This window comes from Haliotis asinina, chromosome 2 (genome assembly GCF_037392515.1).
Source record: "Haliotis asinina isolate JCU_RB_2024 chromosome 2, JCU_Hal_asi_v2, whole genome shotgun sequence".
NCBI classification, from domain to species: Eukaryota; Metazoa; Mollusca; class Gastropoda; order Lepetellida; family Haliotidae; genus Haliotis; species Haliotis asinina.
In genome coordinates this window covers 27,528,300-27,657,339 of record NC_090281.1, presented here as the reverse complement: position 1 = coordinate 27,657,339, position 129,040 = coordinate 27,528,300, and the positions used below count along the sequence as shown (strand labels likewise).

General features: G+C 38.9%; 3 protein-coding genes and 1 long non-coding RNA gene across 5 annotated transcripts; all 4 read left to right on the top strand.

Annotated features, from left to right (window-relative positions):
* The first annotated feature begins 9,836 nt into the window (after positions 1–9,836).
* LOC137271699 (probable glutamate receptor) lies at positions 9,837–16,562 on the top strand. Its single transcript, XM_067804120.1, has 10 exons — positions 9,837–9,903; positions 10,530–10,711; positions 11,252–11,399; positions 11,873–12,042; positions 12,920–13,020; positions 13,391–13,478; positions 14,038–14,416; positions 14,778–14,995; positions 15,499–15,761; positions 16,295–16,562. Exons 1-10 carry the CDS (start codon positions 9,837–9,839, stop codon positions 16,560–16,562), a joined length of 1,884 nt encoding a protein of 627 aa, XP_067660221.1.
* A 20,703-nt stretch (positions 16,563–37,265) lies between these two features.
* Positions 37,266–39,756, top strand: LOC137272416 (uncharacterized). The gene is made up of 3 exons (XR_010956090.1): positions 37,266–37,353; positions 38,584–38,868; positions 39,393–39,756. It is a non-coding gene; the product is annotated as an uncharacterized lncRNA (long non-coding RNA).
* Positions 39,757–56,885: 17,129 nt separating this feature from the next.
* LOC137273509 (uncharacterized) lies at positions 56,886–107,158 on the top strand. Of its 2 annotated transcripts, XM_067806227.1 has the most exons (8): positions 56,886–57,003; positions 81,486–81,599; positions 96,593–97,744; positions 98,234–99,412; positions 101,933–101,989; positions 103,275–103,335; positions 103,491–103,580; positions 105,180–107,158. In XM_067806227.1, exons 2-8 carry the CDS (start codon positions 81,542–81,544, stop codon positions 105,385–105,387), a joined length of 2,805 nt encoding a protein of 934 aa, XP_067662328.1. In that variant the 5' UTR covers positions 56,886–57,003; positions 81,486–81,541; the 3' UTR covers positions 105,388–107,158. The 2 variants fall into 2 exon arrangements, with proteins under 2 accessions (XP_067662328.1, XP_067662329.1); XM_067806228.1 differs by lacking the exon at positions 105,180–107,158 and having other exon boundaries at positions 101,935–101,989; positions 103,491–103,536.
* A 310-nt stretch (positions 107,159–107,468) lies between these two features.
* LOC137271698 (piggyBac transposable element-derived protein 4-like) lies at positions 107,469–109,175 on the top strand. The gene has a single exon (XM_067804119.1). It carries the CDS (start codon positions 107,469–107,471, stop codon positions 109,173–109,175), a length of 1,707 nt encoding a protein of 568 aa, XP_067660220.1.
* Positions 109,176–129,040: the final 19,865 nt, after the last annotated feature.

Sequence of the window (129,040 nt, the reverse complement as noted above, 5' to 3'; positions counted from 1 at the left end):
TGAATGTAGACACGGTAGGCGTTGATGTTGACTCTGTTTTGTTGCTCCTGACGGGATACCGTCATCATCAGGTGACTTACCACTTTAAAGATTCTTAATTGCTATATGAGATCTAGAGTCACACCAAATGACATCAACAATGTCGATAGTACTGCTTCATTTGAAGATAAGCTGACAGAGTAGTGGAAACATATTCATGCACATTCATATCCCATTTTGTGAAAACGAGTGATCTCTACACTTCGGCTGAATACAATGATGCATATACTGATGTGTGTGCGTTTTGTGTTAGTTCCCTGAAATAAGTCGTCATAGAAGTATCGGGTTTCTGCAGTGCAGTATCAGAATTCACAAAAGTGATCTTTTTACATGCATGTTCAAAAGACAGATTGTCCAGGACGTGTAACGTGTAAGAATACATACTATATTTGTTCTTATATGATCAGTATTCAGATGATGTAAGTAATCTCAGACTGTATCGTCAGTTGGTATTTGAACCAGTAAGCAAATAATATTCATTATTATATTATAATATTATTTTTAAAAGATGTTGCTATTGACAGTCCATGTACTGACCACGTGTCAGTTATCTTTATTAAACAAACAAAATGCTTCCTCAAAGTTGCTTGAGAGATGTGTGTGCCAGTACTCAGAAACTGCTTTCCCTGTTTGCCAATATCTGTTGTAATCACAATGGTTTTACTTATCCCCTCTTGGAATTTGACCTGGTTGTCTAGAGATTTAACGGGTGGAGAAATTTAACACTTGTTTTTAAGATTTGTTGTAGATACTATGCATTTCATGCATCATGTTTATTTTTATATTCCTCGTAAGATAGTGTTTACTATTCTGCTTACTGTTGGAATATTGTTCATATTTTTATATGTGTTTAATGTGCTTTTTATTCTTGTTTGCTTTCTGCATTTTCCCCTTGAAGATCGGGGGAAGAATATGCGTTCAGCAACCCATGCTAACCACAAAAGGCGATTATGCTTGTCGTAAGAGGCAAGTGAAAGGATCGGGAGGTCAGGTTCACCGACTAGGTTAACACATACCATCTGTTCCTGTTTGCGCAGATTGATGCTCATGATGTTGATTATTGGAAAGTCTGGTCCAGACTATTTACAGACCGCCTCCATATAGCTGGAATATTACCGAGTGCAGCGTAAAATTAACCTCACTCACAAACTCACTATCTACATATATCTATTTCTTTAAATTCAGTTAAACTGGACACAATCAATTGGGTTTGAAAAAAAATATGTCTGATTTTATGGCCGCTTCACTGAGCAAAACTTCAACACTATCACACAATTTGTTTTTGACATAAGGTCACGTGAACGTCAGTACACTAAGACGAAAATAAGGTCAGGACATGCCATGTATTGTTGGCAGGGATACAGTACTACATCACACAATACAGTAGACTGATATCAGTTGTGCCTGCGGGACAACTGTTACTTATTTACAATAGTTGCATTGAACGACCTCTTGCTTGCTTTCGTTTGAGAAATACCTTTTACGTTACCATGTTGTAAAACCCGGTAGAAAGACACCTACCATCCCTCTCACAGACGAGGTCGTTTTCAGATCGAGGTAGAGACACATGAGTGAGTGAGTTAATATTTAACGTCACATCGGCAATATTTCAGCCATATCGTGACGGGAACAGACCACTGAAAACGAATATGTGTGTAGAGACACATGAAATGTGTAATACAATAGGAATAAATTTATTTGAATTATACATTATACTAAAAAACCCACACACATTATATTAACATCATTAGAATGAAGTTCATCATGACATCATTCATTGTAAGTCTTCAAACAAATCTTCAGTGTTTGACGTCCATCTGAAGTAGTATTTCAATACATCTACATGCCAGGTTCATCATTAAGTGGTCAGTAAGCCACTCGTGTAATATTCTCCGGCTTTGTCGTTTTCGGAATATGGCAAAATAGAGATTCAATAGAGATTGAACTCCTTTGTATTCCCTTTTCTTCCAACTAGTATGTTTTGCGTCATGTTGGTTTTCTTATTTCTCATAAAACAGCTATTATTGTTCTTAACACGTAGACTCATGTATATGTATATGTCTGCTGTACCCCTCCGGTTGGAGTAGTTGATAACTGGATTGTTTGGTCCGGATTCGATTATTTACAGACCACCGTCACACAGCTGGAATATTACTGAGTGCATCGTAAAACTAAACTCACTCACACACTGTTGGAGTAAGTTGTTAATAATTTTTATACCCCTTTTTATATTATTCATTCATTTAAATGTACGTTATACTTGTACTATTTAGATTAAATCAGTACAACCGGGCATGATCAGTTTCGAACGAAATTGGACTTGCGAGTTAAGGGTTAGGCAAAATCCCTAATATGTTTCTGTCGTATTTTACCGAGCATTGCTGCACCTTAAAAAAACTGTATGTCAGTATTGAGCTTTCTACCTGCTTGCCAGCAAAACTCTGACCGTAGGCTTGGGGAGTTGATGATTCAGGCATGCAGTTATATCACATTCCCTGATGTGGGATGGTACTTATGAATGATGGTGGAAAAGATTTAACATTTGTCTCTGTTTGTGTAGCACAATTTGTTTGGATTCGTCACATATTGTTTTTTTTTTATGATTTTAAAGTTTAGTGTTGACTGACATCTTTAAACCTTTTTCTTTACACTTATCGTCTTGTCGTATGTTCACGTTTATATCCGTACATTTGTTACATTAGGTATCTCTTTTGTTTCTTTTACATTGTTTCTTAATTTCAAGAATGCTTTGAATTCATTAAAAGTTGTTATTCTCCTATTAAACAGACGCTTTTTGGTTGGAAACATAACATATTTGTGAAGATGTTTTAAAAACATTTCAAGCAAATTCATAAAGTGTTGATGACGTGATGTTTCATTGCAGATTGTACTTCCTATTTTCCCCTTACGTTATTAATATTTTAGAAATATAGAATTAGTTGTTTGTTCATCATTCAATAAACGTGTCCACAAAACTTCAATGTTTTGGGGCTCTTTCATTGTGAGTATTCCAATTATGCCTCTGCATATCCGGTCTAAGTAAACTTGACTTGTCTCAATGTATTTCGTTACACTCCACCACTGAGTCTAACAAAACCTAGTAGAAGGCCGCGGCAGATAGCCTTGAGGGACCAACGACAGTCCAATCAAATGCGAGACGGTTAAATAGATTTAACCAATCAGACAACGGCTACTATTTAGGGATCGGAGGGACTTTTAAAATATTCACGTCACTGACACCGATCTCAACACACACACACACAAATCCGCATATAACACAATTATTTGACCTGCAGTGTGTACGCTTTGGGGTTTCTGTTACCTTTATCTAATATTTCCGTAAAATGACATCTTTGAATATTTTCAACTTTTTCAGCGACTGTTAACTCACCGTTGTCATGGTTGTACGTACGCCGTGTGCATCACCCGGAAGCGAGTGTACGCTAAATGGTATTCGGAATCGTTCGGGTTCTAACCTTTTCGAGATATAAAGTTCAAAAGGTGTGAGCGAATGTCCACTTTCGGGATTTGGTAAGCTGTGTTCTGACTGGTCAATCTCAAAGGTTACCTGACGCAACCTCCCATAAGGTTTTGTTAGACTCATTGGTGGAGTGTAACGAAAAGTACTGAGGATAAGTTTACTTAGACTGCTGCATATCAGATTACTTTGAGGAAAGCCCGCGGTGATGTATGTCTCACACGTTAGCCGCTTTGGGACGCTCCCAAGCACAGACATTGTGCTGAAACACCGCGATGTACCACACCAGTTAACAGGCATTTGAGCCCGCGACAACCTTTCACGTGGTCGCGCACAAGGGACAAAACTCTGCGAGACAAATTGTGTTGTATTAGAGGACTGGACCACCTCTGTGACCAAATGTTGAAAATATTTACTTCTTGATTGAATTCTATCAAATCACCACTTGTACCACTTGTCAGGTAATGTAAAATAGTGGCAGATTGTACACAAGCTGGCCAATGAAAGTGTCCACGAACAAGTACGTTGTCTTGATTACTAGTTGTTTGTCCCGTTCTCCTTCCTTGGACACATGACAAATGCAATCTGTACTGTCTGACATCTATATACGACACACACACACACACACACACACACACACACACACACACACACACACACACACACACACACACACACACACACACACACACATCTGTATGCATGCGCCTATTGTGTTCACAACTTTCATGCACCGTGCCTTCTACATTACACAACATTAAGGTTCACTGAGTTGAGACCCATTTGTCATATTTCTTTACGTGAGATCAAAAGTATTGGAATGGGACGTGAAATCCGCTAAGAAATTGAAATACTTCACGGGTGGGGACAGATAGCTTCGCGACAAGGCACAGCTGCTGGCAACCAGAATAGCTGTGTAACAGCTTATAAACTCTAATGTTGTAACCATTACAGCCGAGACTCTCAAATATGTGAAGAGATTACAATTTAGGAGCAAGTGAGTTATAATTTAACGTCATATCGGCAATATTTCAGCCATATCGTGACGGGAACAAACATGATTATAAAGAATATGTATATATTCACGTCGTCAAAGTGCGGTCAAATAACTAGAGTATCACAATTCGAATTTAAAACTAGCATATGAAGTTAAAACTAACACCACAATTTGGACAACACATACTAGAAAAATAGGCCATAGATCACCAACAACTGAGGGTAGATTACCATACTAGGGACCAAAGGGATTTACATTACTTTTGCTACCTGCATGGACCCTAGCTGGATTTACACCATCCCCTCAGAAGCTGCTGATTGTTGGAAAGTGTAGCCGAAATTTACAAGGACAAATATACTACGCTGAAAATATTGGTAAGTTTTGGGACTTCTGTACAATTACAGTTTGGAATGACCGTCGGGACATCGTATGGTCATTTGCAAAAACGTCTTTTCATTACTTCCCCTTATAAATGACTCCAGAAGATTGGGGGCACAAAACTGCAAACCTTATGCAGATAAATTGCATGAATATCATGCACCATATTGCTGGAGTGTATGTGCAAATATCGTGCATGCGAACAGATGCGTTTTCGAGTTCACCATTTTTCACTGAGCTTATAGTCCTTAGTGTGGTGATCTACCTTCAGCTGTTGGTGATCTATAGTCAGTGTTTTATATTGCATTCTCCTCTTTAATTACACTGTTTTAGTTTCACGTGCAAGTTTAAGTTCACATCTATGATAATCTAGTATTTTTACTGTCCTTCGATGGCAGGTTTTAAAGTTCTAAATTTATTATTTTTAGTATTGATATAAATTAAATTGTTCTCGTCACGCTAAATATTAACTCACTTACTCACCCACTGAGCTTTTACTCAAGACAATACTCTTTTCGTTTTACAATAGTTCATAACAGTACCTTAAAAGAGTGTGTGTGGAATAATTTGCAATATCGAGTTTAGAACAGAACTGAAGGAATTCACAATAATTACACTAGTGAGTCTGGACGTTTGATAGCAAGACGCGCCCGCGAAATATATGTCACGACCAAATTTCAGAAGAAATAATTGAGACAATAAAGATTAGATAAATATAATTTCTAAAAATGAAAAAGGTCTCGTTGCTCAATGTTCCACACTGCTCAACCAGTGGATGTTTCCTGTCAATATTTACATAACAAACAAAATCATCCGGCTGAACATTGTTGATGACAGGACATAATTAAACCATTGTCCTTTAACATGCCTAAAAGCGTTTACAAAACACTTCGGGATTGTCCGGTATAACATGTTTCCTTGGTAACAATTGATTATGAACGTTAGATGAATATCATGACAGATTGATACAAGCTGTGGATGGAATAAATGATGTATTTTACAAATAACCGTCACTTAGTTGATATAAAGAAGTATTGATCCTCACTATTTTACACGCATTTAGGAAACTTATAGCACTAGCCCCTCTCACTTTGAAGACTCACACCCTTTCCTCATCCATTTGAGATACCTGCTAATAACTGTAGAAATCCGACTACACAAAGAACATGTATTTATTGCTATGAAAGTAGTTTTACGTCGTACTCAGTAATATTCAGCAGTATGGCGGCGGTCTGTAATTAATCATGTCTGGACTAGACAATCCAGTGATCAGCAGCGTGAACATCAGTCTTCGCAACTGGGATACGATGAGATTTGTCAGTGAAGTCAGCTTGCCTGACTACCCGATCCCGCTAGTCGCCTGTTCCGACAAGCATGGGGTACTGATGACCAGTTCTAAAAAGGATCTTCATGGGTTTCTCATGATCATTTCTAACAAGGATCTTCACGGGTACAAATTAATGAGGACTCCAGATATTCACCAAAGGTCCTGCCACACGGTGACGTCTGTCATAAACCTAGGCATTTACTTTATGCCTTGAATAAGGTAATGGGACGCTAGACTACTGGTGTACAGGTTTGCTCTGTAAGCTGAACACCCAGACTCGATTCCCAACATGGCTCCAAGGTGTGCAAGCTATTTCTGGTGTTCTGGTGTAGTATTGCTAAATATATTGCTCATATATTTATTCACTTTTTCAAAAAAAATGAAATTTGAAGGTGTGTATACGGTATATAGTGGGATGTGAACTTAATAACATGTGTAGAAAATTTCCATTCAAGAACAACGTCACTTGTGTTTTTCATCCATTGAATCAATAGATCAGTATCAAGATATCTAATGTCAGATAGATAGATAGATAGATAGATAGATAGATAGATAGATAGATAGATAGATAGATAGACAGACAGACATAGACATTCAGGTAGACCGACAGACAGATAGACAGACAGACAGAGAGACAGACTGATAGATTTTATTTTCTCCAAAATTGAAGATACACTGAAAGGCAAAAGAAACGTCGTTTGTGAACGTGGTAATAACTGGTGTAATTTTACACACCATATTTATGACGACCAAGGCTACAATGAAAAGACAACAAACTGTTATTGGATAATCAATAGTTTAATATTGCATTTCTGGTTACTTGAAACATCGTAAACATCGATGACGTCACTGAAGGGAGCGAGAGTCAATACCGTGTCTGACCACCGTTGGCAGTGACAACTGCAGCGCACCCCCTGACCACGGAGTGTACCAGCCAATTCACAAAGGCCATAGGAATTTGTGTTCAATTTGTTGTTGTCGGCCGTGGTCTGACGTCATTGAGGCGTCTATGGATCTCATCCTACAAATGCTCAGTAGGGTTTAGGTCTGGGCTCAGGGCTGGGCATGGCATGGTTTCCACATTGTGTTGATCCAAGAATGCTCTGATGAGTCTGGCGGTATGTGCACGTGCATTGTCCTGCTGGAAAACATGGTTCCGATGACGTGAAAAAAAACGGCACAACGTGGGGTCTAAGGACTTGATCAATGTACCGGACAGCTGTCACACCATTTCCTCGTCTTGGACCAAGGTTGTGGAAGATTACAGGCCCAAGTGTCTGGTTAAGCCTGATTCCACCCCATACCATGATGCTCGGACCACCCCAAGCGTTTCTCGCCATCACACAAGCTTCTTGGAAGCGTTCTCCCCCACGACGCCAAACCCTTGTCCTCCCATCGGCTACAGACACACAATATCGACTTTCATCCGAGAAGATCACTCTTCTACAACGTCTCTGATGCCAGTGTTGACGCAGTTGTGCCCAGCTTAGACGTTCACGTCGGTGACGTTGTGTAAGAACTGGACCATGAGCAGGACGTCTACAAAACAGATGGCTGGCTTCAAGGCCTAACCGAACTGTACGGTCGCTGATCGCACTTTGATGGATGCCGATGGTGCCTAGAGCTGTGTCTTTTGCCCTACTGAAGCGACCTTGCACGTGTTGACGGGCGATTTGACGGTCTTGGCGTTGTGTGGTTACCCGGGGACGACCACTACGTGGACGGTCATCTGTGCTGTTAGTGGCGTGGAATCGCTCTCTGAGACATTCAATCGTTCTAACAGTACAGTTGAAATCAATGGCGATGACAGAAGGGCGTTGTCCAGCATGAAGACGTCCGATGGCCTGTTGACGTTGATCTCTTGTTTACCGTGGCATAGCTGCTGTAGTCAGGAAACGACTGATGTGCGAGCAGTGAGGGTGGCAATTGATGCCCATGAGATGCACGTGCATTGTGCTTTCAATGTTGAGTTTGGGTGAAGTGATCCTTGTCCAAAAACAGTGAAAGGTAATCAATTTTCAAGAAAAATGTTTTCGGACAAAACTTTATCTTTTTCACTGAAGATAATGTTTCATAAATGTTGGTTGATTTTATCAAGTGAAAAACAGTTGACCTAACTATGTCATTGATATAAATTTCATGAACTGAAAACTACGACGTTTCTTTTGCCTTTCAGTATACATACGGAGGATTTAGCAGATATTACATTTTACGTTTGGCGCTCTTCCAAATAGAAACCTCAACAGTACATCAGCAATGCAAACATATACAAAGGTTGTAACATCCAACAAATCATTAAGGGATATAATAAGATCAACAAGAGATACAATAGGATCAATAACAGCCACAATAAGATCAATAGAAATATATGCTTAACAATTTCTGAAGCTATTTTGCCACAAAAGCTTTCTTTAGATTGTTTAGAAAAAGTGATGACACGGAAGAGATAGGGTATGTCATCTAAATAATCTTAATAATTAAAAAATTTTAACCAAAGTTTGTTACCAGCAGCTGGATTGCATAAGAAAGAATATCTGTGGACTCTGTAGTTAAATTCAGAGGTAACGACATTTGCTTCAAACTTTGAGACTTTATGTTTTACAATATCTGACCACTGATTCCTAGTAAAAAATGCAGATGAGTTACGACAAATGTCAATACATTCGGTAAGACTATATTTACAGGTTAGATATAACATATGGTGTACAGGAGACGATTTTCATTTCAGTATATTCTGCATCACTATCATCAAAATCAGGTAGTAAAGAATCCCAGGAACAATAACCTTTAATCTATAGACGAGTGATACAAGTCTAAGAGAATCTCTGGCACTGACTGGGCTGGTGCGTTTGGAGAATACTCATACTTTTTAACAGTACATTAAGTACTTTTTTCTTTTTTTATCGTATTGATAACGTATAGTACAAAATACAAGCAAATCGACTACAGGGCAGTATAATACGTCCTTATATGCGAACATCATGCACAGGGTGAAGACCACTAAATTACATTCCATGACTATGGTTAACATTGACATTTTACTAAACCTTTCACATATTAAAACAGTACGGCTAAGGGTAGATTTAGTGGTGTTTATGTGATTTTCAGTTTAAGCCGCTTTTAGCGATATTCCTTCAATATCACGGCACTGGAAACCTTAAATGATAGTCACAATTGGCCCACGTGGAGAATCGAACCGTGTCTTCGGTGTGACCTTTGGACGCTTTAACTTTAAACATTACTTCTCCGCCCACACAGAAACTGGAACAACAATAGAATCATAGTATCATAGATCCCTTAATATGACGTTCTCTCCCATTGTTAGGCTGAAACATCCACTTCATTGCAAGTCTTGATATAATCGGCGTACGTCATCCATTGGCCTAATTGGCTGACGCTCCGACTCAGTTTACATAAACACCATTTTTCAAATTTGCGGATATAGATAAGATCGATATAAATGCAGCTATGGGTTTCCTGACAAGTGTGCATAATGTACCAGGTGTTCATAACGACGCTAGCCGTTAAAGCAAATACACTGACAGTAGACGTTCATGATAGGTTTACCCTTTGGCAATAAGTTATCATTTCAACGGCGCCAGCATCAATGTAACGTCATGTTGGTGGAAATTCTGGTTTCACTCACCTGGAAATCAGTTATTGTGCTGCATGATTATAGCCATGGTATTGGTAAGTTCGAGTTTTTATGTCTGTTTTTCCTGTATTGTGTGTGTGTGTGTGTGTGTGTTGGGGTGGGGTGGGGGGATGGGGTGGGGGCGTAGTGAAACATAAATTGCTGTACACCTTTAGGTTGAGTTCTCTTCGGGATTCGAACCACTCTCCTCATTTGGTCGTATGTGGTTGTTTCAAGCCACAGACATGTTAGTCTATGCGAGAGTGAGGTTTTATGCTCTCTCAGCTATGTCGCTGTCTGTAGCAGACAATCACCAGTTCGGTGTCGTGTGCTGGGCATTATGTATCTTAACATTGAGAGTATGAACTGATTCCCAGTTCACCAGTGGTTCTGATGAGTTATATGCTAATTTCACTTCTGGTTACAGTGATATACTATTTGGTTTTTTTTGTCCTTCGATGACAGGTTTTTACAATACACCATTAATTACTATGTCTATACTTATTTGTTGTCGTCATGATGTGGATGATATATTGCCGATGTGACGATAAATTCTAACTCACTGACTCTGTTAAAAGCAATACTAAGTCGCTGGCCCAATCTCATGACATTAATGCTGTTATCTAATGATAGGTTTCAGATGCTGATAGGTTTTTATTACAAAGCGATGTTTCAGTCTCTGGCATTGGTCGTTCGCTGGAGGCATCAGATATTTCCTATGTGGACTATGAGATCAGCTCATCCACAGAGGAAAACCTGATGACAATCCTGAGAGATGTGGAGAAGGTGTTCCAGCCCCATCTCAACGTGCTGCTCCTGTGTGACGTCACTACCACTGTTTTAGTCTTACGTCAGATGGTACGTCAAACCATACATACATTTCAATGAAAGTATATACAAACACAAGGTAAAATTCTCTTTCGCCTTAACTGATGTCGTCCAGAGGAACTACAATGTCAGGTTTGTGAATTATCACTATACATAGCATGCTGAATGTGCAACATGATCGGCCACTGACCAGTCTTTCCTGGTTTATAAGTCCTCAGTTTATAAGTGATCTTTTGTTTTTAAGCTCAAGCAGTTCCCTGAAATGATACTAGTATCAACAAGCAGGGTGATGGTAGAAAGGGTTAGAACTTTGTTGCACCTTTGACGTCGTTAACCAATTTCAGTTGGATTATGCAAGTCGTCTTCTTCCTGAGCACCCTCGGCCGCAACTGAGATTTAGTAAATAGATGGAAATTATGAATCATGAAAATTAAATCCGTTTTAACAACTGTTAAGAAACTGAATAAAAAGCAAAGTTGTGAAAGTTCGATGAATGATGTTGTCATACCTTGGCATACCTTTTAAAGCGCTTTTTGTAAAAACGTTATACGAACTAATTTCCTATATCAGTCTAGAATCTGTGGAACAGGGTCAAACACCACGGTCGACTGGTGCCACGTCGCACGGGTACTGGTTGTCGGCAGAGCAGATGACTTACCTGTACTCCTGGAAAATGACATCAAGGTGGAGAATGTGGCGGTGCTGGAACTGCCTTCAAGTCGGGTGAGCTGTAATGGTTTCGTCAACAGATTTTGTTTAGTCCATACGACTTCTGGACAATATAGAAACTAGTACATGACGGCGAAGCTATTGATCCCTTCCTGCTCATGTTGGAAGTGTAATTCTAGAAGTCCCCCCAATGCCTTGTAATAACCATATGTTGGAGTTTACGTTGTGTGATCTGGATTAATGTCCCATATTGAACTTGAAGTTTTGATGCACATCTCCATTATCGCATAGACTTCTACAATCAATGCAAAATACAACTGTACATGAGGGCGATAGAAAGACTATCCTGAGATAGTACATCACCTACTTCTGTATACCATGCACAAAATGAATCACCTCTGCTGATGCAGACAGTATTCTAATGTATGGACTTGTATGGATATCTATCGTTTGATTTGAGCTGATTATCCCAAACAACAGTTATCTCTATCAAGTCTATGTTAAATTCAGTCATGTATGTTTGATATCAGGGAAATTCTACAACATCAAGGGTGTGGACACTAATGTTCCACTCTCGTGGACGCGCTTTCACGGACGTGGTTTTCTTCAAACTGGCAGCACGAAATCCTATGGACGTGTTTCCCAACGTTAAGTTTGGTTACAATGGACGCCAGCTTACTGCCGTAATGAAGGTTAGAAAAGATCTTATAGTTCACGGATCAACAGCATGAGTATCAATCTTTGCAACTGGAATACGATGCCATGTGTCAATCGGGTCAGCGAGCCTGACCATCCGATCCCGTTAGTCGCCTCGTACCACAAGCATGGGTTACTGGGGACCAATACTAACCCGGGTTTTTAATTTTTTTTCTTTTTGTGATCGAAATTAAGGAGTACCATATATTGTCTACACTATGATCACTGCAATCCTCACAAATGCCCTAATAATCGTATGGCATTTTTTGCGTTATTTTACGATACATGTAGCGTACAAGTAATGAAGACAATGGTCTGGTTCCCGTCTTGATAATGGAAACTATCCACATAATATTTATCAGTGTCTGTCTTTTTGATTTTGGTTAAGAACATGACACCAAAAACAAAAATAAATAAATAAATAATAATAATATCTTTACACATTTTCTGATGTCTCGTGAAAGTACACATGCTTTGTATGCCTTGTGTTCGTTGATTTATGCTGACACAACATTATCCCCAGCCAAGTGACGACTGCCTGAAAATTATCAGATCTGGACTAGTCGATTCAGTGATTGACATGATCAACATCGATCTACCTTAAAAGAGCTATGATGGCAAGCATCAATCACGTCAGAGAGCCTGACCTCTCAACCCCGATGCCTCATACGAAAAACATGGGATGCTAAAAATTAAGCCGGATGTTTTGAAAGGAAGAATGGCGTGACTAATCACTTGAACATCTCTCTCATTTCTACTGCTGTAATTGTTAAGGAGTACAGCTGTACTCCGGTGTCAGGTGACTGTTTTATACGGTTTGTGTTGAGGGGCAGGTGCTACCAATCTGACAGTTCTTGTTATGTGTATTTCCAGGAAAACCACTTTGGTTATGGTCACGTGACACTGAACAAGCGGAGGTTGTTTGGATTTTCTTTGGGTGTACTTAACCTTTTAGCAGAAGCTATGAACTTCAGGTGAATTTGTTTCATTGTTTGTTGTTTATGGCCACACGCAAGAATATCGCAGTGTTTGACGGCGATCTGTAATTAATCGACTAGACAATCCAGTGATTGACATCATGATCATCGATCTATAGAACAGGCATACGAACGATCGCAAGTCAGCGATTCTGATCGGTCACCTGTTACGACAAGCATGGGTTGCTGAAGACTAAATTTAACCTGTATATCATGAGTCTCTGCACCTCCATCTTTTATGTAAGTACATAAATTTTAACATTTCACTTCTGAGTGATAATATCGCGTGAAGCTGGTGTACATGTAACATGTTATAGCGGGCGTTTAGTTAACGTATCATGAAATACTAATGAGTTTTTGTACAAAGTTACAGGATCATACGACCAAGAGAAGATGATTGGGGCAAGAACATTAATGGATCTTGGACAGGAATCTTTGGCATGTTGCAGAGAAGGGTAAGATGTAGCAGATGCGTGAGAGGGTATCCTTCGGGACAAAAATATTCAGATTCACAATCGCAAGTAATTATAATCATGGTTTGTTCAACACAAGTTGTTTGATAGTTTTGTGAATAAGTTTAATAGACATCTGATCTAGTATTCATATTCTCAACAACAAGAAAAAGTCATCAATGTTGTCCTTAGTATGGTGATTTACCTGCAGCTGTTGGCGATATATGGTCTGTGATTATATATTGTGCAAATATTACTATTAGTAATATTAGTATTAGTAACGCTAGTTTAATCTAATTGTGAGATATATATATAATATCCACAAGTTCTATTTGAATATTTGGTTTTTCGTCAAGATATGACTGAAATATTGCCGATGCGACGTTAAATATTACCTCACTCACTCAACTTGTCACTCACTATGTCAACTTATCATAATGCTAACTAGTTATGCCTGTGTAACGTAGACACAGTCAAAGCAATATTTACATTGTTTCAAAATTAATCTCCCCGACGCATCTGTGTATTTTCTTTGGTACGTCAGTTTAGTTGTTTGTTGCAGGAGGCAGACCTGGCACCGGAGATGCTAACCATCCACATTGATCGCACAGCTGTTGCTGATTACATCCTGCCCCCTCTTGCTGAAAACAAGCAAATTATCTTGTACCGGAAAGAGGGTGACGTTGACGAGGACCATCTACTGATATTTCTACATCCTTTTCAAACTTATGTCTTTATTGCACTTGTGGTTTCACTTATTTCATATACCGTTGCCCTGTCCACTGTAAGAACGTTCTATAGAAGTAACGAATTTAATCCTCCAGTGACTTCAAAAGACAACAGTGTTGTCCAAAACATGGAAACAGAAAACAGTCGTCAAATGGAAATGCAAAGTATATTATCTACACCATTTGAGATGTTTGGGGCTACTTTGAAGCAAGGTGAGAAAATACGACGTTTCACAAAATTATAAAACCATTATCATGAATTGTTCAGTCATATTTGTCTGTGTACAGTGCTGCTTGGAGAGCATGTTTTGGCGGTTGTTTTATCAACCCAATTATGTATGTCTTGCTTAATTTGTTCAATGAATCTTATATACATACTTCAGAAAATGTTCCTTTTTAACTGGAAACGTGCAGTGGGCTTGTGCAGATTAACTCATTTCTGAATGTACAGATCATTAGCAGAAGGTGGTGTAATCTAGAAAGAAACGGTAGCTCCCAAATATTCAGGATATCAGAACTTTCCTTGTATTTGATATGTACAGTGTTGTGTTGTTATGGTGCATACTGGAAACAGGATCAACCATTAGGTCATCCAAGGTCTCGGAAAGGATCCTTCTCGCAGCATGGTGGATTTTCACAACCATTTTCTCTGCTGTCTACTGTGGGACCATCATGTCCATATTTGCTATAAGACTGGAAAAGCCACCATTTTCTAACCTGGCTGAGTTGGCAGCAAGAGACGACTACAAAGTAGGTTACGATGCATCAAGCATTACTGGAAATCTTTTTGAGGTAAATATAAGCACAAACATGTTTCCATGGAAATTCCAGAAAGCACAGTCATTTGGAAGTTCAGCATTTCTCATATATTTCCAGTTCATTAATGATAGGATATGGTTTCACGTTTGAAAGAAATGTCCTGATACACTGTAGATAAAACCCAGGAAAGATCAATCGCTACCGGAGACTGCCTGAAAGTAGCAGGGATGGTATCTCCAAGAAAGGCATATTTACAACTCCACCTATTGGTAGATTGCATTAGAAGCATGTGTTTAGGGTGACAGTCCTGGGTCTAGAGCTGTATTTTTGGAGTGAGTGTGTGAGTTAATGTTTAACGTCACATATATTGTTTTGAGATTACCCTGATGGTATCTTCGGATTTTGAATCCGTTACAGCGTATGTGAAAATCCTCGTGCTCGTATTTCAGAACATATCAACTCAGTGTTACCGCAGCTGCTCCCAAGTCAAAATACCAACAAAATCTAACACCCAAAGACGTTTTGTTCAATTTCAGAATTCAAAGTTGTCACATATCATGATAATGAAAGACAGGGTTCGAGATTCATCAGCCAGAGATCTTGATGTATTGAGTAGCAATGTCACCAAGCACATGCAAAAAGTCATGAAAGGAAAATATGCTTTCATTGGAGGCCCATCACTTATTCAAGTAAGCTATGCCGACTGCAAACTTAGTGTGACTGACACCGAATTCGGAAGGACTTTTGATTCTGTGTATCTTCCAAAGCAGTCCCCCTTCAAACACGACTTTCAGAAAAGGTATGTTTTCGTACGTCTATTTTGAGTGAACGAGTGAGTGAGTGAGTACGTTTTTACGTCGCTTGTAGCAATATCCCGGCAATATCACAGCGGTGGACACCAGACATAGGCTTCCCACAATGTACTTAGGAGAGAAATACCACTGGGCTACTACCCCAACCCAAGTCTACATTTTTTAAAACATTGGTCAATTATTCTAACATTATTCTACACTGATAAATTATTTTAGCTTTAGCAACGGTATGAGCCATTATATGGCAAAATTTGCCATAGTGCTTTGAAGTTCCTGATTGAAACAGATTGCACCGTTTCCTATATTAAGATGTGTGTCATATTGTCTTCACAAACATATAATCATGTCTTGAATTCATAATGCGACATGCACCGTTACCGCAATTGTAACACCATATAGAAACTGACCATACCACACAAAGATATAATGAAAAATGCTTTATATAATCATGAGAAATCTCAGAGTCAGGTTATTGATCCTTTCCTCTACTTATAATGATGTTTAATCTTGTCCTCATCAGCATGTCCTATCTAAGCGCCAGTGGCATCCTTCAGCGAACCTACCAAGAATGGTTCCCTCCGACTGAAGATGACGGTTGTCCTGAAGAAGACTTCCCTAAAGCTGTGTCACTGCTGAAGATCCAGAGTGTCTTCATCGCCATCGGATTGGGACTTATCTGCAGTGTTATCGTTCTTGCTTTGGAGATTGTGTGGTATAAGAAGAAACAGGCACACAATCACATCAACACTCATATCACCACTCAGAGTTGCCACAAGCACACAAGGTAGAGGAGAAAAACAGATCATAATTCGGAAGACTGTTCCATGGGTCGAAGATGCTATGCAGCTGTGAAACCCTCATTTGACAGAGGATATTGAGAACAGATGACCATCACCTTGGCATTCCATTGTTCGATGTGTGCCTGAATAAACCTCGTTCAGTGACACTGATATACATTTTTGTGTCAGCATGCTGATATGTTACATATTTAACCCTAAATGACACTTTTTGGTATCTTGTAGAATAGGAGTCGCTTTTCTGCCTCTAGTGGTCCTCTTGAGAGGGTACGTTAGTCCCCCAAATTTTCAAAGTCAGTTTAAATTTACTAGGATTTTGAAACGCAGTGTTCTCGTTATTTTTACTATGGCTAACGCTCACCAGCAGCTGAAGGGATAATGTAATCCAAGTATGGTCCATGCACGCATCATAAGTATTGTAAGTCCCTGTGGTCCCAAGTGTGGTTATCAACATTCAGTTGTTGGCGATCTATGGCCAGTTTTTAGTGAGTGAGTTTAGTTTAACGTCGCAGCTATATGGCGACGGTCTGTAAATAATCGAGTCTGGACCAGACAATCCAGTGATCAATAACATGAGCATCGATCTGCGCAATGGGGAACCGATGATATGTGTCAACCAAGTCAGCTAGTCTGACCACCCGATCCCGTTAGTCGCCTCTTACGACAAGCATAGTCACCTTTTATGGCAAGCATGGGTTGCTGAAGGCCTATTCTACCCCGGGACCTTCGCGGGTCGCCAGTTTTTATATTGTATTGTCGAAATAGTGCTGTTAGTCTTAACTTTCCACACTAGTTTTGATGCTAACTGTGAGATTCTAGTTGTTTTACTGTCTTTCATCGACTGTTTTTATGATATACATATATACCACTTTTATGTCAAATATATTCTCTTCACGACATGGTTGAAATATTACCGATGTGACGTTAAATATTAACTTACTCACTCACTCACTCTGTCACGAGTGTTTGTGCAGGAAGAATTTTGTGGCCGTGGTATAAACACACAAGCATCACCGACTGGCACTCACAGCCTTCTCCGAGACTGCCCGCATCACCAGGATGAAAGTCATGGGTTGAAGAACTAATCAGCTTTAGTTTACGATCCTGTTGATATCCGTTAACATCACTGATCCAGGTGTCAATGAATAAACAAGGTACTACAGATGACCTGTCGGACACATGGTCACATAACCATGAGAACATGTGGCGCAAGACAAAAAGTAGAATTACACTGGACACCAGTTGGGTCAGTGATACTTCCAAGTTTTTAGTGATATCCAAATATCGACCTTAGAAATCTTTGGAAAACGTAAACCTTAGATATTGTAAACCTCGTCAAACATATTTTGGTCACAAGTCAAGATGACATAAAAGTCGTTGTCTTTGAAATATATGAGGAAACGACATGTTGGATTGTAATATGTTAGCACGATATGCAGACAAAGGCTAAAACAATACAATTACCATTAACTAATATTTGTGTAAACTTGGAAGGATATTTGATGGACGGTTTGTACACAAATTCCTTATTGTTTTCTGTACCTAATCGGATTGATCCTAATACACTTATCGCTAAAAACATCATTTTCACATACTGACACAGAGTGAATGAGTTTAGTTCTATGTCAGTAAGCAATATTCCAACTATATGGTGGCGGTCTGTAAATAATGGAGTCTGGACCAGACAACCCGGAGATCAACAGCAGGAGCATTTGTGCAGCTGGGAACCGATGACGTGTCAACCAAGTCAGCGATCCTGACCACCCGATCTCGGTAGTCGCCTTTTATGGCCGGCACGGACTGCTGAGGGTCTATTGTACCCGCACCTTCACGGATCCATGATACAGACTAATACGCTGAAGCTGTTTAGACAAAGTTACAATTCATCAACCAACACGATGCTTGTGTTCCTTATGTGGGACTACGGTGATAAAGTGACAAAGAATGTAGGGGGTGTTTCTGAACTAGAACACCCTGCAGAAACACCCTGATAGAGCTTCAGAAACGCCTTGTTAAAACACTCTGTACAAACGCCTGCGGGAACACCCCAAAACACCGGTGCACAAATGAACATCCGATATACTACAAGGTCATCCTTCACACCTTTCTTAACTTATGTTGAAAGGAAAGACCAAAGTGTTTGAGCTCGTAGACAATACACCAGTGGACGTAGTTCCTGATTGGTACCATCTTTATTTGATAGATGTCAACACGCAATTTAATTTATCCTTTCCAGATCGGTAATATGATACTATGTGCCTCTAATTACCCTTCTCTATAGCATCCCGAATAGGCCTGTCCAAGAACCATGAACGTCTTGCCCCATTCATCTTCTCTCGGTGGGATAATCCTGAAACTAATAAAAAATGTCTTATGTTTTGTGATATTTACTAATTCAATAAAAATGAATAAAACTGTTACAGCAGTCTAGGAGAATTATTGACATGCTCTGACCAAAAGAGTACCGATAATTGTTTCATACAATTACACGCTGTTGTTTTACTGATTTTTTTGTGGTCAGACGAGGCTTCTTTCCAAATAGTCCCTAGTGTGGTGATCTACCTTCAGTTGTTGGCAATCTGTAGCCCATTTTGATATTGTATTGACCTCTATAGTTGAATTGTTTTGTATCTAATTACTAGTTTTACGTTTTCTGTGATATTCTATTGGTTTTACAGTCCTTCGTTGACAGGTTTTCATAATGTGCCATTAATAAATATGTAGTTTTGTAATTAATCGTTCTCATCACGATATAGCTGGAATGTTGCCGATGTGACGATAAATTTTAACTCACTCACTCACTCACTGATTCTTCCTAATAGGACTGTTCGACTTGTAACCTGTAAGATAGATTTGCCATCTCTATGTGTACAACACGTTCTTAAATATTAATCAATAAATGAGACTCAAGCAAACAAAAGTACTAGAATCTATATTTTTCTTTGAAAGTGTAATGCCAAATATGACATATTTTACATTGCACGACCACTGTCTGAATAGCAATGTGTATTTGTACTCATAATCACACCTGAAGGTCATAGCCAGCGTATTCAGTACACAACAAGAAAACTCGAATAACTTCCGCTTGTTCACTTCTATGTCCCCAAAGCCATTGCTGTTTTCCTGTAAGTGGGAACGACAGAAACATACACTTTATAAATGCCTAGTACATTGTGACATACTATCAACAATTTGATCCATGTGTTGATGGGGTTCAAGGGGATTTATGTAGTTTTGAACACAATTCCAGGTATATGGCGGCTGAGTAATGTCCAGACAATCCAGGGACTGATATCCTGGGCATTGAGCTGCAAAATTGTATCAAGCCAAGAAGACCATACGATCCTGTTAGTTGTCTCATTTGGAAATAGGTTATCAAAATGAAGAGATGCAAACGTAATGGAATAGATGTTTACTTTTCAACATCCGGTATCTTTATGGGAACACCATTGTCAGTCGGACCAACCTTCTTTGTTGCGTTCTTCCACTTTACGTATTAGAGAGGGTGTCAGTCGCATCATATCAAACGACGGGCACTAACTGGGCATATGTCTAGGTGACAGTCCGTAAAACAGATTTTATTTACTTTCAAGTATGTGTATTGCTACCTCCATTGTAACCAAGCTTCACGTTGGTGAACACGTCTGTAGCATTTCTTACTGTATAATTACAGAGTCACTTCCATGATAGCGTGCCCTTTGGTGAGGAACATCAGGGTCCACATTTTTAATTTTGTAGGATTCCCCTGGTATCAAGGGCGTATGCATCGTTTTTACACTGACTTACATATATGTTTGACTTTTCAGCGTTCATGTGCGACCCACAATATCAACTTGGACAAGGCAGATCATCTGACAAAGCTTTAGGTGGTTGAGGTTTGATGACACACTATTAAGCTGGTCACACAATGACAAAACACATACCCAGTTCCCTTCACCTAGAGTCAGACACGAGTGAAATGTGGGGCCAATGTGCTGTGTTTTGATAAGGACATAATTTCTAAATCACGTATTGTCGTCAAGAGATGTTTTAAACCACCAAACGACACGTTCAAACAATATCGTACCTGACACGAAGGAAGTTCTAGCACTGCCATATTCTCCAACGTGACGTTGTTCTCCAAAAGCACAGGCTGGTCATCTGATATCCCGACAACCAAGACGTGTGAGATGTGACATCAGTCGATGGAAGAGTTGGATCTTGTTCCACACACTTGGGACTGGTGCATTAAATATTTTATTTCAGTCATCACCTCGCTGCGAATTACAGTGATAACAGATAGATGAATGTGTTTGGGATAGATGAATGTGTTTGTGGTAAATCTGTTAAATCAAAATTGATGCTATCAAAGGTTAAGCCACAAAGATGCCCAGTGAGAAAATGATCCAGTTAAAGCATTGCTGTGTGGAAGCGAAATGTGTTTTTCATGGTGAAATCAATCAGTTAATTCATTTTGTAAACCAACTACACCACCACATGTACGGGTTGATCTTGGTTCTAGTCAATGGACTTGATTGTAGTCATATATCAAGGAATGCCAGCTATGCGACATGTATGTCTGGAATAAATATTCCGCACACACATATCAGTGCAATGCACTCGTCCCGTTACTTGAATCTAATTATTTAGACAATTCCATTCGTTTTTGTGCTGGGTCTTCCTCAAAAATAAGTACAAATCAGTGTTATGTGTATACTTATTTTGCCACTAAATTCCTGCTACAAAGTTAAACAACAGCACTTAATACAATCCTAGAAAGTGTAACAAGTGGAATTTATTCTAGGAAGGGTTTTAGAAACCATATAGTTCTAAACGATTCGTATGAATGTATATGGTTTGACGTACCAGCTGATGTAAAACTCATTCATTCAAAAACACATTTTGTTCGTCTTATAAGCACATCTGTGTCCATTTGTAATGGTTTTGTCCTTTCCTATACAAGTAGACAAGGAAGCCATGGGCCATATAATTAAATAGTTTCCCTCAGGAATGGATGGGACCTTTGTGATTCGTTTTCTATAGTTTTCTTGTGAGAGGATGTGGTTTGTTGGCATTTCGGTAAGCTGAAGACTAAAAGATTTTCTGATTCCTTGATAATGCCTCTATTAAATATCACCACGTTATCGTGAAGCTGTTAATATGACGTGTTATCTTTGCTTGATTGGATTCTTTATTTGTCCCTGGAACATGCATTAACAGCACGGAATTGGTGACTCGAATTGCCAGACGGGTAAGGGTGGATCTATTTCAAGACCGAGACAAAACCCAGTTTGCTGAATTGATCTAAAGTTTATTTAGTATAGTATAGCGGTGTCTTACTTTGTCACATCAGTTCGTGGGATTCGTACATGTCTACAGCTAGTTACTGATACTCACTTACATTTTAAACTCGCATAGATCATGATCATGTAAACAAGAACGGACTTTCAGTTCAATAAAAGCTGCATTTGCGTCGACATAGTGCTCTGCTGTTACTGAGGGCGATGACACCAAGGTATACCTTGGCGGTGAGGTAGCCTAGTGGTTAAAGCGTTCGCTCGTCACGCCGAATACTCGGGTTCGATTCCCCACATGGGTACAATGTTTGAAGCCCATTTGCTGATGTCCCCCACCGTGATATTGCTGGAATATTGCTAAAAGCGGCGTAAAAGTAAACTCACTCACTCACTCACTCAAGCTTTCCAAAACAAAACCAGTCTCGAAGCTCGAATTAAGGCCAAGAAGCTTGAGACTTCAAAATAATAGACACTGAGACCCGTATCACTTTCCTTTCCCCCACATAAAGCTGACGGCGAATGCTGTCATGACGGAAATACTGTTTAGAAAACGGCCTTGAGCTCAACAAGAAACACAAGAATGGAGTTCCACTTCAAATAATGTAACAGCTGCAACAAGATAGTGCTGTGAAATTAAGGTGATTAAAAACTGTGCTTGAGTGTGCTCGATTTCTTTCCTTGCCCCGCAAGAATTAACATGCAATTGGTGCCCTTTCTGATGATATACTAGTAGTCAGATGAGAATGGGTGTTCAGACTTCGTGAACGAAACAAGACACGGCCACTTGGTATGAGTCAGTATAAACATTCCGTGTCTAACATCGTTCACAGCTAATTCCTGAAACTCAACCCGGTCTAGTAATTTTCAAACTTACCTAGATCATGATCATGAAGAACAAGAACGGACTTCCAGCTCAATGAAAACAGCAGGTGCACCAACATGTGCTATCTCTTCCGTTATGCTGTCTCATTCGCAGGCTTGGGTGAACTGATGCACAGTTATATAATACGAGGAATCTGGTCCATCCATCTCGATTTCAACTGTTACTCTATTTGCTTTCATTCCATTCACCTGCTGAAAATGTGTTTGATTTGCTGTCAGTATTCCGGTACGTAGTTTGGCAGCTCACCAATAATAAGAATTGTATCTCTAAAGGCACATACACATAATTAGTCAATATTAACGTACAGATATGGTGTTCTAAGCACACAGAAAGAAAGAAACCAATTTCCAAATCGATAAATGCTAGAGAGATAAATCTGTTCTTTATGTGACACAGCATATATTGTAACTGTAAAATATATATAAAGTGTATCTGGAAGACCGACATGTTTTTAACGAAAGGAAGCAACGACGCTAGACGATCTGAAGCAGCAGAACTGCTGTCTGTTGTAATTCCTATATCCCAGAGCCTCGTTTCTACACTTGTTTTGTATCAATGGAAATAGTATTGTCATCAAGCTGTGGCCAACCTTTTGTTTGAATAGCTTCTAATGGCCCAGTAGCAGATAAAGAACTGTGACGGAGGGTTTTCAGTGGTTAATTATCCACGTGTTCAGCATATGGGTAGCTGCATACCAGCTCCGTACTTTACACGAGTGTCGTATTTGCGAGAACCCATGACACAGGCCGACGTTTTAAATCGTCATCACTTGACACTGGTGAAGTGGTATGATAATAACTTTTTAGTGATCTCCCTTATGTGCCCTACGCTGTTGTGGTACCTAACGGAAAACGTCAATTCTTCTCCTGCTTTCCTGAGCTATGTTCGTGAAATTAGACACTTCTACTTGTCTCACCCTACAAAGTTCTGCCTTGGCAAAATGTTTTCGCCTCTTACGACAAGCATGGGTTGCCGAAGACCAACTCTAACATCAAAAGTTGTTATTCGTTCACTCTCTGTTGAATCTGCCACGCCCAGGGCCATTTATGCATGTAGTTTATGATTATGTCCTAGACACAGAAAGTATATATGTAATGGTAATGCGAGAGTGACAGAAATGATATTCCTAATCTTAAAGCTGTGATACGCATAGCGTTGACATCATTCAATGATGTCTTGATGGCTGTCGAGCGTTGGAATCCTCGGTCGCAATTGCGAAACTATGACATGCATCACATGACATGTTATCAGCCTCTGGTTATTATTGAAGTGGCTCAGCGTTGGTCATTGCTTTGACCTGAAGCCCACTTGTGCAATCAAAATCAGACGTATATTAGGCTCAAAGTTTGTTCATGCCCTCTCGTATCTGACGTTTAACGACTTTGGCAAATATTACCAAACACATTCTTAAACGGATATATGACCTCTTTATCATAAACTTTATTTATGACCAAACTCAATATTTTCACTTGCTGTTACTTTCAAACTTTCCAAACACAAAACGTAGTCGTAAGATCGGCGATTGAGACGCGTGTAATATTTGATGCAATCGACGGATCGATGATGATATGCTATAGGGGATTTGGATGAGCTTTTATATAGACAGAGTATAATTGAAGACAACCTCCAAATTGAATCACAAATTGCAAATTGTCTGTTGTGTGTGCTCACTGTGGTGAGAAGACTCCCAGAACTAAAGATGGTGCATTTCTTAAAAGTACTTGTACAATCAGTTCAGGTGATCATTCATCTTTCCCTAAAGAATGTCCCATTTGGAAAGAAAAATGCAGATCAAGAAGATCAAGTTTACCCAGAACATCAGTTTTCCTGATGCCAAAAACAAAAAAGATTATACAGAAATCTGAACTGACAGAATGTTATGCTTCAGCAACCAAAACACCAATCGAGTCAAGCCCTAAAGTATCTAAACCACAAGCTGCCAAACAAACTTGACTTGGGTTTAAGGCAACTCTCCACGGCGTTTATATCCTGCTACATTATCTCAAACTACAGAGTCAATATCTAGTACGTCAGAGGAAGTGTCACAATCATCATCTAAATCATACGTCGTTTTCTCAATCACGTTCACAGTCTCAATCGTCATCTGATAGTCATCCAGTTGCTAAAAGCGAAACTAAACCGAAATACGACGATCCCTAAAAACAAAGTGGCAGAGCCCCAAAAGAGTTGGAAAATAGAATTCAGCTATATAACAAATATGGATCTCTCGAAGACATGGACGTCTCTGAAAAAGTCCATTCTAGGGCCCACAGCTTGTTGCCCTAAAAAAAGAACGGGGTAGATCTCCAATCAACCCACCTTAAAGATAATGTCTTTCAACAATATAGTACTGTGGGACTGTAGAGGAATAAGGACAAATTTTAATGAGTTACAGTTATTAGTTCAGGATCTGGCACCATCAGCTTTCTGTCTACAGGAAACCTCTTTGAAAGAGACAGATACTTTTGATCTACGTCATTTCGAAGCATATTATTCTGTCTCACCTCCTGGTGATAGGGCCACTGATGGTTCTTCAATCCTTGTTAAGCAGAATTTTACTCAAAGCCCAGTAACACTTAAAACTAACCTTCAAGCCGTTGAGGTGAGGCAGCCATGAAGAGCCACCTCCTCGTGGTGGGTGCTGGGTAACGCTAAGTGCTCTTCTCCTGTGTGGACCCGGGACAGAATGTGTCCACAGCACCCCATTGCTTGTCGTAAGAGGCGACTAAATTGGGCAACCTGTTTGCCGTGTCCTGTTTGTGTCCCGTGTCGGTGGAGGACGTGAACCTGGTGGTTGTGGGAATTTGGGCTTTTAACTGCGTTCCATTTGCCCAACACACCACTTTGGCCCTGACTTCACCTAGACGGGTGGTTGAATTGGCCCGATTCAACCAATCGGCTGGTCATGCCAAGCCCTGTGCATGCAGTATATCTATGTCATTGCACAAATTTTATTTGGACTTTTAATTTCGGTCTTGGCTGAATTATTCATCGACTTTTCTGGTTTTGGAATATATTTGAAGTTCTGAATTTTGACTAGAGTCTTATGCTCAGAAGGCGGTGGCTCATGGGCCAATCTGGTGGATTAAGTCATTGTAATTCTCTACTGGAGTATATCATCCGGGTATCCTTGGTGTTGCAAGCTGGAGGCCCGCTTGCTTTAGCATTGTCCTTGTGATACTCCGTGGTGGGTGGGGAGTTCGGATGATGAAATCTACATAACTAACCATGGCTTACGAAACCCCCACTAAGAAGAGCAAACGTGCTCTCGAAAATTATCCCGCTGACGACCTCAGACCGTCCAAACAAATTGATAACTGGTCACGTTTCCTCGTCATTGAGACCAAAGATAACACATCTTTTGAAGCTGAACCCATTTACTATGTCTAAGGGTATCCATGGCATTGCTTGTGAAGTAAAGAACATTAGAAGATTACGTTCTGGTGCGCTGTTGATTGAGTGCGCCAGAAAGCAACAGTCAAACACCCTTTTGAATATCGACACTTTTGTTGGTACTCCGGTTACTGTCACGGCGCACAAAACACTCAACACCAGTAAGAGAATAGTGCGAGATCGTGATCGATTGCTGGCAGACATGTCTGACCTAGATATCGTTTCCGAGATGAAAGATCAGGGTGTACTTTATGTCAAACGCTTCTCAACCCGTAAAAACAACACAACCATAAAAACCAACACATATCTGTTTTCCTTCTCTTCGCCTACTGCTCCAAAGTCACTTAAAGCAGGATACTGTGTTGATACATACATTCCGAATCCGCTGAGGTGCTTCAAGTGCCAAAAATTTGGTCATGGTGCAAATACGTGCACATTGTCTGTTATGTGTGCTCATTGTAGTGAAAAAACACACACAAAAGAAGATTGTAACAGTCATGTTAAAAAGTGCCCAAACTGCGCAGGGGATCACCCATCTTTCTCTAAGGAATGTCCTGTGTGGAAACAACAAATGGCCATTAATAGAATAAAGTTTACACCAAACATCAGTTTTGCAGATGCAAAGAAAATGGTCCAGAGCTCAATACAAACGGAAAGCTATGCTTTCGTTGCCAGACCAAACCCAGAAGCAGCATCCACAACAAAGAGATTATCTGTAAGCTGTCAGACAAACTTGACTTGGGTGAACACGGATTCCCCTCAACCTTTGTCACCTGTCATATCTACTCAAACTGCAGAATCACTTCCTGGTACATCACAGATTCAATCAGCAACATCCCCTGATCATGACATATCTTCTCAGTCACCAACAAGGTCTCAAACCAGTAAAACAAAATCTAAAAAGCCAGATTCTTTGAAAAAGCTAAGCGGCAGAGCCCCAGAAGGTTCAGAGAATAAAATCCAAATTTTCAACAAATATGGATCACTCGAAGACATGGACGTGTCTGAAAACGTCCGCTCTAGGGCACACAGCCTGTCGCCCACCAAAAACGTGCGGGGTAGATCCGCAATAAATCCCCCCAAAAGATAGGTTATCCGAATAATATTATTCAGTGGAATTGCAGAGGACAAAGGACTAATTTTAATGAATTGCAGCTTTTAATCCAGGATTTTACACCGTCAGCAATCTGTCTACAGGAAACATATTTGAAACACACTGATACTCTTGACCTCCGTCATTTCAATGCATATCATTATTTTTCACCTCCAGGTGATAGGGTCAGTGGAGGATCATCACTCTTGGTACGGCAAAATGTTATACATCGTTCAATAGCGCTTAAAACAAATCTCCAAGCAGTAGCTGTGCGACTTACATTACAAGTTGCATTTACGCTTTGTTCATTGTTTATTCCACCTTCATCCACTGTCCAGTTAACTGATCTACAAGCTCTTTACAATGAACTTCCTAAGCCCTGTATAATCATGGGCGATTTAAATGGCCATAACCCACTCTGGGGTGGTACTACTACGAACACCAAAGGTAAATTACTTGAGGATTTTCTTTCAAATAATGATCTCTGTATTTACAATGACGGGTCACATACATATTTACATCCTGGCACAGGAACATATTCAGCTCTCGATTTATCAGTTACTGACTCTAATCTTTTAAATGAATTTGAATGGTTGGTTCATGATGACCTGTGTGAGAGCGACCACTTCCCTACAATACTAAAACCTGTGAACCCATCTGATGTACCTCCACAATCACGTTGGAATTTCAAAAAGGCCAACTGGACACTATATGAATCTCTCTGTACTGGCAAACTTAATCCCGAACGTTTTATTGACGTACCTGATGCTAGTAAATGTTTTTCAGATGTACTCATTGACATTGCTGACGAGTGTATCCCAAGGTCTTCTGCAGTTCCACACATAAAAAACATGGTTCACTGATGAATGCAAACAGGCTAGGAAGGCAAGGAAAAAGGCAAAACATTATTTTCGTCGCCATCCTATGGTGCATAATTTAAATAAATTTAAAATTTTAAATGCTAAAGCGGGGCGTACCATTAAACAGAATAAACGCCAATCGTGGAAACAATATGTATCTAAAATAAATTCTCGGACCCCCATGTCCAATTTATGGTCCATGTTTCAGAAAATTAAAGGTAAAGGTACTAAATCTAGCATCCGACATCTTAAACATGGAGAGCAATTACTTACCGAGGAGTCAGATATTGCAAATAAACTGGGTGAAACTCTGGCTAAACACTCTTCCTCTTCTAATTATATACCTAAATTTCAGCAATATCAAAACCAACAAGAAAAGAAAACTATCAATTTCAATTCTGATAATGGGGAAGATTATAATGAAACGTTTTCTATTCATGAACTCCATACTGCTCTTGATCAAGCTCATGATACTGCTACAGGAGCTGATAACATACATTATCAACTCCTGAAGCACTTACCAGAATCCTGCCTAGAAACTCTTCTAAATATATTTGATGATATTTGGACATTTTCTTCTTCATGGCGTGACGCCATAGTAGTACCAATACCAAAACCTGGACGTGATCATACGGATCCATCCAATTATCGACCTATTTCATTAACTAGCTGTGTTTGCAAGACCATGGAACGTGTGATAAATAATCGACTTGTTTGGTACTTGGAAACAAATAACCTTATCACAGATATTCAATGTGGTTTCCGTAAAAACAGAAGTACTATCGATCATTTAGTGCGCTTGGAATAATTTGTGAAAAATGCGCTGATTAATAAACAACACGCTGTGTCTATCTTTTTGATCTTGAGAAAGCATATGACACAACCTGGAAATATGGCATTTTAAGAGATTTACATGATTTCGGTTTGCGAGGTCGTTTGCCCGAATTCATAGGCAAATGTTTAAATAACAGACAGTTTCAAGTCCGAGTGGGTTCTACCCTGTCTGATCATTACATAAGGATCAGGGTGTTCCACAAGGCAGTATTTTGTCTGTCACACTTTTTAGCATCAAGATCAACAGTTTATCAACAGTTTTAAACGATTTAATAGACAGATTTTTATTTGTGGATGATTTTAGTATTTCTTGTCGTGGTAAAAATATGGATACTATTGAAAGGCAACTACAGGTGTGTTTAAACAAAATAGATAAATGGTGTCTTGAAAACGGCTTCAAATGTTCTAAATCAAAACCAATTGCATACACTTCTGTCGTAAATACAAACCACATCGTGTCCCGTCGTCCTTTTGCTGGTATATTGTTAAACGGGGTCTAAAACCACACTCACTCACTCTCACACAGAGACGCAGTTACAATGTCTTAAATTGGTGACGAAGCATCTAGACTAAAAATACAATTTGTCGAAAAATCATCTCTTTGAAAACAAGGACCAACCGTTATATCCCGAATATTTTCCTAAGCACGCAAGTAACTGTGAAAAGGAGACGTTAATAAAAAGAAAAATGCTATACGTTTACATTCTAGGGCAGCAGGATGACTAGCAACCCATTCTTGGCAAGACTTTACCCACGCCCTCGAACGGCTGACATTTTCTTTGTCAACATTATATGATTAGAATAGTTGATAACACATTCTCTCAATTGTCAGCCACGTGTGAATTAGCAGTTCGTATTGCAAAAGGCTCCAGAGTATGACAGGTTATGAACCAGGTTGGAGATTGCAACATATCAGAATGGATCATTTTGTGTAATACTATATTCTTAACGACATTTGACACACGCACAGGCACACGCACACACTACATTGTCTTGCAAAAAGCTGTGAAGACAAGTATTTAGGAGGTCGTCTAGACCTGAAACAAACAGGTAATCGTATTCGATGACATCATGTTCGATAACAAGGTATTTGATGACAACGTGTTTGATGACAACGCATTTGATGACAATGTGTCTCATGCAGGTGCAACAGTAGTGTTTTGCACCGACTGTTATCGGCATAGAAACGTATCTATTCAAATTACCTGGTTTGAAAACGCCTATTCCTGACATGTATTGGGTGAGTAAATATTGCTAAAAATCCGTTTTGCAGGTTCCACATATCAAATATAGTTCGAACCACAGGGGCTTGTATTGCTGAAACTAATACGTCCCGGGTCCAACAAGCGTACACTGATATCCATACACATATAAAGAAGGAAACGGACGTAACGCGCACAAAGTTGTCGAACACCCCACGCTCGATTATGGGCGAATTCTGGGTGGGAAATTGTGGAACATACAGCCGCAATTCTTAATGAAATAAAGCCAGATAAATTCCCTTTCGAATAAATCTGCTTTCGTTCTACAACCTCTCAAATGAAGTAGGTTATTCTTTTACCTGCAATACACGACTTTATTGAGAAATTAGCGGTATCGAGTGATCGAGTCCACCATGTTTGTCCTTCACCCTCAATAGTCTCTTCATCAGCTCACTTTACACACAGCCCTAACAGCGAATGGGACTTCTCCCACGAAATGCTGCCTAGTCGAACCCATCAAGACCATTCCGGTGAATATGTAGACTCTCTAATAGTCTACAGTTTCTGTACATTGATTACACAATCGACATTTCCTGCATTTTTTTCTTTCAGAATCACATTTAGGCGATTGCGAGTGGAAAGTGACTGCTCCTGCTCCAGCCATCTCATCCAGGCGAGTCAGCTGGATTGCTGTTCTCTTCGACACACTGCGTGTACATCTGATGCTATGGCTTGACATGAGGCCTGATGATTTCATCGCGGTGCCGTTGAATTGTCAAATTGTTCTGGGCCTGAATGAGATCTGTCCTGCCACTGTATGAAATGCTAGCCCAAACCATGACACTTCCACCACCTGTACACAATTTGCAGCGTCAATATATACGTGCCGGGACGTCGCAGCATGTAACGTGACTCATCACTGAAGATAACAGTTCTCCACTTGGCCACAAGAGACGTTGACGACACCACTGTCTGCGTTGTTGCCGATGTTGACGTGTAAGGACAGGTCCTCGCAAAGGTCTTGAAACGAATACCAGTCTTACGTAAGCGGTTCCTCAAAGTCTTTTCAGAAATTGTTCTGACACTACCGATGTTGTAGAGGATGCTGTGGTGAACCTGTTCCGCAAATGTCGAAGCCGAGCAAACCTGCCCTGAGCGTGCGTGGTCACACGGGAAGTAAATAAAAGCTGGATATTGTAACATCGAAGTGGAACAGTATATTCCAAACCCACTCCGTTGTTTCAAGTGTCAAAAGTTTGGTCACGGTCCCCAAACCTGCAGAAATCGTGCAACATGCTATAGATGTGGTAAAGATGGTCATGAAGGTTCTGACTGTTTGTCTTCTCCAAAATGCGTCAATTGTCTTGGAGATCATATGTCTTCGTCAAAGTCATGCCATGTCTGGAAACGTGAATATGAAATTGTCAAAATCAAAATCCCAAAGAATGTCACATATCATGAGGCAAAACGTTTACTTAATGTAGCCTCCCCTCAGTCATCAGGTGTACCATATTCTGCAGTTGTTGCTCGCCCCAATACTAAGTCTGTTCTCTCAGTTGCATGTCAGACAGATATCACCTGGGTTAAAGCTAACAAACACACTTTAATTGCATCAGATCCTACTGTTGATAAACACCATGCAACATCAGTTTGCCAGACTGAATCACAAACAATATCTCCTGTTGTGAAAAATCCTTGTCCAAAAGTAGATTCCAGACAAAAACCTGATCGAGTACAAAAGGGATCACGTGATCCTGTACAAATCTATAACAAGTTTCAACTTTTAGAAGACATGGACGTCTCTCCTCATCCCCGTGCGCGAAATAGAAGCAGTTCGCCTCGGAAGGGGAAAAGTCGGTCCCCAGTACTACCACCTGCTATAAAATGAACAATAACTCCTTGATCCAATGGAATTGCAGAGGACTTAGGACCAATTTTAATGAAGTACAATTACTAGCACAGGATTTTAAACCATCAGCATTTAGTTTTCAAGAAACGTACTTGAAACATAATGATAAGTTCGAATTGCGTAAATACCATTCTTATAATTCTTTTTCACCCCTGGTGACAAAGCCACTGGTGGATCTTCCATTTTGGTGAGACATGGTATAATTCATAGCCCTGTTCCTCTTAAAACCAATCTTCAGACTGTTGCTGTTCGTCTTACTTTACATATAACCCTTACTCTTTGTTCCTTGTATATCTCCCCTTCTTCCACTCTCCATCAGAATGATCTTCAAGATTTGTATGACCAATTACCAAAACCCTGTATCATAATGGGTGATCTCAATGGTCATAACCCATTATGGGGAAGTCCTGATACCAACAGTAAAGGGAAAGTTCTTGAAGAGTTTATATCTGATAATAATTTATGTATATTCAGTGATGGCTCTGACACATATTTACATCCTGCAACGGGAACATATTCTTCCTTAGACCTGTCACTCACTGATTCAAACGTTTATAATGAGTTTGGTCCAGAATGATCATTGTGGTAGTGACCATTTTCCAACAGTACTTACAGCAATTAACCCTTCCCATGATCCACCTGTAACAAGATGGAATTTTTCATGGATGTACCTGATCCAATTAAAATGTTCTCGGGCAAACTGAAACATATAGGTGATGAAACTATTCCTAAGTCCTCTGTAAATCCGCACATCCGTAAACCATGGTTTAATGATGAATGCAAACAGGCTAGGAAAAAGAGGAAGAAAGCAGAGAAATATTTTCGTCTTCATCCCACTGTTCATAACTTAAATAATGTAAAAATCAGTTACGCTAAAGCTCGACGAACGTTTAAACACATTAAACGTCATACTTGGAAAAATTATGTTTCCAAAATAAATTCCCGTACTCCTATGTCAAGGGTATGGAATATGATCCAAAAAATTTAAGTCAAGGGTTCCAAATCCAGTAGTATTCAGCATCTCAAAAATGATAATAACATACTAACTGAAAAATCTGATAATGCAAACAAGCTGGGTGAAACTTTGGCTAAACATTCGTCCTCCTCAAATCATCATCCAAAATTCCAGACTTATCACACACCAAGAGAAGAAACCAGTAAACTTTAAATCTGATAATGGTGAAGATTATAATGAGGTATTTTCATTCCATGAAATTCATACTGCGCTATCACAGGCTTACGATACTGCAACAGGACCTGGTGATATCTATTACCAACTCTTAAAACACTTGCCTGAATCATGTCTCGAAACGTTACTTGGCATATTTGACCATATTTGGAAAACACAACATTTTCCCCCTTCATGGTGAAAAGCCATAGTTGTTCCTATTCCAAAGCTTGGGAGGGATCATACAGATCCATCAAATTACCGACCTATTTCCTTAACTAGCTGTGTTTGCAAAACCATGGAGCGAATGGTAAATAATCGCTTAGTTTGGTTTTTGGAAACCAACAATCTGATTACTGAAATACAATGTGGTTTTCGTAAAAACCGAAGCACAATTGACCACTTGGTTCGTTTGGAATCATTTGTAAAAAAATCTTTCATTAAAAAACAACATGCAGTATCAATCTTTTTTGATCTCGAAAAAGCATATGATACTACTTGGAAGCATGGTATTTTGAAAGATATACATTCTTTTGGGTTGAGAGATCGCTTGCCTCAGTTTATACTCTAATTTTTTAAATGACAGACAGTTTCAAGTACGTGTGGGATCAACCCTCTCAGACTATTTTCATCAAGATCAGGGTGTTCCACAAGGCGGTATTTTGTCTGTGACTTTATTTCATATTAAAATCAATAGTCTTTCTAAGGTTTTAAGTGAATCAGTAGATGGATCACTATTTGTGGATGATTTTAATGTTTCTTGTAGAGGTAGAAATATGCATACAATAGAGAGGCAATTTGTCTCAATAAAATTGAAAAATGGTCACTTGAAAATGGGTTTAAATTTTCTATAACAAAAACAAATTGTTTGCATTTCTGCAGAAAGTATAAACCGCATAAAGATCCAGTACTATTTTTAAATGGCACCCCCATCAAAGTAGTAAAGGATGCCAAGTTCTTGGGTCTTATTTTCGACTCACATCTAACTTTTCTACCCCACATTAAATCCCTTAAAACTAAATGCCCGAAGGCACTTGATCTGTTAAAAGTTGTTTCCAATTCAAAGTGGGGAGGAGACCAAACTACCCTACTCCATTTATACAGATCTCTCATCCGTTCGAAACTTGAATACCGCTCCATCGTTTATGGTGGAGCCTGTAAAAGCAACCTCAAACTACTTGATTCTATCCACCATCAAGGTCTAAGACGATGTCTTGGGTCATTTAGAACTTCTCCTATTGACAGTCTTCACGTCGAGGCCGATGAGCCATCTCTTACTCAACGACGTATAAAACTCTCCTTACAGTATATAACAAAACTGTATTCTAATGAGGCCAATCCTGCATTTAACTGTGTTTTAATCCTCTTTATGAGGATCTATACAATAAAAAGTCTTCTCTTGTTCCGCCTCTGGGACTTAGAGTGAAACCATTTCTGTCTGCTTGCGGCATTGACCTGCCAATATATCTCCTTCCCGTCTACTTTTGTCTCCACCTTGGTAGTTAGTTAGACCCGAAGTTGACCTAACACTGACAAGTTTTAAAAAATCAGAAACAAATGAATTACAATATAAACAAGAATATAATCAATTAAAAAGTAACTATCACACATACAAATCTTTATTTACAGATGGGTCCAAGGATGGTGGCGCTGTGGCTTGTTGTCATTGGATCCAGAACAATATCTTTCAGATTACCAGATAATAGTTCTATTTTCACAGCAGAAGCAAACGCTATATTAACGGCTCTTAAATATATTGAAAGACATCCTAGACATAAACAGTATATTATCTATTCTGATTCTCTTTCTTGCCTTCAGGCAATTAAAAACATGTCACGTAAACATCCACTTTTAATAGAAATAATTGAATTATATAATAATCTTGCTACTGGCCTATACGACATCGTCTTTTGTTGGTTGCCCAGTCATGTAGGCATTTCTGGCAACACAATGGCCGATCTTGCTGCCAAGGCAGCACTAAAAAAATCCGTGACTCCACTTCTTATCCCATACTCTGATTATAAAGCTACAATTAGATCGTATATCCGAGATCTGATGCAAAAGAGGTGGGACACCCAAATGGATGTAAATAAATTACATGCAATAAAACCTTATATTGGTTATACCCACATGGGTTGGAAATCAAGATTTGAGCAGGTCATTATGCGGCGATGTCGTATTGGCCAAACGAGATATACTCATAAAAACCTTTTGAAAGGTGAGGATCCTCCGTTTTGCATCCCTTGTGATGAAAGAATCACAGTCAAGCATGTCTTGCTTGACTGTGTTGAGTATTCCATCACAAGGGATCAGTATTTTAATTCACAAACTATGAAGGATCTTTTTAGCAATATTAGCCCTCATTTAATTATTGCATTTTTAAAGGAATTATATTTATTAACTGAACTGTAAATAGATAAATATTTTAAAATTGGAAGATTAAATTAGTAACTCAAATCGTTAGTGGCTGTACCCTCGAAGGGGGTTGAAGTACCGTAAAATAATTGTCCTCCTGAGAGGGTACTTAAGTCCAAAAACATTTGAAGTAAATTTTATGTTTTCCAGCTTTTTAATCGTAGAATAAGTGTGTATTTAGTTTATGGCTAGATTTGTCTAAATTGCTAACAGCTGAAGGGATGATGTAAATCCAACTAGGGTCCATGCAGGAAGCAAATGTACTGCAAGTCCCCATGGTCCTTAGTATGGTGATCTACCTTCAGTTGTTGGCAACCTATAGCTCATTTTGATATCGTACTGTCCTCTATAGCTACATTGTTTTAGGTCTATTCACTAGTTTTACATTCTACTCTGTGATATCCTAGTTAGTTTTACTGTCCTTCGTCGACAGGGTTTTACAATGTATGTGCTATTAATCCAGTTGTATTACTCGTTCTCGTCACGATATGGCTGCAATATTGCCGATGTGACGGTAAATATTAACTCACTCACTCTTATTTCATATATCTCGACCTCCCTGTGTATCTGTTGAGAAAATATCAAAATTGAAATTGTCAGTCGTTCCAATGATACTGATACCTGCACGTTTCGCCAAGACGCTGCAAGCAACTCCCCAGTATATAGACCAGTTACAAAATATTTTCAAATGATCAGTTCTGGAATACCTCAATCTGTATACAAGAAATACGAAATGATTAATTCCGTTTCACTTTTGCCATGTTTTTATATAGATAGTAAATATTGCTGTGAGACAAAAACACAGCAACTGCAGGCCTCTCTCCTAGCAAACCCTTCTAAGACACGACTTATATCTTCAAATGATCATCATTATCATCATCATCATCTATGAGTATATTCACGACTTAGAAGTATGAATAGTTCCAGTCTTCATAAGCTTAAATGTAGATTTTCTGTTGTGACTTAGGAGGAATGTATAAAGTTAATATGGTTCACAATCTGACCAATAAACATTTATTTGAATCTTTACATCTATTTACACTTTGTTGTCAATTATACTGTAATAAAATAGGAACCTTGCTGGATTAATGGAGAAGTTTGCCTGTAACACGGTATGCTCCGATCACATGAAACAACATCATCATCAACAACATCAACGTATTCTACCCATCAAACGTTTTTACACAGAATTGTAAACGTGGCCCCTTACTTGAGTCACCTGTTCTAATATACATTTTGTGAAAAATTCCATATCGAGATTCCATAAATCCGAGAATAAACATTAGGAATGTCGCCATGAAGTGGTGTTCCTTTACTTGTTTCCCTCAGTATATCATTGAACAGGGACTGTGAGGCAGACGACACCAAGCCCCGTGTTTTCTATCATCTAAATCTAAGACTGAAACTCAACTCTTAGTCAGTGGGCAAAACAGTGACGTGGCGTTTTCAACAAAGCATGTCACCCTACCTCCAGTTGTCTAGACATAGACTGGGATCAAAAGAAAAAACTAGAACGAAATATCCCATTTGGAGCTGGAGCGCTATTATCTGATTGCATTATCCCCGTATCTCACTAGAGACAACACTTGGGTTGACCTCACGTTGGGGAGGGGGAGAGAGCATGGAGGTGGGGTTGCTGGTGAGGGATGAAGTTACATTTATGCTGAGCTCACTATAATGAGATATTTCTACACTTGTGCCTGTATTTGGTTGGTTGTACATCGTTCATATTTCGTTTACTCGTTTCGGGTGAGTATAAATCCGACTTTCGTTATTAGAATTTGAAACTGACGAGATTCCTAGTTCTGGAAAAGGTGGTACTGATCAGTGTATTGACTGCATTTACTGTATTTACTGTTCAGACGTTCATGATATTCATACACGTCAGTCCGCTATGCTTGGTTTTAAAAGGAATGTGTCGACTATTCGTGCTTGATGTTTACCACTGAGTCCTCGGGTCCTCGAGTCGTCGAGTCCTCGACGATATTCCAGTTATATTACCGCCTGTCCATTGGCCATATTGATTTTGTGACCCGCAGAGGGGGGCTATGTGCCGGTCTGCTTAACGTAGACGAAAGCCCGAAGTGATGCAACTTGGACAAAATACGCAACACGGATATGGCGCTTGGAAACGAGGGCATAATGTGTGAAGCCAATGTCCTTGTTCCTACTGAGATATTGCTGAAATATTTCTACAGATGGCGCAAAACTCCACTCACTTACATCCTGTTATGCGATGTATTGTATCTCCTTTGCATGAGGGGTGGTGGGGTGGTTCAAAGGGTTAAAACGTTTGTTCGTTACGGAATGGACTCGGGTACAATTAATGTGTAAAGCCAAGGCATGATATTGCTGATCTTGCTCAAGAAAGGTTCATTTCCTTATTTCGTATGAAATCCTGGAAGGGACATTGTCGCATTGTCGCCCTCTCAAATACAAGGAAAGTAAGGCAAAAATTAATGAAAGCACGACAATGGGACAACGAGACAACGTCCCTTCTCGGAATCCATAATATCGTCCAAATTTGAAAAATATGTTAATCATAGACATATAATAGCAACATATATTTGCAAAAGACTAATTATTCTCCAAACAGTGAATCAAACTCCAGTGTGTATAAATTATGTATGCTTAAATCGGAATCAGTATAACGTCACTTTGGAAAGGTTTTTGCATAACCAAGGCTGCACAAAATCGACACAAGAGGATCAGCTACCTAGCAACGTGCAGGTGGTTGACGGTCAACTAGAATATATTCTTTTGCTTACACGTACTGCAGTGTTGAATAACCAATGAACCATATGAACCAGGCCTGTGTTTATTACAGAAACAATTGCTGTCTAATTACTCGTGATCTTTTGTGCTTAGACACTGAAAGTTAACCAACACTTAAATTTCTTCTGAAGGGAGGGTTTTAGCTGTCTCATGCACTCTTTGGCCAACATACTTTTTTCCAAACAACTGATCTTGACATTTCAGGCAACATGCTGGCAGTGATCTTCCTCTGTTGTCTACACCTAGTGGTGTTGCAGGCACTACCCCCGCAACCGGGTCTTAGAACTGAGGCCGAGTTCGGCCCCCCAATTGGAGGCATTCGACGTTCCAGGAGTTCCGGCAGTGAGAGCGCTCCTAAACACCCTCATCATGTCCCAGGACTCCTGCACTTCTCTAAGAAAACTGAGGATGTTCTCCAATTCCTCATTACGGACATACGTGACATTTTGGGAAAGCCAACCAGACAACATTAAGGGGCTATTCAAACAGGTAAAAATACACTGGCAATAAATGGATACCCGGCAGTGTGTAGTGGTGCAATTGTAGACCTAGCGTCGAAATGGCAACCTGGGTTGTACATACGCCAGAGGGAGGTGCAAACAATGCATTTCGTCTTTAAGAAGACCATAAATAGTAGGGGAATGGATACAAAGCAGTCTAGTTGATTAACAACAATGCACCATACACCATGTGAACATTTTACGAATCCAAACACCACGTAGACGTGATAAGTGAACGATTTACCAACAAGGCTATTTTGTTACTATAATATCCATGATAAGGCTTTAATATAAATGAAGATGTTGATGTCTCCGGTGAACAATTTCGTGTGTAAAAACGTTCTCAATGACGACAAATGTTGTAACAAAGACCTTTGACAAAATTGATGATGAAGGTGATGAATGTAGAGATATCATCTTAATGATGACGATGGGATGACAATTAGAAACATTTTCACCTTTAGCGTCCAACATCAGTAAGACTGGTTCTTATTTTTTGGTGTTTGTTTTCAGGTGAAATAACAACACTACCACCACCGCCACAGCCACCACCGCCAACAACACCTCCAACATCAACCAAACTTAGCGTAGGAATTTACATTTACAATGGAGACGACGGTAACGCTTTGCCTTCTTAAGTGTTTCCTATGGCTTGGTGACCAACTCATCTGAATACCTTTTCTGATTACATCACCTTCTCATTTCATATGTCTCGACTTCTCCTGTGTCTATTGAGAAAAAATCTCATAAAGAGTCAATGCTTCCATCGATACTTGAGGAAACGCCATAACATACCAGCACGTTGTATGGTGTGAGACAAAAACACAGCTACTGTAGACCATTAGCCGAGGAAACGACCATAAAATATAACAATGAATGTTTAGCAGTCTTCACGAAGTGTTTAAGATTAAAGATTTTATTTGCACATACTCGATGTAACCATATATCTATATCTATATACACACATACGTACACACACACACACACACACACACGTGCGTGCGTGTACCCCATTTACTCGGACTCCAAATATCCGGAAACCTCGCCTTCGGGACAAGTTTTTTGTGAAACCAAACTTACGTTCATTAATTGTACTCGCTTAACATTCATGAATATTTTTCATCTAACTTACCAACTAAATCTTCAAACGCAACATGATTACGTCCGACACAACATGACAACGTATTACCTGCGTTCCAACTTCCGTGTGTTATCTGTACACTGTATGATGATTCACTGTTACTTCTATTGACTGCTGATTTATTGATATATATTCACTTAATTTTCACAATTTGCTTGTTTGATCCAGTTAACCAGACGTCTCACTATCCGGGCGGTTTTCGAGTGAAACCAATACGTCCGGATAAACGGGGTTCGACTGTATGTATGAATGCATACAAATATACACGCATTTATGTTGTTTCTATAGAGTACGACATGATAATAATAATAATGACATGACATACATCGCTAAATCTTGTAAAGTTTACCTTTTGTATTCGAAAGCAGTGAGTAGAATTTAGTCAAATTTGGGTATGTATAATAATATGACTGCATGTATTGTTCTAAAAGTTAAGAGTAAGCTGGCCACAGAAGCAGAAAATGATAATCATCTTCGACTAAAGTCAAGTTACAAACTTACAAATTCTTTGGTCACAGTTAATGTTTAAATGACGTCCAGTTTCAATGAGAACGTCATGAGAAGAACCTCTAAACCGTGAAAGAACTGTCACGAATTTTGTAACTGTTACCTTATACAGATCATCTTCCTGAATTATTTGTGGTTTATACATTTTGTAATAAAAACACTACCTTGACAAAACTAATGATGCAGTCCATGTCTTTAAATATCTTTTAACCTTTGTGTTAATCGTTTTCCATCATTAACATTGAGCAACATCATATTCTTATCTTTCTTGCAAGTCTATATGAAGGCATATCAAGAAGTCTTAACTAGAATTTAATAAACGTAAGATTGGAATTTACGAAAAGGGGAGATCGGCCACACTCGCCATATAATATCATGCAAGATGTACTTATGTTGACACCTAAGAACTTTATGCAAGCGTACAAGTGATTTTCCTATGACATTAAACTGTTGCAAGCCCACATTTCTGAACCGTATAATACAATTGGGAGTATTTTCACATCAAACAATTTGAAGAATGATGAAGAACATAAATAGAAATATAAATAGAACTTAAAATGCCTCACTCATAACTGACTAATAAATGTTTTGGAGATCACATTATTGTTACGTACATACACGTTTACATTTTCATAAAAACTACATTACAGTTTATTCATTTTGCTGCTCATACCATGAATTCTTAAAGGATGTGTTGGGGGAAATCTGAGAACAAATATAAGAACACGTCCATGAAGTGGTGTTCCCTTATTTGGTTCCCTCAGTATATCATGGAACAGGGACTGAGACAGATGAAACCAAACACGTATTTTTATGTTCAACTAACACTCTAAACCCCAGTCCGTGGGCAAAACAGTGACGTGGTGTGTTCAACCAAGCATGTTTTCCTATCTCCTACAATATCAACATGGACCAGAATTCAAAGCAAATCTAAAACTTATTATCCCGTTCCGTGTTGGATCACCGTTATCTGGTTGCACAATACAGTTTGCTTGTGGGTTTATCGCTCTTTTGAACGATATTCCAGTTATGTTACCGCATGTCTGCTTTATGTTTGACGAACGCCAACATAGGTGATGCAAGCTGGAACAAACCAACGAGGGTGCAATACGTGAAGCCCAATTCTGGTGTCTCCCGTCGTGTTATTGCTGCATACCGCGACTTAGCTCAACTCATCCACTCACTCACTCACTCGCATTCTCTGTTATCCGATGTATTGCATCACCTTGATGCATGATAGTCTAGTGATTAAAGTGTCCGTTCGTCACGAACGGGACTCAGGTACAATGGCTGTGTGAAGCCATTTTCTGATGTCCCCCGCCAGGATATTGCTGTAATATTGCTACAAGTGAAGTAAAACCTTACTCCTACATTTCATATTGTATGGAAAACTATGGTGACTTCTTCCATCGCTGCTTTCCATAACATAAATCGTAGCTTTTACTGCTCGTAGGGTCAAACTGGTTTGAGTGTTAGTTTAAGCTTCACACTTTTCGTATTGCAACGATTCTGTGTTTGAGAATATGTCTCGTTGAATCCACCTCGCTCTTTTCTTTAACGAGTGGTGGTGGAGTAGCCTATGACTTCGTGTATTTTTATTATTTTATTGTGTCGTTTATGACTAATCTTCTGATCCATGATATTTTCTGTGACTTAATTGTTTTAAGTATTGAAAGGTCGTTTATGGCGGTTCGGCCCGGGTAGAAACCCCACAAGAGAACAATACTTGAAGCCTGTCCATCGTGTCCCCGTCGTGTTATTGCTGGAATATTTTTAAACGCATCCTAAAACCACTCACTCACTCTCTCTCCGAGACGCAGTTACAATGTTTTAAATTGGTGACGAAGTAGCTAGAATGAAAATACAATTTGTGCAATGCATCATCTCTTGACCAACAGTTATATTTTCCTATGTGAGTTGACTTTTACACCGCATTCAGCAATATTCCAGCTACATGGTGGCGGTCTGTAAATAATCTGGTCAGGACCATTCAATCCAGTGATCAACATAATGAGCATCTTTGGGAACCGATGACATGTTTCAACCAAGTCGACAAACCTGACCACCCAATCCCGTTTGTCGCCATTTTCCGACAAGCAATGTGGCCTTTTGTGGCAACCATGGGTTGCTGAAGATCTGTTCTGTCACGGATATTTCCCTAAGCATGCAGGTACCTGTCAAAAGGAAACTTTACTCAAAAGAAAAATGCTACACGTTTGCATTCTATGGCAGTCGGGTGACCCACAACCCATTCATGGGAAGACTTTAGAACGTTACCCATGTCCTCGAACCGCTGACATTTACATTACAGCTGACTACAGTTTATAACATATATTCTCTCACTTGTCACTTATAATTGAATTAGCGTTTTGTATTGCCAAAAGGCTCCAGAATATGATTGGTTATCATCCAGGTTGGAGATGGCAACATAGTAGAATTGATCATGTTCTATATGTTCTATTAGAGACATTTGGTGTACGCACAGGCACAGGCACAGGCACACGCACACACTAAATTGTCTTACAAAAAGGTATATAGACAAGCATTTTGGAGGTCGTCTAGCCCCGAAACAAAGGGAATTCGAATTCGATGGCAATGTATTCAATGACAACATATTCGGTGACAAGGTACTTGATGACAACCTGTTACATAACAACGTATTCGAGGACAATGTATTCGATGATGGCAACATATTCGATGACAACGTATTTGATAACAACGTATTTGATGACAACGTGTTCAATGGCAACGCTTTCAATGGAAACGTATTTGATGTCGACGTATTTCATGCGCTTACAACAGTTGTGTTTTTCACCTAAATTGTTAGCGCTTCAAAGGCATAGAAACGTATCTATTCAAATTAACCGCCAAGAGATCAGGAGGTACCAATTTTCGGGCACCGAGATTACTAGGAAGGCTGACAACAGTGTACTTACGATACAAGCGAGACAATTCAAAACTCGAGATTTCATACGAGGCATGCTTTTCCTGAACCTTGCCAATCACATAGCAGTCAAAAGGGATAAAAACTTTCAGAACGCCCTCGACATGTTGAGGGTTGTACCGGTACCGTGGATGGACCTCGGAGTCAAAGCTACAGGCATGGCAAAGACAATAGCAGAAACAACGAGCTGTGCCATCATGTCGTTTAAGAGACCGGCTGTTTGAGCCAAGGAAGGGCATGTACCGACAAGGTGTTGGACAGTCTCTGTAAATTGGTTACACCATCGACATTTCATGCATTTTATGTCTTTCAGAATCAAATTTAGGCGATAGCAAGTGGAACGTGACTGGTCCTGGGCATGAAAAAGGAAGCCCCAAGTTTAAGACCATTTAAGACCAGTCAATCTCATTCAGGCGAAAGGGTCGGTTGGATTGCTATTCTGTTCACACACTGCATTACACAAGATGCAATGGATTCACAGATCGACTCTGAGCAGAACTGGTGAATAACTTCACCTGGTTTACTCCCATCGCTGCATTGTACATCACCATGAACAAAATCTTAAAATTTCAGATTCTGTCCAACAACCTTGGCATGCTATAAATAGTTGTGTGATTCCCTGCTTTCATCATTAATATTGACGTCCATCACGGTAGGATCATCCAGTAACTAGATACGTGCAAAAGTACACAGTACAGTTCTGTCATGAAGAACCTCCACATTAATCAAATCCCGACCTCCCGTACTGAATGGCATATATATACGATTTTGAAGTGAAATGTAGATATAGACTTGCTTCATTCATGACTATAGCATTACCGGTTTGGCGGGTGGGAACATGCACTGAAAGAAACAAATCAAGGAACTTAAGAAAATTCCAGTTTCCCTTTGATTTTTCTAATTATCATCCTCAGGTTTGAGTAGCACTATACTAGGAAATACGAAAATAAAGGGACACCCCGTGCAGCGGTGTTCCCTAATTTGTTTCCACCAGTATGTGATGGAACAGGGACTGTGAGACAGACGACGCCATGTCCAGTGATTCCTATTGTCTTTATCTTCAGCTGAAACTTAAAACCCTCATCAGTGACGTGCATTTTCAACAAAGCATGTTTTTTTTTCCATCAGCTGCTGTGGTGACATGGACTGTAAACAAGCGAGCCGATTCCGAGCTGCATCGCTGTTATCTGCTTGCACAATGCTCGGATTTCAATAGAAACAACACCTGGGTATGACCCGCACGCTTAAGGGTGGAGGGAGCATGAAGATGGGGAGCTGGTGCTTGTGATATTTATGTTGAGTTCAAAATAGCTAGACATTCTACATTTCTACCTGTATTTCGTCGCGTTTATTCTAGTATAAAGATCAGACTGCAACCATGTGCACATGGAATGGTTATTGACAACTGGATTTTTTGAAAGTCCACTGAGGTCTGTGGCAAAACATTTTGTGTTGTGTAACCTATATGTTGTGTGTACTGTTCAGACGTTCCTGGTATCCATACAAGCTGTCATTGGTTTACCTATAGTACAGGTTGTTTGTTTTAAACATTGGGTATGATCTCTCTAACATCCATTCAAACTATCAGCTGTAGAACGTAAAGCTATTCACAATTATTTTCCGTGCACAAACATGTCGTTGAATTCATTGCCCACTGGAGCTGTAAACGCTATTTCCATGAATCAATTGAGAACCATGACAAACCTATAAGAAAGTCCAATCCCTTTGATTGTCGCCTCAAGCTTGGTAGCAGTGAAGTAAACGCAGACAAATATAATCAACATATATCGGAAACATCCAAGTGTTCATGCGGTCATTATATCGGAGACGTTATTCACTATCTTTTAACATGTTGGAACTATCAAACTTAAGAACAAATATTCAAGGATACGATGTGAAAACTACTACTAAACGATACAAGTCAATTTTTATGGATAGCAACTTCTTGAGTTTATTTTCATCAGGGGCTAGCATAAGCCCCGAAACGTCGTGGAAATAAACCCAAGAAGTTGCTATCCATAAAAAGTGTCCTGTATTGCTACGCCAACTTCTAAATGCCTTGACTGAATATACAACTTATGAATAGAATCTCTCCAACGAGCAAAAAAGGAAATGTATCTGGCCAAATGTTCACGTAACTATGAAAAGGAAAGTTTACACAATAGAAATATAAGATGCTTGCTTTTCATATATACATTTTACTCCGTGCATCCGATTCGGGATAGGTATGACGAAAGGGCAACTGGCGAAGACGACCTCCATAAACATCTAATAGCAGGTCAAGTCGACCTCGTCACACTCGGGCGCTGATAGCATCGCGGGCGGAGTTAATCCCATGCTGTTCATAAACACTAACACCATGTCAAGTAGACCTGGTCACACTCAGGCGCTGATAGCATCTCGGGCAGGGATATCACATAGCTGACAACTCAGCCGCCTGTGTGATGTACTGATTGATGAACACTGAAGGCTAACACAAGTATGTCAGAAAATAAACCTTTGAGGGGAGAATCGTTACAACGTAAGGTACACTGAATCTCGATATAACGAACTGTTGGCATTTCTGGTCGAAATGCGTCTCTTCGAATTCGATATAACCTGAGTATACGGTAATCGTATGCCACATTTTCTGAAGTGAACTGACTGAAATGAACTTCATTCACTCATCCTGCAAACACCAGCATTAGAGAAACATTTTGATATTTACGCTAATGAAACGTCAAAGGTATATACAAATGACATGATAGGTGCAATGTACATCGAGCGAGTTACAAAGTAAGGTACGGAAGTTTTCATAAAATAAGGCCATGACTATTTTACAAAATCTTGAATTTTTTCTGAAAGTTCCTAACTTATTGATGTCAAAAAGGATAAGATTTTATGCACAATTGTGTCTCTCTAGTTCAATTTGGAGCATAGAAAAAAATACGGAAATTCTTTAGCAATATCATTTAGGCTATCCTACACCGTTACAGTTAATAATTTGCCGTAACAAATGGTACAAGAAATAATCACCTATGAACAAGCAAGATCTAACACGGACAAGACTAAAATGTTCAACAACTTGTATTGACCAAACAGCAAGATACAAAGATTTACAACATGGGTGTCTAATGCAATGCAACTGAGTCCAGTCTAAAGGAAATGGTCATAAATATAATATTAACAGACCAAAGTCTTGGTTTGAGAGTTTGAATCAGTTGCACTAAATGCTACTAAGCGGTCTGTCATGGGTGTAGGTCAACATTGCAGAAGAGGCAGATGTAGATAGAGTAATAAAGGAGTTGTGTCTTCCCGGATGCCTAAAAGAACTCTTGAGAGTCAAAAAATTATCATCTACCAACATTGCTGCCTTATGTACGTCATCAACCTTTTGTTCATCCAAATAAGTCTTAAGGTTAGCATGAACACTCTGCTTGAAATCTTCCATCAACACTAACTGTCTCAAACCATCAAAATCTGTGACCTCCTTAGATCCACACCACTTATCAAACAATGTTTCTTTTTATCTAGCAAACTCTACAAACGTCTCATTGTCCCTTTTGTAAGTATTTCTGTGTTTTTGACAATGAGCCTCAGGAACTAACTCATAAGCTTTCAACAGTGTACTCTTGACAGGATCATAATCTGAGCTTTGTTGTACCGACAAGGCTGAATAAGCATCCTGAGCTTTACCCTTCAAAACAGTTTGCAATAGCATAGTCCATGACTCCCTAGGCCACTTGAGACTTTCTGCAACCTTCTCGAAATATTTGTCTACTTCTTTCTCAATGAAAGGGGGTACAAGGAATCTGAAGGTTGAGAAAGGTTTCAAGTTTTTTCAAAACAATTTCTCTGTCAATTTCCACTTTCTTCAATTCTAATTCCTTTTTGTCTCTTTCCCTTTCTCTTTTCTTCACCATCTCAAACCTTTTCATTTCCATTTCTATTTTTTTCATTTCCAACTGGTCTGAATATTCCTCTGGCACCATTTCCAAAACATGATCTTCAAAAATTCCCTCACCAATATAGTGATACAACACAATTTTCAAAATCTGAAATTTCCACATTGCAGGTTTGGCATCAAGTTTGAGATGTGAGGACATTTGCAATAAATATGATTTCCTCAACTGACTAATTGTTTCAGAGTCAGGGGACAATACAAACTTCTCAAGTTCAAACACCATTTTGCTGATTCCACAACTAACTTGTTGCAACATTGCAAAAAAATAAAATACATGTCACAAATGATCTCAAATGTCAAATGAATTTTATCCCGGACGAGTCGTCAATTTTGTTACAGTTAAGAATTTGTCGTGACAAAAGGTGTAAGAAATCCCCTGTGAACGAGCAAAACAGAACAAAGACAAGTCTAAAACATTCAAATATTATTATTAACAAAGAGAGTAAGTTATACAAGTAAGTCACAAGTCGCAAGTCAATTTCACAATACTGATTTCAAGTTCAATTCTGTAAAAGACATTGCCGCAGTCTGAATACGGTGAGTATTCATATCTACATATTATCTGACAAATCCAATACTGCCAAGCATAATATACGTGGCATTCACCCTCACAATTCAAGTCAGTAATATGTCCTTGTTTATTTACTGTGTTATCTTTTTCACAACTTGGAAAGTAAATTTCGAAATTATTAGATGTTTTCTATGTATTATGAAGAGTGAACCAGATAAACAGGATGTCAAACCCTCCAGGTTTATTTTTTAGTGTTGTTGTTATGATGTGGGTTGCAGGGGACATAACTCTAAATGTCTCGGTTTGTTTACATTTTCGGATTGGATGTCTTACGTTTGAAGACCTGTGTTTCTTTCAGTAGCTTTGGATAATGAGGTTTCCATTATTTTCCTCAGTCCAACCTCAATCTCCCCGTGTCTATTGTTGGCTTTACGTCCGCTGTCTCCGCCTGAACGGTTGGTTTGGAGTTGCAGCAGATGTTGACGATGGTAATTAAATGTGTTCGTCAAAATCTTATTTATTCTTTGATTTGAAACAATTTCCTCATTGCTTTTTTTTATTTTGAAAACTGACAAGCAATGTGCATTAGTGCTTCCAATTATGTTCTTATTACTTGATCTATTGTCATTTTAACTTAAAAACTTACAATCATTCTGCATAAGTAATTCCAAGATGTTCCTGTCTATGTCTCTAAAAACGTCCTTAGTGGCGCCAACATTGACATTTGGAATGTTCAAATTTTCAGTTGCTGTGGAACACATCTTGACAAAGGTGAATGCGAAAAAAGTACCTATTATTTGAACGTATTTATACGCAGTCTTGAAATTTTAGGGAATTGAATGCGATTCGATCGTGTTTTTTCAACCAATCACATTAAAGAACACTTTGACGTTTGGTTTACAATATCAGTTACATTGGTGATACATTTGATGAACATTCCTCTTCCTCTAATTACTTGCCAGCCTTTAAGAATTTATTGAGACCAACAAAAAAGACATTTTAATTCACATTACGGGGAAGATTATAATGATTATTTTGCAAATCATGAGCTGTACTGCTCTTGGGCAAGCTCATGATACTGCATCAGGGCCCAATAACATTCATTATTAGCTCCTTAAACATTTACCTGAATCGTCTTTAGAAACATTGTTGAACATCTTTGATAATATATGGACGTCTGTTCATCATGGCGAAATGCTATTATCATTCCTGTCCCTAAACCTGGTCGTGATCACACTGATCCTTCTAATTACAGGTCAATATCACTTACTAGATGTGTTTGTTGACTTTGGATCGGATGGTTAATAATCGTTAAAGTTTGGTAACTATAAACCAATAATCTCATCACTAACGTCCTTGATAAATAACATGCTGTATCACTGTTTTCTCTCCTGAACATATGATACGACATGGAAGTACGGAATTTGAAAAGCTTTACATGACATTAGCTTGAGGGGTCTTTAGGTCTGATTTTTTGTTTTTGAGAAGACAGACAATTTCAAATCCGCATGGGTTCTACCCTGTCTGACCATTGCAATCAGGATCAAGGTGTCTCACAAGAAAATGATTTGTCTGTTACGCTGTTTAGCGTTACAGTTTATCACAGGTTTGAAATGATTCGATTGATGGATCACTTGTTGTTGATTTTGATCGCACTAATCTTGTCGCACTAAACACATCGAATACTAATGAAGGGCAGTTGCAGTTATGTCGAAATGGGAGTCACAAATTCTGTCTTGGTTCTTAAGTTTTAAAAGTCAAGACCAAAAGTCATTATTGCAGAAAATATGAGCCATAAGGATCCAGATTTAGTTTGGGATGGAGTTCCTATCAAAGATGTGAAAGAGGCCAAGTTCCCTTTTATTATGTTTGTTGATGAAGACTTGTCCGTTCTAACGCACATAAAACAGTTAAAGACTAAATGCCTGAAGGCGCTGGAATTAGCCACAAATTCCAAATGGGGCGGGGATCAATAGACCCTGCTCCAACTGTACAGATCACTCATCCGATCAAAAGCTTGATTATGGCTCCGTCGAACGTGGTGGAACCTGCCAGAGCAACCTAAAACTGTTAGATTCATCCACCACCAAGATCTAAAACTTCATATCGGGTGTTTCTTTCAGCCCATGACCCATCTCATAATCAACGACGCATCAATTTATCTTCACAATATTTCAGTACACTATATTCCAATAAGTCCAGACATGCATATAACTGTGTCTTCAATCCTCTCTATGAGGAATTGTACAACAAATACATTTCTCTCGATCCACGTCTTGTCCTATGAATTAAACTATTCATTTCTGTTGCGGGAATTGAGTTGGAAAGTATAGCTCCTTCTCGCATTCTTTCTTCTCCTCCTTGACCGCTAGCCAGACCACAAGTTGACGTATCAATGACAACGTCTAAAACATCAGTCAGCTGTGAATTACAATACAAACTAGAATGTAATCTTTTAAAAGATAAATCCTTGTTTACAGATGGGTCCAAGGATGGTGGCGCAGGAACTCGTGCCACTGTCATTGGATCCAGAACAATAATTTCCAGAATACAGGATACCAACTCTATCTTTACATCTGAAGCAAACGCCTTAAACAGTTCTTAAACAGTTCTTAAACACATTCAAAGAAACACTAAACATAAATAATACATAATCTTTTCCGATTCTCTTTCGTGCCCTCATGCGATTAAAAATCTTTCTACTACACATCCACTCTTACACAAAAGTATTCAATTGTATACACCGTATTGATCTTGCTAGTAACCAATGCGGCATCGTCTTTTGTTGGTTCCCCAGCCATGTTGGAATGGCTAGTAACACAACGGCCGATATTGCTGCTAAGGAAGCACACAAGAAAACTTTGACACCACTTCTTATCCCATACTCCGTTAACAAAGCTGTAATTAGATCATATATCTGAGATCGAATGCAAAAGAAGGGGACCCACAAACAGGTATCAATATATTACTTAAAATATTACCCTATATCGGTTATACCTACTTGGGTTGTCAGTCCAGACTTGAAGAGGTCATTGTGCGACGATTTACTCATGAACACCTGTTAAAAGGTGAGAATTCCCCCTTTTGTACTTCTTTGATTTAGAGAATCACGTTCAAGCATGTACTGTTTTACTGTATTGATTTTTCCATCACAAGGGATAAGCATTTCAACGTCAAAACTTCAAAGGATCTTTTTAGCAGGGTTCATTATCGTATAATGATTGAGTTTTTAAAGGAAACAGATTTGATTGATAAATTTTGAACGATATAATTCAAATATATATAGATGATACTTAATAATCGGTAGACTATATAAGCAATTACGATAACTAGTGGCTGTATCTTCGAAATGGGTTAAAGTACAGTAAAATGATTGTCATCCTGCGAGTGTACGTGAGGGAGTGAGTTAATATTTAACGTCACATCGGCAATATTTCAGCCATATCGTGACGAGAACAGTTTTGAAATTTAAATTTGATATGTGTATATTACGAAAACTTGTCGTCAAAGGACAGTTAAAGAACTAAAGCATCACAGTTACGGATAAAACTAGTGTGGAACGGTATAACTGATAGCACTATTTGGACAAAACAAGATAAAACACGGGCTATATACATCTCCAACAGCTGAAATTAGATCACCATGCGAGGGTCCATGGGGACTTACATTTCTTTTGCTACCTGCGTGGACCCCAGCTGGATTTACACCATTTCTTCATGACAAGAAGATTTAGCCAGAATTTGAAAGAACAAAAATACTACGAGTAAACAGTATGGTTGAGCAAAGTTGACTGCGAGGGTACGTAAGTCCCAAAACTTTCAAAGTCAGTTTAACTCAACACACCTTTCTAATTATTGAATATTTGTTTTGTTTATTATGGCTAAATATCAGTACAAGCCAGTGGCTGAAGAGATGGTATGAATGGTTAGGGTCAATGGAGGTAGCCCAAGTACTGTAAGTCCCCGTGGTCCCCACGCCAATTATAACACAACTGCAGTGTTTGCCGTCCTTATATAACCTCTGAATCTACCTTTAGATATTGGCGACTCTCAGCCTTATTGTTATATTGTATTGTCCTCATTTGCAATCCTATTTTAGAGGTGATCTGTTTGATTGAAGACGTTGTTACCCATAAAGTATTATACTTCTCTATTTAGAGATATAATCTACTTTTATTTCTTGTCCATGAGATATACTAGATGGTTTTGCTGTCGACAGGTTTTTGCAACGTACCATTAATTAATATGTCTACACTTAATTGTTCTCGTCACGATATGGCTGAAATATAATGACGAGAAATTTCAACTCACTCACTCACTCACTCAAATGACATTTTTTGTGTCAGACTTGTACTTTTAATGTTACAAAAACTTTAAAATTGTTTACGCAAAAAAGGAGTTTAGACGAAATTTCTAGTCAAGACCTTGTACCGTTATAATCATTGTGCCTTATTGATGATGTTTATCCAAGGTCGTGAAATACTGATTACTTAGATACTGTTCAGATTAGCATTTAACAAAACAGACTTTTTATGTTTGACTACATGTTGGTTCACTTTACATCCGTTGTTGGCGATCGATAGTCCATTTCTACAATGCATTGTCTAAAATAGTTTTCTACATTAAACATAATGCTAGCTGGTTTTAACGCTTTATGTGATTTTCTAGTAATTTACACTCCGTCGGCTACTAGTTATTTAACTACTTGTATTTATAGTGCATATCTACCATTTATCTCATTATATCTGACTATGGCTGAAATATTGCCGAGCACTCACTCACTCATTTACTCACTCATTCACTCACTCACTCACCACAGTACACACTGAATGGCCTCACTCAATCATTCCAGAAACCTCCACGCCGGACGGCAGCAATGTCAAGTTAAGTATAGGCGGTTCCATCCATGGTGAGTGTTTCTCAATTTCTCGAGTGTGTTGTGAATTGTACAGAAATATCATAAATACTTCCTGATGTATCATCTTTTCAGAAAAAAAGTATAACATGTTTTAAGGCAGCTGACACTTCCAACAACGCTGCAGTGACCGTGGGTGTAGTCTGTGGGATTGCCATCCTGGCTCTCCTCGTCTTTTTTTTTGCTTATGTGCTCTACAGCTAACTATTCAGTAACTGGCGTATATACCTCAGATATATTTTTTGTATCTAAAATTTGTAGTTCCTAAATATGTTGATGTAGGACAGGCTAAGCATATGCAAAAAGTGAGGACGTGGTAACCATCTGATCATCATGTTTGTCGTCTACTTTGACAACCAGGGTGTCTTTAGGATGTAAACTACCCATGAAAAGCAAAAAAAAGGTCAACGGCGCTACTCATGGAAATAGTGATCACGTCCTGTCTAGGAAACATGCTTAGCTGATACGTAAAGTGTCGCAGTCTAGACTACTAGTTGTCCGATTTCTGTCTTTGTGGAAGCCGCGGTGGCTGAGCGGGCGAGGCGGCTGACAATCAGGTGCCTGACTCGGAGCATGCGGGATCGAATCCTGGATGGGATTCAACTCAAAAAGTACTACAATTTGTACTTTACTTACAAAGTGAAATGCCAAATACGACATACGTTGGAGTGTTCAGAAAATATCTTCAGCTGGTGCACCTGCCATTATGTAAATATTTTTAGTAGTCTCGGTTATCCTGTACTAAGCAAGTATACTGCTTTGTCCAAAGTGTTTGAAAGATATGTGACGCCCATTGTTAGAAAATCCTTACCCTGTTTGCCATCACTTGGTGGCATAACTATGGTTTTTAATGATCCATTCATATATTTTTATCTCGCCTTGTAGCAACTGTAGTGACGGGACATTGACGTTCTGTTCTAGCCACTACGTATTTCATGCGTCACGTTATATTTCTTATTTCTCATGAAAGATATTGTTTACTGTTGCTTTTATTGTAGGAGAAAGGTTGTCTGTAATGTTAATGACCCCCTTTGAATATTTTGTTATTCATTTTTACTTACTTTTCACTTATATTAATTTATGTTAAATAGGTAGAATTGGACCTTATCAGTTTGATTTTGAAAATATGGCAAGTTTTATGACCGCCACGCTGAGAAACAATACAACACTGATCCACAATTTACTAACAGTCACGTGACCGTCAAGGCCTACCTCCAAGAAAATACGTAGATATGGACATTCCATGTAGTGTTGTCAGTGCTACTTCACACAATACAGTGCAGCGATGTCTGTCATGTCTGCAGGGTTTATGATACCAACTGGATACTTATTTACAATGGTTCCATTAAACAACCACAACCACGAATACCATTTACGTTACAATGTTATACACCGACCAAGGAAGACACCTATCGCTGTTGAGTTTCTGGTGTCAGTGAGTGAGTTTGACAGGCATACAATTATATCACATGCCCTGATATGGAGTGGTGCTTAAGAGAGATAGATATAACATTGACTCATTTTGTGTAGCTTATTTTGTTTGTATTTGTCACAATGTTTCTTATGATTTCAAAGTTTACTCTTGACTGACATCTTAAAACTTGGATATATTTATTGTCATGTTCACTTTTTATGTTTTTATATTTGTTGCACTCTTTGGGTCATTCTTTTTCTCTCATATTTGTCTCAATTTCTTACGGAGTTCATGCAAGATGTTATTGTTCTGTTGTCATAACTTTGGTGCTCTTAAATGTTCATTTTGTTTACTGTAATATACAAGCAATGCATAAAAGATTTACCTAAATATTTATCGTGCTTCTTGTTTTGACTTACTAAAGCTTATGTTTAATATTTTGTTGTGTTTTTTTAAGAATCATGTCGTTAGAGTCAATTATAACACAACTGCAGTGTTTGCCGTCCTTATATAACCTCTGAACCAGTACTCCAATTATACATCTGCATGCCAGAGTCATCGGTACTTGATCTGTAAGTCATCAATGTAATATTTTGTTGTTTTGGGAATAGGGCAAATAGAAACAGAAATCGAACTGTTTTGTTTTCCCTCCGTTGGAGCTACTATGTTCTGCGTCATGTTGCTTTTTTCTATTTCTCATAAAACACCCATTATTCTTTTTATTACGTAGGCTGCTTTTATTATGTCTGCGGTCTCCCTCTGGCTGGAGTAGTTGATCACAGGATTGGCTGGTCCAGACTCGAGTATTTACAGACCATCATATAGCTGATATATTGCTGAGTGGATCGTAACACTAAACCCATTCACTGTTCAAGTAAGGTTGTTGATAATTTTACCGACTTTTAATATCCTTTATTAACTTTTACTTTTCACTTGTAACTATTTAGTTTAAATCAGTTAAATTAGACATAGTCAGTTTGAATTAAAAGTATGTCTGAATTTACCAACGCATCACCGAGAAATGATACAACACTGACACACCTTTGTCGTTTGACCAGCATGGCTGATATCAAGGCAAAGGACTTAGAGATGGTGTGTATCACAAGGACCCATTTGGAATCCAACAAAGATCATCCACTGGACTTGCGAGGTAAGGGTTAGGCAAAATCCCGAACATGTTCCCGTCTTTCTTCCTCCTCGTGCCTCGTCACACCTTTAAAAGACTGTATGTCAGAATCGAGCCACCTGGTTCTTGCCTATGGTAGGCGTACAATTATATCACATGCCTTAATGTGGGATGGTACTTATTATTAAAGGATAGTGGGAATGATTAACATTTGACTCTTCTTGTGCAGCTCATTTTGTGCATTCGACATCTGTATTTATGATTTTAAAGGTTATTGTTTAATGACGTTTATCACATGTTCGCATTATTTATATCTTTATGTTTTTAGCATTGAGTATCTCTTTTCTTTGTCTTACGTTGTTATTTACCTTACTCAGTTGTTAGCGGTCTATAGCTCGTGTTTCATATCGTGTTGTCCTCTTTAATTACAATATTTTAGCTTTCAGTGCTATTTTTATGTTCATATCTGTGATAACCTAGTCCTTCGATGACAGGTTTTTCAATTTATTGAATTTAAAACTGATGTAAATTAAATTGTTCTCTTCACGATATGGCTGCAATATTGCCGATGTGACGATAACATCTAACTCACTCACTCACTACGTACCTTAGTCTTAAGAATTCTTGTTAGAAGTTAATGGTTTGGTTTTTCTAATAGCCTTGTTGCTTTTAAAGTTATTTTTAGTTGGAAATGTGATATGTTTTAAGGAAGATCAAGCATGTTATAAAAGCGATGAAGTGATGTTTCAGTGAAGATATCTAAACGTTTATTGTAATTATTATTTTCACCTGTCGTTTTTACTATTTTGTCATTTTAGAATCAGTGAATTTTTGACATCAGTCAGTAAACGTTTCGCAAAAAGTATCTGAGGCTTTTTATAGTGTTTGAGCATTCCATTCATATCAGATTTACGGTAAGGAAAGCCCACAGCCATGTAGATCCCACGCCACAAGCACACTGCGATATACAATCCCAGTGAATAGGCATTTGAGCCCACAACCAGTTATTCACTTGTTCCCGACGCGGCTTGGCGTGACAAATTGCGTGATAGCATTGTCAGAGCATTGCACAAAATCCATTGTCAAAACGATGATTTGTTTGAGTGACGTTCGAGAAGTCGCTTGTTTAGATGATACAACTTTATGCATGATCAACATTTTTATATTTACAACTTCTTGAAATATGCTTGAAAACGATACATGAACGTATGCGGAACGTTGCAGTTGATCATCCATACAATTGTATCAACTCGGTCAAAGCAATGGTTTCTAGGAGATATGATATGATCTCACACGCTATATCTCCTGTCGAACACAGTTGCGGATGATAAATCTATGTATGCGTCGGTTGTGTTCACAACACAATTGTACCCAAACGTGACTTCTACACATTACGCAACATTATGGCTCACTGAGGCGAGGCGCATTTGTCATTTTTCTTTGTACAAGATCTCAATATATTTGAATTGAGGTGAGATCACCGACATACTTAACCGGTGGGGACAGATTGGGGATAAAACTGGTTGTTACGAGAATAGCTGCATGTTAGCTGGTCAGCAGGTATTACGCCGGAACAATTCTTTGCTGTGGGCACATTCCGTGACTGATATCGCTGACCAAACATGTAAGTATCCGTATTCCTAACTCGAAACTCTCCGAAATATGTGAAGAAACTCAAAGTTTGGAATGACCGACGGGGACATTGTACGGTCATGTGCGAAAACTGTTTTGACCTGAAGTGCAAGACATGTTACAGTATATTGTTGATATAACTTGGGTCAGTATAAGACTATTGAAACAAATAGTGGCATGTATTCTTTATCTGTCATGCAGGACGGATGATTGCGTGTGCGTGTGCGTGTGCGTGTGCGTGTGCTTGTGCGTGGGTGTTTGTATGTGTCTACCGGTGTGTATGTATGTCTGTCTCCGTGTCGCTCAGTGTCTCTCTCAGTGTATTTGTGTCTGTGTGTGTCTATCACTGTGTGGCGCTCGTGACAAGCCGTCTCCTCGTGGTGAGTGCTTGGTAACGCTAAGAGCTTGTCAACAACCCCCTGTTGTGGACCTAGGGGTATATTTGTTCCACCAACCTGTTTGCCGTGAGTTGCGCCGTTGTGTCGGTGGAGGACAGGAGTCTGGTGGTTGAGTGTAACAGGAGCCCCTTACTTCACCTAGACGGGTGGTAGAACTAGCCTGGTATAATCAATCTGCATTGACATGTTCATGATGACAGTTTTTTGCTTACATTGTAGGTGCATACTGACACTGAATATTGTGCTTATTCTATTGTATGTATAATAATTCCATATGGTGCTGTGCCAGAAGGCGGTGGCTCATGGGTCAATCTGGTGATATTGGCCTTTGAATTCTATGTTTCTTGAGAAATGCGTAATAGACCGGACCAGCCTGGTATATGTTATTTTGCATATCATAGTTATTCATGTCTTTATTTACTGGCGTATAACATCTGTGTAGCCCGGGTGTTACAGGCTGGTTTTAACGTCGTCTTTTTTGACGGGGCAGAGTTGTTGAATATATTTATCCCCTCATGTCTCTCCACATTCCGCGTGGTTATTTAAAACTAACGATGTCGGTCGACATGTTGATTTTGATGATGAAATATCAACTGAACTTTCTGATTCTTTGCCTTTTCTGGACCATGTTCCATATCTTGGACAAGGACTTTCGAGCATTTATTTTGGATACAGAATTTTTCCATGACTGGCATTTATTCTGTTTAAAGGTACTCTGCGCTTTAGCATTTAAAAATGAAATTTATTTAACCTTTAGCCTGCTGAATTAATTTCACCAAAATGCGCTAATAGGAGGGTGGGTGATTTCAAACAGTCGGTGCGTCACTAAATAAGGAACTGAAAAAATATTCAGCTCATTAATACTAGATAGAAAAATAAACTTTATTATCAAAAAAATATCCAGATAATTTCAAACGTACATATGTTAATTACACGACAAACATGAATAAAGTAAATTTTCCTGAATTTACCTGAATTACTCGATTAACAGCCGGATGCGTTTTATATCAGGAACCGTATAAATTGTCCAATTATCGCAAACCGATTTGAATATTCTTACTACTGATATTTCATAAGTATCTGACTTTAATTTCGTATATTTGTATTGGCAAATATCCGCGCGACGACAAACTGAAAATTAATTCCGAAAAAAATAATCGAAAACGTTCGTCGTAAACAAATAATATTTTTCATGACAGGTCTTACTGAAATGGCACTATTATGTTTATTTAAACGTGTCATGTCATGAAAATAGCAGAAGAAAATACATGATTTATAAACATTCATGAGTGCAAATTTCAAGTGTTATGGTTCATTAATTGATATAATTGTGATGCATGTTGATCCCAGCTTATTCTGTTGTTTCACATGGTCAGACACAAAAACGTTTACAAACATCATTCTCAACAACAGGTGCGCGGATATGGGCGTGGCATTTGTGTTTCAAAATACATTCATGCTTTTCTTTTTGTGACGATGTAGTGCAGTAGCAACTGCAATATGCATGTTTTATAAACTAATATATATTTTCAGTTATAGTTTCTCATGAAATCGGGGATGATTTGATAAATATTGCGTTCATATTACATGCTTGGAAAACTTATATGTCTCACTTCAGATGGAGTTGAATTACATTCATAATTTTATGCAATGAATTAACGTTCTTGTTGAATAATTATGATAGATGTGTCAATGTTTTATGTTTCATAACTGGTTACAACTTTAAGTCTTTACATATATTTTCATATGTTAATTGATATTAATGATATGACAATTATTTTTCTCTAGCAGATAGACATGGACAAAGACACTCAGGATCTGTCAACGCATTAGCAACGTGTAAATAACCAAATTTTTATTAATGTCTTTCAGTAATGTGGAAAACTGACAATTTTACACAATTCTTTAATACAACTACATGTATGCCATAAACATGGATAGATGTTACATATTACTTTGTGTATTTTATTTTTTTATAATATCGTGCCAGTCACACATGACTAATGTCATTTATGTTGTAGCAGTAACAGAATATTTATCAGAAAATGTTATCATTTGATAAAAAAAGAAACCATATACATATAATAAGTTATATTTTCTCTGGTGAAAGTAAACAGGCTTCATATTCTGTAAATACAATTCATTCTACCTTATTGTCTTTTCCTGGGTTTGGGAGTAATATCACAACATGAAATGTGTCTATTGAACTTTCAAGGATTGTTTCTGTTTGCTGAAGTGTCTGATGATGATATACTCCAATTATTTAGTGTTGAATAGCCTAAACCACCATAAAACAAGAAACACCAAGAACAGTCTTCTTTCAATAACAAAATGCCAAGGACTGAGCTGTCTTTCGTTTAAGATCTGGAAGCATTTGATATCCGAATTGAAATCTTAATGAAATAGCTCCAAACTGGACAACAAAAACCACTCACTGCAGAGCTCAGTATTAGGAAAAAGAAATCTATTTGTCCCTGGTGCCACCTTACATGATTACCTTGATGCTACAGACTAACACAGGTTGCACCTCCTGCTCAACAATTAATTATCTGTCACTTGTAGTTTTCATATTCCATACTCAAAACATCACTAGATCTACAACAAAATTATTCTGTGTCTGGTATGATAATTTCATATTACTTCATGAAATTTCATCACAAGAAAAAAACGAGTCTGTCTTTCAATCACTGTCAGTGTAATCATTGCTCCAAGAGTTTGGATCATCGGTCTGTTTCCCAGATGAAGTCTGTTTTAACAGTAAAATATGAACATAGACAGTGTGCAAGTAGGTAAAAAGTATGGCCATAAACATGAGGTACATTTTGCAGCTCAGAATGCAATAGTGCAATATCTAAAAGCTGTATGGAGCCACGGACTGAGCCACAAGACATGATTTTTTTTATACAAATATGCACACATGTCAAAAAATTTGATCTGAAACATTACCTGCATTATACTACGTAGAATTAACTCCGAAAGCTCTGCTGTTTGAAGTAACAAAATGATTTCAATTTGGCTCCAAATTCGTGAACAAAAGATGTGATGGTTAATGCCTAAAATAAATACTGATTCACAAAGACGGTGACAGTTGTTTTCTAAGCAGTCATTAATTTTTAGGAAATACATTTACTGTACATTACATTCTCACACTAGCTCTGGTTTCGTTCGTTCCTGCGAAATGAAAAATGATTTTATTCATGACATCTTCAATCATCAAAATTGTACTTCTTGTGACGATATACACAGAACAATATAATGTTATTGCGACGACACACTGACAATTTATAAGTCTCCCCGTGTCAGAACATTCTTGAAAAAAATAGACCGCGAAACTCATCGACTTCGGATTTGCTAAACTACAGATCAACACATCCACGGCTAACTTGAGGAAAAATGCTACAACACAAGCAACAAATGACAACTGCTATTGAACAGTAAATAACTGAGGGTGACTGAAAGGTAATTTTGGTGTATAGTATGGATCTTACGGGAATTTGAATCAATTTAGAAAATGTATCAATGGTCGTTTTCCAACTCGTTTATATTTTACCTCCACGAGTGCCATGCCATGTACGCGCTTCCGGTTTTATCAAGGGTGGGTACCAATTACAAATATTGTGATAATGTTTCATGATCTGCATTATATAGGTACTGAGTCGTTTTCTTTCAATGTATATGGAACGTAAGTCCCAACATATTTGAAGTAAAATGTAATCTTCCACACTTTTAGCTGTACTATTAATGTCATTTTAATTAGTGGCTAAACTTGCATACAATCGCCAGTAGCTGAAGGGATGGTGTAAATCTAACTCGGGATCATGTAGGTAGCTAAGGTACTGTAAGACCCCATGGTCCCTGGTATGGTGATCTCCATTCAGTTGTTGGTGATCAATAGCCAGTTTTTACGTGGTATAGTCTAACATAGTTTTCTGCTTTTAAACATACATTCTAGTTAGTTTTAACTCTTTTTGTGGTACTCTAGTTATTTTACAGTCCGTCGATGACTGGTTCTTTAATTACCTGTATTTTTTTGTGTGCATCTACAACATTTCTCGTCACATTATGGCTGCAATATTGCCGATGTGACGTTAAATTCTAACTCACTCATTTCAATGTATATGAGTTCAGTTTCTGCCTATGAACGCGTATTTTCAAACATCCTTCGTGTCTTGTCACTTAGAAAAACCGCAAGGTTGGCCACGCCCTTTCGGGTCACCTACGGCTGTCAACATTGTGAATGTTGGAAGGTTTATCAAACAAAATTAAAATAAACTCGCTAAATATGGTAATTTCTGTGCAGAGACAATAACATTTACCTATTCACGCCATGTAATTAATTCCAGATAAAATAGTTGGATATATCTAAAGGATGGCACATTTTCTTCGGCATCATGATGCATGAGGACGTGTTTGTTTACCGCCGTTGCCATGATCGTTCCTGTTCGTCCAATCGATGATGTAACATTGAGATTGGTTTTGTTTGTAATTATTTAAGCCGAAAGTTACCAATTTTTAGAAAATGGGAAACTTGTAAACTTTCTCTTCGTCAAAGAACAAAAATATTGATTAAACTATCTAAAAATATTTCATTATGAAGAAAATATTAGACTGGGTACCACTCAACGTGGTAAGGTACATATACATATTGAAGATTATATATCTATAAAACTGAGAATTAGTGCATTCCATACATAGATCATATGACACGTAAATCCGACTCGTTGAATAATTATTGCAAGTTTTATTTGGAGATGTCATTATCTTGCACTCCTGTCGAATGGGTTCGACGGCAGCATTGAGAGGATTAGATAATGCACCACAGGAGAAATAATGCTCAGCTTTTTCATGTGCCTTCCCAGCCTGTTTGCATTCATCAGTGAACCATTGTTTTCGTATGTGTGGAACTGCAGACGACTTGGGGATACACTCGTCAGCAATGGCATTCAGTACCTCTGAAAAAAACATTTAATTGTATCAGGAACAGCAACAAAACATTCGGGATTAAGTTTGTCAATACAGGGAGGTTCATATAAAGTCCAGTTGGCCTTTTTAAAGTTCCTTCGTGATGATGGAGGAGCATATGATGGGCTCACATGGTTTAGTATTACCTCTGAAAAAAACATTTAATTGTATCAGGAACAGCAACAAAACATTCGGGATTAAGTTTGTCAATACAGGGAGGTTCATATAAAGTCCAGTTGGCCTTTTTAAAGTTCCTTCGTGATGATGGAGGAGCATATGATGGGCTCACATGGTTTAGTATTATAGCGTTAAGTTTGTATTACAAATTAACTCAGTTACTCTAGATGTTGCATCAGACATCTTTTGGCAATGGAAGCATAGCTTGATCTGAGGAATGTGCTAGTTTCTTGGCATCTAATGTTTTGCGTGAAATTAACTTATTAAATACATTTGATCATACGGGACAGTCCTAAGAGTAAGATATGTAATTCACTGCGCCGTTGGTTGCACTTTTTGACTTTACTGACTCAATCTTCCGTTATGTGTGTCTTTTCACTGCAGTGAGCACACACAACAGAAAATGTCTTAACACCATGGCCGAACCAAGGCGGATTTGGAATGTTCGTGTCTACATAGATATTGCAGTACCATAGTTATGATGCTAGTTTGATACGTTTGACATATAACACACCCTGATCTCTCATTTCGGAAACGATATCAAGTGCGGACATGCATTCATACTTGACAAATAGAAATCGGCAGGACACCTAACGTATATTAGTGTCCTATCTACGTATTCCCGCTAGGATCACATAGCTGGATGCATTTCGTAAATGGCAGTGCCTTGTGAAAGAGATATAATCCCTAGTGAAAAATGGACATGGTTGAATATAGAGCAGTAATAAAGTTTCTTGTCGTAGAGGACAACACGGCCAAGCAGGTTGAAGAGCGACTCACTGCTGTTTACAAGGAGTCTTCCCCTTCTGCTGCAACCATCAAACGTTGGGTGAAAGAGTTTCAGCGAGGAAGAGAGAGCTTAGATGATGACCTCCGTGCAGGACGACCCTCAACTAGTACCACCCAAGCAAACAATGATACTGTGATCGTCGTATCACCCTGCACGAGTTAGAAGATGCAACCGGGCTCTCATATGGATCCATTAACAGCACATTCCACATGTCCAAGGTTTGTGCAAGATGGGTCCCAAGAATGCTTTCTGATGACATGAAGCTTTCTCGGGTCAGTATCAGTGGCGCGATGCTGACTCGCTGCCATGCCAATCCAGAAGATGTTCACTTTAGAATTGTAACCTGTGATGAAACCTGGCTTCGTCATTATGACCCTGGAATGGAATGGGAACATGTCACCTCTCCAAGGACAAAGAAGTTCAAATCGACCAGATCCCCAAAGAAGGTTATGGCTACAAATTTTATGACAGTAAAGATGTTATCCACATCGACTATTTGCCTCATGGTACGACAATGAATGGAGAGTGCTATGCTAACCTTCTGAAGCAGGTACGCCAGTCTATTAAAGAGAAGCGGCTAGGAAAGATCCAGAAATTTCTTCTTCACCTGGAAATTTGCGCCAGTTCACACAAGTCGAGCTGCAAAGAGAAACTGTGTTCGAGTGCGGGTACGAAATTTTAGCCCACCTTCCCTATTCACCAGACCTAGCCTCTAGCGACTTCCATCACTTTCCTCGACTGAAAAAGCATATCCGGGGCCAGAAATTTCAGGATGATGATGAGCTTATCGCTGCTGTGGAGGGATTTTTAGGGGACGAAGATGTGGAGTTCTCCAGATCAGGAATCAGCAATTGCGAACCAGATAGAAGTGTGTGAAGTTGGAAGGGGGCTATATTGAAAACTAAAGCAGTATGAATTCCAAAATCTTGCTTTTTCAGGGCGAGGCTCAAACCTTTTGGATATCCCTTTGTTACATGAGTATCTTGTTTGATAACGGTACTTTTATATCAGTGGGTGAAGGTGGAGTGTACCATAAACAGTGTGGGTATACTGAAACGTTCCACTTCAATACCACAAGGCCATGAATTGCCATATTATGTACTGTTGGAGGGAATCTGGCAGCGTAGCTATAGCGTCCCCAGTAAGTCTGTACTTCTGGTTAAGAACACAATACGTATCAGATACCATGCAGATATTGACAGACCATGAAAACAACAATGTGGACCTTCAACAAATCTTTACCACGGTCTCTACAGCCCTTGGATCTCCCGTTAAATGGAAGAATGTTTTAGGTATAAGATTTAAAGCAGAAACATTGAGAGGAGATAAACCTCAAGATCAACATCAACATGGTCAATTGTCTGGTGTTACTGAGTATTTGAAGCTCGGGAATTCATTTGGAACCTACGGTATCGGTTTGTCTCCTAAAAGGTCCACATGTGTTTCACTGTCTGCACCTATTACCATGGAGTATCAGTACAGCAGTGAAGTGTCAACGGCTGGCCGTTTCAGTTGGTTCCTGGAACTGCTGATTTGCGACGTCACTCCGAGTGAGTGAGTGAGTTCATATTTATCGTTACATCGGCAATATTGCAGCCACATTGTGACGAGAACAAGTAATAATGACATTGTAAAATGAATGAATGTAAGAAACTAAAACCCTGTTGCCGAAGAACAGTAAAACCATTAGTAAATATCACAGATAACCATTTAAGATTAGCAATTAAATCTAAAACAGTTTAACTATAGATGACAATACAATAAAAATGGGCTATAGAACAAAGGTAGATCACCATACTAGAGACCATGGGGACTTACTTTACTTTTGCTACCTGCATGGACCCTACCTGGATTTACACCATCCCCTCAGTTGTTAGCAATTTAGGCACATCTAGCCATGTGAGTGAGTGAGTGAGTTTAGTTTTACGCCGCACTCAGCAATATTACAGCTATATGGCAGCGGTCTGTAAATAATCGAGTCTGGACCAGACAATCCAGTGATCAACAACATGAGCATCGATCTGCGCAATTGGGAACCGATATCACATGCCAACCAAGTCAGCAAGCCTGACCACCCGATCCCGTTAGTCGCCTCTTACGACAAGCATAGTCGCCTTTTATGGCAATCATGGGTTGCGGAAGGCCTATTCTACCCCGGGACCTTCACGGGTTCTAGCCATGTAGTTAAAAGGACACATATACTACGATTGAAAAGGCGAAGCGTTTGAATTTACTTTGAATGTTTGTGGACTTACGTACATTCTCAGGAGGACAATAATTTTACAGTACTTTAAGCCCCCCTCGAGGATACAGCCACTAACAATCTTAGTTATCAATTTAAACCTCAAATCATAAAATATTTATCTTTTTACAAGTCTGATATCAAATCTAATTCTTCATAAAATGCAAGAATTAAACGAGAACTTATGTTACTAAAAAGATCCTTCATAGTTCGGGTTTTGAAATATTTATCCCTTGTGATGGAATATTCGACACAGTCAAGCAAAACATGCGTGACCGAGATTATTTCATCACAAGGGATGCAGAATGGAGGATCCTCACCTTTCAGTAAGTATTCATGGGTATATTTCGTATGGCCAACATCGCCGCATGATGACCTGTTCAAATCTGAACTGACAACCCAAGTAGGTTTAACCAATATATGGTTTTATTGCATGCAATTTATTAATTCCCACTTAGGTGTCCCACTTCTTCTGCATCAGGTCACGGATATAAGATTTAATGGTAGCTTTATAATCAGTGTATGGAGTAAGAAGTGGTGTCACAGATTTGTTGAGAGCTGCCTTGGCAGCATGATCGGCCATTGTGTTCCCAGACATGCGAACGTGACTGGGTAACCAACAAAAGACGATGTCGCATTAGCCAGTAGCAAGATCATTATGCAATTCAATAGTGCCAATTAAAGGTGGATGTTTGCAAGAAGTATTTTAATAGCCTGAAGAGAAGTAAGAGAGTCGGAATAGATAATACACTGTTTATGTTTGGGGTGTCTTTAAACATATTTAAGAGCCGTTAATATGGCGTTTGTTTCAGCTGTGAAAATAGAGCTGCAATCTGGTAATCTAGAACATATTGTTCTGGATCCAATGACAGTGGCACAAGCTACTGCACCACCGTCCTTGGACCCATCCTTAAATATGGGTTTGTAATTGTTATATTTACGTTTTAATTGTAATTGATTAATTTCTGACTTCTTAAACTGTGTAAGAGTTAAATGAACTTGGGGCCGCTTTAGTTGCCAAGGAGGAGAAGAAAGCAAACGCGAAAGAGATATATAGTCTTCAACTCAATGCCAGCACCAGAAAGGAATGGTTTAACTCTCTCCCCAAGAGGTGGAACAAGAGAAGATTTCTTAGGATATAAATCCTCATAGAGGGAATTAAAGAAACAATTAAAAGCAGGGTTAGATTTGTTAATTTTATACGGCGTTGAGAAAGAGATGATTCATCTACCTCGACGTAAAGACTGTCCACGGGAGAAGTTCTAAAGGATCCACGACAAAGTCTAAGACCATGGTGGTGGACAGAATCCTCCTTGATCACTTTGATGGGAGTGTCATTCAAAAACAGTTCTAGGTCCTTATGTGGCATATATGTTTTACAGAAGTGTAGAAAATTAGGTTTTGACTGAGAAAAGTTAAAGCCATTTTCGAGACACCATTTATTTATTTGTAGTTGCCGTTCAATAGTATGCAGATTTTTTTCCGACAAGAAATATTAAAATCGTCCACAAAAAGTGATCCTTCAACTGAATCGTTCAAAACCTTGGATACCCCTGATCCTGATTATAATGGTCAGACAGGGTGGAACCCACTCGGACTTGGAACTGCCTGTCACTTAAAAAGTTGGATATAAACTGAGACAAAAAGCCTCGTAAGACAAAATCATGTAAATCTTTTAAAACCTCATGTTTCCATGTCGTATCATATGTTTTTTCTACATGGAAAAAGATCGACACTGCATGTTGTTTATTAATTATGGCATTTTTAACAAAAGATTCTTAACACACTAAATGATCGATAGTACTTCCGTTTTTATGGAAACCGCATTGTATATCTGTTATTAAGTTATTGGTTTCCAAGTACCAAACAAGTCGATTATTTATCATGCGTTCCATGTTCTTGCAAACACAGCTAATTAGTGAAATGGGCCTATAATTAGATGGATTAGTATGATCACGTTCAGCTTTAGGGGTGGGAACAGTGATAGCATCACGCCACGACGAAGGGAATTTTCCACTTGTCCAAATGTTATAAAAATATATAACAGTGTCTCCACTTGTCTGGCAAGTGTTTCAGGAGTTGATAATGTATACTCATCAGCTCCAGAAGCAGTACCGTGAGGCTGATCAAGAGCAGTGTGAAGTTCATGTATCGAAAATGTTTCATTGTAGTCTTCTCCATTATCTGAATTGAAATTAATAGGTGTCTTTTCCTGCTGTTTTTGATATTTTTATCACATTCACGAGCGAGATCGCCAACTGAGCCTCCATGACTCAGTTGGACAACACAATTCAATGGAATTGCAGAGAGCTGAAGAATAACTTCAATGAGATACAATTGTTAATACAGGATTTTAAGCCTTCAGCATTATGTGTTCAGGAGACATACCTAAAAATACAGATTCATTTGATTTACGAAATTACAGTGACTATCACTCCTTCTCTCCGCCAGGAGATAAAGCAAGTGGCGGTGCTTAGTTCGTCTGTTCGTCTGACTCTAAACATTGTGTTGACGCTGTGTAGTTTATATATATCCCTCCATCTTCAGATATCCTACTGCTGGATCTGCAAAATCTTTTATCATGGTTGATCTAAATGGACACAACCCCCTTTGTTGAAGTATCCAGACTAATACTAAAGGTAAAATCACTGAAGAATTCATTTCCCATAATAATCTATGCATTTTCAATTATGATTCAGTCACTTATCTTCATCCAGCTACGGTAACATATTCTTCCCTGGATCTGTTTCTCGCTGATTCAAACTTGTATAATGAATTCGAATGGATGGTCCACGATGACCTCTGTGGGAGTGATCACTTCCCCACCTTTCTCAAAACATTGAACCCCTGTGATAATCCGCCCTTATCCAGAAGAAACTTCACCAGGGCCAACTGGTCATTGAATGAGATTCTGTGTGTTGAACACTTGAAGCATGATCTTTTTAGGGAAAGTAACGATCCTATACAGTCGTTTTCTGATATACTCAATGACATTGCTGAAAAAACAATTCCTAAGTCCTCTGCGTTTCCACATATTCGTAAACCATGGTTTAATGATGAATGTAAACAGGCCAGGAAATGTAGAAAGAAAGTCGAAAAATATTTTCGCCGACATTCAACTGTCCATAATCTGGACAACGTCAAAATTACTAATGCTAAGGCTAGACGTTCCTTTAAACAAAGTAAGCGTCAGTCATGGAGAAATTATGTTTACAAAATAAATTCACGCACACCTACGTCCAAGGTGTGGAACATGATCCAAAGATTAAAGGGCAAAGGTTCCAAATCTACTGTACACTACTTGAAGGATGGTGAAAATCATTTAACTAATAAAGTTGACATTGCAAATAAACTTGGCGAAAATTTAGCCAAGCATTCATCTTCATCAAATTATGTCCCTGAGGTTCAAAAGTATCAGAAACAACAGGAAAAGACAAAGATCAATTTTACCTCAGACAATGGTGAAGATTATAATGAAATATTTTCACTCCATGAGCTCCCTACTGCCCTTCAGCAGACTCATGATACAGCAACAGGGGCTGATAATATCCACTGTCAGCTCTTGAAACATTTACCCCAATCGTCTTTGGAAACTCTGCTAAATATATTTGATACCATATGGACCACCGGGAATTTCCCTGCTTCGTGGCGTAATGCCGTTGTAGTCCCTATTCCCAAACCTGGCAGGGATCATACTGATCCGTTCAATTACAGACCAATCTCATTAACGAGTTGTGTCTGTAAAACCATGGAACGAATGGTGAATAATAGATTAACGTGGTATCTTGAAACCAACAACCTGATAACAAATATACAGTGTGGTTTCAGGAAAAATCGTAGTACCATTGATCATTTGGTACGTTTGGAATCCTTTGTTTAAAATGCCATAGTAAGTAAACAACATGCAGTATCAATTTTCTTTGATCTCGAGAAAGCTTACGGTACAACCTGGAAGAATGGCATTTTAAAAGATCTACATGATTTTGGTTTAAGAGGCCGTTTGCCTCTTTTTATAGCACAGTTTTTACAAGACAGGCAATTTCAAGTCCGAGTGGGTTCAACTCTGTCTGACCATTATAATCAGGATCAGGGTATTCCCCAGGGGAGTATCTTGTCTGTCACACTTTTAGTATCAAGATCTACAGTCTATCGAGGCACCCGTGGCGAGCCACCTCCTCGTGGTGGGTGCAGGGTAACGCCAAGAACTCGCCGACACCCCCGTAGTGGACCCGGGGGGATATTTGGTCCACCAACCCGTTTGCCGTGGGTTGCGGCCCTGTGTCGGTGGAGGAGGGATCCTGGTGGTTGAGGGCAATGGGAGCAAGACCAGTGTTCCTATTGCTCAACACACCACTTCGGCCTAGACTTCGGACTTCACCTAGACGGGAGGTTGAATGGGCCCGGTTCAACCAATCGGCTGGTCACGCCAAGCCCTGAGCATTACTGTATGTAATGTTACACAAAGTTTTGAGAATCGTAAGATGTATATTATTGGTCTTGGCCGATTTTTGGATCTTCTGAATTTCAAATTTTACTAATTCACAATTTTGCCTAGAGTCGTATGCCCAGAAGGCGGTGGCTCATGGGCCAATCTGGTGGAATTATTAATGTTTTAATTCTTCTGCTGGAGTATGTCATCCGAGTATCCTTGGTGCTGTAAGCTGGAGGCCCGCTTTCTTTAGCATTGTCCTTGTGATTGTGGGTGGGGAGCTCGGATGATGAACCATTTAAACTAACCATGGCTTATGGGAACCCAACAAAAAAAACCAAAAAACGTCCACTTGATATTGACCCTGTTGATACTGACCATAGACCGTCTGCATCGATTGAGTATTGGCCGCGTTTCATTGTTATTGAGACTCCTGACAAGACACCATTAAAGTTGAACCCCTTTGCTGTATCCAAGGGTATTCAAGGTATTGCAGGGGATGTGAAGAACATAAGACGCTTACGTTCAGGTGCCCTGTTAGTAGAGTGCGGAAAAAAGCAACAAGCAACTAATTTGCTGAACATGAAATCTTTCGTGGGCATTCCGGTCACGGTTTCTGCACACAAAACCTTGAATTCAAGCAAAGGCATCGTTAGAGATCGAGACCGATTGTTTGATGATATGTCGGAACTTGATATAGGATCTGAAATGAAGGATCAAGGTGTACTCTACGTCAAGCGCTTTTCAACTCGGAGAAACAGTGAAACCATCAAAACGAACACCTATCTGTTTACTTTTTCGTGTCCTAATGCTCCCAAATCAGTGAAGGCAGGCCACTGTAACATTCCAGTTGATACCTACATCCCCAACCCGCTAAGGTGTTTTAAATGCCAGAAATATGGACACGGCGTAAATACTTACACATTGTCTGTTGTGTGTGCTCACTGTGGTGAGAAGAGCTCCTAAAGGGTCACAGAACAAAATTCAACTGTTTAATAAATACGGGTCTCTTGAAGACATGGACGTTTCTGAAAACGTCCACTTGACAATGATCCAGATGATAACGACCAAAGACTGTCCACTTCCATTGATTACTGGCCACGTTTTGTCGTGATTGAGACTCAAGATAACAGCAGACTGAAGTTGAACCCTTTTGCGATACAGAAAGGCATACAAGGAATTGCTGGTGACGTCAAAAATATCAGACGTTTGCGTCCAAGTGCGTTGCTCGTTGAATGCAACAGAAGACAACAAACTACTAACCTGATGTCTACCACCACATTCGTCGGCATTCCAGTATCAGTATCTCCACATAGGACACTTAACACAAGCAAAGGAATCATCAGGGATAGAGATGGATTATTTGCCGACACGTCAGAATTTGATATTGTTTCAGAAATGAAAGATCAAGGGGTCACGTACGTTAAGCGTTTTACAACACGTAAAAGCCAGGAGACCATTCAGACTAATACCTACCTCTTTTCATTTTCCTCTCCAACAGCTCCCAGATCTGTAAAGGCAGGCTATTGTCACATCAATGTAGACACCTATATACCCAATCCATTAAGGTGTTTTAAATGCCAGAAGTTTGGTCATGGTGTTAGTACTTGCACATTGTCTGTTGTGTGTGCTCACTGTGGTGAGAAGACACACACACCAGAAGATTGTGACAGTGGCTTTAAAAAATGCACCAACTGCTCAGGTGACTATTCTTCATTTTCTAAACAGTGTCCAATTTGGAAAGAACAAATGGAGATAAATAAAATCAAATTTACACAAAATATATCTTTCTCTGAGGCCAAAAAACTGGTAAAAAGATCTGATCTTCCAGAAAGTTATGCTACAATAGCAAAAACATCATCGGGTTCTAGCTCTAAAACAACATCAACCACAGGCTGCCAAACTACCTTGACTTGGGTCAATTGTGATTCTCCACAGCCTTTGTGCACTGCTATATCATCACAGACTGTGGAATCACTTCCTAGTACCTCAAAGTCGTCTTCTGATCACAAATCAACAGCACCTCAGTCACATTCAACGTCTCAATCAACAGCTGATAGTCGACAAACGCTGAAAAGTAAACCGAAGCCAAAGCCTGATGCTTCAAAACAACAAAGTGGCAGAGCTCCCAAGGTGTCACAAAATAAAGTTTAATTGTTTAATAAATACGGGTCTCTTGAAGACATGGACGTTTCTGAAAATAATAATATTGTACAGTGGAACTGCAGAGGATTGAGGACTAATTTACATCAATTACAGCTATTAGTCCAAGATTTTACACCTTCAGTGATATGTCTCCAAGAGACATATTTAAAACAAACAGATACATTTGACCTTCGTCATTTTAATGCATATCATTGTTTTTCGCCTCCGGGTGATACAGCCACTGGCGGATCATCCATTCTTGTCAGACAAAATGTTATTCAAAGCCCTGTTTCGCTTAATACTAATATGCAGGCTGTTGCAGTGAGAAATACTTTACATGTAGCGTTTACGCTACGCTCTCTTTATATTTCACCATCTTCGGCTTTTGCCAAAACCGATCTTCAAGCTCTATATGATCAGCTCCCGAAGCCCTGTATTATAATGGGAGATTTAAATGGGCACAACCCACTCTGGGGTAGTGTAAATACAAACACTAGAGGTAAATTGTTGGAGGACTTTTGTTCTGACAATGATTTATGTATTTATAATGATGGTTCCAACACATATTTACACCCTGGTACAGGGACTTATTCTCCTCTCGACTTGTCACTCACAAATTCAGAACTACTTAATGAATTCGAATGGTCAGACCACGATGACCTCTGTGGAAGTGACCATTTTCCTACTATATTAAACGCTGTTCCTCCATCTGATGTTCCTCCATCATCAAGACGGAATTTTAAAAAGGCTAACTGGGCTTTATATGAAACACCGTGTGCTGAAAAACTTAAACCCGAACGTTTTATTGACGTTCCTGATGCTATTAAATGTTTTTCTGATGAATTGAACTCCATAGCTGATGAGTGTATACCAAATGCAAAGTCCTCTGCAGTTCCACATATTTGAAAACCATGGTTCAACGATGAGTGCAAACAAGCTAGGAAGGCAAGGAAAAAAGCAGAACATTATTTCCGTCGCCATCCAATGGTGCATAATTTAAATAAATTTAAAATTTTAAATGCTAAAGCACGGCGTACGTTTAAACAGAATAAACGCCAATCTTAGCAAAATTATGTATCTAAAATAAATTCTCGGACACCCGTGTCCAAGGTATGGAACATCGTCCAAAAAATTAAAGGTAAAGGTACTAAATCTACTGTCCATCATCTTAAACATGGAGATCAGTTACTTACGGATAAATCAGATATTGCAAATAGACTGGGCGAAACCCTCGCTAAACACTCTTCCTCCTCTAATTACTTACCTAAATTCCAGCAGTATCAAAAACAACAAGAAAAGAAAACTATTAATTTCAATTCTGATAATGGGGAAGATTATAATGAAACGCTTTCTATTCATGAACTCCATACTGCTCTTGATCAAGCTCATGACACTGCTACAGGAGCTGATAACATACATCATCAGCTCCTGAAGCACTTACCAGAATCCTGTTTAGAGACGCTGTTATCAATATTTGATGATATTTGGACTTCCGGGAAATTTCCTTCTTCATGGCGTGATGCCATAGTAGTACCCATACCTAAACCTGGACGTGATCATACGGATCCATCTAATTATCGTCCGATTTCATTAACTAGCTGTGTTTGCAAGACCATGGAACGCATGATAAATAATCGACTTGTTTGGTACTTGGAAACAAACAACCTTTAGGTTATCACAGATATACAATGTGGTTTCCGTAAAAACAGAAGTACTGTCGATCACTTAGTGCGACTGGAATCATTTGTGAAAAATGCACTAATCAATAAACAACATGCTGTGTCTATCTTTTTTTATCTTGAGAAGGCATATGACACAACCTGGAAGTATGGCATTCTGAGAGATTTACATGATTTCGGTTTGCGAGGTCGTTTGCCTCAATTCATAGCCAAATTTTTAAATAACAGACAATTTCAAGTCCGAGTGGGTTCTACCCTGTCTCATCATTACAATCAGGATCAGGGTATTCCACAAGGCAGTATTTTGTCAGTTACACTTTTTAGTATAAAGATAAACAGTTTATCAAAAGTTTTAAACGATTCAATTGATGGATCGTTATTTGTGGATGATTTTAATATTTCTTGTCGTGGTAAAAATATGCATACCATTGAACGACAACTAGAGTTGTGTTTAAACAAAATTAATAAATGGTGTCTAGAAAACGGCTTCAAATTTTCTAAATCGAAAACTAACTGTATACATTTTTGTTGTAAATATAAACCACATAAAGACCCTGAACTATCTCTAGATGGCACACCAATTAAAGCTGTGAAGGAAGCTAAGTTCTTGGGTCTCATTTTTGACTCACACTTAACGTTTTCACCGCATATTAAATCACTTAAGACTAAATGCCTGAAAGCACTTGACTTGTTGAAAGTGGTTTCAAATTCAAAATGGGGAGGGGATCAAGCTACCCTTCTCCATCTATATCGATCTCTCGTGCGTTCGAAACTCGATTATGGCTCCATCGTCTATGGTGGAGCCTGCAAAAGCAACTTAAAACTATTAGATTCAGTCCATCATCAAGGTCTAAGACTTTGTCTTGGCTCCTTTAGAACTTCACCTGTTGACATCCTGTATGTCGAGGCTGTCGAACCATCTCTTGAGCAGCGACGTATAAAATTAGCTTTACAGTATGTAACAAAACTATATTCAAATGAGTCCAACCCCGCATATAACTGTGTTTTCAATCCCCTGTATGAGGATTTACACAAAAAGAAATCTTCTCTTGTTCCGCCTCTTGGTTTAAGAATAAAACCACTTATTTCTGCTGCCAGCATTGAGCTGGAAAACATATCTCCTTCCCGTCTTCTTTCTTCTCCTCCTTGGCAGTTGGTTAGGCCACAAGTTGACCTAACATTGACGACTTTTAAAAAATCAGAAACGAATGAATTACAGTATAAACAAGAATATAATCAACTGAAACATAAATATAGCAATTATAAATCCTTATTTACAGATGGGTCCAAGGGCGGTGGCGCAGTTGCTTGTGCCACTGTCATTGGATCCAGAACAATATCTTCTCGATTACCCGATAATAGTTCTATTTTTACAGCAGAAACTAACGCCATATTAACAGCTCTCAAATATATTCAAAGACACCCTAAACGTAAACAATATATAATCTATTCCGACTCTCTTTCTTGCCTTCAGGCTATTAAAAATATCTCTTGTAAACATCCACTGTTAATAGAAATTATTGAATTGTATAATAATCTTGCCACTGGCCAATACGACATCGTCTTTTGTTGGTTACCCAGCCACGTAGGTATTTCCGGTAACGCAATGGCCGATCTTGCTGCCAAGGCAGCACTCAACAAATCTGTGACACCACTTCTTATTCCATACTCTGATTATAAAGCCAGCATTAGAACTTACATCCGTGATCTGATGCAGAAGAAGTGGGTCACCCAAGTGGGCATACATAAATTACATGCAATAAAACCCTATATTGGTTACACCTACTTGGGTTGTCAGTCCAGATTTGAAGAGGTCATCATGCGGCGATGTCGTATTGGCCACACCAGATATACACATGCATACCTTTTGAAAGGTGAGGATCCTCCGTTCTGCATCCCTTGTGATGAAAGAATCACAGTCAAGCACATCTTGCTTGACTGTGTTGAGTATTCCATCACAAGGGATCAGTATTTTAATTCACATACTATGAAGGATCTTTTTAACAGTGTTAGTTCTCATTTAATTATTGCATTTTTAAAGGAATTAAATTTGTTAACCGAACTGTAAATAGATACATATTTTAAAATTGGAAGATTAACTTAGTAACTCAAATCGTTAGTGGCTGTAGCCTCAAAGGGGGTTGAAGTACCGTAAAATAATTGTCCTCCTGAGAGGGTACGTAAGTCCAAAAACATTTGACGTAAATTTCAGTTTTCCAGCTTTTTAATCGTAGAATAAGTGTGCTTTACTTTATGGCTAGATTTGTCTAAATTGCTAAGAGCTGAAGGGATGATGTAAATCCAGCTAGGGTCCATGCAGGAAGCAAATGTACTGTAAGTCCCCATGGTCCTTAGTATGGTGATCTACCTTCAGTTGTTGGCAAGCTATAGCTCATTTTTATATTGTACTGTCCTCTATAGATACATTGTTTTAGGTCTATTGACTAGTTTTATATTCTATTCTGTGATATTCTAGTCAGTTTTACTGTCCTTCGTTGACAGGGTTTTACAATGTCCGTGCTAGTAATTCATTTATATTTTTATAATTAATCGTTCTCGTCACGATATGGCTGCAAAACTGCCGATGTGACGTTAAATACTAACTCACTCACTCCATTCTAGTCAGACAAAACGTTATTCAAAGCCCTGTTTCACTTAATACTAATATGCAGGCTGTTGCAGTGAGAAATACTTTACATGTAGCGTTTACGCTACGCTCTCTTTATATTTCACCATCTTCGGCTTTTGCCAAAACCGATCTTCAAGCTCTATATGATCAGCTCCCGAAGCCCTGTATTATAATGGGAGATTTAAATGGGCACAACCCACTCTGGGGTAGTGTAAATACAAACACTAGAGGTAAATTGTTGGAGGACTTTTGTTCTGACAATGACTTATGTATTTATAATGATGGTACCAACACATATGTACACCCTGGTACAGGGACTTATTCTGCTCTCGACTTGTCATTGACAAATTCAGAACTATTAAATGAATTCGAATGGTCAGACCACGATGACCTCTGTGGAAGTGACCATTTTCCTACTATATTAAAAGCTGTAACAAAAAAAAAAAAGCTGTAACTCCATCTGATGTTCCTCCATCATCAAGACGGAATTTTAAAAAGGCTAACTGGGCTTTATATGAAACACCGTGTGCTGAAAAAACTTAAACCCGAACGTTTTATTGACGTTCCTGGTGCTATTAAATCTTTTTCTGATGAACTGAATTCCACAGCTGATGAGTGTATACCAAAGTCCTCTGTAGTTCCACACATAAGAAAACCATGGTTCAACGATGAGTGCAAACCAGCTAGGAAGGCACGGAAAAAGGCAGAACATTATTTCCGTCGCCATCCAATGGTGCATAATTTAAATAAATTTAAAATTTTAAATGCTAAAGCACGGCGTACTTTTAAACAGAACAAACGCCAATCTTGGCAAAATTATGTGTCCAAAATAAATTCTCGGACACCCATGTCCAAGGTATGGAACATGGTCCAGAAAATCAAACGTAAAGTTACTAAATCTACTGTCCATCATCTTAAACATGGAGATCAATTGCTTACTGATAAATCAGATATTGCTAATAAACTAGGTGAAACCCTTGCTAAACACTCTTCCTCTTCAAATTATGTACCAAAATTCCAGCAATATCAAAAACAAGAAGAAAAGAAAACTATTAATTTCAATTCTGATAATGGGGAAGATTATAATGAAACGTTTTCTATTCACGAACTCCATACTGCTCTTGATCAAGCTGATGACACTGCTACTGGAGCTGATAACATACATTATCAACTCCTGAAACATTTACCAGAATCCTGTCTGGAAACTCTCCTAAACATGTTTGATGATATTTGGACATCGGGTAACTTTCCTCCGTCATGACGTGACCTCATAGTAGTACCAATACCTAAACCTGGACGTGATCATACGGATCCGTCCAATTATCGACCTATTTCACTAACTAGCTGTGTTTGCAAGACCATGGAACGCATGATAAATAATCGACTTGTTTGGTACTTGGAAACAAATAATTTTATCACAGATATACAGTGTGGTTTCCGTAAAAACAGAAGTACTGTCGATCACTTAGTGCGACTGGAATCATTTGTTAAAAACGCACTAATTAATAAACAACATGCTGTGTCTATCTTTTTTGATCTTGAAAAAGCATATGACACAACCTGGAAACATGGTATTTTGAGGGATTTACATGACTTTGGTTTGCGAGGTCGTTTGCCTCAATTTATTGCCAACTTTTTAAATGACAGACAATTTCAGGTCCGTGTGGGTTCTACCCTGTCTGATCATTACAATCAGGATCAGGGTGTTCCACAAGGCAGTATTTTATCTGTCACTCTTTTCAGCATCAAGATCAACAGTTTATCAAAAGTTGTAAACGATTCAATTGATGGATCGCTTTTCGTGGATGATTTTAATATTTCTTGCCGAGGTAAAAATATGAACGGCCTGAAGGCACTTGACTTGTTGAAAGTCGTTTCAAATTCTAAATGGGGAGGGGACCAAGCTACCCTCCTGCAACTTTATCGATCACTGATCCGGTCAAAACTTGATTATGGCTCCATTGTATATGGTGGAGCCTGTAAAAGCAACCTGAAACTTTTAGATTCTGTTCACCATCAAGGTCTAAGACTTTGTCTTGGCTCCTTTCGAAATTCACCTGTTGACAGCCTGTACGTTGAGGCCGATGAGCCATCTCTTGAGCAGCGACGTATCAAATTAGCTTTACAGTATATAACAAAATTGTATTCCAGTGAGTCAAACCTTGCATATAACTGTGTTTTCAGTCCTCTGTGTGAGGACTTATACAATATGAAATCTTCGCTTGTACCGCCTCTTGGTTTAAGAATTAAACCATTTCTTGCTGCTGCCGGCATTGAGCTGGAAAATATAACTCCTTCCCGTCTTCTTTCTTCTTCTCCTTGGCAGATAGTTAGGCCCCAGGTGGACGTAACATTGACCACATTTAAAAAATCAGAAACTAATGAATTACAGTATAAACAAGAATATAATCAACTGAAACATAAATATAGCAGTTATAAATCCGTATTAACAGATGGGTCCAAGGACGGTGGCGCAGTTGCTTGTGCCACTGTCATTGGATCCAGAACAATATCTTCTAGATTACCAGACAACAGTTCTATTTTTACCGCTGAGGCTAACGCCATATTAACAGCTCTTAAATATATTCAAAGACACCCTAAACATAAACAATATATGATCTATTCCGACTCTCTTTCTTGCCTTCAGGCGATTAAAAATCTTTCTTGTAAACATCCACTTTTAATTGAAATTATTGAACTGTATAATGATCTTGCTACTGGCCAGTACGACATCGTCTTTTGTTGGTTACCCAGCCTCGTAGGCATTTCAGAAAATACGCTGGCTGATCTTGCTGCTAAGGCAGCACTCAGCAAATCTGTGACTCCACTTCTTATTCCATACTCTGATTATAAAGCTACAATTAGATCGTATATCCGTGATCTGATACAAAAGAAGTGGGACACCCAAGTAGGTATAAATACATTACGTATATTGGTTACACCTACTTGGGTTGTCAGTCCAGATTTGAAGATATCATCATGCGACGATGTCGCATTGGCCACACAAGGTACACGCACCAATATCTACTTAAAGGTGAGGATCCTCCGTTCGGCATCCTTTGTGATGAAAGAGTCACAGTCAAGAATATCTTACTTGACTGTGTTTTGTGTTCCATCACAAGGGACAACTATTTCAAATCAAGAACTATGAAGGACCTTTTTAACAATACTAGTTCTCATTTAATTATTGCAGTTTTAAAAGAATTAGATCTGTTAAATGATTTGTAATTAGATAGGTATGTTATGATTGGAAGTTTAAATTATTACCTCAGTTTGTTAGTGGCCCTACGCTCAAAGGGGGTTAAAGTACTGTAAAGTTATTGTCCTCCCGAGAGTGTACATAAGTCCCGCAACACTTGATGTATGGCTAATTCTCCGCATAAGAGCCAATGGCTGAAGGGATGGTGTAAATCCAACTAAGGTCCATGTAGGTAGCAAAAGTAATGTAAGTCCCCATGGTCCTTGTGAAAGAACAATCTGTTCTGCCTCAAAGAATGACACGTTTCGCTCATGTTTCACTCGCGAAAGTTTCGACTGCAACTTCCAGGAAGGACGTTCCTTCGCATGGTCCAGCACATCTCTTGCATGCAGAGACTTAGATCCGTGACCATATATTTCTGGCAAGAATAGCATCTTAATGGATTGGGGATAAAAGTATCAACCCTTAGTCTACAATAACCTGCTTTCAGCGATTGTGGGTGTTCTGGGAGACAAAATGTGAATAGGTATGTATTTGTTTGGAAAAATTCATTTCTTTTTTTGTTTTGCAGTGAATAGTTTGACATGAGTAATGTAATTCTGTGACAATGTCACCTTCACTCATGTCTGGAAGACAACGTCCATTATCAACGATGCCTTTGCCGTGATTTAATGTCCTGTGAGGGGTGACTTCCACAGGAATATTAGCTGAAGGCTTGGTTGCTCTTAAAATCCTTGACTGGATTTCCTTCCTGCATTCCATAAGAAGGGAACTAGATCGCAACTTTTTGATATCTTTCACTTCTCCAGCCAAACCCTCTATGCCCTTTGATACAGCAAAGGGATTCAACTTGAAAGGGCCACCATCAGGTGCACACATTACAAGGAATCGAGGTCAATTATTGGGTTTGGTGAAAGTTGTTTGCTCTTCTTCCTCAGAAGACAACGAATCATCAGATTCGTGTGTACGTTTTTTAAGTGGGGGTGCCACCCTCCTAGCTCCCCACCCACCACGGAGTGTCAACAGGGACGATGCCTCATGTCTGCGGGCCTCCAGCACTTGACATCAAGGATACTAGGAGGGTATACTCGAGCAGGAAAATATCTTAAAAAGATAGATCCTACCAGACTGGCCCACGAACCATCACCTTCTGGACATTTAGACTCTAGGCAAATTAATTACGCAAATTTCAAATCAAGCAATGTTTGAGAGACAAAAAGAGTCGAGGCCTAGAATTAACAACGTAGCTCAGAATATACGTTTTGCAAATACAAGTAACACACAGGGCTCCAGATGACTAGCCGATTGGTTGAACCGGGCCCATTCAACCATCCGTCTAGGTGAATTAGGGCCAAAGAGGTGTGTTAGGCAACATGAACACGGTTGCAGGCCCCCATTGCCCTCAACTACCAGGATCCCCTCCTCCACCGCCATAGGGCCGCAACCCACGGCAAACGGGTTGGTGGACCAAATATGCCCCCGGGTCCACAACGGGGGATCGGCGAGCACTTAGCGTTACCCAGCACCCATCATGAGGAGGTGGCTCGCCCCGGGTACCACGTCATTCCGACTGTACGTTACAATGATTTGTATATGTCACCACTCCTGACGACGCAGCAATACAGTTGTATGCGATATTTGTACGTGCTGATAATCAGCGAATAGTCTTGCAGTTTAGAGTTTTAGGACATATCCTGATTGTGGTTGGTCTCAAGAACGATTTATAATCACGATATGTGTGCACATGCCTCATCACGGTACATTGCTGTTGTGTGACACGGCTTGTGCCGACCATGATAACGCTGATTTGATTCTTACCATCAGACACATCAGTAGACATCCTCTGTTCTGACAAGAACGGGTAACAGTCAAAGGAGAGGATGATTTACAAGGGCATCAGTTTGGTGGTTCTGTTGGCGATCCTGCAGAGCGGCAAAGGTATGTCACTCATCTTATTGACCAAAAATCAACGATTCTAACACAGTATCAGCAATCTGATAGTGACAGTTATCAATGCAACATCTTTCAGAACATTATCTATTCACGGAGTTGTTACTAAGATTAAAGGGTTCACCCATTGTACCCATTTGGGAATTCGAACCCGGGTCTTCGGCGTGCAGAGCCAACGCTTTAATCACTAGGTTACCCCACCGCCCCTAATATGAAATGACACCTGAAACCCTTGCCATTTACCTGTCGGCTTCTCACTCATTTGAAAAGTTGTTTTGAACACTCATGAAACAATATCTTTCAAAATGTTTCTTGAAAGTATACACCCTCAAACAAAGTAACCATCAGTCAAGAAGAGAAATCGAGTATGACCTGAAATTCCATTGACGCTGAAGTTGACACGTCGTCGTGCAACAACGAGCTCCTGTTGGATCGTCTGGCGTGTTCATATACGAGGTGCCCCCACACCCTCAGTTAACCCAAGCCAAGCCACTAAGTCCCACATATTCCGTTGTGCATGTGCATTATTTCTTCGGTTGCACTATTAGGAGATAAACATCATGTGGTGGCCAATTTCCGGGTGTTGCATTTGGAACCGACGGAGGTTTCAAATGAACTATTCCCGTGCTTCAAATACTCAATAACACCCGGAAATTGGCCAACACATGATGTTTATCGACATTGTAAACACAAAAGTAAACCAAAGGGGTTTTAGTGTCTGCACTGGTTTACATCGAATACGTACACAGCAGTGAAGTGTCATCAGCTGGCCGTTTCAGCTGGTTCTCATGGTAGCATCTGGAGTTGCTCATTTGTGACGTCATTCTAACTTTACGTCACAATATGATTTGAATGACGTCACCACGGTTGATGACACAACAAAACAATTGTTTACGTGTCAATACGCGGTGAATAGTCTTTCAGTTTCCGGGAATCTAATACCATTTAATCATGTTTTTCAACCAATCAGATTACAGAACACAGTAACTTTTGGTTTATAATTTGGAATAACAAGGGCCGTCTGGTTTTTATGCTAGATGGCATATGACTTAGAGGATTCCGGTCCATTCTGTCAGACACAAGACGATGCATATGACTTCGGGATTAAGTCTGAAAAGGGCTTATCGTCATGGTCGATCTGATCGCTGACGGTCCTTGTAACCCTATTTCACTTGTCCTCAATTTTTTCGAATAGTCTTTGTTTAATAGCATTCTGTTAGGAATGGGTGCTTGGCGACCGGAAACCATCTGCAATGAGTCACCGTATATAGAGGTTATTTAAATATCTTGTTATGGATATTATTAGCTCTATAATAACTGTATAATAACACGGGTTTTTTTCTAGTTCAAATCCACAGTACCCTGCAGTTGTAACTGGGATGAAACATCTATTGGTTACTACGTTGAGGACATTTCGTGTACCAGATACCCGTTAATCCTTTCAATTGTTGCGATAACGGGATAACCATTTACTGAACACGTCAACCCAGGACTGAATTTGCTTTAAAAGGAGACAGGTCCAAAACGTGAAGCTAAAACAAAACAATACGCACGAAATGTAAACATTTCAAGTATTATTACACTTAGTCGTTTAGAAGAATCTGCCAAATTACACTCTCTATAACTCTACAGAGATTGAAGTAAAGATGTTTCTGACGTTATGTATGTAGTGCATCCCTGACAGGTAAGCTACTGCACCTTGGGACGTGACAGAAATGCTGACAGAGATTGAAGTTGTCACCCAGCCGTTGTTGATCAGAGTGTGCGAGTGAGGTGGGTTTACGCCGCTTTTAGCAACACTCCATCAATATCACACCAGAAATGGACTTCACACACTGTACCTCAAGTCTTCAATGTGACGAGGCTACCCCACCACACACCAGAGGTCTGCTGGTCACGTGGTTATAAATGGCACTGATCCTGTAATGACTGCAGTTTGAAAGTTAATTTGGCTTTTCATTGATAATATTCAAGCAGTATTGATATTGATCTCTCGATGGTCGGGGCTCGTGTATCTTGTTATGTGCAATGTCTTTCATATTGTCTCTTGTACGTCATATTTGCTTTGATCTAAGCTACCCAGCCATGTAGGAATCTGTGGTAACACACTGGCTGACCTTGCTGCTAAAGCAGCACTCAACAAATCTGTGACACCACTTCCTATTCCTTATAGTGATTACAATGCCACCATTAGATTTTATATCCGTGATCTAATGCAAAAGAAGATGTATTTTAGTAATTGGTAGTTTAGATTGTTAGTGGTTGTACCCTCAAGGGGCACCCGTGGCGGGTCACCTCCTCGTGGTGGGCGCTGGGTAACGCTAAGTGCTCGCCAACCCCCCGTGTGGATCCGGGGGCATATTTGGTCCACCAACCCGTTTGCCGTGGGTTGCAGGCCTGTGTCGGTGGAGGAGGGGATCCTGGTGGTTGAGGGCAACAGGGACCTGGAACCACTTTGGCCCCAACTTCACCTAGACGGGTGGTAGAACTGGCCCGGTTCTATCAATCGGCTGGTCACGCCAAGCCCTGTGCATGGTGATTATTTTGTGCACATTTCTGTTACTGGGTCTTGGACATTTCGATTTTCCTTGCAAAATTATATTTATCATAACTTGCCTAGAGTCCTATGCCAGAAGGCGGTGGCTCATGGGCCAATCTGGCAATTTTGACCTCCGGGTTCTGTTTGTCTTCAGGGATCTGTCTAGGGCAGAACCAGCCTGACTTATACTTTGTTTGGCAAAAATAGCTACCCGTGTCCATTTTGCTGGAGTATAGCATCTCTGTAACCCTGGTGTCTGTAGTTGGCTTCCACTACAACACCGTCCGCGTTGACACTCCATGGTGGGTGGGGAGCAGGGCTGTTGAATATATTTCCTACATTATGGCTACCCTACAACTAACTGGTTCTCGGTCAAAAACTAAGAGAAGACACGTTGATGCGGATATTGCTACTTCTTCGGATGAGGAATCTGTTCACAATATTGATTACTGGCCACGATTTTTAGTCGTAGCAGGTGTTGATGGTGAACCTCTCAAACTCAATCCCTTTGTAATTTCGAAGTCCATTGAGGGCATATGTGGTAACGTAAAGAATGTTACCCGTCTCCGCTCTGGTTCATTGCTTGTGGAATGAGACAACAGTCTGTGAATCTCCTCAAAGCCCATCATTTTGCAAATACTGGGATTGTTGTCTCAGTACACAAAACTTTAAATTCATGTAGAGGTATTGTCCGTGACCGTGAACAGTGCCTCTCAGACATGTCAGAGGATGAGATTACAGCAGAGCTACAGAGTCAAGGTGTTACGCATGTGAGACGGTTCACTAGGAAAGATGGTGAGAGAGTTATCAAAACAAACACTTACCTTTTCACGTTTGCGCTATCAAAACTACCGTCATCAATCAAAGCCGGGTATTTCAACATTGGAGTTGATGTATATATCCCAAATCCTCTCCGGTGTTTCAGATGTCAACAATTTGGACATGGTGCAAAATCTTGCTGTAACTCTCAAGTTTGCTCCCGCTGCAGTGGGAAACATGACAGTACAGACTGCACAGATGTAATCAAGTGTGCAAACTGCAGTGGCGACCACATGTCCTTCTCAAAATCATGCCCGTGCTACGTGCAACAAAATAAAATTCTCACCATAAAATATTCCAAAGATGTTTCTTTCTCTGAGGCCAAAAAAATAGTCGAAAAGGAGTCCTCTTCTTCCACTTCTCTGTGTCTTACTCTGCTGTAGTTTCTTCCTCACTTCCAAAGGCTGATCAAGGATGTCAAACGTCAATTAACTGGATATCTGATGTACAGACGGTTCTTTATGAAATAGATGCTGAAGTCACACCTTCCCGTTCCACATCATCCTCACAAACGACTGTGTCTGCTGAAACAATACCAGAAACTGAAAGTCAGCCTGAACCTGAGAAAAATCGAACTACGTTGCTCACAAAGAAGGAAAAAACAAAAGCTTAAGAAAAAAGAATCAAAGGGCCTCAAACATATTTAGGTGCCTTTACCCTTGTTTGTTCCTCTGGAGGTTCATAATATCTTCGAATCTCTAGATATGGAGGTCTCTCCATCGCTGTCATTGCAGCATAAAGGTCCTCCTAATTCACGATTTCCTATTATGCCCCCAATGAACCGCCCTGACACTTTATTACAGTGGAATTGTAGAGGTCTTCGGAATAATTTATCTGATCTTCAGCTATTGATCCAAGATTTAAAACCTTCTGCTCTTTGTTTACAAGAAACATTCCTCAAAAACACAGATAAAATTGATTTAAGTGAGTGAGTGAGTTAGTATTTAACGTCACATCGGCAGTATTGCAGCCACATCGTGACGAGAATGAGTAATTATAAATATACAAATGAATTACTAGCACGGACATTGTAAAACCCTGTCAACGAAGGACAGTAAAACTGACTAGAATATCACAGAATAGAATATAAAACTAGTGAATAGACCTAAAACAATGTATCTATAGAGGACAGTACAATATAAAAATGAGCTATAGGTTGCCAACAACTGAAGGTAGATCACCATACTAAGGACCATGGGGACTTACAGTACATTTGCTTCCTGCATGGACCCTAGTTGGATTTACATCAACCCTTCAGCTGTTAGCAATTTAGTCAAATCCAGCCATAAAGTAAAAACACACTTATTCTACGATTAAAAAGCTGGAAAACTGACATTTACTTCAAATGTTTTTGGACTTAAATACCCTCTCAGGAGGACAATTATTTTACGGTACTTCAACCCCCTTTGAGGGTACAGCCACTAACGATTTGAGTTACTAATTTAATCTTCCAATTTTAAAATATTTATCTATTTACAGTTCGGTTAACAAATTTAATTCCTTTAAAAATGCAATAATTAAATGAGGACTAACACTGTTAAAAAGATGCTTCATAGTATGTGAATTAAAATACTGATCCCTTGTGATGGAATACTCAACACAGTCAAGCAAGATATGCTTGACTGTGATTCTTTCATCACAAGGGATGCAGAACGGAGGATCCTCACCTTTCAATAGGTATTCATGAGTATATCTGGTGTGGCCAATACGACATCGCCGCAAAATGACCTCTTCAAATCTGGACTGACAACCCAAGTAGGTATACCCAATATATGGTTTTATTGCATGTAATTTATTTATGCCCACATGGGTGTCCCACTTCTTCTGCATCAGATCACGGATGTAAGTTCTAATGCTGGCTTTATAATCAGAGTATGGAATAAGAAGTGGTGTCACAGATTTGTTGAGTGCTGCCTTAGCAGCAAGATCGGCCATTGCGTTACCGGAAATACCTACGTGGCTGGGTAACCAACAAAAGACGATGTCGTATTGGCCAGTGGCAAGATTATTATACAATTCAATAATTTCTATTAAAAGTGGATGTTTACAAGAGGTATTTTTAATAGCCTGAAGGCAAGAAAGAGAGTCGGAATAGATTATATATTGTTTACGTTTAGGGTGTTTTTTAATATAGTTAAGAGCTATTAGTATGGCGTTAGCTTCAGCTGTAAAAATAGAACTGTTATCTGGTAATCTAGAAGATATTGTTCTGGATCCAATGACAGTGGCACAAGCCACTGCGCCACCGTCCTTGGACCCATCTGTAAATAAGGATTTATAATTGCTATATTTATGTTTCAGTTGATTATATTCTTGTTTATACTGTAATTCATTCGTTTCTGATTTTTTAAAAGTCGTTAATATTAGGTCAACTTGTGGCCTAACCGATTGCCAAGGAATAGAAGAAAGAAGACAGAAGGCGATATACTTTCCAGCTCAATACCGGCAGAAGAAATAAATGGTTTAATTCTGTGACCAAGAGGTGGAACAAGAGAAGACTTTTTCTTATACAAATCCTCATAAAGGGGATTGAAAACACAGTTATAGGCAGGGTTAGATTCATTAGAATATAATTTAGTAATGTATTGTAAAGACAATTTTATACGACGTTGAGTAAGAGATGGTTCATCGGCCTCAACGTAGAGACTGTCAATAGGTGAAGTTCTGAAAGATCCCAGACAAAGTCTTAGACGTTGATGGTGGACAGAATCTAATAATTTTAAGTTGCTGTTGCAGGCTCCACCATATACGATGGATCCATAATCAAGTTTAGAACGGACAAGTGAGCGATATAGATGGAGGAGGGTAGCTTGATCACCTCCCCATTTAGAATTTGATACCACTTTCAACAAATCAAGTGCTTTCAGGCATTTAGTTTTCAGAGATTTAATATGAGGCAGAAACGTAAGGTGTGAGTCAAAAATTAATCCCAAGAACTTGGCTTCCTTGACAACTTTAATGGGAGTGCCATCTAGAGATAGTTCAGGGTCTTTATGTGGTTTGTACTTACCACAAAAATGTATGCAATTAGTTTTCGATTTAGAAAATTTAAAGCCGTTTTCAAGACACCATTTATTTATTTTGTTTAAACATAACTGCAACTGCCGGTCTATGGTATGCATATTTTTACCACGACAAGAAATATTAAAATCATCCACAAATAAGGATCCATCAATGGAATCGTTTAAAACTTTAGATAAACTGTTGATCTTTATACTAAAAAGTGTGAGTGACAAAATACTGCCTTGTGGAACACCCTGATCCTGATTGTAATGATCAGACAGGGTAGAACCTACGCGGACTTGAAATTGTCTGTTATTTAAAAATTTGCCTATGAATTGAGGCAAACGACCACGCAAACCGAAATCATGTAGATCTCTCAGAATGCCATACCTCCAGGTTGTGTCATATGCCTTCTCAAGATCAAAGAAGATAGACACAGCATGTTGTTTATTAATCAGCGCGTTTTTCACAAATGATTCTAAACACACTAAGTGATCGACAGTACTTCTGTTTTTACGGAAACCACATTGTATATCTGTGATAAGGTTATTTGTTTCCAAGTACCAAACAAGTCGATTATTTATCATGCGCTCCATGGTCTTGCAAACACAGCTAGTTCATGAAATCGGACGATAACTGGATGGATCAGTATGATCACGTCCAGGTTTAGGTATTGGTACCACTATAGCATCACGCCATGAAGAAGGAAATTTCCCGGATGTCCAAATATCATCAAATATTGATAAGAGCGTCTCTAAACAGGATTCTGGTAAATGCTTCACGAGTTGATAATGTATGTTATCAGCTCCTGTAGCAGTGTCATGAGCTTGATCAAGAGCAGTATGGAGTTCATGAATAGAAGATGTTTCATTATAATCTTCCCCATTATCAGGATTGAAATTAATAGTTTTCTTTTCTTGTTGTTTTTGCTGGAATTTAGGTACATAATTAGAAGAGGAAGAGTGTTTAGCGAGGGTTTCACCCAGTTTATTCACAATATCTGATTTATCTGTAAGTAACTGATCTCCATGTTTAAGATGATGGACAGTAGATTTAGTACCCTTACCTTTAATTTTCTGGACCATGTTCCATACCTTGGACATGGGTGTCCGAGAATTTATTTTGGATACATAATTTTGCCAAGATTGGCGTTTATTCTGTTTAAAAGTACGCCGTGCTTTAGCATTTAAAATTTTAAATTTATTTAAATTATGCACCATAGGATGGCGACGGAAATAATGTTCTTCTTTTTTCCTTGCCTTCCTCGCTTGTTTGCATTCATCGCTGAACCATGGTTTTCGAATATGTGGAACTGCAGAGGACTTTGGTATACACCCATCAGCTATGGAATTCAGTTCATCAGAAAAACATTTAATAGCATCAGGAACGTCAATAAAACGTTCGGGTTTAAGTTTTTCAGCACACAGTGTTTCATATAAAGCCCAGTTAGCCTTTTTAAAATTCCGTCTTGATGATGGAGGAACATCAGATGGAGTTACAGCTTTTAATATAGTAGGAAAATGGTCACTTCCACAGAGGTCATCGTGGACTGACCATTCAAATTCATTTAGTAGTTCGGAATTTGTAAGTGACAAGTCGAGAGCAGAATAAGTCCCTGTCCCAGGGTGTAAATATGTGTTGGAACCATCATTATAAATACACAAATCATTGTCAGAACAAAAGTCCTCCAACAATTTACCTTTAGTGTTTATATTTACACTACCCCAGAGTTGGTTGTTCCCATTTAAATCTCCCATTATAATACAGGGCTTCGGGAGCTGATCATATAGAGCTTGAAGATCGGTTTTGGCAAACATCGAAGACGGTGAAATATAAAGAGAGCATAGCGTAAACGCTACATGTAACGTAATTCTCACTGCAACAGCCTGCATGTTAGTATTAAGTGAAACAGGGCTTTGAATAACGTTTTGTCTGATTAGAATGGATGATCCGCCAGTGGCCCTATCACCCAGAGGTGAAAAACAATGATATGCATTAAAATGACGAAGGTCAAATGTATCTGTATGTTTTAAATATGTCTCTTGGAGACATAACGCTGAAGGTGTAAAATCTTGGACTAATAGCTGTAATTCATGTAAATTAGTCCTCAGTCCTCTGCAATTCCACTGTACAATATTATTGGAATAAACTATCTTTTGGGGGGATTTATTGGGGATCTACCCCGCACTCTTTTGGAGGGCGACAAGCTATGTGCCCTAGAATGGACGTTTTCAGAAACGTCCATGTCTTCAAGAGACCCATATTTGTTTAACAATTGAATTCTATTTTGTGACCCTTTAGGAGCTCTGCCACTTTGTTGTTTTGAAGCATCAGACTTTGGTTTAGATTTGCTTTTAACAGTTTGCTGACAGTCAGCTGTCGATTTAGACTTAGAGAGTGACTGATATGATGATGGTTTGTGATCAGAAGACGACTTTGAGGTACTAGGAAGTGATTCCTCAGTCTGAGATGATATAGCAGGGTACAAAAGCTGTGGAGAATCGCAATTTACCCAGGTCAAGGTAGTTTGGCAGCCTGTGGATGATTTTGTTCTTTTTGAGCTTGACTCAGATGATGTTTTTGCTACTGTAGCATAACTTTCTGGAAGATCAGATCTCTTTACCATTTTTTTTGCCTCAGAAAAGGAGATATTTTGAGTAAACTTTATTCTGTTTATCTCCATTTGCTCTTTCCAAATTGGGCACAGTTTAGAAAATGACGAATGATCGTCTGAGCAGTTGGTGCATTTTTTTAAATCACTGTCACAATCTTCTGTTGTGTGTGTTTTCTCACCACAGTGAGCACACACAACAGACAATGTGCAAGTATTTACACCGTGTCCATATTTCTGACACTTAAAACACCGTTGGGGATGTAAGTGTCAACACTGATATTACAATATCCTGCTCTTACTGATTTTGGAATACTTGGAGAAGAGAAGTGGAAGAGATATGTGTTAGCAGGTTTTGTTTCTGAGTTTATCCGAGTTGTAAATCTTTTAACAAAAGTCACCCCTTGATCTTTCATTTCTGATACGATGTCAAACTCAGTCATATCTGCAAACAATTGATCTCGGTCTCTAACAATGCCTTTGCTTGTGTTCAGAGTCTTGTGTGGAGTAACTGAAACCTGGACTCCAACAAAGAGCTCAGTTGACAACAGGTTGGTTGATTGCTGTTTCCTGCTACATTCTACAAGTAGGGAACCTGAACGCAGTCATCTGACATTTCGTACCTCACCTGCGATGCCATGTATACCTTTAGATACCGCAAATGGGTTTAATTTGAAAGGTGATTTGTCAAGAGTCTCGATCACTAGAAATCGTGGCCAGTATTCAAAGGACGGAATAGACGGTCGCAGTTCATCATCATCATTGTCAAGTTGACGCTTGTTTCTTTTAATGGGGGTTGTGTAAGCCATAGTTACTTTAATATGGTTCATCATCTGAGCTCCCCACCCACCACGGAGTATCACAAGGACAATGCTAAAAACAAGTGGGCCTCCGACTTGCAGCACCAAGGATACTCAGATGATATACTTCAGCAGAAGAATTATAAATAATTGATCTACCAGATTGGCCCATGAGCCACCGCCTTCTGGCATAAGACTCTAGGCAAAATTTATATTATCATATTTCACAATCCAAAAAGTTAGAGATCAATAGTAGTGCCAAGAAAATTCGAACAATTCAAAATAATATTTGTGCAATGGCACATACATAGTCCATGCACAGGGCTTGGCGTGACCAGCCGATTGGTCGAACCGGGCCCATTCGAGCACCCGTCTAGGTGAAGTCAGGGCCAAAGTGGTGTATTGAGCAACAGGAACACGGTTACAGGTCCCTATTGCCCTCAACCACCAGGATCCCCTCCTCTGCTGACACAGGGCCGCAACCCACGGCAAACGGGTTGGTGGACCAAATATGCCCCCGGGTCCACAACGGGGGTGTCGGAGAGGTCTTGGCGTTACCCAGCACCCACCACGAGGAGGTGGCTCGCCACGGGTGCCATTTGATTTAAGACAATATGACTCATATCATCACTTTTCTCCCCCAGGCGATAAAGCAACTGGAGGGTCTTCTGTTTTAGTGAGGCAGGGTGTCACTCATAGCCCTGTCCCTCTTCATACCTCTCTCCAGGCTGTTGCAGTTCGTGTGACATTGAATGTCGTGTTCACTTTATGTTCTTTATATATTCCACCGTCATATTGTCTTCAACAATATGATCTTAAGTCGCTTTATGACCAACTCCCGAAACCCTGTATAATCATGGGAGATTTAAATGGCCATAACCCACTTTGGGGTAGCAATGACAGCAAAACGAAAGGTAAAGTTTTGGAGGATTTTTTCTTAAACATTGACTTATGCATCTTCAATAATGGTTCTTCTACATATTTGCATCCAGGAACTGGAACGTATTCGTGTCTTGATTTAGCTGTTGTCGATTCTCATCTGCTAGGTGAGTTCGAATGGTCAGTTCACGATGACCTCTGTGGAAGTGATCATTTTCCCACTTTATTAAAATCTGTGACACCATCGGATGTCTCTCCATCATCACGATGGAACTTTGCTAAAGCTAACTGGGCTTGGTATGAAATTCTTTGTTCTAATAAACTAACACCTGATGTTTTTCTTGACGTTCCTGATCCTATAAATTCTTTCTCTACCGAACTTCATAAAATAGCTGATGAATGTGTTCCGAAGTCCTCTTCAAATCCACATACGTAAACCATGGTTTACTGATGACTGCAAACAGGCTAGGAAGGCACGGAAGAAAGCAGAACAGTATTTCCGTCGCCATCCTATGGTCCATAATTTAAATAAATTTACAATTTTAAACGCTAAAGCGAGGCGTACCTTTAAAATGAATAAACGTCAATCTTGGCAAAATTTTGACTCCAAAATAAATTCTCGAACGCCCATGTCTCAAGTGTGGAACATGGTACAGAAAATTAAAGGTAAGGGTACACAATCTAGTGTCCATCATCTTAAACATGGAGATCAATTACTTACTGATAAATCTGATATTGCAAATAAACTGGGTGAAACGCTTGCTAAACATTCTTCCTCTTCTAACTACATGCCGAAATTCCAACAGTATCAAAGACAACAAGAAAAGAAAACTATTAATTTCCATTCAGATAACGGGGAAGACTATAACGAACTATTTTCTATTCATGAGCTTCATACTGCTCTTGATCAAGCTTACGATACTGCTACAGGGCCTGATAACATACATTACCAACTCCTGAAGCACTTACCAGAATCCTGCCTAGAAACTCTTTTAACTATTTTTGATGATATTTGGACATCAGGTAAATTTCCTCCCTCATGGCGTGACGCTATAGTGGTACCCATACCTAAACCTGGACGTGATCATACTGATCCGTGTAATTATAGACCCATTTTACTAACTAGCTGTGTTTGCAAGACCATAGAACGCATGATAAATAATCGACTTTTTTGGTACATGGAAACCAATAACCTTATAACAGATATACAATGTGGTTTCCGTAAAAATAGAAGTACTCTTGATCACTTAGTGCGTTTAGAATCATTTGTCAAAAACGCTCTAATCAATAAACAACACGCTGTGTCTATATTTTTTTATCTTCAGAAGGCATATGGCACAACCTGGAAATATGGCATTTTCAGAGATTTACATGATTTCGGTTTGCGAGGTCGTTTGCCTGAATTCATAGCCAACTTTTTAAGTAACAGACAATTTCAAGACCGAGTGGGTTCTACCCTGTCTGATCATTACAATCAGGATCAGGGTGTTCCACAAGGCAGTATTTTGTCTGTCACTCTTTTTAGCATCAAGATCAACAGTCTAAAGTTTAAACGATTCAATAGATGGTTCGCTATTTGTGGATGATTTTAATATGTCTTGTCGTGGTAAAAATATGCATACTATTGAACGACAACTGCAGCTGTGTTTAAACGAAATAGATAAATGGTGTCTAGAAAATGGCTTCAAATTTTCTAAATCAAAAACCAATTGTATCGACTTCTGCCGTAAATATAAACCCCATAACGACCCAGAACTATTTCTCAGTGGCACCCCTATCAAAGTTGTCAAGGAGGCTAAGTTCTTGGGACTTATTTTTGATTCACATTCAACCTTTTTGCCCCATATTAAATCCCTAAAAGCCAAATGCTTGAAGGCTGTCGATTTATTAAAGGTCGTGTCTAATTCAAAATGGTGTGGAGATCAGACTACCCTCCTTCACTTATATAGATCACTCGTGCGATCAAAACTTGATTATGGTTCCATCACATATGGTGGAGCCTGTCAAAGCAGCCTAAAAATACTTGATTCTGTCCATCACCAAGGCCTAAGACTTTGTCTTGGTTCTTTTAGAACCTCTCCTATCGACAGTCTTTATGTCGAAGCTGATGAGCCTTCTCTCAACCAACGCCGTATCAAACTATCTTTACAATACATCACAAACATTAGCTTCCAATGAGTCTAATCCCGCATATAATTGTGTCTTTAATCCTCTTTATGAGGATTTGTATAACAAAAAGTCTTCTCTTGTTCCGCCTCTTGGGCTCAGAATTAAACCATTTCTTGCTGCTTCCGGCATTGATATAGCTCCTTTCCGACTTCTTTCTTCTCCTCCTTGGCAGTTGGTTAGGCCACAAGTTGACCTAACATTAACTACATATAAAAAATCAGAAACGAATGAATTACAGTATAAACAAGAATATAATCAATTGAAACATAAATATAGCAATTATAAATCCTTATTTACAGATGGGTCCAAGGACGGTGGCGCAGTGGCTTGTGCCACTGTCATTGGATCCAGAACAATATCTTTCAGATTACCGGATAATAGTTCTATTTTCACGGCGGAAGCAAACGCTATACTAACGGCTCTTAAATATATTGAAAGACATCCTATACATAAACAGTATATTATCTACTCCGATTCTCTTTCTTGCCTCCAGACAATCAAAACCCTGTCATGTAAACATCCCCTTTTAATACAAATAATTGAATTATATAATAATCTTGCTACTGGCCAATACGACATCGTCTTTTGTTGGTTACCAAGCCATGTAGGCATTTCTGGCAACACAATGGCCGATCTTGCTGCTAAGGCAGCACTCAACAAATCTGTGACTCCATTTCTTGTTCCATACTCTGATTATAAAGCTGCAATTAGAACGTATATCCGTGATCTGATGCAGAAGAAGTGGGACACCCATGTGGGTATCAATAAATTACATGCAATAAAACCTTATATTGGTTATACCCACTTGGGTTGTCGGTCCAGATTTGAGGAGGTCATTTTGCGGCGATGTCGTATTGGCCATACGAGATATACTCATGAATACCTTTTGAAAGGTGAGGATCCTCCGTTCTGCATCCCTTGTGATGAAAGAATCACAGTCAAGCATATCTTGCTTGACTGTGTTGAGTATTCCATCACAAGGGATCAGTATTTTAAGTCACACTCTATGCAGGATCTTTTTAGCAATATTAGTCTTCATTTAATTATTGCATTTTTAAAAGAATTAGATTTATTAACCGAACTGTAAATAAATAAATATTTTAAAATTGGGAGATTAAAATAGTAACTCAAATCGTTAGTGGCTGTACCCTCAAAGGGGGTTGAAGTACCGTAAAATAATTGTCCTCCTGAGAGGGTACGTAAGTCCAAAAACATTTGAAGTAAATGTCAGTTTTCCAGCTTTTTAATCGTAGAATAAGTGTGTTTTTACTTTATGGCTAGATTTGACTAAATTGCTAACAGCTGAAGGGTTGATATAAATCCAACTAGGGTCCATGCAGGAAGCAAATGTACTGTAAGTCCCCATGGTCCTTAGTATGGTGATCTACCTTCAGTTGTTGGCAACCTATAGCTCATTTTTATATTGTACTGTCCTCTATAGATACATTGTTTTAGGTCTCTTCACTAGTTTTACCTTTACCTTGACAGGGTTTTACAATGTATGTGCTATCAATTCATTTGTATATATATAATTACTCATTCCCGTCACGCTATGGCTGCAATATTGCCGATGTGACGTTAAATTTTAACTCACTCACTCACTCACTGTACCCTCAAGGGGGTTGAAGTATTGCAAAATTATTGTCCTCCTGAGAGGGTACGTAAGTCCAAAAACATTCACAGTAAATTTAAGTCTACCAGGTTTTTAATTGTAGTATTGTTGTTGTTTTAATTTTGGCTACACTCGCCAGCGGCTTAAGGGATGGTGTAAATCCAACTAGGGTCCATGCAGGTAGCAAAGATACTGTAAGTCCCCATGGTCCCTAGTATGGTAACCTTTTGTTGTTGGCGATCTATACCCTGTTTTTATATTGTATTGTCTAAATATTGTAATTAGTTTTAACTATTCATGCTAGTTTGTTTTAATTCAAATTGTGATATTGTAGTTGTTTTACTGTCCTTTGTCGACAGGTTTTTATAACACACAAGTCATATATTCCATTTCAGTGTTTTGTTTCCGTCACGATATGGCTGAAATATTGCCTGTGTGACGTTAAATATTAACTCACTCACTCACTCACTCACATTGATCTAAGCCCAAAAAATATCAGGATTGATAACTTTAAGCATAATTCAATGTTGTGTCGCTTTGACGTTCCAGGTGAAGACTACTTGGTGGCTGTGGCACAGAGAGGCAAATACGCGTACATCAGGTACTCAGCAGGAGAAACTGGGGGCCAGGTAGAGATGCAGTACCCACACCTCGCCGACAGAAGGGTTTCAGGATTGACTCCCTTCTTTGGTACTTCATTCGGTGTAAATGATCAGATGAAAATCACAAATACTGTACAAAATGCAGCTATAACTGTTAGCGGAAGTGACACAGATATAAATTTTGTGGTAGATGCTGATGGTGCATTCTCTCCTCTTCCAATATCTTCCCTTGGGACAAAGTACATATTACCTTCAAGTCTCGCCCCAGGTGATTATTATCGATCCTTGTTACTAATAGCTACATACAACATGAGCGCTACTGTTGACGTATTCTTTCGAATGAACAGAGGGAAAATGTCCTTTTTCAACCACTATTACAGCGACGGCGACGTATTGTCATTTAAACTTAAACCGTATCAAACGATACGGGTGTCCACTCCATATGATCTGAATGGAACGGTCATTACCAGTGACCATAACATAGCTGTCTACAGCGGTATAGAATATGCCTATAAGTACATGGTATATGACCAACTACTGCCGGTCAAACACTACGGACGGGAGTACGTTGTTGCTGTAGATGACACCAAACTGGAGCTGCAGATCATCAGTGACCACAGCCACGTGCAGATCACCTTCGGTTCTGGGTCCACAGTCTCTACTGGCGACAGTCGTGTCTATAACCGCTCACTTGAACGGGGAGAAAATCTTCACTTCACCACTACAAGCCCGGTACTGGTGACTCTTAGTCGAGCAGATGGTTACAACAGTTCCTTCACAACTGTACCACCCGTACACTCGTACGTCACACACAGAGGAGTCTGGATATATTATAATAATCTTCATACAAAACTAAAAATACTAACTGACAGGAGAGCGACAGTGATGATTAAAGACAAACAACTCTACGATCTTCTCACATGGGTGGACATACCGGGCAGCAGGTACAAAGCCAGCACACTGTTACAGTCACAGTCACGACGTATATATTATACATCCATATCCAGCGACTTTCCCTTCACAGTTCTGTGCTTCTATAACGGATCGGTCTATACGAGCGGCTACAAGGTGTCCGAAGATGAACCAGTACATTATACAGGTACGTGCCACAGTTACTCACCCACAACGTTCTGTTAATAATTCTACATCCTGGTGACTCCTCAGTACATTTTTATAATGTGTAGATCTACTTGGTAGATTTAGAAGGCTGAAGCACAGCTGTTTGAAACATATTGAGCTTGATTATTACTTCTTTGTCGGTAATACGCACCTGCGGAAAGGATTAATCAAAACTTGTCCAGCCCTAAAACCCGTATTATTTCAGTATTTCTTCCAAAATGTGCTTACATGCCAGGATATTACTAAACTACGCTTCAAAGCTGGGTTTTAGCTTGTTTTATTACAAAAACCTACAAGAATTTAACTTGGCACGTGACATCATTGACTTGTGCATGACAGGAACATATGGATATATCATGGTTGATATGTCACTTAAAATACTTGCTAATTCTAATGTACACATCTGAGTAAATCATTACTAGATGTAGAATTCACTAATGAGTTACATAAACATGACGATCCCTTACAGGTCAAACTTACTTGATGACAATGGCTGGGTACACTCGCAGCTACTATCACATTCCTCGGATACTCGCCAGTGCTGGAGAGACTGGAGGCCAGTGGCAGGTACAGGATCCACGCTCTGGGCGAGTCTGGTCTCGCCGCTTCATCCCTTACAGCACAGACTACTTTTACCTCAATACGACAACTTCCAGTGTAGTGCTTGTACGTGCGAGAGATGATGCTATTCAGATCAAAGGGGGAATGAATCGTTTCATATCATTCTCTCCCCTTCCTGTTTCGGCACTCGGCACAAAGTACATCGTGTCTTCCTGTCTTCCTACTAACAGCATTTACCGGGACACCACGTCGTACATATCCGTCTTGGTGATAGCCACACACAACAAGAAGACGGATATTGACGTCATCTTCAGACTGGACGGCAACGTCACCTATGACGGCAGGACGTACATCGACAGGGAGACTCTTAGTGTCAGATTAGATAGATATCAGACTTTCTTCTTAAATAGTTCATCTGATATGACCAGAACCATCGTTAATGCTACGGGGACAATAGCTGTCTATAGTGGAACATACAGTGTGCGCAATGCAGTCTTCACTACTTTCGAGCAATTGCTTCCTGTGAAGCATCATGGACATGAGTATATTGTCGCAATCCAGAACCCTGATTACTATTGGCCTCACGCGAGTCTATCATACCAGCTTCAAGTTGTTACTGACCACGGTGATGCGAGCATCATGTTTGCTAACGGTTCTTCCATATCAGTGGGTGAGGATGGAGTGTACCGCAAACAATGTGGAAATTCTGAAATGTTCTACTTCAAAACCACAAGACCAGTTATGGCCACATTGTGTGCCACTGGATGGTATGACAGTTTTCATGCGTTAGTTGTAGTGCCCCCAGTAAGTCTCTACTCCACGATAACAATACAACCAACCCCGGGCACTATGCAGATATTGACAGACCAAGAAAATGTCGACGTTCAACAAACCTATAACAACGACTTTCCAGTCTACAGCCCCCCAGTTACATGGAGGAATGTGTCAGGTACAAGATATAAAGTGGGAACACTGAGTGGTAGTTACACAACAACTATCCGTTCTAATTCTACCTTTGGTCTCCTTGGATACGATTACTATACACCATACACCGGAGGATACAGTTTCGGGACATCTCCTGATACAGGTTGGTCTGTTGATGTACATAGAGGATATTATACGAGTGTCCATGTGATATTATGTTTACAACACGAGTGCCTAAATGCCGTTGTTTGTTGGAAATACCGACGTAAAGGAGAGAGTGTCATAAACATGGTATGATATGGACACAAATATGATACTCTGTTCACTACCGCAAACAATGCGTATTTACTAATATTTGAGCACGAAACGAAGTGCTTATAACAGGACGCATTATCAGTATGGAACCGTTCAGAATTTATGCCAAGAGGGGTTGATGTGTTCATGTGAAAGGTGTTGGGGGTTGCCCATTTTGTTTTGGGAAAGTACGGCTATCATCAGTTTCGTTCACATGATCTTACTTTCAACATTAAATTTAGTGGGGGTCATTCAATTTGTACATGCAACTCCATAAAGATCATCATCCACCCCCACGCCCGTCCACCCTATAAATTATGAACGATACCTAAAAGAAATTATCAACATTATTAGGCGAAAACTTTAGCACCACGAACCGATAGTTTCCGTACTGTCGCAAATGTTACAAATGCACATGCTCATTTTCATCAATCTCGAGTTTAAATAACAACCGAAAAATACATTTCAGTCGCAAATATAATTCACAATTTTTACGTGCAAGTAAGACTGCCAGGCGTGAGGTGAAGTGAGTCATATGGCCACCAATTAGCGCTAAATACAATGACGAGCAGACGAAGCATATTCTTCGAAAGTGAGTGAGTTGAATGCACCTTATGACTGTCAAAGAGTGCCAACTTTTCTGGGAGGCTGGAACTGACGAAAATAACTGATGGCATGGTCTGGTTCACGCACATGTTTACCGAGCAGTTGTTTAGTGGGACACAATGTTAAGCACACCACGAGGAATGGACCCAGAATAGTAAAGTAATGGAAGCAAAAATCAATCAATTTTAATTGTGCTATGTATTTTATTAAATAAATATTGACCAACATTGTTTTGCTAACAAGATTACAAGCGAATCTCGAGGTGACGTTTTCACCTACATGCCAGTCTGTGAATGAACGTGGGAAAGCATAGTCTGACCAATATGAGTACCGAATATGTATATAGGTATAGGTATATAAACAAACGTATAAAGCAAACATGAAGTGTCGCAGTATGTTCAGTATCGTGTGGGGATTCCCGGTCTCAACTACGTAATGGATTTTGTAATGATAATTATCATACAACAACTGAATTTTTAAAAAGAAACTGAATTACAAGACAGATTTTGAATATGTGAATAGGTTTTGTAAGTAGATAGTTGATACTTTAATCATGGTAGTATAAACTAGCAAGTGCGATTGTTACAGGCTGTACCCTCAAAGGGATTTTCAGTAGCGTAAATAGTTGTCTTTCTCAGAGGATACGTAAATGCCAAAAAATTCAAAATCAATTTAGCTCAGACTTACATTTTAATCGTAGTATTTTAGTTATTTGTTTAAAATCTCGGCTAAATCTTTCTTCCGTCGACAACGACTGACGGGATGGTGTACATCCGGCTAGGATCCATACAGGTACCAAAGTTCCCACGGACCCTAGCATGGTGATGTAACCTCAGTGGTTGGCGATGTATAGCCACGTATTTATTCTCCAAATAGTGCTATTAGTGTTAACTGTTCACACTAGTTTTAATTGTAATTGTGATATTTTTAACAAATGTTAGCATAAAATATTCTAGCTGTTTATTGTCCTTTGACGACACACGTTTATCTTATACACATATTCCATTTCAATGCCAAAGTTCCCAAATGTAACAGTCATCAACTTGATCTCTGCTCTAACGTACACTCACTGGTTTGTCTGCTGTATTTATTGGTTGCTAATCTATTTACGACTGTTTATTTGAAACATGAATAAGACTTGATTGTACAGTTCTGTCCAGCTCCATTACAGACTGCGTGTAGTTTTACGCCACACTCAGCAATATTCTAGCTATATGTCGGCTGTCTGTAAATAATCGAGTCTGCACCAGACAATCCAGTGATCAACAACATGAACATCGATCTGCGCAATTGGGAACCGATGACATGTGTCAACCAAGTCAGCAAGCCTGACCACGCGATTCCGTTAGTCGCCTCTTACAGCTCCATTACAAGTTAAATCAGAGACAAAAGGACATGTTTGACAGAAAGCAAAGCCATGAGTCACAGAGAGTTGAATTAGTATGTCCAAAACCTCAAATGGCATTCTGTGTCACACTTGTACTTTTCATGTTACGAAAAGCCACAACAAACACGGTAGGATAAGACAGCCACAACAAACACGGTGATCCTAGTGGCAGAGAGAGGTGTATACGCCCCAAGGAGCTGAGATTAATAATACGATATAACGTTAAGATTGACATCCGCTTGATCGAGGGAAACATATACCAGCGTCTTGAGCAAGCATCGAAACATATTGTTCATATCGTCATTTATAACATAACAGACTATTCTTATGTTTGACAACATGTAGGGCTTCATGCTTCTTCCAAGATAATGTTGATACTGAATGGCTTCGTTCTAGAGACCTCCACACCAGCTGGAAGCGAGACCAAGTTAAATGCAAGTCGTCCCATCCAAAGTGAGTGTTTCTCGTTTTCTTGAGCGAGTAAACTGCTTTCGTTACGATATGGCTGAAATACTTCAGACGTGACGTTAAATATTAGTGAGTTATTGAGTGAGTTTAAAGACTTAAAGTCACATCGACAATATTGCTGCCATGAGGTGACGAGAAGTCATCGGCGGTCTGTAGAATACCTAGAGTGTGACATAATGAATTAAAACTAGCGAGCAAATCTTTTTTAAAAAAAACAGACAACTTTAGACAACACCATGTAAAATCGGCTATTGATCATCAAAACTTAAGACCATCCTACTTGGGGCCACGGACGTTAAATATTAACTCAGTCACTGCCTAATACACTATTGCTCATAATATCAACCACTGGTTTGTCTTGGTTCATTCTTATAGCTCCTCGACAACGTTCGTTTGTCAAGTCATTGGTTTGTCTGCTCCATTATTATTGTCGTGATGTATCTGACGTATTGCTGATAGTTGAGATAAGAAAATTCGTAATATGTACAGTTCCCCCAATACGACATGTTCTCAAATGTAACAGTCATCAACTTGATCTCTGCTCTTACGTACAGTCACTGGTTTGTCTGCTGTATGTATTGGTTGCTAATCTATTTACGACTGTTTTTTTTTAAACATGGCTAAGACTTGATTGTACAGTTCTGTCCAGCTCCATTACAGACTGAGTGTAGTTTTACGCCGCACTCAGCAATATTCCAGCTAAATGGCGGCGGTCTGTAAATAATCGAGTCTGCACCAGACAATCCAGTGATCAACAACATGAACATCGATCTGCGCAATTGGGAACCGATGACATGTGTCAACCAAGTCAGCAAGCCTGACCACGCGATTCCGTTAGTCGCCTCTTACAGCTCCATTACAAGTTAAATCAGAGACAAAAGGACATGTTTGACAGAAAGCAAAGCCATGAGTCACAGAGAGTTGAATTAGTATTCTAAAAACTCAAATGACATTCTGTGCCAGACTTGTACTTTTCATGTTACGAGAACTATTTTTCAAGCAAGAAAAGGAGTAAGGTCCAACCTGTAGGGTAACAAGCATTGTGCCTACGAATGATCCAATCCTACCCCGGTAGGATAAGATAGCCACAACAAACACGGCGCTCCCAGTTGCAGAAAGAGGTGTATACTCCCCATGAAGCAGAGATTAATAATACGATATAACGTTAAGATTGACATCCGCTTGATCGAGGGAAACATATACCAGCGTCTTGAGCAAGCATCGATACATATTGTTCATATAATGTAGATACTGAATGGTTCGGTTCTAGAGACCTCCACACCAGCTGGAAGCGAGTCCAAGGTAAATGCAAGTCGCCCCATCCAAGGTGAGTGTTTCTCCTTTTCTCGAGGTGAACTGTACGGAAATACCTGAGTCCTTCGATAATTAACATTTCCTCACCTATCCTTAACATTTTCTCACCTATCACCTTTTCAGAAAATAGTATAATATGTTTCAAGACAAAAACTTTCATTTCAGTTGGCAGTACTATCAACGCTGCAGTGACCGTTGGTGTCGTCTGTGGGATTATCATCTTAGCTCTCCTCGTCGCTTTTGTGGCATATGTGCTCTGCAGGTATTTTGATACTGGATTATATTTCTCAGATGATTATCAGTTCTAAAAAGCTTAGCTCTTGACTATGTTGATATAAATATACCTTATCTTAAACACATGATACACCCTTCATGTACACGTGACTTACAAGTACAACGGATTCATATTTGCATGAGACTATCTTGGTCAATGACACAATTATTGTTTGGATTGCACAAATAATTTATCAAGGGTGATAACTCAGTGTATGTGTAATATACATGAGGCATACAATAAACATAGTATATGGTAAAAAATAGAGTACGTTACATGTTCTTAATACTAAAATACTAAAACTAATTACCACTTTAAGTTGCACCGATGATATGACTTATAATCAGTGTAGATAGTTGTCATAATATACTATTTATAATATATACAGAGAATAATAATTATTGTTCAAATTATCTATACCCTGCAGCTGTCTGTGTAAACTGCCCTGGGCAGTCGCCTGTCTCGTTCAGTGAAAGTATTCATCTGCAGGGGAACACACAAATGCCAATATGTAGCAACCAGATATACAATGGATTCCAATGTACAAAGAATACTAGAGTACAGACACGTGCCTCTAATGATCACGGTGTGAAGCGTTTCACATTGTAGATAGGCATAATACTTATATTTAAATTAGACATTCACTGGCTGAGCCTTCACACAGCAAGATTGTAACACATCAGAATACTTAACCCTATTGAGATAATGACTATGTTGGCATGATCATTCCATACCAAAGATAAATATATTAAATATATTGAAATGTGTTTACACATAGCTATATAGCTATGTCTACCTACATATCTATATATGGAATAGCTAGCCATAATATATTTTACTAACCTTAAACAATGGAAATCCAGTGTCCGATTTAGTGTATGTGACCAGTCTGCATGTCAGTGTCCTTGTCAAGATGGATGAAAAGTGTACAGTTTAAACTGACCAATGGAAGCAAGGCAAAAGAAACAATGACAACATGGAATGAGCTACAACCCCTTTACTTTAATAGACTGCTCCAAAACCATAATAGAGAGAAATGAGAAGTTGAAAAACTCACAACTCTTAAATTCTACAACATAAAAACGGTTGACGTAGATAAAACTAATTATTCAGAAATAATGCCTGCCATATAAAGCTTCGCTAAGAATATAACCAGGCATATGCAAACAGTTAGAACACTGTAACCATCTGATCATATTTGTAAGCTACTTTGACAAGAGGGATGTCTTTACGATGTAAACTGCACCTGAAAAGCAGTGAAGGTCAAGGACAAGACTCGTGGAAATAGTAATCACTCCCTGGGAAACATACTCAACTGATTGTGTGGATTACGGACAGACAGTAGACATGTAGTCTCTAGACTGTTAATCCCATAGGTGTCTCCTATGTGCGGAACGTCTACATGAGTAAGGTAAGCTTCAGTGACATGTCAATATACTTTCACGTTCAAGCTCAGGAGTTATTAAGCAATAAAGATCTTAGATACTAACTACCTTTTTGGGCAGTTTGGATGCATTTAACGATGTGAGTTCAAAATTATGCTAACCGTTGAGCCGTACTTTTATGTATTTCTCTATACTCTTGTAGCCGTAGGAAGAGGAAGGCATTTAACGAGGAGGCAGAACAAGGTGCTGATGTTCCCTCAACCTCCATGGCCATCTACACGGTGCCAGACGGTGCCTCTGCAGGTGCAGCAGATGAGGGCGCATACACGGAGCTGACATTCAAAGCCACACCAAGTGACATCAACATCTACTGCAACACCGGCGCATATGAGGATGAAGCGACAAAGTAGCGGAAACACCCAGGCACATTGGTTTGCCATTTTGTGAAAACGAGTGATTTCTCTACCCATCGACACAGCACAATGCTACATACATTGATCTGTGTGCGTTTTGTTTTAGTTCCGTGAAATAAGTAATTATACTAACATTCATGGGGTTTGCGAAAACACTGTATTTATCATTCGTGTGAACTCATAAATCTTTTTGTATTCTGGAACGTGATAAAACATGAGATAAGTATGAAGAAATATTTCACGTTTAGCCTGAAACACAATATCCCCCACACAAAGTCAAGTATATAATCCCCAGACCAAGCGCTCATAAAACAAAGGGTGCGTAAATAAAGCACTTATAAAATATCTGCTCTTCTTTAACTGGTGAAACCTTGCCACGATGTTTCCTGATAACCTTACACATGTAACAAACATATCTCTCCATACAGTGTTGTACTATAATTACAACACATTAGTATAATTAAATGCACCTTTAACCACTCATAACCACACTCTCACCCGCTTATTTCCTTCTACATATTAAATACTCTTATCACAAATAACGATGACTCTATGTTGGTTTAAATGGAATCACAACAAACTGATCAAAATTTACTGTGGTACAAGTTACCTACGAGTAAACGCTCTAAGACCAAAAGCGTTAAAAAACGTGATCATAAATTCGCACCAGTTCTTATTATATAATCAGTGTTCAAATGATTAAGTATCCCTAGAATGAATGTATCTCCAGTTGCCACTTGTGCCAGGATGTAAATACTTTTGTTAAAGATTGTAATACAGTGTCGGGCCGTAAATTGCTTGACAAAGAAGTGCAGCCGTACTCAGAAACTGTTTCCCATGCAACTATTTCACATGCCCTAATGTCGGATGGTAGTTATGAGTGATGGTGGAAGGGATTTAACATTCGACTCTTTTTGTATAGCTCATTTTGTTTGTATTCGTCACATATAGTTTCTTGTGGTTTTAAAGTTTACAGATGACTAACGTCTTTCAACCATTGTTATATTTATCGTCATGTCATATGTTCACATGTTTATGTCTTTATATTTGTTACACTCTTTTGGTCACTCTTTCTTGAAGTTCTCTATTGTTTATTATGTGTTGTAACTTTTAACAATTCATGTAAGATGTTATTGTTTTGGAATTGTTTTTGTAATAACTTTGGTGCTTATGAATATTATTTTGGTTGAAAATATTATGTATCAATACACATAATGCATAACACTTTGACGACCTAATTTTTCATGGAGGATATCTTAGCTCATTGAGTGCTATTTGTTTGAACATGCACATACCTTACGTAAGATTCGACACAATCAGAAATGGAATGAAAAGTACGTCTGGTGTTATGACTGATTCGCTGAGAAATGAGACAACACTGACACTCTACTTCTGTTTGACCAACATGACGGAAGACATCTGACATAGAGATGGTGTTTATGACCATGACCCAAAGATCATTTACTGGACTTTCGAGAATATATCCCTGTCATATTCAGTCGTGTCTAGTTGCATCATTCAGTACCTCTATGCCAGGACTGAACCACCTGATCCTGGCTTTCTACCAACTCCCCTAAAATGTGACTGTCGAGTTAGTGATAGAGTCTGATTTGCATACAGTCATATCACATGCCTTAATGTGAAGCACATATTCTTTGCATTTTATATTATTTTATAGTTTACTGTTGACTAACATCTTTAAACCTTTTTTTTACATTGAGCGTCATGTCGTGTGTCCACATATGCTTGTATGTTATGTGCTTGTATTTCTTAACCCTTATCAGGCCAGGTGGGTATTTTTGGACCCGAAGTGGCATAAATCATGTAATAACTGCAAAACCGTTGGATGATGAAATGTCATATTCCAGGTATTCCTCAAGTTTCTTGACGGTTACATGCCAACTTAATCTAAATATGGTTATTCTTTCCAAAAAAGAAAATATTTTGAAAATTAAATCTTTAAACCACTAAGTGCCAAGCCGGGCCTATTAGGCCCGGTCACCCCCCTCTTTCTCATGATGCCTATGGCAAAAATCCCTAAGTGAGCTCTTAAACACAGGAGTTAGCAGTCAGTGAGAATGAAACGTCGATCACGAAATAGTACCTCTGGTATTTCTTTGGTGTCAAGTTTACCAGTCAATGATGAATTGGACGGACTTACGTCAGATAGTGGATCTGACAGTGAATTTGTTCCTCATGATGACGACAGTGACAGTAGTAGTTCCAGTGACAGCTCTGAAGAGGAAGCCGACTTGTCTGGTGTTGCAGAAGGGTTTTACAGTGGAAAAGATGGCACACAATGGGCATTTCAGCCACCCCAAATCTCACGTGTTCCCCAGCGCAACATTCTTCGTGGCCCTCTCAAAAAAGTAGTAAATGCCGATCATGTCACCAAAGAGGTCCATGCTTTCAATCTTTTGATTGCGGAAACTCTCATAAAAGATATTGTTGAATGCACAAATCTTGAGGGGAAGAGAATGTATGATGAGAAGGGCAAAAAATGGAAGGATACTGATGTTGTTGAAATCAGTGCTCTGGTTGGAATGTTGAGAACCCTTGGGCACCAGAAACAGAATATGGTCAATAGAGAAGTACTGTGGACCAAATCATATGGCATTCCTTTGATCAGAGCTGCAATGTCCCGAGGCAGATTTAAAGAACTTTTAATATTTCTTCGGTTTGACGATAAATCCACTAGGTCAGCCAGGAAAGAAAAAGACAAGTTTGCCCCATTCCGTGATGTTTGGGAGAAATTCCACTCCTGTCTTGGCCGCCACTATATTCCAGGCACAAATCTGACCGTTGATGAGCAGCTGGTTCCCTTCAGAGGGAGGTGTTCTTTCATCCAGTATATGCCTATGAAACCAGACAAATATGGCATAAAGCTCTTTTGGATTGTGGATTCTGACAGTTTCTACCCTCTGAAATGCATCCCATATGTCGGAAAAGAAGGTCATAACAGACAAGTTGGTCTAGGCAGACAAATCACTTTGGACTTATGTCGTCCATTCTTCCAGTCAAATAGGAACATCACTGCAGACAACTTTTTTGTTGATCTTCATCTTGCAAAGGAGTTGCTCTCCAATGGACTGACACTTATTGGAACTGTTCGACAAAACAAGCGCTTCCTTCCAACGGATTTTACTGCAAAGACTGGCAGGCAGCTCCATGACTCTACTTTTGGGTTCAATGACAAGACAACAATTGTCTCGTATCAGTGTAAGAAGAGGAAGTGTGTGACAGTGCTCAGTACCATGCACAATGACAAAGAGGTGGACCAGTCCGCCAAGAAGAAGCCAGAAATAATTCTCTTCTATAATGCCACAAAAGGGGGAGTTGACACTATGGATCATATGGCCCACAAGTATACTACCAAACGCAAGACAAAGCGTTGGCCACTTGTCATGTTCTTCAACATGCTTGACATTGCAGGGCTAGCAGCATATGTCATCTGGAAGACGAAGTATCCAGCATGGAAGGTGTCAAACTATGATCGAAGACGTGCATATCTACAGGCTGTTGCTGAAGACCTGATACGTCCACAGATTGAAAGACGAAGGGCAAACCCAGTTGGTCTATCAAGAGATATACAACAGGACATTCGATGTGTCCTCCCTGATGGAGCACCTCAAGATACTGAAGAGGACCCCGTGAAGCGTCGACGATGTTGCATCTGTGACAGCAAGAAGGATAGGAAGACCAAGTTGGTGTGCAGCAAATGTTACCGCAATGTGTGCAAGGAGCACAGTTCTTCCACAATTGTGTGTGATGACTGTAAAGAGTGAGCGACGTTGTGGACTGATGACATGAGTGCGATTACTATCGCTCACTGCACTCTGTAACACTGCATTAGTTTAAATTTCCATAAGTCTTTGAACGGTGTTTGAGACAAATGTTTCCATGTAAAACCACTGTTCAGTTACATGCTATACATAAACAAATAAATCATTTCAAGTTTCAAGTTGTTTTATTTCTTCTGTTGATACATTGATCTACCTTAGTAGGGTTTAGGGGCAGGTTTTCTGCACAGTGCACATGATGCTGGAGGAGAACGCCACTGATGTGCCACCATCTGCGTCAAGGTCAGGTGTCGAGAGCTCTGGAATAGAGAAAAGTACAAAATTCAAAGACAATAAAGTAAAAACTTAGTACTGACCGAAATGTTGCTTGAAAAACGGATACAAAATGTCACATGTATCAAATGGCCATACCTTGTCATCACTATACTGTGCATCATATGTACCAGCAGACAGATCTGGGAAACGCTCTCGAACAACAGATCTGATCTCCTCAGGGTACACAAGAGTAGTGCCTGGTTCCGCTATCTTTCCCCCATACTGAAACATATAACATCATCTTGAATAAGTCATTTACCAATTATGAACCAATGGGTGGTTTTCAAAAAATTAAATAATTAATACTTACGATCAGCTGTCCATACATAGCTCTGTACACAGCTTTGCGACTGTCACCATGGTGCAGCAAAACATGTATGAATCCCTGGGAAGCAGTAAGACTGAAAAAGCAATTGAGAATGAACAACAGACATGACAACAATGTTGAGACACAGTAGTAGTAGTATTAGTAGCTGATACTATTTATTCATAATGTCATTTTCCAATTTAATCAGCATTGTATTTGTTAATATTCATGGTTTAACCTTTAAAATTACCCCAAGATCGGGAAAATACACAAGCATTTATGTCTTGTACATGAAGACAGAAAAATCAAGATTTGAAATCTGAAAGTTCAGTTTTTAATAAAATCCACCTTTAAAATACAACTAAACGTATTTTCGAAAATCATTTCATCACAAAAGATAATAGTTATTCTCACCCATTTGCCCTCAGAAGCCTCTTCAGGGTCTCCGTGATGTCTACAGTGAATGGCGCTTTAGTAGATTCAAATGAAGACCTTTCATTTTTCTGTTGGTATCACAACAAAGGAAGGGGGATGGCCGGGCCTCTAAGGCCCGGCTTGGCACTTTATGGGGTATAAAAAGCTTGGCCTGATAAGGGTTAAATTGGGTGCATCTTTTGTTTGTCTTACGCCATTACATAATTTCAAGAATTCCTGTTAAAAGTTGTTGTTTTGATTTAGCAATAAAGTTGTTGATATTAAAGTTATGAAATGTATATATAGAGATGTTTTGAAAAGCATTCAAGTAATTCATAAACAAATGAAAAAGGGATGTTTCACTGAAAATATTTAAACATTAATTGTACCTCCTATTTCCACCATACGCCTTAATATTTTTCATTTTAGAATTTGTTATTTTTTTGCAGCATTCAAAAAACCTCTTCACAAAATTGCAGTATTTGAGGCTCCTTTATTGAAGCATTCTAATTATGCCTCTGCATATCAGAGTTAGGTTGACGAAAGCCTGCAGTAGTGTACTTTTCACACGTTTGCCAATATTGGGAGGCATAAAAGAGCAGGCATGGTGCTGAAACACCTCGGGATACAACCTGAGTGGACAGGCATTTGAGCCAACGACCAGCTGTTCACTTTTTCAAGACGCGTACAATGGACGCAAATCTGCGAGGCAAATTGAGAAATTGTGACGGATTAGATGACTTGGTGACCTTAGATGACTGAGATCTGAAAATGTTCACTTCTGGATTTATTTCTACTACTTCTCTGCCCTTACAGAAACTGGATGACATCAAAAAAAATAATGACACAAGAACAGTATCACGGATCCATTCATATGACGCACTTTCCCATTGTTAGGTTGAATTATCTATTTCAATAACAATAATTGACATAACTTGGGTACGTTATTCATTGATCTAATTGACTGACGCTCCGGCTCAGTTGACATAAACACCATTTGTCACATTTGCGAGCGTGGTAGATAAAACCAATGTAAATGCACCTAAGGGATTCCTTACTAGTGTGCATAATGTACCAGATGTTTATACTGACTCTAGCTAAAGCAAATACTCTGACAGTGGGTGTTCACGATGGGCTTACTCTTTGACAATACTGCATCAGTTCAAGGTCGCCGGCGTCGGTATCACCGCCACGTCATTGCTTTTTCTGACGTGGAAGTCTGTTATTGTGATGCATGACCATGGCATTGGTAAGTTTGGTTTATTCATTCCATTAATTAGTCATATTTTACAAATTAGGATGTAATGCTTTTCAGAGAGTGGTAAAGACACCTTTAAGTAGAGATCTACTATTCTGGATTTTAACCACCCCCTCGGTTGGTGGTGTGTTTGTTTCACGTCACGCGCATCAACATTACATCCATATGACGACAGTCTATACCAAAGTGAAAGAGTGTAGTTTTACGCCGCTCTCAGCAATATTCCAGCTACATGGTGGCCTGTAACTGACAATCACCTAATCGGTGACGTCGTATGCTGGAGATTATTCGTCTTACGGAGAGTTGGAATAAATCCCAGACAGACACACACTGTCAAGACAAGGCTAGATTCGTTATAGGTTCGTGCACGCATTTAGATAATAGGCAAATCTATATCAAATACAGCTGAGAAATATCTTCGAGAGGCTTCAAAATTGAATAATTGTCCTTTTTTGAGGCACATGTCGACACATTTATGATAACAACACTGATGTTCTCGCAAATTCATTAATTGCCTAGATTTCAGTGAATCAGTATATGGTAAGACGGATTTCCCCTCGCAAATAAACTTGTGCAAACTGTTTCAGGAATGAGTGAGTGAGTTAATATTTAACGTCACGTCAGCAATATTTCAGCTGACTCTAGGCAAAGTTTATGAGAAACATATCACGAAGTCAAAAATAATCTATGAACAAGGGTGCCAAGACCATAATTTCAACAAGTCCAAATATTGTGTGTGTGTGTGTGTGTGTGTGTGTGTGTGTGTGTGTGTGTGTGTGTGTGTGTGTGTGTGTGTGTGTGTGTGTGTGTGTGTGTGTGTGTGTGTGTGTGTGTGTGTGTGTGTGTGTGTGTGTGTGTGTGCAGTTGTAAAAAATCCATGCACAGAGCTTGGTATGACCAGCCGATTTATTGAACCGGGCCCATTTAACTACGTATACTGGTCTAGGTGAAGTAAGGGCCGAAGTGTTGTGTTAGGCTAACTGAACAATATATTCAAGGTCACATACAACGTAAAATACAACTTTGCAGATTCTGAATTGAAGTTGAAAAAAAAGCGATGAAAAAATATCCCGCGAGATTGGAGTTCAAACGATTCACTAATTGTCCCCCAGTGGTTTCAACACCTATTGACGCATATGCAGTGAATGGGTTCGTATAGCTTTAAACAGTAAGCCTGCAGAAAATATGAGTTCATGGGCAGTAGCCCAATCTTGGTTGTGTACAGAAACAAGGAAATAATCTACTCTTTACATAGAATAGCAGATAAGCAGACCCTGGCACAGAGAAAACTGAATGTCTGGTTTATTGACCCCTATGTGTTTGCCTTCATGTCCTCTAATGACAATATGCAATGCATAACTTCAATCACTGGCCACATTGCAATTTGAAATACGCCATAAATTAAGGGCCGGCCAAGCGTATAGGCAAACGAGCTTGTAGCCAATGAAAAGGTTTCGTTACACTTCAGTCCACACCCTCGGCTTTGACTGGGTACGGTATCGAGGTTGCTTTGTTTCGAGGGAAGTAAATCCAAGTACAAAATATTGCACTTTTGATTTGTCCAGAAACTCTAAGCACTGTGGCCACTCTCTCACAAGGGATTTGGCAAAATTAAACATGCAGCTGTTATGTATATGTGCTAAGGATGAAAAAATGAAAAAAAAGTTTTTTCGAAAACTCAAAATTTAAACTCGCTCGCCCATGGGCATTCCCATGGGCCAACAGTGGCCAATGGGCAGGCCCATGGGCGAGAGGGTTTAATTTCGTCCAGAATAAATGTTTTGGAGGTTGTAAATGAATGAAAAAATGTTAATAAGTATCATGACACAAGTTTCAGCTTGTTGTGACTTCACTCTGCTAACTGACAGTGATTTTAAAAAATCTCGCCCATGGGTGAAAAACATATTGGCCCAAGGACGAGGATAATTACATTCATTGAAAATACATGTTTTTTCCATGCTTTGCAGTTGTTAAATAAATGAACGTGTATTTATTAGTGTCGTGACACGAAATAAGCTTATTTTGACTTAATTCGGCTAATTTAGAGTGATTTTGTAAAAGGTCTCGCCCATGGGCGAAAAACATTTGGCCCATGGGTGAGAATATTTACTCTTACTCAAAATAGATCTTTTTCCATGTTTTGGAGGTTGTAAATGGATGAAAGTATGTTCATAAGTACCGTGGCACAAATTTCAGCTCATTTTGAATTAATGCCGTTAATTTAGAGCGATTTAACAAATTTTTACCCATGGGCGAAAAACTATTTTGCCCATGGGCGAGAATATTTCCTTTTATCCTAAATACATCTTTTCCAATGTTTTGGAGGATGTAAATGAATGAAAGTACATCTATGAGAATCATGACAGAAATTTCAACTCATTTTGACTTAATTCCTCTAAATGAGAGCCATTTAAAAAACTCTCGCCCATGGGAGAAAGACATTTTGGCCCATGGGCGAGAATATTTGCCTTCACTCAAAATACATCTTTTCCTGTGTTTTGGAGGTTGTAAATGAATGAGGATATATTTATGAGTATCTTGGCACAAAATCCAACTCATTTTGACTTAATTCTGCTAATTGAGACCGACGTTCAAAAACATCTCGCCTATGGGCGAAAAACATTTGGCCCATGAGCGAGAATATTTCCTTTTCACTCAAAATACATCTTTTCTAATGTTTTGGAGGATGTAAATGAATGAAAGTGCCATTATGAGTATCATGACACAAAATTCAACTGATTTTGACATAATTTTGCGAAGTCAGGGCGATTTTTTAAAAAATATGCCAGAATAATTACTTTTACTCAAAAATACATCTTTTCCTGTTTTGGAGGTTGTAAATGGATGAGGATACATTTATAAGTATCATGGCACAAAATTCAACTCATTTTGACTTAATACCGCTAATATGTAACAAGTACAAGAATCTGGACCACACATACACACACATGCACGTCGTCAAATGAGCTACATAATCTTAGGTACGACGGTAATCCCTGTTTAACCTAACCTCTCATACTTGACATACCGTATCGATCGTATTTAGAACAGTAACTACTGTCAAATTAGCATGTATTTCATGGTAAAAAGCTGTCTTTGAAACACAGAATGTATTCCGAGCTGATCTGCTTTTCAGTCACATCCTGTCCCACGCCCAGGGATGACATTGACATTGTGTGATGGAACAAAGGAAAAAAATCTTTTTCACTCTTCGAAATGTACCGTTTCTACAACATAATACATGCTAACTGTAACATAATAGCGGAATAGAGAACCATTGACTATTTGAATTCAGTTTGTCAACTGCTGACTGTTGTTGCTGTCGAACACTCACTGTTTACATGTTGTAACGATAACCAATTCAAAAACTGTCGTCCCATGTCATCCGTGTCTGAGCATGTTGATCTTTTCTTTGTGGTTATATATGCACATGACGGGATCTCACGAATGCCTTTTATCTTATTGTGCATGGATTATTTTATATGTTGAGTCACTCGCCCACAGTGCCGGGAGTGCAAAACTTCCCTGTCACCTTGATGGTGCAGTGCATAACGAAGATATGTAGAAACAGGTGATAGTGAGAAGTCAATTCTTAACGCCATTCGTAACGGATATTACTTCACATCTCACTCATGCACACTTACACATATAGCAAACCCTTGATGGCATTAATTCCACATGACACTAAATTATCAGTTCAGCCTTAATACGTTCTGTGAAAATAAAGAAATACAGAAGATGTTTACAGAAACTATTTACGACAGCTTTTGTTCGTTATCCTTGTGTTGTGTCTTTCTGGTCAAGAAAATTAGTGAGTGAGTGAGTGAGTGAGTTTAGTTTTACGCCCCACTCAGCAATATTCCAGCTATATGGCGGCGGTCTGTAAATAATCGAGTTTGGACCAGACAATTGAAGTTGAACTTATTTGTGAAAGCCCTAATCAAGAGTGACCGAACTTCAGTGACTATGCTGGGACACATTAATAAACAGTGTTGTGAGATCTTTAAACTGTATTGAAATATGTCCTGTCAATCCCACTGACATTCGCCAAATATACTTACCTAGTAGTTTTAAGTGTACCTACCCAGTTTAGCATGATTAATAGTGTGGTCTCCATTTTTAGTACTTCCCGTTTGCCCGTCCCGGCTTTTCTTCGTCTGAGGTTTTATGGGGTATTCTCCTATTTGTCAGATCAGAAATAATCTACAACAGGGATAGGTCACTCGCTTGTTTTTTTTACCATTTGTACTAATTAGTATGTGCCTCGTCATGCTTCAATGCACACAGTGACCTGGTTCGTTTCCATCGCAACTTCGGCTGCGTTTAACAGTACTTCAGCCAGTTTACTGTATCAGTCGAAATCTTACAATGAATGAATGAATGAATGAATGAAGAGCAAAAATATATGTGAATGAATGAAAGAAATAATAAAAGACAGAAGTGCATATGTGAATGAATGAGAAAGAAATATTAAAAGAAAGAAGTACATATGTGAATGAATGAAAGAATAAATGATACACCACGGCCACCCCTTCCAAAACATGCTAAAGAACGCAAAACTATCGTTAGATCACATGTGTTAACATCAGCTTGTTATCGTCTCCCTGGTCAGACATAACAATTGTCAGACAGGTTAAAACAACAAACTATCTGGTTGACTGCACAGCTGCCTGACGTAGTATACCCACATCACCTGCTTTTCCTGCGTAACCTTCATCTACATCACCATCCTTAATATATTGAGCAGAGAGCACAGAAGGCCGTATAGCTGTAACCACTGAACCGTGGCGTCTCTCTGCTCCCAACTTCACAAGTGGGGGTGTCCTTTTCTACCTCTTCCATTAATCTTTAAAACATCTAACAAGCTCAACGCATACAACTTTTTACTAAAATGTGATGTTATACATAATCATAAGAGTATTTTTAGGTATTATTCAGTTGATAAATTATCATTTTATGATACATGTATGTATGACATGCTGGGCAGGTATAGGGCATTTTTGTGTTAATATACCATTCCCATTTTCATAATGCTTAAAAAAGACACTCATTAATCTATCAGTTTTGTCATTCTTTCACTCCAACATGGTTGCTAAATCCCCTATGATCATAGTATATCGAATCTCCCATACCCAATTCACTTAATCCTGAGAAATCAACCAGGCATGACATACCCACATCGCCTAATTAATTTTCCGTACCTATCGAGTAAAAAATACATAAATTGGGAGGACACCCTCTTAACTAATGGGAGTGAGCATTGTAGGGAGTACCCTCACTCTCACAAACCCACATATTGAGGAGAAGCGGCCGTGTTTGTCGGGGATTCTTCTGGCTTTGCTAAATAAATCGTACATAAACATGTAAAATATTTTGCTTTGATTCTTTAACTACCCACATTATGACATTGAGACCATTCTGATTTATCGAGTAAAATACGATTGTATAGTTTTGAGTTTGAATCTTGGCATATTGTACCGGTTTGCCACTTTAGCACTCTATCTTTTTAAATGGGATAAAACACATACACAAAGGCATCGGTGAAAGAATGAGCTGTGGAACCAATTCCTGAATGATAGTCGCCGCACGAACAGTAGTCGAGAAAGTTGGCATCATCGTGAATCGAGGGTCTGTTAGCAATGTAAACTGCATATTGTAACACAGTGGCCACAATAAAGAGTAAAGGAGAACTTGACAGAAGGCTTCAGCGTCTCAACGACCAGCTTCAAAGACAAGAGATTTCCATAATGAGCTGTGCTCATCAGACTGTCTACCTCGCTCATAGTGACCACATTACTGTACCTCATAACGTATTTTGTTTTCCTTCATGTCCGGAGCATCGAACGCCATAGTGTTGACGTCTGATTACCTCCTTACGTAATACCCAGGCAAGTTGTTTGTTTGAGGAGTAAGAGGATTAGGCGGTATGGTCGACTAGATTTCTTTGTTTAACTAATCCCACACGGCCTTCACCAATAGAGGGAATGATTTCTGTTCAGTTATGACATTGCTGTTCTCCATATGTCTCTGTTGTCTCCACACATCTCTATGTTGTTGTATTTTTGTGTGTTTTGAAACTGTGATTGGGACTAGTGAACAAGCTTTACAGTACCTCACCCATACAACATATAATACAAAATATAAATGAAGCATTTGTCGTCATCCATATGAACTATTATATAATAACATATGCATACATATCATTACATCAAATACAACTATCATATAAGTAAACATGAAAAATAAAGTTACGGTTTGTTGTGTCTGACTAGCTCTTTGTAGAAACACTGAACATTTGTGAGAAGGTTTTTGACAAGTTAATTAGTTTCCTGTTAAAAAAATAAAAATCAAGCTTTCTGTTGTATGATAAAATCGTGGACGGATTCAACTATTTTCTGGTTTTCACGGTGAATAAGTTTTTTTCCGTTCACCGAAGTCATCATAGACCACAGTGAGAAAAGGTCAATCTTCAAGCAGTAAGGAAGACCATGATAGCGTATGGAGTAGTTGTGTCTTCCTTGGTTTGGTCATCTCCTCCATTCCCCCTCCCGTGAATCCCACCTCACCAGGGCGTGTAGGACTTGGCTCGGTGGATTAAAAGGGACTCCTATAACCCCATATACCCCTAATCACAATGCTATAATTTGTCGTTTTTGTGTATCCGGTTTTGTATATTCTGTAAAATTGTATAGTACTGGTGAAGTGTTAATCGAAGCAATATTTTGCTTGCTAAACGAACCAGATTGTTTTAAACATATTTATTTCCAGAAGAGGATTTGGATTGGTAAACAAGCAATATATTGCTTATGTTAATACCGCTCCAGGATACAAGTAACTTATATAAAGCAGTCGTGAGGAGAAAAGCATGCAAATGTCAAGCAATAAACAATAGCTTTCTGTGAATGTAACAATCAAAACGTGATAACATAGCCACTTATAACATTAAGATCGTTAATGTCGGAAGTGCAGTTTCACTTTACTATTACAGCACAAATCTGCCTGAGAGTACAATGAAAGAATAGATAGATTCTAATAGTTCGTGATTATCGTTAGCAGATCCACTAGGGTGGCCGTATAGTATTGATTTGATATCATATCCTTTGGTATAGAAGTGCATTTTGTGTCTTATGTCAGAGTAATTTATGCACGAAAGAAAATAGTGAATTGGATCTTCGTAAGAGTAGCCACAAGAACAAGACGAATTTGAAGATAAAAATCGTTCATATTTGTGAGCGTTTAAATCACTGCAACCGAGCCTGAGCCGCGAATGAATAATCTGACAGAATCTTGATCCTGAGTTTAAATTAAAGTAGGTTTGATTATTATATGACACACTAATTGTTTTCTTAAAACTACCCAGAGTAGCCGATTCTCTATGATCAGTAGACAAAGAATTCCACAATCTTACAGTATCTGGGAGAAATGACTTAGCATAAATTGCACTTTTGCTATCGATAGTTTGGAGCTTCAAACGATCTCGAAAACTGTAGTTTGCTGTGTCAGATACCTTAGGAGGGACGAGATTGCTCAAATATTTTGGAGTGAAATTATTAACCATCTTATAGAAAAATGTTAGTTTTTGGATGTGTCTACGAGTACATAGTGGTTGGAAATTTGTCTCATCATAAATTTTCTTATGACTCGTACCGCGTACAGCACCGCAAATAGTTCTGAGTGCATCAAGATTACGTTTTTCAAGTGTTAATGCTTGCTGTTTGGTACAGTTGTCCCACATGTGACAACAGTAGTCGAAAATAGACAAAATAAATTGTATGTAAATTGGTTGCAAAGTTTTCCGTGAAAGACGATATTTAAAACCTCTAAGACAGTTTACCATGGGTGCGACCTTTTTAGCGATGCAGTTAACATGGTCTGTCCAGGAGCAGTCATGCTGTAAAGTAAGTCCCAAATGTTTATGGCTATTAACACCATTAATGTTATAACCCTTCATTGTTAAATTTAGTTTTGGGCTCGGCCGCACTTTACGAGATAATTGTATAGAATCTGTTTTATTGGGATTAAATGTAACTTGCCATTTGTCGGCCCAATCAGAAATTTTACGAAGATCATTATTAAGACACAGGGCAGTTTCGGCAGGATCGTCTATTATAGCATAAAGTGATGTGTCATCTGCGAAGAGACGGATATTGCTGTTAATTCCTTCAACAATGTCGTTGACATAAACTATAAACAGCAGGGGTCCTGGGACAGAGCCTTGTGGAACGCCGGCTAAGAGTGATCTTTGGTCAGACGTATAACCATTTATAACAACTCTTTGAACTCTGTTGTCTAGATAACTCTCAAACCATTTCAACAAATTACCCCCGATACCGTAACGTATTAGGTTGTGTATAATACCTTTATGCCAGACCTTGTCAAAAGCCTTACTCACGTCACAAAATACAGCCCTAATTTCCTTACCTCTATCGACTGCACTCGCTATAAAGTCATACAGGTACGTTAGTTGATTTACTGTTGAATCACCTGGCACGAAACCGGATTGTAAGTTTGTAAGTATTTCATTATCCCTAAAATGATTGAATACGTGTTTGAAAATGCATCGTTCAAAAGTCTTTGCTACACAGCTTGTTAGTGCGACTGGTCGATAGTTACAGCATTCATTTATACTGCCTTTTTGTGAATAGGAACAACTAATGCCTCCTTCCAAATATCGGGAAACACTTTGTTCTTTAACGATATCTTAAAAACTTCAGATAAGGGAACTGCTAATTCTCTTGCATTCATTTTCAGGAATTTGTTGCCAATACCATCTGGGCCTGTTGCTTTAGTGGTGTCAACAGAGAAGAGTATATCGTAGATTTCTTGCGAACTAAGTGTTAGGTCACATAATGGATTATCTACCGCTGAGTGAATTTCGGGAATATCCCTATTTGGAGCATCTACTCTTGCCTGATCTGCAAAGAAATCATTCATAATGTTTGCTGTTTCAGCACTGTCATCGTATAGTTTGTCGTTATGGATTATCGAAGGAAAAGTGTTAATATTGGTGATATGTTTACTTTTTACATAATTCTTAACTAGATGCCACCATGTTTTTGTACCGTGTTCATTGTTTATCTTTTCATCAATTTTTTTCGTGTACTTCCTCTTTGCATTTCTTGCCGCGGATATAACTTTATTTCTACTCGATCTAAAAAGTGCCCAGTCAGATGATGAGTTACGCCTTTTTGCGATTTTATGATGGCGATTGCGTCTACGAATCAATTTACGTACCTCACTACTCATCCAGGGGGCATCCCGGGACCTTATCCTAACGACTTTATTTGGAATATAACTATCGCATACGTCAAGAATTGTACCTGTAAAGTCGTCTGCGATACGGTTAATATTTTCAGAGGCGAAGATAGCATGCCAGTCAAGAGTACATAGGGCATTTTTAATCTCGTCAAAATCAACTAGCGTATAATTATATATTTTTCTCTTGTCTCTTTTCTCTGTCTATCATTTCTGAGAGGTGAATGAAAGCCAGGAATTAGGATATCATTACTACTGATACCATCATGTAACCATGTTTCAGTAAGACATATGACGTCGTATGAGCCAAACTCTGCCTCAAGTATGTCAATTTTATCTTTAAGACTACGCACATTTAAATGAATAATGTTTAGTTCACGACTATTAGTTGGACCTGGGTTAGAATGAATATCGCCGCAGACCAAGAGAATAAGAGACACTACCAGGGAGACGTTGGCATTGTATAGGCAAAGGAGTAGTAAAGAATAAGAAGTATGTTTAAGCTTGTTGGCAGATTTGTTTTGAATGTGACAAACAAAGGAACCCACCACGTGTCTATACTGTACAATATCAATCATTATCGAATAGTTTAATCATCATAACTTGGGTGGGTTCACTTGTGAGAAAACAAATCGTATTTGATTTCCGACATGCGACTGAAATGCAATATAACTGTGTATGTAAAGCTATTGATATGTTAAGAGAAAAAGGCAAACATATCTGTATGCTAATGGGTAGATAACGTGAACAATGTATCTCTCTGACAGAAGTGCAAGAAGATAATCTCACAAAGATGAGAAAACAGGAATGAACAAAAAAATAAAATCATGTTACAGGTGGAATCTTTCATCTGCAACAAGAAAGGCAACAGTGGAAAACAAAACAACATAGAATATCATCTACTAAACCAGCATGGTGATTCGTCGTAATCTCGCCTCTGCATGCTGCTCAGGATGCACGAGCGTCTTATGTAATAAGAATGTGTTGGGCGGACTGAACCTGACAAACAGATTCTTTGAGAATCAAAATAAATATGTTTTAAGCACATTTCCAAAATTGAAATACAGCATGCACACAATAACTAAATTGGAAGGAATATCGTGTCGGACAAGGTTTTCCAGAGCACATGCACATAAATGTGCAGGTCTTGCAAAAGGGCAAAGCAGGTATGCTTGACAAAGTTCTTGCAAAGGAGGTTTATACACAACACCAAAACCAACTGGTCAGCTCGACGCCTTATAAAATAATCAATTCGAGATTTCCGTTGAATGTGAGATATTTGGCTGTGCGTCTTTGCGCAATCAGTCTTATTCATCCATATACATTCACGAACACCTGTTCATTTCAAATCTGGTGTCACATAATGACCTAATGTGACCCATGGATGAATTGTGTATATGACAAGTAAAATACACTTGAAAGCGGCAGCTGTTTTACTCCAATAAACAAGACCAGCGGACGAGACACGACTTTTTCGGCGCAAATTGTCTCAGGAGCTTTGCGGAAATTACGTAAGTGAATGCGGAAGAAACAGAAAGCGTCATCGTTCCGCTCAGTTTTCATTGTCTTTGCGAGTTATGCTGAGATACTCAACAAACTGAGATAAAAGTCAGAATGATGAAAAAGTGGAAATCAGTTTGTGGATTAGAACTTGAAAATCACTCATGAAGTCTCTGACAAAATAATATCTGTTCAGGTCATGATCATTTGATAAAAAAACAGAGAAAGTTCTATGGATATACAACTTCTTATAAGGTAAGCAGCATTTCGGCGCAGCTGTTAAACTTGTTATTCAGAAAGGGATGTCTACGGGGTAAATCTGTAAGTTAATTTAAACCTTTGTTTTAGGTCAAGGTCAAAATCGTTTGGTGTAGTGACAACGGTGTTGTTTTAATGGATTAGACACGGGTTTTCTTAAAAAAAAGTAAAATGTGTATCCTCCGGAAACGAAATAAGACACGTGTACCAGAATGTAAGTGAATCGATGTTAGCGAGTTCAACCAGTGACTTCAGTTAATAAATTGGACTTTCAGTTCACTCCTTCCATTAGTAATGAGTTATTTAGTTTCTTGATAAAATTGCTTGCAAAGTGAATGATAGAAATGACAGTTTTCATTATCATTTTAACAACTTCAGTTATGGCAAATGCGCTGCTATACTTCACGTTTTGTCCTACTTATTTTACGGGAAGATACCTTTGTGTAAACGGTTATATGTTCATTTTGAGAAATGGTAAAAAGGGAGAATGTATCTCGTGAAAATGAATTTTGAAAGACTGCAGATCAACAGTTCCTAGCTGTCTCAACAACATAATTTCTAAAATACTTAGAGACCACAATCACGAAAGCCAAAGTAAATCTTTTCGACTGTAGCCAAAATGGTGAAAATCTATTTAAAAATAGAAAAGTACGCGCAAAATCAATCTTGATTATATTACGTATTCCTCATAGCCCAATGTAAAGATTACACATTAATAGTATGGATACTTTAATCTATAGTTTAAACGAATCTCCTCAAGTAATCGTGACTGGATTGGCAAGCATAAACATGTATATCAATGCCACTCCATACCAATAATATAATTACATAAGATACATGATAACAACACTTCATGTTCCGCTCGTCAAACGTCAGAATTTTTTTACAGTTATCAAAGCAGACTAGCAGGACCACTAGCAGCGAAAAACAAAACAAAAACAAATAAATCAATAAATCTAAACGAATAGATGGAATACTAAAAACCACCAAAATATGCACGCCCCCTTTAAAAAGGTAGAGTGCAAACCGGTAAAATATGCCAAGATTCAAACTCAAAACTATTCAATCGTATTTTACTCGATAGGTCAGAATGGTCTCAATGTCATAATGTGAGTAGTTACAGAATCAAAGCAAAATATTGTACATATATGTATCATAAAATGATAATTTATCAACTGAATAATACCTAAAATACTCTTATGATTATGTATAACATCACATTTTAGTAAAAAGTTGTATGCGTTGAGCTTGTTAGATGTTTTAAAGATTAATGGAAGAGGTAGAAAAGGACACCCCCACTTGTGAAGTTGGGAGCAGAGAGACGTCACGGTTCAGTGGTTACAGCTATACGGCCTTCTGTGCTCTCTGCTCAATATATTAAGGATGGTGATGTAGATGAAGGTTACGCAGGAAAAGTAGGTGATGTGGGTATACTACGTCAGGCAGCTGTGCAGTCAACCAGATACTTTGCTGTTTTAACCTGTCTGACAATTGTTATGTCTGACCAGGGAGACGATAACAAGCTGATGTTAACACATGTGATCTAACGATAGTTTTGCGTTCTTTAGCATGTTTTGGAAGGGGTGGCCGTGGTGTATCATTTATTCTTTCATTCATTCACATATGTACTTCTTTCTTTTGATATTTCTTTCTCATTCATTCACATATGCACTTCTGTCTTGTATTATTTCTTTCATTCATTCACATATATTTTTGCTCTTCATTCATTCATTCATTCATTCATTGTAAGATTTCGACTGATACAGTAAACTGGCTGAAGTACTGTTAAACGCAGCCGAAGTTGCGATGGAAACGAACCAGGTCACTGTGTGCATTGAAGCATGACAAGGCACATACTAATTAGTACAAATGGTAAAGAAAACAAGCGAGTGACCTATCCCTGTTGTAGATTATTTCTGATCTGACAAATAGGAGAATACCCCATAAAACCTCAGACGAAGAAAAGCCGGAACGGGCAAACGGGAAGTACTAAAAATGGAGACCACACTATTAATACGAAACATGCTAAACTGGGTAGGTACACTTAAAACTACTAGGTAAGTATATTTGGCGAATGTCAGTGGGATTGACAGGACATATTTCAATACAGTTTAAAGATCTCACAACAATGTTTATTAATGTGTCCCAGCATGGTCACTGAAGTTCGGTCACTCTTGATTAGGACTTTCACAAATTAGTTCAACTTCATAGATATAGCTTGAATTTTGTTATATTTATAGAATACCTAAATTCAAAAGAATCTCAAGGCTTAATATTCTAAGTGTACTGTATATGTTGCTGGAAGTAAAGGTCTGTGTTTGGGACCCGTGAAGATCTGGTGTAGAAGAGGACTTCAGCAACCCATGCCTGCCATAAAAGGCGACTATACTTGTCGTAAGAGGTGACTAACGGGATCGGGTGGTCAGGCTCGCTGACTTGGTTGACACATGTCATCAGTTCCCAATTGTGCAGATCGATGCTCATGCTGTTGATCACTGGATTGTCTGGTCCAAACTCGAATATCTACAAACCGCCGCCATATAGCTGGGATATTACTGAGTGCGACATAAAACTAAACTCACGAAATTAAACTGAATTGTCATTAGAATTTCACCTATTTTTAAACCATATGTTTGCAAAATAAGGAAAACAAGCAAACGAAAATATTTTCGTCCACGAGCGAGGTTAGTCGAATTAAGACCGGAATGATTTCATCTTTTTTATGTCATGATACTTATAAACACACTTTCATTCATAAATTTACAACTTCCAAGACAATAAAATAAAACTATGAAAATTTAAGTGGAAGTCCAGATTCTTGTACTTGTCAGAAATTAGCGGTATTAAGTCAAAATGAGCTGAATTTTGTGCCATGATACTTATAAATGTATCCTCATTCATTTACAACCTCCGAAACACAGGAAAAGATGTATTTTTGAGTAAAAGTAATTATTCTGGCATATTTTTAAAAAAATCGCCCTGACTTCGCAAAATTATGTCAAAATCAGTTGAATTTTGTGTTATGATACTCATAATGGCACTTTCATTCATTTACATCCTCCAAAACATTAGAAATGATGTATTTGGAGTGAAAAGGAAATATTCTCGCTCATGGGCCAAATGTTTTTCGCCCATAGGCGAGATGTTTTTGAACGTCGGTCTCAATTAGCAGAATTAAGTCAAAATGAGTTGGATTTTGTGCCAAGATACTCATAAATATATCCTCATTCATTTACAACCTCCAAAACACAGGAAAAGATGTATTTTGAGTGAAGGCAAATATTCTCGCCCATGGGCCAAAATGTCTTTCTCCCATGGGCGAGAGTTTTTTAAATGGCTCTCATTTAGAGGAATTAAGTCAAAATGAGTTGAAATTCTGTCATGATTCTCATAGATGTACTTTCATTCATTTACATCCTCCAAAACATTGGAAAAGATGTATTTAGGATAAAAGGAAATATTCTCGCCCATGGGCAAAATAGTTTTTCGCCCATGGGTAAAAATTTGTTAAATCGCTCTAAATTAACGGCATTAATTCAAAATGAGCTGAAATTTGTGCCACGGTACTTATGAACATACTTTCATCCATTCACAACCTCCAAAACATGGAAAAAGATCTATTTTGAGTAAGAGTAAATATTCTCACCCATGGGCCAAATGTTTTTCGCCCATGGGTGAGACCTTTTACAAAATCACTCTAAATTAGCCGAATTAAGTCAAGATAAGCTTATTTCGTGTCACGGCACTAATAAATACACGTTCATTTACTAGTATTTAACAACTGCAAAGCATGGAAAAAACATGTATTTTCAATGAATGTAATTATCCTCGTCCTTGGGCCAATATGTTTTTCACCCATGGGCGAGATTTTTTAAAATCACTGTCAGTTAGCAGAGTGAAGTCACAACAAGCTGAAATTTGTGTCATGATACTTATTAACATTTTTCATTCATTTACAACCTCCAAAACATTTATTCTGGACGAAATTAAACCCTCTCGCCCATGGGCCTGCCCATTGGCCACTGTTGGCCCATGGGAATGCCCATGGGCGAGCGAGTTTAAATTTTGAGTTTTCGAAAAAACTTTTTTTCATTTTTTCATCCTTAGCACATATACATAACAGCTGCATGTTTAATTTTGCCAAATCCCTTGTGAGAGAGTGGCCACAGTGCTTAGAGTTTCTGGACTTTTGTGAGTCCAGAATTAAATTGTGACGTGTTAAGTGTATTCATTTCGTTCAGACGAGAACGAAAACACTTGTGTTAGATTTAAACAACTTTAATATTTGTCGGCAGATCCATGGCTGATAAGCAAAATTAAGGTGACAGTATCGTTAAATCTCTACTAAATGTGGAGTCGATTGAACCGACGATATTATGAGCATATGTCTGTTTGTTTATGTATTGCTGCCTTCAACAATATTTGTGCTGTGTCACGGCGGTCTGTCAATAGTCGAGTGTGGAGTCACCTGAAAGAGAATTAAGTAAAAGAGGGATTTATTGACATTGATGTAATACATTTGGAAGCGTCGTCCACATCGTCGTCGTCTTCCATATAAGGTCATGTTGGCAGCGTTACCGTGGGCCTGAATAACGTTACATCTTCTAAGAGTCTTTTGAAATTTCGGTGAGTGAATTAAGAATTTAAGTCACATCGGCAATATTTTAGCCATATCGTGACTAAAACAAGGTACACATGTATAATGGGTGAGTGAGTGAGTGAGTTCATATTTAACGTCACATCGGCAATGTCTCAGCCATATAGTGACGAGAACATTTAATACTGAAATGAAATACATGTATCGTATAAAAACCTGTCAGCGAAGGACAGTAAAACAACTAGAATATCACAAATGAGATTAAACCTAGTGTGGAAAATTTAAAAACAATATCATTATTCGGACTATACAGTACAAAATCAGGCTATAGGTTGCCAGCAACTGAAGGTAGATCACCATACTAGGGACCATGGGGACTTACAGTGCCTTTGCTACCTGCATGGAGCCTAGTCGGATTTACATCATCCCCTCAGCTGTTAGCAATTTTGACATATCTAGATAAAAATTAAAAATCCAGATATACTACGACTAAGAAGAGTGGAAAGTTTAAATTTACTGTGAATGTTTTTGGACTTACGTACCCTCTCAGGAGGACAATAATTTTACAATACTTCAACCCCCTTTGAGGGTACAGCCACCAACAATTCAAGTTACCAATCCAAACTTCCAATAATTAAAATACATCTATTTGCACTACATAATTTCAAAATTCAACCAAAAAATCAATTTCTTTTAAAAAATCAATAATTAAATGAGACCTAACGCTGGTAAAAAGATCCTTAATAGATTCTTAATAGAGAATTCAACACAGTCAAGCAGGATATGCTTGACTGTAACTCTCTCATCACAAGGGATACAAAATGGAGGATCCTCACCTTTTAAAAGGTATGAATGAGTATATCTAGTATGGCCAATACGACATCGTCTTAAAATAACCTCTTCAAATCTGGACTGACAACCCAAGTAGGTGTAACAAATATACGGTTTTATTTCATGTAATTTCTTTGTACCTACTTGGGTGTCCCACCTCTTCTGCATCACGGATCACGGATATAAGATCTAATGGTGGCTTTGTAATCACTGTAAGGAATAAGAAGTGGTGTCACAGATTTCTTGAGTGCTGCTTTAGCAGCAAGATCAGTCATTGTGTTACCAGAAATGCCTACGTGGCTTGGTAACCAACAGAAGACGATGTCGTACTGGCCAGTAGCAAGACTATTATACAATTCAATAATATCAATTAAAAGTGGATGTTTACATGATAAATTTTTAATAGCTTGAAGACAAGAAAGAGAATCAGAATAGATTATATATTGTTTACGTTTAGGGTGTCTTTGAATATATTTAAGAGCTGTTAATATGGCGTTAGCTTCAGCTGTAAAAATAGAACTATTATCTGGTAATCTAGAAGATATTGTTCTGGATCCAAGGACGGTGGCGCAGTAGCTTGTGCCATCTGTATTTACCCATCTGTAAATAAGGATTTATAATTGCTATATTTATGTTTCAATTGATTATATTCTTGTTTATACTGTAATTCATTCGTTTCTGATATTTTTAAGTGAGGTTAATGTTAGGTCAACTTGGGGCCTAACCAACTGCCAAGGAGGAGAAGAAAGAAGTCGGAAAGGAGCTATATGGTCCAGCTCAATGCTAGAAGCAGCAAGAAATGGCTTAATTCTGAGCCCAAAAGGCGGAACAAGGAGAGACTTTTTGCTATACAAATCCTCATAGAGTTGATTAAAAACACAATTAAAAGCGGGGTTAGACTCATTAGAAGCTAATTTTGTAATGTATTGTAAAGATAGTTTGATACGACGTAAGTTGAGAGAAGGCTCATCAGCTTCGACGTACAGACTGTCAAATGTCAAATGTCAAAGGTCAAATGTGAGTTGAAAATAAGTCCCAAGAACTTGGCCTCCTTGACCACTTTGATTGGGGTACCACTGAGAAAGAGTTCTGGGTCTTTATGGGGTTTGCATTTA

Coding starts and splice junctions, on each gene's coding strand:
- LOC137271699 (XM_067804120.1), top strand. CDS start 9,837: ATGTTGGTGGAAATTCTGGTTTCACTCACCTGGAAATCAGTTATTGTG. Junction 9,904..10,529: donor GCTGCATGATTATAGCCATG/GTATTGGTAAGT, acceptor GCGATGTTTCAG/TCTCTGGCATTGGTCGTTCG. Junction 14,996..15,498: donor TTACTGGAAATCTTTTTGAG/GTAAATATAAGC, acceptor GTTCAATTTCAG/AATTCAAAGTTGTCACATAT.
- LOC137273509 (XM_067806227.1), top strand. CDS start 81,542: ATGATTTACAAGGGCATCAGTTTGGTGGTTCTGTTGGCGATCCTGCAG. Junction 97,745..98,233: donor TGAACCAGTACATTATACAG/GTACGTGCCACA, acceptor GATCCCTTACAG/GTCAAACTTACTTGATGACA. Junction 99,413..101,932: donor CGGGACATCTCCTGATACAG/GTTGGTCTGTTG, acceptor GCTTCGTTCTAG/AGACCTCCACACCAGCTGGA.
- LOC137271698 (XM_067804119.1), top strand. CDS start 107,469: ATGAAACGTCGATCACGAAATAGTACCTCTGGTATTTCTTTGGTGTCA.